Genomic DNA, 144,179 nt, shown 5'->3' on the forward strand with positions numbered 1-144,179 from the left:
CTTACAACTTTTCTTTCTGAATGAACTTCTTCTTTTTTTATTCTTCTTTTTTGAGCAGGGTTGTTTGAGTTACGCAATTCCAATCTCCCTTGACATATAGGTGCGTAGGATATGTGGCATGCTCTTTTTTTAAATATTATCAAATTTATGTCATTGTATGGTTTGGCCTGTTTATCCTGAGTGTAAAAAGAAGAAAAAAAAATCACGATGGTTTTTTTTTTCTTCTCCTTTATACAGGCCAGTTTGTATGCACGATTCCAGCTCTTTCTAACTCATACCTTCGAAAGGTATGTTTTTTGCCCTTACTATCTTCAGCATAAATGAGACAAGAGAATATTTTTTTAATTTTTTTTCACCATCATAATTCAATCCACCGTACTATCCCAACTATCACCTTCCTTTATTCTTTAGTTCCTAATGCAATATATTATTGTATAATAATATAACGTACTATATTATGCTAAATCATCATATATAATAATGTTATCTAATATATATTATATCATTATATAAAATGATACTATATGCTAATACTAAAATATAATATGTAATAATATGCATTAAGATAATATAATACGCTATAATAGATGATAATATACTATAATATATAATTATGATATAATTAAATGGTATACTATAATATATAATATGCTGCATTAATACATATTCTAACATAGTATAATATAATATAATATTTATAAAATAAAGATTATTGCGGAAAGTAGGGTTAGATCATAGCACTTTACATATGAAACTATAAATATATAAGAACATTGTTGACAGATTGCGTAACTATTTTCCAATAAGCAAAGAAATATAGATAAATTTTTTTTCTACCAAAATGTTGTCAGCACGTAGACAAGCAAAACTGACTATATTATAGTAGTTGAAAAGATACATGATGAAAAGCAAGGTTGGCCTATTGGACCAAAGCATATTAGAGTTTTTGAAGAGCCACATATTAAAAAAAGAGTAAACGTGTCTCTCCTAAACTTGAAGTACGAAATGCAAAGGTATATATGAATAGCGACATGCATATTTTTTTTTTTAGGTCAACATATGCAAACATTTATCCCATAGGGTAAATACAAGCTACTGAGTTTTTGATCTTTTTTTAGGATGGATCCTAAAGAAATGCAGAGGAAAAATAGAATGAAAAGAAAGAATATCATCGCACAACGAAGAGCTAGAAACCTTTTCAGCAAAAGACAACATATATATTGTCATTTGTCGACGGACGGTGAAGAAAATCTTCGGACTATAGAAATCAGAGGTACTCTAGATTCTGATCAATATAGGATATTTAGCACCGAAAGAGTTGTTCACAACTCATCGAACAGTCAATATTTTTCGAGAAGGTCGACCTGCTGAACATAGGAGAAGGTAACATTATTTATATTATATTTTTAGATAATTTCATCTAGATTTTATAGCATCAATTGATGTCGAGGTTGAATGAAATTTCAGCTGATGATGAAGTACACAACCAAGAGGACTTTGTGCCACTTTTATTTGATCCATAGAGTATTCCTCTCCTAGGCAATTCTATTGTTTGTTCTCGGATTTTTTTTTTTGTGCCCTCTTTTTCGGCCTTATTTTTTTAATGCTGTAGATCATTTTCTTAAAATTTTGCACATCGGTGTCCCCGAACATCAGTGCCAATTTTGTGGAGCTTTTTTCTGATACAGAAAATGTATCCATAAAATGCGTGGTACATCTAGACCTGTATTTACGTTATGCTGTCATAAAGGAAGGGTTGATTTGCCATTACTGAAGTAGGCTCCAGATTTTTTGAATGCTTTATTGGATTATGGTGGAGGGAGAAGGGCCTCAAAATTTTATGAAAATATAAGGGCATACAACTCCATGTTTGCCTTTACATCCATTGAAGCCAGAATTGATAATGAAATTAATCGTAGATCCAGACCATATGTATTCCAGATCAATGAATAAAATCATCATAAAATGGGTTCGCTACTCCCAGTTAAGGGTGGGAGGCCTAAATTTGTACAGCTATACATATATGATATCGAAAATGAGGTAAGCAATAGGCTTAGTGTACTAAATTTGGATGATATTTCATTTGATATGGATCGAAATATTATTGTAAGATTGATAAAGATGTTTGATGAAAAAAATTAAATTGTTAAGACTTTTAGAATGGCCAGAGATCGTTTTCAGCAATTTCAGCTTTTGTTGATGCATTTAAGATTGTTTGGCAGGCGTGATGTATATATATGTATGTATGTATATATATATATACATATACATACATACATACATACATACATACATACATACATACATATATATATATGTATATGTATGTATGTATGTATATATATTATATATGTATCTATATATATATATATATGTATATATGTATGTATATATATATATATATATGTATATATATATATATATATATATATATATATATGTATATATATATATATGTATATATATATATGTATATATGTATATATATATATATATATATGTTTGTATATGTATGTATGTATATATGTATGTATATACATATATACATACATACATACATACATACATATATATATATATATCTTTGTGTGTGTACTTACATGCATACATACGTATATAAATACATACATACATTATGTGTGTGTGTATGTACATACATACATGCATACATACATATATAAATACATACATACATTCATACATACACACACACACATATACATATATATATGTATGTATACGTGTGTGTGTATATAAACACGCGTGCACGCGCACACACAGATATATATATACGTACATACATATATATATATATGTATGTATGTACATATTTATGTACATATATACATATACATACATCATACATATATACATATATATATGTATATATATATATATATATATATATATATATATATATATGTATGTATGTATATGTGTGTCTCTCTCTCTATGTATATATATATGTATGTATGTATGTATGTATACACACACACATATACATATACATATATATATGTGTGTGTGTATGTGTGTGTGTGTGTGTATATATATATATATTTTGTAACTATGTATGTATGTATGTATGTACATACATACATACATATATATATATATATATGTATATATATGTATATATATGTATATGCGTGTGTGTATATATATATATATTTATATATATATTTTTTTTTGTTACAAAATTTTAAAATTTCAATAGTATAAAAATTAAAGATTTTTTTCTAAATTTTTTTTTTTGAAACAATCTACAGTTGAAATGAATATTCTCTCAAGCACAATTTTTAAACCTTCCTCCACCACCTTAATCCGTGGTAAAAAATAATATTAAACATCATAATTTTTTATTTACAAATAATTATAATATGTATAATAAGATAAGATTTTAAAGATGGCGACAAATTAGATATAGGTTGGGCTGATCAATTTTTATATTTGCCTGGTGACTAAAAATCCCATATCTATATCCATATTAGATTGGATCAAGTAGAAATACAGATAAGATAGATAAGAGGATTGGATCGGGTTAGATAATGAACTCATCGTATAAATAATATAAAGTAATTAAAATTTTTAAAAAAAAATTTGGATTAAAATTATACTGGATTAGTTTTGAGATGGAACATACTGTTATCCGTAGTCGGTCTAAATTGATTTTGAATATTTTTTTAAATCTATACTCCTCTCAAGTTCTAATTGGATCAAATAAAATGTACCATACTAGTCTGATTGGATTGATAGATTAAGTAAAATTTATCTCTATAAATTTTTTTATTAAAAATATAATAAATATTATATATATTTTTTTGAAAAAAAATAGGTACTCATCAAATATAAATTATTCTAAAATAAATAACCATTTCATTGCCAATCAATTACGCAAAAAATGTTGTCGGATATCATATTTACGCCAATCCAGCAACATTTCAAGTTCTTCCAAGAACCGGATGAATCGGTAGAGGATGGGGCATTATCGTAAATATAATTCGAGGTTAGGGATATAACGGTAAACTCATGTCCTGGTGGAACCGGGCGAGGAGGCCTACGGCGCTTAGGTTTTATTTCACTGGGTCGCTTGCTTTATCTTCCCTCATTTCTTCTGTGGTCGAGCAGCAGCAGCTGCTATCAGCATCGCTTTGTTCGTCTTCTCTCCTCACCGAGGTAAAAGAGAAAAGAAATCTAGGGTTTCCCCTTCCCCTTCCTCCCGCCGATTCGATCTGTTTGTCCGATAATTTTTTGAAGATTTCCTTTTACCAACGATCAGTTACGGAGTTTTTCATCTAATCTTGGCGTCTCCAACCGTAGTCGTCCTTTTATTCTTCGGTGTGGCCGCTTCATTTTCCGGTTTCGCTGTTTTGGGGTTTCAGAGACGATATTGCGTTAGAGTTCTGGGCTCGAAGCGTATCTTTGACGAACAACAGGTTAGGGTTTTGTAAATTTAAGCTAGGGTTTAGGTTTACGAGTGCCCGATCCTTAATTATATAAAGAGGCTCTATTAATCAACGGTAGGATTTGTGTTTGCGGAGTTGTTTATTGAATCTAGTTGGTTACGATATTGTTTTATCTTTTTTTCTTTTTTCTGTAATCGATCCATTCTAGAGCTTTGTTCTTCCTTGGTTGGAAGGTTTTGATTATCTTTGCTCAGGGTTTCGGGCATGAATCTGCGTTTCATCCTTCGCGAACAAGTCAAGAGTTTGTAGAATTAAGGTAGGGTTTAGTGTTCTGGAGACCCAGTGCAAGATTTGGTTATGCTATGATGTGTTTTCTTCTATCTGGTTGGCTTTATTTTTGTCCATAGCCGATTTATTGCTTTTTTGTCGCTGAAAGATCAAGGCGGAGGTTACTTTCTAGAGGATCCAAAGCTAGATTTTCAAGAAATAGCCATATATGCGGTGACTGCATAAAATTTATTTCAGTGGCTTGGTTCGATCAGTACCTCCGTTGATCTATTATGGAGAGCTTCTGTCATGCGTGGTCCCATTGCTTTACTCGAAAGTTCTGCCTACTGTTAGGATGCTTATCATATTCTGATGGTATTGACGATCTCATCTATCAGTTAATAGGCACAAAAGACTTGCATAAAGGGGGAGACAAATCTTAATACCCCTCCCTCCCCCCCCCCCTTTGTTCTATTAATTTTTTGGTGATGTTCCCGACATTGCTTACATGAGTTATGTTATAGCTTCTCATCACAAGTTTGAAGGAATTTCTTTATATTTAAAAAGCTGCAGATCAAATCTTTATTGCTTGGTTCTTGATTCGCCAAGGTTGAAATGGCCAAAACAAAGAACCCAACCGTCTTCTTGGACGTGGCTATTGGTGGGGGTCCTGCAGAAAGGATGGTCTTTGAGGTACTTGTTTCCTTCCTTCTTTTTCCTTCAATTATTTTTCCAGATTCAAATGAGATTGCCTTCATGCTGTGATAAAATTCTGATAGAGCTTTTCATTCCTAAATCTGCATTAGAGTCGTTTAGCCTGACTTTTTTTAATTTTTTGGGTGCCCTCGCTATATGCAATGATACTGCATTCCTTACCTAAATGCCATCTTTTACAGTTATTTGCCGACATTGTTCCCAAGACCGCTGAAAACTTTCGTGCACTCTGCACAGGTAAGAAGCTTCTGCACCTGAGATCTATTTTGGCACATACGTAATTTCGATTCATTAAGTTTTCTTTTTTTTTTTTTAAACTCTTTTTTACATCCACATATGCATGCCTATATATGCATATTTGTATTTAGATACATGAATATATATATCCATACACATATACGCACACACATACATGCATATACATATGTGTATGTGTCCGGTTCAACCATTCGTCAAAAAACAATGTCGTGTGCATGGTCTATAAACTATCAGAACATGACTTATTTAAATGTCTTACCATGCTTTCAAAAATGAGGTCCCAGCCATTGACAAGGCTGCACATTAGTCAGACAAATATGTTTCAGGTTTTGTATAGCCAGGCAAGAAAACTATTATGTGTTGTGTGCATACATAGCGCTCTTCATTTTTTAATTAACCAACACATGTTTTGATCTAATGGATAGCGGAGAATTTTAGAAACCTCTAGGCCTAGTTGTTAAAGCGTTGGACTACATTACTTTATATTGTCCTAGAAAAAGAGTAAACGATTCAAAAGCAATGATGGGTTGTCTAAATTCAAGATTCGAATCATTTAACATGGTCTACACTACAAAAAGTATCTAGACACCAAAATTCACATACTTTGGTGGTCTTTAACCTGAGCATCAAGCCGGTATAAAATTGAGGATTTTAACAGCATGATATCATGTTTTGTAATGATTTAATCATCACAACCAAGTGAATTTAAATTTACCAATATTTTAATATATGTATATCATGATCCATAAAGTAGATTTGTCAATTTAGACACCCCTATCACGTATTTACCATATTAGTGAAATTGATACATACTAACTTGATGTATAAGTTAGAGACCATCAAAATATATGAATTGTAGTTTCTAGGCATTATATTTGTTGTGTAGATCATCTTCAACTGTTTGAATCTTCATTTTGGATGGTCTATCATTGATTTTAAAGTTAGCTTCTTTTTGAAGGGGTTGAAGTAAAGTCTAGCTTCTTTTTGTAGTTTCTAGGCATTATTTGTTGTATAGTTTATCGTCAACTGTTTCATTTTGGATGGCCTATCGTTGATTTTAAAGTTGTTAGCTTCTTTTTGAAGGGGTTAAAGTGAAGTCTAGTCCAACTCTTATGCATAAATGTGTAGTTAGACTTGAAAATGTGAGACTTGGATAGTCAAATTTAATTTTATATGTGCCGTTTGGTCTTTTTTCATGTTAAGTTGGACTCTTGATGTCTCAATTTTTTACTTCATGATGTTCTTTTTTTCTCTGTTATTTTGTCTTCTAGTTGGACTTAACTGGCCGAAAATTCAAAATGAGATCTGAGATTATGGATCACCCTGATCATGACCAAAATCTAAAAGAAGCAAAACATTGAATCCCTTCCTTCCTTTTATTTATGGAGTTGAAAAAATATAAGCAGTACAAACTCCATAAAGTTGCATTCTAAGTTCCTGTCATAGTTATTATGCCAATTTTTAGATTGGACACTCAAATTCTTAAAAAAGTAAAGCAAAAACAAATAAACCAATAAGGTCAAGTTTCAAACTGTCCTGACTTCTGAGTATAAATGAAACTGTTTAGGCTCTGTATCATATTAAAACAAAAAATATGGTTCAGGCTTGTATCAGTTGTATTATTATGTATTGGGTTGTATGTTCATGGATGCATGCTGATTCATCTCAATATTGGTTTGCATGAAGGGGACAAAGGTAAGAACAGTTCTATTGCAGATAATCTGGTGGCATAGTGGGTATCATATACATGGTAGAGCATAGGTTGAGACTATACAGCAGGCTTTTAGCTATGAACTATAATTTATAGATACTACAATCTGAAATCATAGGCTTCCATGTTTTTTGTACGGATCATCTGTACCTTGTTCTGAACTCAGGTCTTGTAATCATTGTAAACATGCATGTAATATGGAGCCTTACAAGTCCACAAAGTTTTACTCCTAAATCCATACCTAGATTAGAATACGGATCTTTGGAATTGTTATTAATCCATGTCTGATTTGTTATTCGTTAATTCCATCATAAAATTTTGCAAGGGTTATTGACTGGTTATACATTGATTTCCTTTTTACGTGTATGCTAGAGTAGATTCAAAGGGGTTGCGAGCTTACATGTTATCCACGAGGGGCCTGATCAAGAGTGGGGTTGATTGGGTTAGTTACCTTCATTTCATGTGTACAAGGCTATTGGATGGCAGCTAACATATTGATTCCTATTGTGTTCAAAATAATCTCAACATAAGCTGAAACCGCCTGATTAAGAGTGGGTTTGATCGGGTTAATTACCTTCATTTCATGTGTACAAGGCTATTGGATGGCAGCTAACGTATTGATTCCTATTGTGTTCAAAATAATCTCAACATAAGCTGAAACCGATGGTGTAGCAAATTTTAGCCAGCATAAAATCTCGCTTTTGGAATTTGGGTAGTTATATGTTTATGACATCAGATGAAGATGCATACCATCTATGATGATAGGAAAATTTGTTCATTGCCTAATTTCACTCTACAGGTTTCTGAATGTTGTTCTAATATTGATCCTTGAGTATAACATAAAGAAAAATGAAAAAAAAAAGATTTTTACAGTGCAGTTTTTTTTTTTTTTTGGTTTAAAACTATACTAATCTTGAGAGCAAAACTTGGTGCAATGGCAAGGTTGCTCCATTATGAGTTGGGTGTCACGGGTTCAGAACAGGAAAACAGCCTTTCCGCACATGGGGGGGAAGACTGTTTACGTATGACCCTTCCTAAACTGCACATTGATAGGAGCCTTGCATATTGGGATGCCTTTTTTTCTCAAAAAAATACTAATCATGTTTTGATTGCTTTCTTTTAAAAACATAATTTGAAAGAGAAGAAAGCACAAAAATAGGGGGTTATAATAGAGGGAAACAATCATTTGCCTATAAAATGCAAAAATTTGTCAAGGAAGATATGGACTTCTCTTAGAATGGTCCTTGCACATTGGTTTTTAAGAAAGAACTCAAGATCGAAGAATCAAGTGGATTCTGACATTATCTATCTTGTCATAAATGGATCAAAATTTGTTATTTCATTAATGGTTAAACTGTGCCGTGAACTAGTTGTCAATTAAGATATTATCAATGGTTAAACCATGGTTCCCGGAATCGTTTGATATTATCAATGGTTAAACCATGGTGTTCCCCGAATCGTCCTGATCGGACGATTCGGGGCATGCCAAATTGTACTGACGGCTAATCGGAGCAGTTCGGGCATTAGATTTGGAAAGCTGGCGAAAACGGATTGGGGGAGAAGGAAAGAGAGGAAGAGAGAGAGAGGAGGGGAGGGAAGGAAAGAGGAAGGCCGGTGGTGGCCTGTTGAGGCCGTTGGAGGGTCATCGATGCTTCTGGGGCTTCGCGGTCCTCCACGAGATGCAAGAAGAGAGAGAGGGGAAGGGAGAGAAGAGGAGGGAAGGGAAGGTGGTGGGGAGGTTGTTGGTCGCCCAAAATATTTTCGTGGCAGCCGCGGGTTTGAAACAGGGGCGATCACGTGTATTGTGTTTTTTTTTTAAAATACGACAAAACGGGGCCTTTGCCTCCGTTTCGAACCCACGGCAGCTATGGATTGTTTTAAGCCGTCTGGCGGCCTCCCTGTCGCCTTTCCCTTCCTCTTCTCTCACTTCCTCTCTCTATTTCTCTCTATTCTTATTTTCTCTAGTGGAGGATCACGGAGCTCGGGAGACCTTGGCGGCCTCCATGGCCTCTCCACCGGCCTCCCTTTTTTTCCCTCCCTTTCCCCCTACTCTTTTTCTCTCTTTTTCTCCCCAGTTTATCCCTTGTTTAAGTGTCGATTCGGGCTCGATACGGTTTAATATGGAGGCATACCGACTCATATCACCGGTCGGCCGGCACGAGATCTGGCTCTAAGTCCGCAATCCTTGGTTAAACTGTGCCTTGAACGAGTCATCAATTAATATTTAGGTAGTGAAGAACCATACCTATGGGCCAAAAATTCGAGGCAACTCTTATTAAATGAATTGTACAATCATCACAAAAAATTTTACCATGATGATACTTCTATGTCCAACTTTAATGTCTATAATTCTCCAACGTTGGTAGATCATGGTTTGATTGTATCTATGCTTCCATTATGAGAATGCAGGTCACATCTCCCTAGATGTTCGTAGTCATGCTTGTGCATGTGGTGCATCATAACCTATTCCTTTATCTAAGTTTTTTGGTTGGGATAATAGCAAATATGCTATTTGTATGAGTAGAATGTTAAACAGTCTTCTGACAGCAAAAGTCTATGTTTTACTAATCCCTTTCTTGGTAACTTCAAATTGTTTGCGTGAGAGAGATTATGCAAAGAATTGTAGGCATGTATCACGCCATGGTACATGTGAAGAAGAAATTTTTGTTTGCTAAAGATTTTGATCAATTGGTAGTTATTACAGTGCACATATGAGATGATCATTGTTTGCTTTGGGCACATTCTTTCATTCTCTTCACATTCTTTCACTCTCCTCTTTTAGTTAATTATCTTATTTTTTTATATTTGTTTTTGCAACCTTTATAAGTATGTGGGATGCCAGCTCAAATTGTTAATCAATGTTATGGCTCCCCCAGTGCGTAGAAAAAGCTTCTCCTTTTGTTAATTTTAGCTGTGTTGGAGTTAATCTTTTTGCATTCATGGCATTCTATTCTAGCTGGGTTGATCATTTTGGTCTTTTGCAGGTGAGAAAGGAGTTGGATCCACAACTGGGAAGCCTTTGCATTACAGGGGATCTATCTTTCATCGCATTATCAAAGGGTTCATGGCACAAGTATGTCCTTTCTTTTTTTCACCTTTAACACAATGTCATGGTTAATCTGCTGGCATTGCCGTTTGTGTGTGTTAGACATGATGGCATTTGTCTTTTAGTCAGTTTCCCTTGTTTATGCTGTAGGATACAGGGCAGGTGGTCACGACTGCTTTTCTTATCATGTAGTATTTTAAGGTTGTATTTTGCTATGTTGTCCACCTTTGTAATTTTAGTGTGCTTCACGATATCAAAGCTGACTTTAAATACATTGTGCTTTATTTTTGTAAGGATGTTTAATGATTTTATGTTATTTTGGCAGGGCGGTGACTTTTCGAAGCGAGATGGTATGGCTTCTATTTGCACCCACTCTTAGCTTTTGCTTCACCTTGTAATTTGCACCATTCTTTTGGATTCATGATCTTATATGAAGAAGGCATAGGAATATGCTATGGTTGTTATGAATTATTTCTGCAATTCTCAGCATCCATGTGTTGTTATTATGTGTCTGTTCTGTGTGTTTTATATATGTCATAATCCATGTTGTTTGAACTGGATAAGGTGATTGCAGAATTTGAATCATTCAGGGGGTTTCTCTTCAATGCTTTCATATCCAGTCATACTAACATATAAATTGTGTACAGCTATTTTCGAATATGGTAGACAATTGTAGTGCTTGATTTGTCGAGATTTAACATGTTAACGGTGTACTGCTGAATGTAGTATGCATGTTAATTTTGCAGTTTAATTTGATCGATGAGATTCTGCAAATAGATTTTTTTTTTCCTAGCTTAGATTGAAAGACAAATATGAATGAACCTGATAATGTATAACAAAAACAGATTGCATGAAGAACAGCCACGTCTTTGGACATGTTCTCTGGTCGTTACTCCTTTATTTATTTATTTATTTTTCAAATCTCATTATTGGATATGTCAGTCAGCTTTACTGTGTGATGTAGAATGCTGGTTAGTTGATGGGTGTGTGCACATGAGGTCGATGTTTCTGAGATGAGGATGGCTGTTCAAACCATGATGAAAAATGTAGCAAGCATTTCGGGTTCATAATGTAGACACTAGAGGAAGTACATTAGTGATTGGTCTAAGATAATGTTGGATCATGTGAATTGGCAGATGAGTCTGCCATATCATGAAGTAGGATGTATCCCAGTAGTCATATCCCTCTGCCTGGCAACCAGAGGTTCTGGGTTCAAATCTTGGATGGTGCATCCCAAGTATTAGGACCTAGGTAATTATAGCGCAGGCATATCTCCCTCGCTTTCCTTCTGTGTCTTGAAAAAAAAAAAAATCATAAGGTTAAGAATGTGAACCATATTAGATGTGACCCCATTCTTACCTCTTCACTGTTGTTGTACCATCTTGATGGTGACTTAGCAATTGCTCTTTTGAAGTCTAGGTTATCTAGGTGTTGCATTTGGTCCCATCATACCATATCAGTGTACACTTTTTTCCTTCTTTTTTCAAGTCTATGAACCTGACAAACAAGGCTGTGGTCTTCTTTTGGATGCAGCTTTTTAAAATTTCAGAAGGTCTTCTCTAAATATAAGTTAAATGGGGTTTAGTCATGTCCAAGCTAACCCTATGATAATAAGTAATCTATCATACTTTGAACCCAAGAACTTGGATGCTTGACTTTCGTCTGAAAACTGACTGTTGAATGTGATGGTAGGCCTAAGTGCATTGCCTTTCTTTTGGTTGTTATTTAAGTGTTTGAATGCTGATGTCTTTTAAATTCTCTGTTCTTATTATCTATTTATTGAAGTTTGTGACTTCTATGATGCCTTTTTTTTTTCCTGCAAAAATTTCATGTGGTTTTAACTCTTTATATAATTTATTTATGCAGACAGATAATAGCAGAGGCCTTAAACTTATATATTTGATGTTCAAGCTGTCTTGATTCCCTTTTTTTTTGAAAAAAATTGTTTTGTCGTCTAAGAAATCTTGTTTGCCTAACTTCTCTACTTGCATTATAATACTTTAAAAATAAAAATGTAGATATTGGATTTGCGAGTAGATTCATATGCTGCACTTGTATGATTATGTTCACAGAGTTACATTAATTCTAATGTCTTTTTATGGTCATCTTTCTATGATCTAGGCTTCCTGTCTTTATCCCTGGATGATTGTAGAATAAAAACTGATATTTTGTTTCTATTGTAAGTCTTGTACAATCAAAACTTGTATGTGCCCATATCTGTGTTTGAAGAGTTATATAAAATAGCACCTCTTTGCATGTCACATCTGTATATTAATAGTCATTTTGGAATTACAGCATGTTTGATGATCTGTGGGCAGATGAGCATGCATGTGCATATTCACACGACAATGTTATTTATATCTTCTTGTTTAACACCTACAGGTTTCCAGGTTACTGTTCCTTTTTCTTTTATCACCTACTCCTTACATGCCACTATGGGCAACTTTAAAGTGGAAAATGATTTCCATTATTATGTTTACATATTAGCAACTAGTCCTATGATCCACTACAAGCTGGTATAATTACTGTAAAACCTTGTTATCTTCTCAAGTTGTGGATTGTTATTGATCAATATCGAAGAAAGATGCAGTTAATTACTTGAATGAGCTATCACTTGCATGTGAAATTGATACATTTGAACTATCTCACCTTTGTTCTAGTATTAGATCTATTATTCTTGATGTATGGTATGATGATAATGTGGTAGCTTATGAGGTGGTCCAAGTCTAGATAGAGCAGAAGTTGATCAAGAGACCACATAAAAGAAGTCATTTATAGAAAGGGTTTATAGAATTTTCTGCTTTTCGCCTAAGTAATTTGTTAATGCAATCTTGTATGATGGAGGCTTTCATTGGTTGATGGAGACCTTGTTGCTGAGCCAACTTTAATGCAAGTGAACCTAGATAACTTTGAGAGGCAGGTGTCTGCTCTTCATTTCCTTCATTTTTCTGTAGGTGGAACATCAATACTGGCAGTTTCCTTGTTTGTTTGTCTTGCATATTTGTTTTTCTTCTCAATTAGGTTGGAAAGTTTGCTTATTTATCTTTGATTTCTCATAATTTTTTCTAGTATCCTTACCTGACTTGTTAGTTGTGAACGACCAGCAATCCTCAATACTTTATATTTTCCATGATGCTAATAAGAAAACCATATTATCTTGGATAGATCATTAATTTATTAAACTTTGATTCTCTTAGCTCTAACAAACTCTCTTACAATTGTCAGGAACAGGTGGAGAGAGCATATATGGTGGAAAATTTCCAGGTAACTTAGCTACTAAACTCAACAAACAGCTCTGGACATATAGCGCATTTGAGAGATAGACCATTGCAATTAATGGGGAATGGTGTTTGGAGGCAACAATTGAAATATGATGTGCCTAGTTAATAAACAAAGTTTATCTTGAAAAAATTATTGAAGATCGTTGATTTAAATATAGTATAATATTTTCTTTGCTCATACTTAGATGCTTGCTTGCTTTTAACCTGCTTGGCATGTCCATGGCAGAATTCTTGACATGATTGGGATACATGAAAATCTTATTTCATGCCACTATGTTATGATGTGATGTTCAGATTATTGTGGGTCATCATGCATTGCAATGTTTGTGCAGCTAATCTATATTTTTAAAAATGTCTTATGTTAAAAGGATGTTACATGACAAAATTATTGTCGTGCAGGAGGAAAAAATATAACTGGAATGTTGTGGCATCTTTTTCTTTAGATAGTTATGGGGTTGGACATTAAGTACTGTGATGCATAATTACTTTTATAGTCTATATTACTTTCTCATATTAAGTCGTGAAAACTTTTTACAAAGAGATACAAAATGCATTGGATATGCATCACTAATAATTTTCTCCTAGGCCTCAAATTTGAGTCCAAGTTTACATGCATCATGCTTAGTCGAGGGAGGGTGGTTGTTTTTCCATTTTTGTATAATTTGTCATTCTTTTCCGCTATATAGCTAAAATCTGATTTCACTTAATTTTCCTCCCCTTCTCTGAAATTTTTTTATATAATTTAAATGTTTCATTCATGGTTTGCTTTACTGTCCTATACCTGGCTGTATGAGGCATACCATACCATATCGGTACCATACCGATATGCTGTACCATATGGTACTGATATTACCATACCGTACCGAACCACGTACTGACACTATAATAGGATTTTACTGGTACAGGATCTGGTATTGAGATTGTGAACCTTGGTTTCATTTCATTTATCATTGTGTTGTGGTGGTTAATTCTATCAACTGTATTGCACCCTTTTTACAACTAAGTTGCAATATTCTCAGGAGGAACAGGCACCATAGTTTCTCTTTTATTTAAAGTTTTCCCCCTCTTGAAATTGTGGTGAGTTGGGGAAAAAAAAATCTGACCATTGTCACGGTGCCATTTTTTTTATAATACTCCCATCAAGTTTTCCAGTTCATTCTGACAAGATGCTTAATGTATTTCTAGTCTGTGTGTTACTGTCCCTTCTGGCTGGATGTTCTTTAATTTTGTTCATTCATTTTGTAGTGGTTTTAGTTGAACAGTTTCAGTCATATAGTAAGCTTTTCTTTGGTTAACCCTTAAGTCTTGACTCCACTTGCACATTAAGGTGTTCACACGATGAGACTTCCAATGAACATTTCAGCAACATAATGATGCATAATATTGCTCCATTTGAATCAATGTGCTTCTATGAGAGTGCACATGACCTTGTTTTTGTTGGTAAATGTTAGTATATGTGGTTCTATGAGTCTATGCACTTAGATGGCAGCAATATGTGGGCTCCCTGGGTGACTTCAGCCCAACCTCTCTGGCAGTCAACGGTTGATATGTTCTGATGTTTCCAGATGAAAATTTCATTCTGCGCCATGATGGTCCTGGTCTTCTATCTATGGCAAATGCTGGTCGTGACACTAATGGCTCCCAGTTCTTTATTACTTTCAAGGCTGCTCCCCATCTTGATGGGTCAGTTTTTTTTTCCCTGAACTTACATAAGTTTCTTGATTCACTGATATACATTTACATACAATAGTTTGCACCTGCGGATATGTAAAGCATACGCATGTAGCGCTTGAGTATTACATGCAAAACTTGTATATGTGCAAACATTTTTTTCCCTAATATATATTTTTGGTTGTGATATCACTAACTTTGCATGTGTTAAATATTCACATGAAGATGCAGACATTTGCCACCATTTTAGCATCAGAAGCGTGGGTAGTCTGTAATCAACATGTACAAAGCAAACTGCTTCTCTGCAATGCATGCATATGTAATACTCTCACACACCATCTCACTCCTTGATGTGTGTTCCACACACAAATGTACCCATAGACTGCCTCTATATGCAATTGCAAATCTCGTACATCAGACCTCTCACTTGCTTGGAAGAATATATGACTTGATGAACCAATAATCCATGATATATTTGCGGAAATGTAAACAATATACACTGTGACACATGGACATCTTTAAACAGATGAATGCACACACGGTATCTCATTTCTGTTTGTTCAAGATACTGGTCCCATTATTTATGGTAATTACTGTGGATAATAATTAGCCTGACTTTTGCGTTAGTAACATCTCTTATACCCTTCTGGCAGGAAACATGTTGTTTTTGGGAAGCTTAGATCTGGAGAAGAAAGTTTGAGGAACATAGAGCATGTTGAAGTTGATGGTTCCAAACCTGTTGTTCCAGTTAAGATTACTAACTGTGGTGAATTTAATGCCAGTAAAGACCATGGAGCAGTTATGCTGGAGAATGGTAATATACTTAGCTGAGATTTAATGCTGCGGTAATTTGTCCAGGGTTATATTAGCTATGATTCTAGTTATATTTGCTAAATAGGCTTATTTTGTTGCATCATTGATGTCCATTTCACTGCTAATGCATTGCTTTGTGTGTTCATTTCTTTTTAACCTTTCTTTTTCTGTAGTTCTTAGTTACTTTAGTTTGTTCCAACTACTTATTTGTTATTGCATGCGTGCAGACAAAAAGAAAGTTGCTAAATCGAAATCAGTGAAGGATTTCTCTTCTGATGATGATAGCCATGAAGGACGCCGTAGGGGACGTCACAAGAAATCTTCTAAAGGAAGGAGGAAGAAAAGGAGAAGAAGATATTATTCATCAGAATCAGATAGCTCATCGGATACAGAAACTGAATCTTCAGAGTCAGACAGTGATTCTGATTTTTATTCATCGTCATCTGATATCAGCAGTTCAAGTGATGACAGGCGGCGGCGAAGGAAGAAGTACTCTAGGCGAGACAAATACAAGCGTGGGAAAAGGAAGAGGGATAGGAGGCGAGATAAAAGGCGTAGAAGGCGTGATAAAAAATCGAGGCGCAAGTTAAGAAGGTTGTTGTGAATGTTCTGACAAGTTGATTCATGATGCTTCGTTGGTTGAATTCTTGTCTGGGATGACAAAAATATGAAGCTGTGTGGAAATTATAGAGTGTTGGTCTTCTTTTTTATTGAACATTTAGAGTTCATCTTTCTCCAAATGTCCTAAAGTAGCGAAACATTTGCCACTTGTTAATACCAGGGTATCTGAGAGCGACACAGAAACTGAGAGTACAAGTGGGGGCAGCCCTGATGATGTTGGAGAAAACAAACAACACCGAATGCGGAAGTCAAAAGTATCCTCTCAGATTTCTGGTTGGTATCAGATCTGCTATTCCAAGTATCTGTTTGTGCAGCTGATTTATGGATATGACTCTTGGTTAAGAATAATGATGACTTGAGTAAAAGATAAATGCTGATCAAAATAGCCTGTGGTATCTCACATTTTTTGTGGCTGCCTTGTGTTGCATATTTGTTTTCCATGCATGTTCCAGCTTTGATTTTGTTCTCTCCAGGTTCAAGTGTTTTTCCCTTGTTCTGTTTTATGGATTTGAGATAACATGCGATTTTTATTCACAATTAAGGGGTAGATACTCGGTCAATGTGTTGCTGTTGTGTGTGTGCAATATTGTGACTCAAATGCAGGATTGGTTATGGTGAGATATCAAACCGTTTAGCCTTTTTTCTTTAATCATGTCAAAAAGTTGCTTCTTTCCTCCCTTCTTTTGTCGAATCTCAGCAACGCTGTTTTTAGTTTTGTCTTCTGTGTATTTTATTTGTTCAGTAATGTTGTGATAAGTGCTGGGTCAATTAATCCTGTAAGTAGTAGATTTTTTTATTATGCTTTGAATTGTTTTGGATCTTTTGTAATCTAATTCACTCTCTTTTTTTCCTTTTCAAGTTTTTTTCCTTATTTGGCATTATTTAGGAGTAATTGGAAAGGGAGTGAATTAGATTTGTCAAAGGGAGAGAGGATCCATTGTACAAAAGAATGCATAGATATGCAATCAAATTTGTGAACCTAGGCACTAAATTTGGTTGTGCTATAGTAGGCTGATTCAAACTCAAGTGTTAGATGTTAGCAGATTTGAAAGAATGCCCTTTTCCCCTCATTTTGTTGGGAGGCAACAGCTTCTTGTGGCAAGTCCTCAGTATCACTCATGCTTCTGTTTTAGCTTGCTTTTGTGCAGCCCTTGATTGGGCTCGCGGTATTAGTGTTAGTATGGAATGTGTGAACATATTTATGCCTCCACACTTAGCTCTTAGCTTTTCTAGATGTCACCTATCAGGAGACACTGATTTGAAGTGTAGGTGAAAAGGGTGAAGCTCTGTGATATTAAAATACATTCGTGCCCATGCTTCCATTGCTTTATTATTTCTCAAGCTTCTCTTACCAGTCTATGCTGGTCCCAAGTCTGTACCAAAAGGTAAAGGATGGGTTTAGTGAGAAGCAATCAGTCTAAGACAAAATTATCATCCTTTTCTTGGAGGTTTTTGCCATGGGCCCCAATTCACAGCTCTGATGCAACTTATTAATTATTTTGATCTATTCATTTCAGATATTTAGTTTTTTTTTTTTTATGTGCCAGTGTTACATTTTTTTTTCCTTTTTACTTTTGGCAGTTGAAGACCTTCCACCACCAGATGCGGAGAAGGAAACTATTGCAAATTGGACAAAAGAGGGTGAAACAATTGAGATGCGTGCAGGAGAAGCAGCCAAATCCCCAAGAGAAAATGGGGAGATGCGGAGCAATGGCATCACAGAACCAAAATCAGACAGAGATGATGAGAATAGGCTGCTAGTTGCAGATGGCAAGCCACACAAATCTAGGTTTCTCTATTCTTCTCCTCACACCTCAGTCATTCTTTGTGCTTACCTCTTCTTCTGGAACCAGTATTTTATCTGATATTGATGAGCAGGAGCCAAAGTGTGAGTGCTAACCAGTCCATGAGCAAGAGTATGAGTATCAGCCCCGGACGGAGTCAAAGCAAAAGCCAGAGTGTCAGCCCTAGAAGGTCTGTGAGCAGGAGCCCTCCACGAAGTCTTAGTAGAAGCCCTGTTCATGCACAGCGAAGGAGTAGTCTAAGTCCAGCTAGAAGAAGTTTCAGCAGAAGCCCAGTTAGAAGTGTTGGCAGGAGTCCAGTTAGAAGGGTTAGCAGGAGTCCAGTGGCCAAAAGCCGGAGAAGCATAAGCAGAAGCCCAATTAAAGTTCGTCCGAGAAGCTTCAGCAGAAGTTCAGGTAGATCCCTGCCTCGAAGAAGTCCTAGTAGGAGCCTGGAGGGGGCTTCTAGGCGAAGAAGCATAAGCAGAAGCCCTGTCAGGGAGAAACAAAGGAGCATTAGTCGAAGCTCAGCAAGGCCTCTAGCACGGAGAAGTCCCAGCAGGAGTCCAATAAGGCCTCCCAGGAGAAGAAGTAGAAGCCCTGCACGGGATGCACGAAGGAGCCGCAGCAGAAGCCCTGTAAGGTCAACCCGTAAAAGCAGAAGCCGAAGTCCTGTAAGGTCTCGATCACGAAGAAGCATCAGCAGAAGCCCGATGAGTCTTGTTCGCAGGGCATTATCACCACCATCTAACCATGGTAGAAGTTTGTCAAGAAGTGCTTCCCCAGATGGTTCACCAAAGCGCATCAGAAGGGGTCGAGGTTTCAGCGATAAGTACTCGTATGCTAGAAGATACCGGACCCCTTCTCCTGACCGTTCTCCTGTTAGATCTCATCGCTATGGTGGTAGAGGTGATCGTGATAGGTAATGATTTAACATGTGAGATTTAGAGTAGTCTGTAGTCAGTGCAAGGATGAGAGTCTTCTTGTTGTTGTTTGTCATTGTTCCATTGTAATTACTGAATTTGCCTTTACTATTATTATTGTTGGGTATGTTCAATTTTTTTGAGCAGGTATTCTAGCTACAGAAGCTTCCGTGACCGTACGCCCCCGAGACGATATAGGAGCCCTCCAAGAGGAAGAACACCTACCAGGTATTATCATTCCCCTTCCGGCCCCCAACACCCCCCCCCCCTCCCCCGCCAGTGTTTTTTTCTTTTAGCCACCGTTTAGCATCTGGAAAAGCTATAATCTCAAAACATGTGGAATGGAACCATTCATTTGCTAACAAAGAGGGCATGGAGAATATCAAACTTTGGCCATCATTTATCAGATTGTGGACTTGGTCAGGATGCATGTATGTTAAGCTCATGGATAATTAATGACTCTAAATTTATAGACTTCATTGTGGCTTTCTTTTTCCTCCTGTTTCCTTCTGGTGACAATGTCCACCTTACTAACCATACCGTATACTGGTAGTTTCTTTCTTTTCGTCTTTGTAGACTTGAGCATCAGATTACTTTAACTGAGTCAGAGGCCAGTAGTCCTGAGATCAGACAGCCATCTATAAAATAAAAAAAGGATTTCTAATTGGCACCTTCAAGTCTTGGGATATATTTCAACCTTGTAATCTCTATCAAGTCTCCTGCTATAAGATGATATGATTTCTGGGTCATAATGCTTGAGTCTTCGTTGATTCTCTGCCTGAGCTAACGTCCTATGGATGCCGGCTAGAATTTGTTACTGTTATTATATACCTGTCAGTGTGAATTTGTTACTGTTGTAATGTACTTGTCAGTTTGTGGATATCTATTGCTACGAATTATTTGGTATCTCTGCAGGTACAGAAGCAGGAGGAGCCGCACTCGGAGTATTTCACGTAGCCCAGTTGGTTACCGTGGCCGGGCAAAAGGTGGCTATAGTAGGAGCCCAGCCCGCAGTCGTTCACCTGCTGCTGAGAGAGTAAGTTCCCGTGGTGCACGAGATGGGGCCCGTTTTGAGAAGCGTAGGTCAATTTCCAGGAGCAGAAGCCCATCTGGATCGCGCTCCAGGTCGCCATCCAGATCCAGGTCCAGGTCTCGGTCATCCCCTGATACTCCCTCTCCAAAGCGCGTGAGCAAGGAGATGTCAAGGTCACCATCCTCCAGTTCTGGTGGGAGGAAAGGCTTGGTTTCATATGGAGATGGGTCACCTGATTCTGGTGGCAAGTAGGGAACGAAATTTTTATGAGCTTACACAGTTTATTAGATCAGGATGTCTTAGCTGAGTATTATTTTGGTGCCAAGTATGTTCAAAAAAAAAAAAGTTTTCGTCGGGATTTGTTTTGTCGTGCTCTGATGGATCTATCATATACTTCATAAGCTACCGTTTATGTTCTATAATATGTTGGGAGCTTGAATTTATAAACATATACTGTTTATGATCTTTATGGTTCTCGTTTGCCTGCCTCTGTTGTTATCTCAGAGGCTTCAGTGCATCATCCGGTTTGTGCACGTCTGAAGGATTGCGTCATTCAGCTTGTGCGCGTCTGAAGGATTCAGGTCTTGGTGGAACATTTGTCAGAGTGGGGGCATCATCTTGGGTGTCCGGGTGGGAAGCGGATGTTTTCGTTCAACGTATCTTGGGCCATCTTCCATCCTAAACGGAGGGACTAGAACAGTGTAGAGTGGAAGCATTGCACTGATTGGGGTGGCAGACAGCTCGGAACCGTTGCACTGATTGGGGTGGGGCGTCTATCAGTGTGTTCTATTTCACGTGAAAAATACAGTCTAGATTCTAGAAGTGTCTCCTCTCACGGGATTTCAATCATTGCGGGCAGGAGATATGGTGGTGTGGATTTAATGCCCTTGCGATGATGGTACGAGTGAGGTTCATAGCGGCAGTGGGTTGGGTTCCTGCGTGGTGCGAAGTTGTTTCTCAGACGAGAGTTTACGGCCTCCAATAGGAATGGTATTTTTAAAAAGTGGATGCGTTTTTTTTTATTTATTTTTTATTTATTTTTTATTTTTTTTTTAATTTTTGGTAAAGAAGTGGATGCGTTATTTGCTGGAGGGCTTTGTGCAGTGCTGTGGTTGATTTAACGCGGTGGGAACGGGAGGTTTTGCTTTGGTCTGCACTTTTGCCTTCGATTGCATGATCAGTCGTGGGATTTCTGCATGAATTGACTGTCGAGTTTTATACCTTGTCATATTTTTCCTGCACAGGTTAGATTTAACCATGGAAAAGTTGCGGTAGGTGTACTCTTTTCGTTGCTTGTCATCTTGATAGACGTGGTCTCAGAAATTTGAGTTCCCACTTGCGGCCTGTTTAGGCTTTTTTTTTTTTTTTCGGTGTTGAGTTGAACATCCTTTGGGATCCGTTGGATACAACGTCATGATTTCTAAAAATTATTTATATAAAAAAATAATTATAAAAAAGAATAATTTTTGAATAAAAATAAATAATATTTTATATTTTATCTTGATTTGTAAATATTTTTTTATATTTTGAATTGCCGTGATATATCAACTTTATATTTTTCAATTTGTTGCAATATCCCCCTATGACTTTTTGATTTAGGAGAAAGCTTGCCATCGATGTCATGTGATATATTATTTGAAATTAGATGACTGATGTGATTTTATTAAATTATTTTAAAATAAAATAAAATTAATATGAATTTAAAATAACTAAAGTATTAAAATCTCAATTTTAACTTAATCTCTTTTCTCAATTCTCCTCCGGATGTACGATCACCATCAGTGACTCCTCGACCACCGCCAACGAAAGAAAGAGAAAGAGAAGGAAAATAAAATGAACAAAGGAGAAGGAGAGGAGGATGGGGCAACAATGTTGGGGATGGAGGTGACAAGGTGGATTTTTAATTTTTTTTTTGACTCTTTCTTTTTTATAGTGTTGGTTTTGGCTCTCTTAACTTCCGTTTAGAGTTTTTTCGGGGCTCAATAGATTCTCTCCCTCTACCCTTCTGTGTGTGTGTGTGTGAAGCACTCAATCTTTCCCTCTTTGTTATTTTACCTATAACTTTCTTCTTGAATATCAATCAAAAAAACTTTCTCGAATAGAGATTGGGAGGGAAAATAATAGGAGCCCCTCCCTATTCCCCATTCATCTGCTACTCCTTTTATATCACATTCTTTTTTTTTTTATGGATTTACTAAGGAGAATATGCACATGATGAGATGGTTACATAGATGGAAAATGCTCAATGAAAATTCAAAAGCAAAAAGAAAATAGAGCACTCATGTTTAGGACCCCATAAGAAGGAGATCAAAATAATACATGAATCCAACCAACCTCTAATAGCAGTTTCTTAAAATATATGAAAAAAAAAAAAAGACTCCTATCATATTCTTGTTACTCCTCTTATATTCTCCACTTTGTAACATCCCATCTTTCTATAGCTTTACTCTTATTTTACTTTATTTAGTTACGAACAAAACTATAGTTTCCTTTATGATGTTTATCTATTCTCGTTAACTTAATTAAATATTTTGTGTCTCTAGAGCTTTCTGGGATTTTTGGTAAGAAAAGAAAAGCTTCTTTTCATACTTAACCCACAATTCTCCTTGTCCATTATCTTGCTTGCTAATTTCTATTCTCCTCTTTTGTAGCTGAAAAATTAGATACTATAGTAGCCTTTTGCTACTAGTTGGACTATTCTTAGGTTGAAGGGGTTGGGCTTTGCTTTTCCAGGTGCGGTTCCAAGCGAAACACCATCTGAAGTAGTTGAAAAAAGAACAATATAGCAATTTTTGAAATTCTGCTATCGGTCATTGAGAGGAGAGAGAGCAGAAGAGGATGGGAGCAGTGGAAACTAGAAGGATGGGGGGTGGTGACAGAGTGGTCGGAGGGTTGTCGGTGGGGGTTGGAGGGTCATCCGTGGAGGTTGTATGACCGTCATAACAAGGAGGATTAGAGAAAGGAATGAAGTTAAGGTTAAGACTTGGGGTAGTTTAGTCATTAAACTATTTTAAATCCATATCATATTTAAGTTATTTTAAAAAATAATCTAATAAATCTATATCAACCATCTAACTCTAAATAATATGCTATGCGGTATCGAATTGAAAGGTTTGTGGGGGACCTTGCAACAAATTGAAAAACGTAAGGTTGACAATATAGCAATTTGAGATACAAGGGATATTTGCAAATCAAGATAAAATTTAGGATATTATTTACTTTTTATCTATAATTTTTACTATATTTAGTTGGTAGAAAAGTTATTCAAAAAAATGACAATGAAAAAAAAATACTATGTTTGGTTGGAGGTAATCCTATATCATAATATAACCAAATTTATAAATATACCTATTAATATAAAATAAAATTTTAATATCAGGATGGAATTGTCATCTCCAATCAGTTTTTATATAATAATTATAATCACACAATCTTTTGTATAATATCATCTGCATCTTAATTTTTTTATTGAATAAATTTAAAAAAATATTAAAATAAATTCAATGATTACACATGTACTTTATTTTTTGAGCTTTATTCTTTTTGGTATTTTTGTTATTATCAATGTCTCATTTTGCATATATCTAGCATCTACGACTTATTAGGGGGTATTTTTTTTTAAATATGGATTATCATCAATTAAGAATTTATCAAATAGTACCAACCCTCTATAATACTTATTTTATCTTCTCTTTTCAAAAAATAAATATGGAATCTATCAATTTTTTTTATCATTTCTATCTTCTATCTCTCATATCACATATGGTAATTTGATATTATATTTATTTTTCTATACCAGATTAATCCTAACCAAATGGGTCTTTAGGATTTGTGAACATGACTAGTACAATTAGTAGAATTACAAGTTATAGGTCAGATTAGGCATAATATATAGGAATAGCTTTGCAGTGGATGGATCTGAATCTTATAAAGAGAAAAAAGATTTGCTAATTTTTTTTTCCTATTCAGGTAGATCTACTCTAACATAATTTTTAGGTATTTTATGAATATAGATCTAGCTCATTCTTTAGCTTATGATTTTGTCGATTATGTTAGCCCAAACTATGAATCTCATGGGCCTTAAAGCTTGTGTTTGATCTTTCCGAGAAGGAAGAGATAAGGAGAGAAGAAGAGAGAGAATGATAAAAAAAAGAGAAATTCTTTGTGCATCGTGGACGGCGTAGAAAATCCGACGTGGAGCACACCGCTTTATATGATTGGTCTACGTAGCCATCGCTTTCCAACATGCATTTAATGTCTGTATTCTATTTTTTTATTTAAAAATTTTATATAACGAAATTACCTTCGTTTTTTGAAAAAAATTATGTCATCCTATGGCATATTATGACTTCCTATACACAGGGTGTCATAATATGACCCAAAAAATTATGATATTCTGTGGCATACTATGACATTCTTCGTCAAATTATGACTTCCTATATGCAGGATATCATAATATGATATCATAATATGACCTAAGATGTGATAATATAGAAAGGATATTTTTGTTCAACCACTTTTCAATACGCATTTAATGCCTGTAGTTCCGCTTTTTCATTTGAAAATTTTGAATGATGAAAATACCTCTACTCTTTGAAAAAAATTATGACATCTTGTGGTATATTATAATATTCTACATCAAAATTATGACTTTCTGCACGCAGATTGTCATAATATGGCCACATAAGATGACATAATTTTTTTCTAAAAAACTGAGATATTTTCATCATACAAAATTTTTAAATAAAAAAATGAAACTGTATTGAAAAATGGTGGTTATATGGATCAATCACATGAAGTGGTGTGCTCTATATCGGATTTTCTATACCGCCAGTGGTGCACAAAGAATTTTCCTGAAAAAAAAAAAGACCAGTTCTACTTTTTTATCCCGCATGGATTGGCCCTGACAATCTGTATTGTTCCACACTCTTTCTTTCCTTCCCCAGCGGTCTTTCTGCTGCCGATCCTACCGGATCGGGGAGGGAGATCCCTGAAGGATTTTAGTAGAGCCAAATCAAAGTCTATTGCTTGTTGAAACAGAAGCAAAGGAGAGTTGCGAGTCAGCAGTGCAGTATTGTTGTATAATATTTGTATCATGCTACTTCTTTTAGCATAATAAATAAAGACCATCCTTTGATATGCAATTAGGGACTCAGAGGTACATCCTAATTCTTTAACCCAAAAAAATATGTATCCTGATTTTTTTGAAAAAAATGATAAAATATTTATCATTATTGGTTGTCAACCAATAAAAGCCAGGATGTGGTGGGCATAGCACTGCATTGACTTGTTAAGAAATACGCCTCGAGATTCAGTCTACATTAAGCTCACAGCAAGGTCCAAGATGACGGACGGAGTCCAACGAGCCCAAAAACAGTCCAAACGGATAAAATACACACGAAAGAAGATCGGAGCGGGCGGTACAGTGCATGAGACGGCGGCGGCCGATGGTGGCGCACGGGCGGATCCAGCACAGGCGTGCACGTGGGCCAGCCCAACCCGCGCGGGCACCTAGGCCCAGCATCCCTACGTGGTCCATCATGGACTACGAGGCATTGGGCGGTCTATGGGATCGCGTGGACCGAACACGTGGTCCATGTGCGGTTTCAGGCTATTTTTTGCGCGATCTGATGGTCCAAATCGCAGCCGCCAGTCGATCACGATCGGATGGATAAGGTTGATTCCAAGTTTGATCATATGATTAGTGGCCCTGATGTACGTGATCGGATGGCTCTGGTGCAAGTCGATCACGATCGGACAGACACAGATGATTCTAAGCTTGATTGGGACTCTGTTTCCTAGTATAACAGTGTTTTAGAGTTTCTGGAGTCTATAAAACTCTAATTGACGAGCCGTCAGTTGCGTTGGAGAGTTGGTGACATTCTGAATGTGCAAAAAAGGCTTCAACAGAGGTTTTAGAGAGTTTTTGTGAGGGTTTTGGAGCTTTTTCTTAAGAGACTTTTGTATAAGGGTTGAGTGGTGAGTTCCTTTTGTATTGATTTATTTTATTCTCTCATAGTAAAGCTTGCATGCCCCGTGAAGGTAGACTTGAGGTCGATCCACATATTTGTATCATGTTTCTTATTTTATTTTTTTTTCCTACTGCACTGTGTGGTACCGGATCTTGACGCAATAATTAGTATCAGAGCAAGGTGGTGCCAGAGCGTAGGTTGCAGCGGTAGTGATCGAGATAAAAGATGGAGAAGACAAGCACAATCAAAATGGAGATCAATAGGTTTGATGGAAAAAGTAATTTCTCCTTGTGGCAGACGAGGATAAAAGATATGTTTATCCACCAAGGGTTGATCGATGTTCTCTTATGCGATGAGAAGCCGACTACCATAGAGGTGCAGGATTGGAGGCGGCTCTAGATGCAAACGGTGAGTACGATCCGCTTGTATCTAGCAGATGAGATGGTGATCCATATACTTGGTGAGACTTCTCCAACGGTGCTGTGGTCAAAGCTCGAGAAGTTATACATGGCAAAGTCTCTCACCAATATCCTCTTCCTCTGGAGGCAGTTCTACCAGCTGCGGATGACTGAGGGATAGTGCGTGCAGGAGGATCTCAGCCACTTCTACAAGATCCTCACCCATCTTCTCAACGTTGGCGAAAAAGTTGAGGAGAAAATCAGGGCACTGGTCTTGCTAGCATTGTTTTCTCCTTCGTATGAGTCTTTGGTGATTGCTCTTCTAGTAGGAAAGAGCACCATCAAGATGGACGAGGTCACCGCAGCAATTCTTTAGAATGAGGTTCTCAAGATGGAGAATCCAGCTTCGAGCTCAGACGGCAGCTCAGCTTTGATGGTTTCTGGAGGAGCAGAAGGCGGCAGACAGGGCGACAAGAGATCGCGGTGAAGGCGGTCCAAGTCCAGGACGAGGGACTTGAGCAAGACTAGATATTATCGGTGTGACGAGTTGGGGCATCTAGCTAGAGATTGCTCTCAACTCAGGGATTGGATGAGAGCTACTGCAGCGACGGCCAGTAGTAACTTAGAGGGTGATGCATTGGAGATATCTGACGAGGTATCTATTTTTTTTTAGTAGTGAATTTTAGATTCTGCATGCACCTATCATGTATGTTGCAGAGAGGAGTATTTTGACTCTCTGGAGAGCAGTGAGGGCACTGTTTATCTACCAGATGGATCGAGCTGTGCGATTAGAGACATCGGAACGGTCAGCTGGAGGACACATGATGGTGCAGTGAGAAGATTGGGAGAGGTCCGATACATACTCGATTTCAAGCAGAATCTTATCTCACCGAATAAACTAGATTCGAGAGGCTACAAGATGGTAGCTGGTGAAGGAATCCTGAAGGTGTTGCACGACGATAGGATTGTTCTTGAGGAAAAGAAGAGGATGAGAGGATATTATTACCTGACAGGGAGCCCAGTGCGAGATGGAGCTTTAGGAGCCAGCAGGAGCCCAGAGCGAGGTGGATTGGGCACTAGATGGGAGACTCGAAAGGATGAGAGGTAACATCGCAGGGTGAGATTCTTTTGCCGCAGGATGATACTCTGAGCAGGTCTTTGGTCAGAGTGGACACAGCGCATGACGGAGGTGGGATCGAGCGGCCTGGCTCGACTCCTACATTTATCCATCCATGAGACAGCAGGCATGCCCCAGGACATGGGGGTGAGACGGATCACACTCTTAGAGATAGATGGAGGTCGAATATTGAGTCGAGATAGAAATTGTTAGAAAATATATCTCGAGATTCGATCCATATTGAGCTTATAGCGAGGTCCAGGATGACGAATGGAGTCCAACAAGTCCAAGAACAGTCCAAACGGATCCAAACGAAGAAAATACGTACGAAAGAAGATTGGAGTGGACGGCACGGTGCACGAGACGGTGGCGACCGACAGTGGCACGGTCGGGCCCGATGGAGACGTGTGCATGACCCAGTGTGCGGGCAGGCCCAGCACGGGTGCACATATGGGCCAGCCCAGCGCGCGTGTGCCCAGGCCTAGCATCCCTGCACGGTCCACCATGGACCGCGGGGCACTGGGTGGTCCATGGGATCGCATGGACCGAACACGCGGTCCACGTGCGGTTCAAGCTATTTTTTGCACGATCCGATAGCTTAAATCATAGCCGATCACGATCGGATGGATGAGGTTGATTCCGAGTTTGATCAGGTGATCAGTGGCTCTGATGTGCATGATCGGATGGCTCTGGTGCGAGCTGATCACGATCGGACGATCACGGATGATTTTAGGCTTGATTGGGGCTTTGTTTTCTAGTGTAACTGTGTTTTGGAGTTTCTGGAGTCTATAAAACTCTGATTGACGAGCCGTCAGTTATGTTGGAGAGCTGGTGACGTTCTGAAGGTGTAAAGAGATTTCAACAAAGATTTTAGAGAGCTTTTATGAGGATTTTGGGAGTTTTTCTTGAGAGACTCTTGTACAAAGATTGAGTGGTGAGTTCTTCTTATATTAATTTATTTTATTCTCTCATTGTGAAGCTTGCATGCCCCATGGAGGTAGGTTTGAGGTCGATCTACGTAGTTGTATTGTATTTTTTATTTTATTTCTTCTTTTTTCCTACTGCACCATGTGGTACCGGATCCTGGTGCAACATGACTCACTCACATGGTTGCCGCTCTCATACCACTTCATCATGTCCATGTGATGTTGCTGCGGCTCCACCACTACGGTAACAATAGGACTGAGCAAATAACCGAAACTCAAAGAAATTCATCCAATCTGATCTAATAAACATCAGTTTCGATCGGTTGAAAGACATAATTAGATAAAATTAGATTAAAATTTATAAAAAAAATTAATTGTCTATGGTTGGATTTGGTTCCTATATTTTTAACCTATATAAAATTGAATTCAACCGATGTAGTATTTCATAAATTTACTTTCATTTTGGGGTGGTGTCGTTTAGACGTCAATACTTCAGTTTAAAAAACATCCTGTCACTCATTTGAATTCATAAAAATATTAATATTGATGGAAGTACAATAATTTGAGATAATTCTAAAGTGAAAGCTTCAGATATGGTTGCTTTTAGATGAATTTTTTTTTATTTTGTACAGGTTCAAAAATAAATCCAAAATTTATAACTTATAAAGTTTAAATTTTTTTATATTAAATTAATAAAAAAAATAAATAAGCTTAAGTGGGTCAACATTGGACTTAAAATTAATATTGGGATAATATTAAAGTCTAAACCGATACAATCTACCTGAATCCACCACAAACCATTCACTTAAATTTCAAAAAATTTATACATGATAAATGATCAACAGCAGGTTGAATTTTTTTCAATCTGATTGGATTCGGTCGGATAAAATTTCTCTCAATCTAACCGAACCCGACCTATACTCAGCCCTAGGTAACAGAACAATGCTGGTACCATTGTGGGGATAATAACCCATGGCACTTGGTAAATTATTTGTTTGTTCTATCACATGAATTTTAAATCATCTAATAAAATATCATTATGTCACTGATTCAAAATTTTTAATTTTTTTTATTTAATTAAAATTATGAATGAAAATAAAATATATAATTAATTATGATTAGTTATTTTCAATCTCATTTTTATTTATTTTTTTTAAAAATCTTACTAATTGATATGGTGATGTTTTATGAGATGGTCTGAAATCCATGTAGGAGAATAGATCAAACCAACAAGACACCGCTTATGGACGAGTACATAATAAGGTCAAGCAGGACGAGAGGATTGTGTTTCATCCGAGGACCACAGGGGTTTTTGATTAGATTCGGAATTTAATGTGATGTTTTATGGTTAATGTTTTATGATTAGATTAGGAATTCAATTAGATTAGATTAGTACATATGGTGGGCATTCTCGTATCCAGACATGACCTACTATATTTTATGGTTAATGTGATGTTTCCATAAGAGAATGGTATAGGTGTGAGATTTGAGTTTTGTACAATTAAGTTCCTTGACAATTTGCACATGACGGGTTGATTATTGGAACCTTTTATTACAACCTTCGTTATGCTGGATACATCCGTGCCCGTTAATCTATCCTTGCTTAAACTTGCTAGAATTTCCATTTTTTTTTTTTTGGGGGAGAAGTTGGGTTGGGGCATGCTATGTGCGGGAGTTTCTGCGGCCAAGCCTGAGAAATGGGTTATAGGGATAACCTTGCAATGTTTACAGGATTCATATTTTGTTCTTTGAGATTACAATTTTACAGAACTGAACGAGGACCAATGAGGTGACCATTTAAGTTCTATAGCAGGTATCACTAGTAATTACCTCCTCTCAGTTTCTTTGGGCTGCATGTGCTGTTATGCGATATGAAGATACAATGGAGCACATTGCTAGGTGGGAGTTCTATTTGATAGTGTTTGGTTGGGTAATTCTAGATGGAATAAGAGCTTATTCTATCTTATTATTTCAAATAGATAAAAAAATGATGGTGGGCCATTCTGATTTAGCAATTCCGATTAACTCTCTAATTCTAAAATATCAATTCTATGGTGGATCATTGAATTGGTAATTCTAGGTCATAATGAGCACCATCTAGATCATATAGGATAACACTGCATTAATTGTATTGGAATAAAGGTGGAATACCAGATTTTCAATCAAACAGAAATCTAGAATAACAAGAATGAATAGCTATTCTCCGAGAATTCGTAATCCTATTTCAAAAATAAAATTTGGGTATTCAAATACTACCTTTGGAAAGAGGTTGCAGAAGGATAAGATGTGATATTTTTGGTAAGAAAAAACTTATTCTTAACCCCACCGGACTCATCAGGACCTATTAAGCTTGACTGCAATAACCGCATATGAGAATGATGTTGGGGAGTTTGACTCAACTGCGTCAGCCTACGATCAGACGCTCTAGGGATGTTGTCCTCTTCTGTCTAATAAATCTGATCCAAGCACTTCACAAGTGGAGGGAGTACCTAAGACTCCACATGGTGATGATGATTAATGGGCTTTCTTTCATCAAACTGATATATCCATTATGTAATACGTTACTAACACCCTGTAAGATTGCAGATTGCATCACGTTCTAGGCAAAAATTAACCAACACTCAGCATAAAATATTTACACCTAGAGTCTGGAGAGTGGCATGGATAGTACTGGATCAGCTGGCTGACTAATGGTATACCTTTTCATACTCTGGTTTTTCATAAAATTTACTAATCTTAAGGACCAAGACCTATTCCGATCAGCTGCTGCAGCTACTAAGCCGTATCTACTTCTATATTTTGATCTTAGCAACTGCGAGTCTGGTGGGATGATACTCGTATGCTGCTGGACCTATCATATCGCTCCAACACTCAGTTCTATGTTACACTACCCCAGTTCAGTTCGATGCTTCGTAGGCTCTGGACTACAGGCTTACACCGGCTTCTATCTCTGTAGTGTTGTTGCTACAATATTATATTTTTATTTTTATGTAATTGATTTTCAGTTCCAAACCTCTCCATCGCCATCCTCCTGCCCCACCACAATCTCCTCTTCTCCCCCATCCCGAAAAAATATTCATTGCAACGGTGGTATATACTATATCAAAGTTGTCACAAGTTAATCAAAAAATAAGATTTGGTGGCTAATGTGGGATATTATTCAGGATAAATTTTGAAGTATATGCACGATGGAGAGCATACAATCGGAAATCGATGAAATAGAAGTGATAATGGAGCATGTTATCCATCATGGCATTTGTGCGGTCCAATTGCACCTGGTGCATGCAATACCGAGGCCCCGCCGTAAGCTGTTCTCCTTCTCAAAATCTGCCTCATTCCTTACACTTCTAATTAATTTGTCTTACGGTCCTCCCTAGTTCATGATGCTTCCTTCACAAATGTCTTTTTTTGACCTGTGAACTGGACGTGGAGGCTAATAGAATCTTGTCACGTAGCAGCTCAATTGTAAGAATTTCGTGGAACGTGGATCGTACAATTGGAGGATCCACGTATGCTTATTAGCTAGCCTATGGACGCTCCATTGGCGATCCAAAGATGATGGATCCGCCCATCTGGGGTCCCCAACTACAAACGCATTGGCTGTACGTAATCGCCTGTTCCCCCAGTCGTTGGATAGCCGATCGTTCGTGGAGGCGCACGAATCTTATCGACGCAATCAGTTGATCGCGCATGACCGTCACGCGCACGCTTTAATACCATCACTCTCATATTTTCCAGCGATCCCTGATCTTTTGAAGTCGGTAAAAGAAGAAAAGGGGGTAACAGCAGTAACAGAGCGCGAGCGAGCGAGAGTGAAAATATCATAATAGAAAGAAGGTTGGGGAGGCGGCGGCGGAGGCGACCTGAGAATTCTCACAGCAAGAAGACACAGGAACGATGTGGAGAAGGGTTTGCTCGCAGCTCGCCCCCTGGCGATCCACCACCCCTGGCGGCGCCGCCGTCCGCAACCGCGCCGCCGCCGCTTCATTCATCTCCTCCTCCGCCCTCCACTCTTGCTTACCCTCCCCCTCGCCCTTCCAACAGACCGCCCCCCTGTTCTCCACTGATTCCGGTATCCATCTCTCTTCCACCCGATCGATTATCCTGTCGAAGCTTCGGCCCCGATTTCGTGATATTTTGCTTTCCCGATCCAGGTAATGCGTCCTTGAACAAGAGGGTGGAGGACGTGATGCCGATCGCGACCGGGCACGAGCGGGAGGAGCTCGAGGCCGAGCTGGAGGTAGGTCTTTCGTGACGTGCTTTTGGTGTTTGAGTTCTTGTTTGTTTGTTTTGATGTTTGAGGGATGATGGCGATCTGGGCCACTCTTCATTTTGCTGGTTTTAGGGGAGGAAGCGGTTCGATATGGATGCTCCGGTCGGTCCATTCGGCACCAAGGTCTGTGGTTTTTAATTGTTTTGGATTTTGTAAATCCTGAGATTCTGATGTCGTTGTTTTCTTTTTATTCGGATTTTTCTATTTTTTTTTTCTTAGCCTATTTTTTTCTCTGTGTTATTTCTTTGGGTTCTGAATTTTTCAATTCAGTTGCCTTCGTTAGATTCTAGTTAGATCTGGATGATAATGAATAATATAATTCGTGTCGTTTATATTCTTGGAATACTGTGTGTGTGGTGTTGGACGATTTTGTCAGCTGTTGGGGAACTTTCTCATTTTGGGTCATATAGACAGATACACGTTACTGGTATGTACTTTTCATGCTAAACACGAGGCATCCTTTGGAAACTTAAACATGCAATGAATCTTTCATAGAGGTTTCCCAATATGAATTATAGCCATTTCTGAGATTGGCTTGCTGGGTAAAAGTATTACTGTAAACATGTCAAGAAGTCTTTTTCACTGTCTGGGTAATCCCAAGAAACATGACTGTTTCTTCTTTGGTTTTCTTTGATTAATATAATGGTAATGTATTCAACAACTCTGGAGTCTAGAATATAGCTCGAAGTAAACTATTGGAATTCATAATGCCCGGAATAATACAAAACAGATACCCGTATGGTCCAGCTAGAGGCTGCACTGCACATTCATGGTGGAATAGAATGCATAGCATCTTTATCAGGCAACCGAGTTAAGTGTGTATGCTAGCATCTCCTTGCAATTATTGTAATCCTTTTATATACTTGTGCTCTCTACAGTTATAGGATTCTTTTTTGTATTTTTGTTAGGCAATCTAATCAAGAAAGAACTCTCTCATCTCTCTACAATCATTAGGATCAATTTCAATATTTATGTACTCTACAATCATGTATAATCATAGGGATCCATTTGCATATATGTACTTTTGACAATCACAGGCAATTATTAGGATCTATTTCCGTATTTATGTTTTCTCTCCTTAAATTGACTTCCATCATTTTACATACCCTATAATTGTTCCTAAGATCATAGGATTTGTATTTCTAGTTGTCCCAGAAATTATGGAACCTATATTATATGAGACTATATATATTTTCAAGGAATACAATAGAGATGGTAAAGTCATTCTTCCTAGCCAATTTTCTCATGATATCAGAGCATGACATCTAACACTCATCTCCGCTCCATTATAATTCATCTCGTTCTTTCTTGCATTGTATCATCATGAGCTTGTTAGAACAAAGTTGCCTCCAACATATCTGATGGAATCAATGTTGACAATGGTATGGGACTTCAACTTTCATTGTTTGCATCACTCTGATAGTCCAAGACAAGATTCACCATCTCGGTATCAGACTTTGTGGCGTTAACATCCTGTTATAGTATCGGTATCCTAGTACATGTTCAGTTCTGCATATCAAGATGAGGTTCATGATCGAAGGGTTCATAAAACTTGAAGGCCTTGATTATTATAAGACATTTGCACTTGTCTCCAAATTGGTCACAATTCATTGTCTTCTTGTCATTACTTTTAGAAAGAAATGACAACTCCACCAACTCGATGTGAGCAACACCTTCCTTCATGGATATTTTTATGAAGAAGTTTACATGAAGGTACCTCGTGGCCTTGCATGTAAGGGGGAGTCATGTTTATAGCTCCAAAAACTGTTTTAGGGTCTTAAGCAAGCTTTTGTAATTGGTTTGAGCCTTTGAGGGAAGTTTGCTCAAGCTCTTCACCAAGCAAGACTTCCCCAACTATATGTTGATTGGTTTGCATGTTCACAGTGGTCTTTGTTTATGTGGATGACATCATTGTTACATGTCTCTATCATTCATTCCTTTAGGCTTTTCTATAATTGCAGTTTCACATCCAGGATCTTGGCCCATTGAAGTTTTTTTGTAGACATTGAGGTTGTCCGGTCTCATGGTGGTATTTTGCTTACTAAGAAGAAATATACTCTTGACATTCTTTTTGGGATTGGTGTCTTGGCTCCAAACTGGCAGCATTTCCAATTGAGTAGCACCACCATCTAGCTGATGACACTAGGCAGTTCTTATCTGATCTTGGTCTATATCATTGACTTTTTGAATGGCTAATCTATCTCCACAATGACTCTCCCAGACGTCAATTGTCCCATCCATACCTTAAGTCAATCTATGCAGCAGTCTCGTGCTGCAGATCTTGATGTTGGTCATCGGGTCTTGTGATACTTGAAGGGTTGGCCATCTTAGTTCTTATGGCCTTCACCTTCTAATTTACAACTTTCTACCTCTACCAATTAAGATTGGGCTAACTATCCCATGACTATGCGTTCAACAACTGGTTATATTACTTGGCAACATATAGCCCCATCTTATGGCAAAACTAAGAAACATAGCACTGTTTCTCACCCTTCTGCATAAGTGGAGTACCATGCCATCGCTAACACCACCTGTGAACTTATGTGATTGCAGTACTTGTCGTTGGATCTTGGCATTGCTTGTCCATAGATGATGCAGCTCCATTGTGACAATCAAGTGGCCTAACATATCATAGCCATCCTGGTGTATCATCAAGTCAATGTTTCCTTGTTTCTATTGAGGTCCCCCATGGTTTTGTAAAACTTGATAGCCATCAAACCAGGAATATTACATGGAGGCTAAAGGTTTGGTATAGAAACCATGAAAAGAATATTTTAATAGGATGAATCTTGCCATTGTTAGGTGAAAGATTGCTAGGCAAGTGGGGTATATGAATATTGCTTACATTAATATGCTTGCCCATTTTTTCTTGAATTGATACTGGTTTCAACAGTGGCACATGAGTGTGTGCGCGCCCCTAATTTGCAGTTGAGAAGAAGTTTTTTCATGGAATTAGACTTCGAATATGAAATATCACTATTGTCTTTGACTTGCTTCCAACTTGGAGAAAGGGGTTTATTCATGAAACAACCATCCAAAACTCTTGAATTAGGTTCTTTTTATAGAAGGCATCATAATAGTCTTGGAGCAACATTCAATTCACAAAAGATATGCCACAAATTTGAACCTTAGATCATGTAGAAAAGTTACTGATTCTTCGAACAAATGGATAAAAATAAAATGACGGAAACTTGTAAACTTCCTCCCAGCTCCCAGGACTTGGTGTTTTGACTTACCAAATTGTCCAAACAGCATATCACCTCTTCTAATAAATGCATAGAACCATGTTGGAATCTTTGTAGAAATATTTTTGCTGCCAAGAGGGTGATTGTTTCTATATTTTAAGTTGCATATATATCATTTTTAGATATGGCTCAAGGGTGATGGCATATGCTTTAATGGTGTAATGTCAGATTCAACTCTACAAGTATTGCTTTATGAAAGAACCGAAGTTTTTCTACCAAAAAAAAAAGAGAAAAGAAAAGAGAAAGAGTTCAGGTAACTGTCTGCCAAATCATTCAAGTTTTCCTGTCACCTAGGAACCTGTTGCCAACTTTGTGGAGAAAAGCTGATTTAGGATACTTGGGGTAGGGCACACTGCTGTCATGTTACTTTTTGCAGTTACCTTGGTGAGAGGTATTAAGATTAAGTGGTTTCCTGTTGAAATAAATCCTAGTAAGAAAAAGTATTTTGGTTCCACTACCCCTAGTCAATCTCTCAACTTTCTTCATCCCCATTTGATGCTAAAAGATTGTGACATGTAAGAAGGATATTTTTGATTTGTTATTTGGGCCCATGATAACTTGGTTTATGTTAGTGGAACTAAACTTCTTAGTAATGACTGCAGTTCAATTTTGCTTGTCATCAGCTTTAGTAAGGAAGCTTGAGAAGGGTTTGTGCCCAAGTTCTTGCAAATATGCTAGGCATGTGTAATTGTGTATGGTCCATCTCCTGGTTTGATGCATTTCATGGTCGCTGCCTGGTATAGTTGTTGCTTTCTGGCACCTTATTGATGTAATGCGAAATATGGAGCTGTCTGGTATCTTGAATCTGCTGCTTTCCTGAAGTGCTAACTTAATATGCTTTTCATTATTATGTTTTTATGGTTGTTGAAGATTGCCTTAAGGATTGAGCATGATCAGTCTAAAATTGGATCAACATTAGAAATCATGATTCTCGTTATTGTGCTGAAAAATCCTATATTACCTCTGATTGATAAAGTAGACATTGTTTCACTCCATTAAGGTTGTTCTCCTTTTGACATCATTTTATATTGATGTATGTGGAGCACTCAGTTTTGCAGCTGAATCTTTTATTAGTTGTTCATCCATGGTATTTATGTCATGCATGTATCTTGAAGAGACTGGAGTGTGAAAGGAAACGAAAGTTAAGGAATGGCTCTTCTGGGCAGAGGTTAATCTCTCAAGTGTTTGTTTGGTTTTTTCTTTTTTGGGATAGAAGCTCAAGAGTTTTGAGGTCGAAAGGGGTAAAACAGTAATAGAACCATGGGTGGTGTCCAAGTGGAGGCTGGCCTCACAGGAGAGACCAGCGGCAGGACTCCTCTTTGAGAAGGTGAAAGTTTTGATGGAAAAAACAATAAGAGATGGAGTCAAAACAGGGCCTGTGCCTCACAGTAGAGGGAACTCTGAGTGGAGACTCATCCCCTGAGCTTCCTTTGTATATTAGTAGTATAGATTATAACTTCATCAAGGATGCTTGGATGCTTAACTGCCATATCCATACAATACACCCACAAGATGATGGTTGGCTAAGGAGAGGAAATTTGGAGGTGGCTGGTTGCTCTGACAATCCTAAAATATGAAAGATTAAATTATATCTCATCTAGATGGACTTGGCATGTCTAAAATCTTGGGATTATGGATCTATTTTCCTTCCCTTTGCATTTATTTCTTCTATTTCCTATTCCCTCTTTCCAGGCTCCCACATCTGTAAGATGTGAGAGTTATCACATGGTCTGCTTGTCAAGTGTCCAAGTAGGCTCTGCATGCCTTTTGTTACTCTTGATATCCTCGTATTCTTGTTCTTCTCAGCTAAATGTAGGATTTTGATTTGGAAGGAAAACAGATGCTGTGTGGCTATGCTATCTTTTTTGTGACTCCTTGTTCACATGCTTCTCAGTTTCGACAGAATATACTTTCCAGCATGCAGACATGCACATTCAGATGCTTCCCTTCAAAGGACAAAATGATAAGCCTCCTCATAACTTATAGTTTGTAAAAGTTTAGAAACAATATTCTTTTCATATGAATTCAAGTGTTGAATATAAATATCTTTTAGAAGGCATAAATGCTAAAAGAGAACATATTACTTGTCATATGAGGTACATAATCTAACACACTCTTTCCCCCTCCCTGCGCCCCGGCCCCCTCCTCTGTTCTATGTATGCATGCATATGTATGTGCACGTATAGTTGGAAGGTACTTAAGTATGTATGAATGCATGCAAGTTTATTTTAATTTAATCATTAAAATAATGCCTGGTTGGTGGAGAGCTGGATGCTTGTTCCCCAAGGTCTAGGATGGGTGTCTTGGAGCATTCTAATGCACCTCTGTAAAAGGAAAAAAAGCACTCTTTGCTAGCGTACGTCCATGGTTAGTGTGGTGTTTGTGAGTGTCTCAGCCAGCAGTGAGGGAAAATATGTCCTCTTCTTGTACTTAAAGTCATCCAGCATTTTTTTCTTAGTTTTCCTTTCAGTAGATGGTGCAGTTCTGTTATCAGAAAGTGAGATTGCATGTGATGGGAATTGCATCTGTTACCATCATGGTTGCTTCAGGGACTAAAACTAAGATTTTGAGGTTGTTCAAGAATTGATTGCGACAAGGGTAGGTTGATTGCAATTTTCTTTTGATAGTTTATGGAAAAGGCTTCTGAGTCAAGTTCTAACATTTGATGTGATCGAAACAAGAAAAAAGCACCATGGAGAGAATTAGAAGCATTATGAGGGATCAAATATTCCTTATTTTGGCAGCACCTTACACTGCAATCTATCAATTGCTCTGCCTGGCTTGTTCGTGGACCTGAATAAGAAGATTTAGTTGACATTATGTCTATTTGTATGTTGGGCATTTAGGAAGGGGGCTATTTTTTTATGTATCTGTTATTTTTCTTAAAGCCGAGAACATATTTTCACACATGCTATCGTAGCCAAGTGTCATTTTAAGGTGAGGGCACAGAATGGTTTTATGTACAATATGAAGTGAAATCCATGATTGAACATCTTAGTCACATCATATCTGGGAGTCCCTTGGCCACTTTTCTGCGATATTTGTTCGCCATGTCTATCAGGAGGCAAACAGCGTCGTAGATTGGATTGCATTATTTGTTGCCGATCATACCAGAGATTGGTCATGACGTCATGAAGATGTATGTCCATGGGCACTTCGTGATATTTTGTATTCTGATCTTCTAGGCTATACTCACACTAGAGTGGTGTGATCACCCGCTTGTATCAAAAAAAAAAAAAAGAAAACATCTTAGTCACATCTATTTCAAAATTTGTTTCATCACTGGATGATATAATGACAGAGACAGGGGACTACCATGAGGTAACGTAGTGGGTTTGCAATTCCTACCGTTTCCTACAGCTTCCACTAGTGTTTTCAGAGGATAAGGTATATCATTCTTCTAGAATAGGTTATATTCTCTTGCTGTTGGATATGTTATGTTCTTTGATATTTTATTTGGTTGGATATTGATTTATTATTTGTAATACCATGTTCGTAGAAAAACCTAAATTTTCTAATACTGGACCATATAAATAATCTTTTTCCAAATGATCACCTTTCTGCTTGAATATGAAACAAGATTTTGTTGAAGTAAAACTTTCTCATACTGTTTTCTGCATCTGAAAAATGCATTTTCGATCCATTTAGGTCTGCATTGCTCTATCATCAATTTTAAAAGTTGTTTGTTAGAATTTGCAAATGAGTCATACGACTGTTTAGAACATCCGACAAGGACAATTTAAGCCGATCTGCATTGATTTATGATTAACGCCCCAGCATTTGACAAAAGGTGTCAATATTCATTTCATAAGTGGCATCTTTCTTACAGCTGGCAGTCAGTATTATTGTAATACATTGTTAGTTATAGAGAAATTCTGGTTCTCTTATCTAGAATCCTGGATTTTATCACCCATTTTGCTTGATGGTGATCATATATTATTTGTCCTGGTGCTTGTAGAAGACCATTTTTCATTTTGACTTGGTGACCAAATAATCCTTGTTTGCTCTGTTTGTAGGAGGCCCCTGCTGTCATCCAGTCTTATTATAACAAGAGAATAGTGGGTTGTCCTGGTGGTGAAGGTGGTAAGTTGCTATAGCTCTGACAGTAGTATTTTTATCATTATTAAGAGCAAATTTTACCCATGACTTGCCTTTTATGGAAGAAGCGACTTTGGTGTCAGCTGAATTTTTCATTTGAAACTAATGTGTTTGCAGAGGATGAACATGATGTTGTATGGTTTTGGCTGGAGAAGGGCAAGCCACATGAATGTCCTGTGTGCTCTCAATACTTTGTGGTAATTGAGATGATTTGATTCTTCTAGCTTAGGTTTTTATGGGATTAGATGAGAGTCATATACACATTCTTCAATAGATGTTTTGTGTAATGGAAGTACTGACTTGTTTTGGTGCCTTTTCTGTAGCTGGAGGTGATTGGTGAAGGAGGGGATCCTGAGGCGCTTAGTGATGATGACCACCATTGAAATAAACAGATTTCTGCAAAATAAAAAAAAAAAATAGTGAGGCAGTCATTCTGATGCTGTATAGCAGCGAATGACTTTTGGTATTTTTGTTTAATCAATTTTCTTGCCCCGAGCATGGTGGTATATTTTTGTTTAATTAAGTTGTTTTTGAACTTGGTTTTTTTGAGCTTTTATGTCAATCCTCAATTAATAATAAATGGCCACATTAAACTCAACACTCTTCCTTGGTTACACTAAATCAATTTGAAACAGATTCATTCCATGTGCTGTAGAAATGCTTCAATGAATTGTGTTGGTGGTTGGCTGAATGGGCGAGGCAGCATATGATGTTGAAAGGCTGCTGGAGTCACAGCAACATATAAGTCACTGGCTTGGAAAATTTATTTGACGAGATGCACCAGGAGTATAGCACCTGACGTATCAAAAGTTGTTTTATATTTCTCATCGATAAATGTGTCGGTAGAATTACCACTTTAGACGTAGCAAAGGCTGCTTGTGGTAATTTGCTATCAGGGTTTGCAGTGTTTCATGTGGCTGACAAGATGGCATTTTGGTGGATGCGGCTAAACAGTTGTGTTTAATTCTTTGAATGCTGTCTGCAGCTGGAGCTTGGCCATCCGAGCACTTCAAAAGAATCTGATGCTATGATTAAAATCAGAAAATATAAGAATCTGAGAATGAAAAGTAGTCAAAATTTTGATAGAACATGGGAGCCAGAAAGGGACATGGGAGAGATTTATGTGGGAAAGGCAACAGGACTGTGAGGCGGCCGGGCGGGCAACTAGTGCTAAACGTGGGTGGGAGGGCAACCTCTCTGGTCCATCGTTGGCAAGGCCAGAGGAGGCTGGTTCTAGTGGCAGGAGCACTGTATCAAAGGTTCAGATTGTATCTTTCGCATGAAAGAATGATCGATCTTCCTTCACAACATCAGTTGTTGGATTGTGCTGTGCACAGATCTCAAGACATTATGAATGTTTTCATTCATTGATCTGTGCAAATCTTAAGGTGGCTATTGTGACATCCAACAATGACTCATGTGAAGGTGAGTCATTTTTTCGCATGAAGGATTGAGATTTTAAATTTATGGAATGAAATTATTTTGATTTTTTTATAAAATGGGATGCACCATTGTTTCGCATCATCCGGATATTTGCGATGGAGGATGTCCTAAAATATTTTGATCGAAATGCGAAGATGCTAATGGGATGGTCTTATCGTGATACATAAGATGATATTTTATCCCGGTATCTTATAGAATATTTTTTTAGAACATGGTTCCTTGTGAAAAGGTACAATCCTGTCCATTATCAAGAGTCTTGGGCACGGACTTGCCGGAAATGGTCATTGGTGATTCAACTCCGTATTACAGCCGCTAGAAAAAATGGGGAGGGAAGCTTTTTCGATGGACGTATGAGGTCCAAGAGGTCTATGGCTGTGTTCAAGCTAATGCACTCACTCAACTGCCTCTACCTCGACTTTCCTGAGAAAGCGCCAGGCCCAGACCAAACACGCTCTTCTATCATCGAGCATATTGGCCTATTACCTTTGCAGAGCCGTCCGGCACTTCTTCACCCATGCTTGCATGCCTATCAGTTCTCCTGCCCAAGTGGCATGATTACTCTTTTCAATATGCGTTATAAAATAATTATTGCCAATATACTTGTAAATCGCCTCAAGCCTGTCACGCCGTCTCTCATATCCGTTTGTGACAGGTTTCGTTCCATCTTGGACAACCTCCTCCTGGCACGTAAGGCCTCGCATTCTCCGCATCAAGCTCCTCCACGGCGGGGTCTGATGGTATGACTGTACATGCATGGAGTGTACCGAGTAGGTTATGCGACGATGGGGAGTCTTTCACCGCTAGATCCAGTAGGTTATGGCCTGTGCCATTAATCCAAGCTTCGCGATGCTAGTTTTTTTTGGTAAAAAAAAAAAAACTAGGATGCTAGTTAATGGCTGGCCATCCGCGTGGTTTTCGTTGAGGCAGGGGAGTCACGGTCCCCCTACCTCTTTATACCGTGTGCCGACTCTCCAGATCTGTGCATTAAGATGAAAATCGAGAGGCAAAAAGAAAAAAACATATGTTAGGAAATTAGGACTTAATTAGTATAGTTCGAGTGAGTTTGCCTAACAATAGTAAATCGAATGTGCAAGTGAGGCCTTCTTCTGTGATCTTTCAACAAACCTGTGGTGTTTGATTGGTAAATTGAAGTCCCAGGTTCTAATTGATTTGAAGGTTTAGAACTGCTAATTATAGACAAAGATCACAGGCCCCAGCTTTTAGAGCTGGCTTTGTAAATCCTATTCCTCGATCACCTTCAATAACATTGTGAATGAAAAGCCATGTTGCTCACAACAAATCCGGATGCCATTATGAGTTATCTGTCCACAATATGAGCAACTTTTGATGATTTATTTTCATGAAAACCTGATCACGCTATTGCTCGAAATTGTTAAGGTCCCTTTACTCCGAAGCAAAACTGATCTCGCTAATATACGTGCATTTGTATTTAACCAAAGTGGAGGCCTTCCTTTATCCAAAAAAGGTGGAGGCCTTCCAGAAAAGCTTTTTCACTTCTGTTTTATCTAATAGCTAAGGTCAAGGCCGCAGCCCGGAAACATGTTGTACACTGATTGTTATAGTCTCAATGTTTCTTTATTAAATTGAGACATCACGATTTTTTTTTTTTTTTTTTTGGGCGGGGGTTGGGGAAGAGGGTTGGCCACATCACATTCATGAAATGCCAAGTCATGAGAATGGACAAAAATCCGTGAGATAACATGGGCTTGGCTAAATTTGATTTCATGTTTTGCCACTTGATCATGAAAGATGTACCAAACGTTTCTTAAGCCTAAACGGGCAAAGTAAAACCTGCTCAACTATGAATGGTGGGATGAAATGCGGATTGCCTCGAAGTGGGTTTAAACAAATCAAACGTGCGTATGCCTTTCAAAGCCTGATTTAGGATGTCGAATAGCCACCAGAATTAAGCAAAAGCAATTTCGTATGGCGCTTGTTCATTTATCTGTTCTTACGTTTTGACACGTGAAATTAGTTCTGAGCCATACTCAGAAATCTAGACCCATTAGGAGAAAAATGTTCTGCCGCAAGTTTAGGGAGAGTGAATTTTCTTTCCAGGTGATTGGATATTATTTGAGTTGGTGATCAAATTTCAATCATCGCAGGGCCGATCAACTTACTGTAATTTAATTATCTCTCATGATATCCTAACAACTCAGCTTCATTGACTTAATTTGTAGGCATAATGAGTTAGGGCATTTGTCTTTGTTTGTCCCTCAAGTAATTTCTTACCTACAATAAGAATAAAAATAAAAATAAAAAAACCCGATCTACATGCCATCGATGGGGACATCCAACTTTATATACTCTCTTTGTGGAAAATTTTATCAATACTTGTTTACCATTTCAAAAAAAGAAAGAAAGAAAAGAAGAGCTTATGCAAGTCAAAACTCCAAATAAGCCATAGCTGCATTAACTCAGCTCGAACCTATTGTGTCAGGTGATGAATACCTAGAACCTGAAATCTTAATCATGGTTTTAATTCTAACAAAATCAAATGTGCTAGGCGATGCTGATTTGTAATGTAATGTCCGAGGTCATACTGCCTTGCAGCGATGATAATGCTAGCAAGGTTTTGCTGGATTATATTAAAGGTTTTTCAAGATTTTGCTGATTGGCAGGGTTCTGGATTAAGGTTTTATTGAAGCTATATATTTATATCTTCAATCAGCAAAACCTGGCTAGCAGGTAAGCTTAGATGGCGAGCATGTGATGGTGTCCATGTCTTGTACCCTTTTTTTTTTTTTTTAATTCGACCGTTGTGTTTAAATATATAATCAGTCAAAGCAAACATGCAATTGCCCTTCGCTGCGAGCAAACAGAAGCCAAAGGCACCATAATCCCCTCTCCAAGACGCTCAGATTATCAACATTGTAATGAGAAGGAAATCCATTCCTTTCTCTGGCCTATATTCTCCTGTGGTAACCTCCTTCCAATGCCATGGAGGCCCAAAAAGCCGCCGTCGTTGCTTGCATTGCAACCACCGTCCTTCTACTCGCACTCATACTCCTCTTCTCGTTCCTAGGAATATTATCCAAAACCCTCTTCACTGTCGTCGCCATCGCCTCTGCCGTGGTCATCGTGTTCACCGTATGGTTGTTTGTGCACCTCGCAATCATGGATCAGAGGAGGACGTCGGTGCCGGTGAGGCGCTTGGTTGACGTGGACGAAGGCCTCCGCCTCGAATATAGCTTTTTCCGAAAGGTTGCAGGGCTACCCACAAAGTTCTCCTACAAAACACTCGAGGCCGCCACCGACAACTTCCAGGCATTGCTCGGACGCGGCTCCTCGGCGTCGGTCTTTAATATCCTGGACGATTGCACGGCCATCACCGTCAAGAGGATCGAGGGAAGCGTGCATGGGGACAAGGAGTGCCAATCCGAGATCGCGGCGATCGCCAGCATCCAGCACGTGAAGCTCGTACACCTTCTTGGCTACTGTCTCATCCCCGGTGGGCCATACTTCCTCGTCTACGAGTTCATCCACAATGGATCGCTGGACAACTGGATTTTGAGGCACCAGGTTGCAATCGATGTCGCCAAGGCTCTCGCATACCTTCACCACGATCGCCGGTCGCGGGTACTGCACCTCGATATCAAGCCGGAGAACATACTGCTCGACGAGAGCTTCCGGGCAGTCGTGTCGGACTTTGGCCTGTCAAAGCTGATGGGCAAGGATCAGAGCCGGGTTGTGACGACGGTGCGAGGGACCAGAGGCTACTTGGCCCCAGAGTGGCTCTTAGAGAATGGGATATCTATAGCTACGGGATGGTGCTGCTGGAGCTCGTGGGGGGGGCGTCGGAATGTTTGTCTCATCGGAGATGGCGATAGGTCTCAGCGGAAGTGGCCATACTTCCCGAGAATTGTGGCCGAGAAGGCGAGGGAAGGAAGGATCATGGAGGTGGTGGATGAGAGGTTGATGGGAGGAGGAGGTGGAGTGGAGGAGAAGCAGGTGAGGACTTTGGTCGACGTGGCGCTGTGGTGCATCCAGGAGACGGGAAAGCTGAGGCCGAGCATGGCAAGGGTGGTCGACATGCTCGAGGGTAGGATGGCCGTCGACGTCCCACCAGAGACACAGATGATCGTTGTAGACCTCCTGGCGATCGACCAACTTGACGCCGACCATGGCCAAGTAGGAGTTCGTGGTGGTGCTGGGGCTGGGTACCCATCGGAGAGTAGGCACCCGATGCCATCGTCGACCCACTCGTTGGCTTTGTCAGCTCTATCGGGTCGGTGACACCATTTTTGGCCGGTCAAAATTGATTAGAAGATTGTCCTGAATTTCTTCCTTTTCTTGCAATTAATTGCCTAGTTTGTCAGAGATTTGTTTTTCTTTTTCTTCTTTAATTTCCCCTCTTCATGTATCTGTTGACTGTTGGGTTTGGACTACGGAAAAAATATTAAGGCCGGGAAAGTGTTTTAATTGGGCTGACCATTTAATATAGGTAATCTCCAGGTTTATTTATTATTCTTTGAAAGAATACTTAGCTACCTGCGGCGAGTATTTTATCGAAACCCGGTTATCTATGGTGAAGGGAAGTCTATGTTTTAAATGCCTGACATGTGCACCATAGTTGTCCTTGATTACCTCTGCTTGCTTGGAACCATATATATATATATATATATATATGGGTACCTGTTTTTAATTAACTTTGGAAGCATAGGTATCACCGTTACGTTACATAACAAACTTTTAAGTGATCTAGTTCCCATCTGTGGCGTCTTGAAAGCATTGAGAGAAACGTGCCCTTGTGTTCAATCTCATGAAATAGCTGCCTCTCTTTCTCTACATTGTCTGCAAGTGATACCCAGAGCCCTGAATCAACCATCCCTAGCTTTGATCCTTATCCCAGAGGTGCGTGCAATGGTTGGCTCTGACATTACAGCGTACCACTGAGACTCACCAGCCTACCGGGGCCACCCTGAAGTGGTGCTGGCTATCCAGCAAAGAGGTGCATATACCATCTTAACACTATCTTGGCATGGAGTAAACTTGATCACTAAATCAAAGGTGTCATATTGAGCATCTTGTCGCTACCAAACTTTAATGGTATGACCATTGCCACTTTGGACAAGGAATAGGTGTTTGATCTTGCAGGGCATTGACCTTGCTTCGACTCTCATTTATACTATGCTTCGATTTTGCGAGCAGTGGTTCAGTCTGGCCTGGATGGGGATGGATGGACATAGGGTACGATTGGATCGTAGGGCAACTGAATCACCCTCGTGTCCACAATTCAGCTGTGGGGATCTTAAACTAGAGCTAGTGGATTTTCTTATCACCATTTTCCCTGTTAAGACCACGTCTAATTGTTTTACTTGAGGAATGCCTATGACGATCTATGAGAATGCAAATTTGAAGTTATTACCAAAGAACTTAATCCTTCAAATTTTATGAACCTATCAGCCCTATAGTAATAAATACAACTTCATGTGACATATTAACATTGACCTCTTAATATTATCCCGGTGAATCGGATCACAAGTGCCTCTTACATTAACTAATTACAAACCCTCCTCTTTAATCTTCTTCTTCTCTATGCTACAGCCTTCTTCAAAAAACAGATATTTAATTAATTTTATAAGAAGCGCAATAGAATAGTGGAAATGGGTGATTTGTTTCTCCCTGTAGCTGAAGAGCCTCGGATGCTCTCAAAAAGGAGATTGTATTGCCAATTAATTCTTGATTGGTGCAAATCCATGAACCATGTTCGTTTAAAAATTTTCAATCTTTAATCTGAAGATTAGTGTTTGATAAATGAAGCTATCTAACATATCTATGTCATGCCTATATAGGTTGTCCAACTAGCAATAATTATTGTTGGTTTATGCAGGATCTTGGACGATTATATATATATATATGCCATGAAGATGCAGAGAACTTTCATTTTTTGGCGGCAACTTTCCTTGAAAAAGTGAGTTATTCTCTTAAAGCACCTGCGAAAAAAAACACTATGTTTATTCTCTTCTAACATTCCAACTATGATTAGTACCTCGATGGTGTCCATTAAAGTGCTGTCATCGGCAATTCGTTCACTTCCAGTTTTACAAAATAAGACGGACACAATTAAGTTGCTTGCTCAACAAATTATTAAATACATAACACTGTATCTTAATTTGTGTTGAATGGTATGTTGTTATCCACCATCTCCGCATAATTGGTCGAAATGGGGAGTCTAATGCGAGTCCAACTCCATTAGCAAGAAGAAGTATTGGTTGGACTAGGTCCACCAGCTCAGTGGACCAATCCAACCATTGACTCATTCAGGGACGTGCAAAAGCATAGATAGAAAAAGAAAAAGAAGGGAAGGGAGCAACATAGGTGTGTTTGACATGTCTCTTTGTAGTTGGGCTGATCTATTGCTGAATTGGTGGATGCGGTCAACCAATAATTTCCATTAGAAGAAAGGCGAGTTGACAAAATAAATGGGGTGCAAAATTTTCACGTAGTTTTTGCGAGTGGGAAAAACTGACGATTGACTTAAATAGTTTGAATAGTTTTTAATTTGCTCTGTAGGGTCGACCTATAATTCTTTCAAAAAGGTGCATGCCGAGGAGAATTTGATAAAAAGGCATCTGCCTTTTATGATAATGAATCACGATCTGGCCTTCTTTAAGAAAATGACTACAATGGCCTTGAGTTTCACTTCCCACGCGATCTTTCTAAAAGTTAATTTTGCCTTCATGTCTCTTTTTTGCAGCATCTGTTCCAAATTTTGTCTTGCTGAAGGTTTCCGAGCATAGCCTTCAAACACGAATGCATGCATTCATATTGAATGATAGCATAATTCCAAGCATGGCATTAAACGATTACGTGGCATTGATTTGTTAAGTGATTTTTTTTACCTAACCAGGTGCAGCTCACCCATTTCTATGCGTCTAGCACTCAACTGGTGCGAACTGCGAGCTGTGTGGGAGAACATTAAGAATGCATTTGAGAAAAGACATTTACTAGGTAACATTGCACACACCAACATCGTTTGGGTATCTTTCGCGCACAAAAAAAAAAAGAAGAGGATTCTCCTGTCAAAAGATGACTCAGGTGTCCTACCAACGACACATTTATACCATTTAAAAAAAAAAAAAAATGACACTCACTTCTATGATGTGTGAATTTGAACTCCAAAATAGCATTTGATCCTTTCCTTCTTTCAAGAAGAAAGCAACCTACCCTCAAGCCCAATGCATTAAATTTTCTACATTAGCCTCAAGCCCTCCATCCAGCTATATTATAATCTTTAAGTCCTTATATTGGTTACATATAAAAGAAATACTGATCTGCATCGCACATGAAACTAGCTGGACGTGTTTATTGCTGACAAACTATTAATCGGCAGCATCAAGCTGTTAGTCTCATGCTAAGAGCCTCGCCTACCGGATGGCTGCATTTCTCCAGTTCAGTTTTGGGTCTCCATCGAACCGAACCGACTTGTTGACTGTAGCGGATTCTGGGGGGTTTCCCGTAAATAAATAACGAGGAATCAAGGCCAGGGGCAGGCGCGGAATAAGGGGGGGAACATGTGGGCAGTTTGGTCCGGACCAGCACCAGACTTCTGTGACGATCCGGTCGGCCATGTGATTTTCGATACTTTCAACCCTCTCATGATGGGCGGCGCGGCGGTTCTGCCCCATTCCCAGTATCCTCTCTATCCCCCTTTCTCTCTCCCCACCACCACCACCTGAACGCCGACCAAATCATCAAGCGCGATTGAGAATAGTGGAGGGGGAACATTCAAACGAAGCAAAGCAAAGATCATATGCTTCTGGTCTTTCTCCTCAATCTCAGGTTAGCACCCTAGTTTCGAAGAGAAAAGGATCAAAAAATTAAAAGAAAGGGGCGCTGTTCTTTTACCTTTTTTGCTAGATACCATCGTCTATTCTTCTTCTCTCTTAGATCTTTATTTTCGATGTTATCGTGGTCTGCTTTGAAGCGTGCCGTGGTTCTTGGGTGCACATTATTAGGCGAACAAGAAATAGCAGTCCGATGTTTTATTAAAAATCTCGTCCTGATGCTTTTTTAACAAATGCGTCTGATGTAAATTTATGATCTTTTTCAGTGCTGCTGTTTTCTCTTTCTCAGATCATGTTCCGATTCTTGCATACCCATCTTGTGATCAAGAAATAGCAATCCGATGGTTTTTCTTCAAAATATCGTTGCTTTCGATTTAAATTTATGATCCTCGTAGTTGCCCTCGGGTTTTATTCTAAATCACCTTTGGGTTCTTGACTACCCAGTTATTAAACGATCAAGAAATGGCAAGCCGGTAACCTTTTATTCATAAATTCTTGATTTGATGCTTCTTGTCGACGGCAGTCATGTAAATTTATGATCTTCTTTAATGGTTTTCCGTTTTTGCATCATCTTATGATTCCTGGGTACCTTACTATAAAACAAACAAGAAATAACGATCTGATAGGTCACAGTTTCGAATATCCTTGACTTGATGCTTTTAATGTGTTTATGATCTTTATTAGTTTATTTATACCGTCATGTTGCACTTTAAATCATCTTTTGGTTCTTGGTTAGCCATCTATAAAACGTACAAGAAATAACTATCTGATGGCTCATTGTTTCAAACATTATGGGTTTGATGCTTTTGCTTATCCCCGCTTCCCATAAGCATTGATTCCTGAAACCAAATCTGAAGAATCAAAAGTTGCTTTCTTTTCCTCCTTTCCCCCTTAGTGTCTCGTTGGCTTTACATAGCATGCATGTATATCAGTATCTCTATCCATAATTCCTCTGTCTCAAAATAAAAGGGGTTCTTTTCTTTCCCCCTTCCTTTTCTTTCCTTATTTAGAGTCTTTTGTCCTTTTCAAGTACAGCTCTTAGTTGGTGTAGATAGACATGCTGTTGGAGATACTTATTCATGGGTTCTTATTTCAAGTCCCTTCATCGCAAGTAGGTATAGATAGAGAAATCAATTGGGTGCTTCTTTGTGCAGGGAGGGTTGGTTGCAAGCAAAGGGGTGTTGGGATCTTGAGGGCTGCTTTTCTTGCCCTCAAGATGAGCTACGGGAGCAGCTCACTTGCTTCTGGTTTGGTTCATTCCTTTTCTTCATTATTAGTCAATTGGTTTTTGATTTTGTTTTTGGGTCAATGGTTGTAGTGAGTGGGATGTATTTAATGCTTTCGGTGGTTTAGTGCATTGAAGTTGGTTAGTGCAGGTGCTAAGACTGCTGCAAGGCCTTTTGAGTATGGAAGGACCCATGTGGTCAGACCAAAAGGAAGGCACCAGGCCACTATAGTGTGGCTTCATGGCTTAGGTGACAATGGAGCAAGGTATTTATTGCTCTTTCAATATTGATACCATTGTCTTTAATTTGGTCGACTTGATGACTACTGTGGCTTTCATGCTTTTGGCAATGACTGTAAAAATCTTCTGCTTTATAATTTGAGCCATTAGATTGCATCACATGAGTGCCTTAGCTGTGTCTAGTTTCAATCTCACATCCTGATAGGAGTATGGTCTTCATTGGCAATATAGCTGTTGATGGTCTTATACAAGCTGTGACACAAAGCTTGGCTGCCATACACATTACACTTCTCTGTCTAGATTAGGTGGCTGCTAAAAAATGTTTTGAATCATTGTGTCTTTAGCTTTATTCTAAGCTGTGCTTTTGATGATTATCATGTTTTTCATGTTCTTGTTCCCTGAACTTGTACCTGGTATCGCATTCACTCAGATGCTTAGCATGTCTTATTATTGCTCGCTGAAGCATATGCATGGAGAGGAGTGATTTTCCATTCAATGCCTAAAGAGGGAATAGAAGTTTGGGTAATGTTGATGCCCTATTGCCATTACATAAGGTATCATGTTTACTGTATGGAAAGTACTTCTGTTTGTACGAGGCTTCCATTTTGATTGGTTCAACAAGAAGAGGTCAATAAAATGATGAATATAATAAGAAATACTAAAAATTATTTTCTTTCTCAAATTTTTTCCTTTTCTGTTATTGCTGGGCTGGGGTTGGTCATTCATAGATCAGACAACCAAACTTGTCTGATGGCTAGATTCTGGAACCGTTGAGTTAGTAGCTTGTGTTGTAGCTGGCATATTAGATTTTTCATTTGTCTTGGTACTTCTTCTAGGTCCTAACAACACATTAGACATTATGAGAAATTTTAGTACTTTGTTTAGTGTTTTGCTTTCTGTTTCAGCTTGCTGTCTCTCAAAGACTCAAACACCTTTTTGCACATTGATGAATTGCAAATATCAATTTGTTTAACTTGTACATTAATACACCATTATTTGCAGAAATAAGCTTATAAACATCAGGGCTGGTGTCAGTATCAGGTTACTTGTTGTTCTGTTCTCTATTTACTATCTTGTTGGTCTAACTAACTGTTATACTTACATCCTATATAATGGACTGTTTTCCTGACTTACCGTCCGTTGTTCTTTTAGTTTTAGTGACATGATAATTCTTAACTTGCTCTAGACTTCAGAATCCTCGTGTTCATAGCTATGTATATTTCAGGTCATAATTTTTTTACTTTAAGCTATTTATTATTTATCATATATATTATAATTTCTTTGAAGAGAAGAGTTCCAAGTCAAATTGAATTGTTAACACATAAAAGGCATGATTTCACACAGCTTCTCTCTCGATATACTTAAGGGTTTTAAAACTATGAATAGACTAACTGTCCAAATAGAAGATCATAGCCACATTATAAGCTTAATATATTAGCTCAATATGTCATGGTGGATTTTTATAAAAGATGATCCATGGTTGAATGCAATTCATTCTTCTCTTTTTGTGCAGTCTCTGCCCTTGAAAACATGATCCACTTTTTAGCAAATATATCTACCAAAATACTGAGGACCAATAAAGCAAAAATGTGTCAAAGGACTATCTTCTCTCCTTCGTATGTTCTGAATTCTATCATGGGGTCTGTGAAAAATTTGCAATAAACCCTGTATCCTCATAAGGTGAATAAAAAATGCATCCTCGTGCTTTCTTTAAGGTGGCTGATGTGGATTGTGTTTACCACCCCCCCCCCCCCAAACAAAAAGAAAAAGAAAAAAGGTCAGCCTAATCGACCTGTTGTGTTGTTTTACTTTTTACTAATAAGCTTTGACAGAGACTATCTTCGACAAACTCAGAAATCTACTTCTTATTTAATTGTACATTCCATGTAGTTTGAAAAAAATTCTGATGGATTCCTTCCTGATATCGTTGCATTTTGGTTCTTTCTTCTGCAGCTGGTCCCAACTCCTGGAGACCCTTCCTCTTCCCAATGTAAGAATAGGAAATATCATATTTTTAACTTGTTTATCAGTTTTATCTAAGATGACCTAGACATTTCTCTCTAACCCCTTTCATCTTTCACCATAAGAAGCTCATACATCCTTGTGTAATTTTCGTCATTTGTTGGGTTTCTATTATAACCTTCGTTAGCTTATTCACTTTTGCAGATTAAGTGGATATGTCCAACAGCCCCTACTCGACCTGTAGCTGTCTTTGGTGGATTCCCTTGCACTGCATGTGAGTTCACTAGCTCAAATACAATATATACTTTGGAAATTTATTTCATTATTATTGTGAGCTCCCAATTTATGCTTCATATGACCTTGACCATATGGTTACCACTTCTATATACGTACTTATAAGTAGAATGCCTTACAGTTAATGTTAGAAGGCGTTATGATGTAATTTTGATGGCGATCCTTCTATTTTTCTCTTGAATTTTAGGGTTTGATGTTGGGGACCTGTCGGAAGATGGACCTGATGATGTTGAGGGAATGGATGCTTCAGCTGCACATGTTGCAAACCTGTTATCAACAGAGCCTGCTGATAGTATGTTTCCAAGGACAAAGTTGTTGGAATCTTTTTAAGTCTATGCATTTTTTTATATGTTAAATTTGTTCAGAATTGGTGTCATCATGTCTTTTAATTAGTCATGCAAAATGGTCTGGAAACTTCACATAATGAAAGCACTCCTTAATTACTTTCTTTTTGGGATATGAACCATGCAGAAGGAGGTTATAGAAACTTAAAGGGTGTCACACCATCAAACCTCATGAAAGAAATGAATGTGAAGCCCTGATTGGCGTGTCTTCATAAAATCTTCTTAAAAGTTCAAACATGTGCATCTGTGTCGATAAATATGATGCATTTCAATTCAATATGAACCATTAATATCACATCTGTTGCATGCTCTGCTCTTTTGTGTTTGGATTAGTAACTGACTTATTTGAGCTGGTTTCTACAGTCAAGATTGGTGTCGGTGGCTTTAGCATGGGTGCTGCTACTGCACTCTATTCTGCTACTTGTTTTGCTTATGGAAAATATGGAAATGGCAATCCTTACCCGGTCAACTTAAGTGCAATTGTTGGTCTAAGTGGCTGGCTTCCTTGTTCTAGGTCTCTCCTATCATCACTCACCATTATTTATATTTGAGTCTAAGCAAGACCCATCTGCAATAACATTCTTCTATTTTCTAGGAGCTTGAAGAACAAGGTGGAAAGCTCTCAAGTGGCTTCAAGACGAGCTGCCGCCTTGCCACTTTTGCTTTGTCATGGAAGAGGTATTTATCCATACAGCATAGACAAAGAAACAAGTACTATATTCTGTTTTTTGCATCTCCACTTACATCAACTAGTGACCTTTTTATTTTAATTTGTTGATTAGTTGTTTTTCCCCCCTAAGCAGGATAAATCATGGAAAAAAGGGGAAAGAAAAAGCAGAAATTTTTGTCAGTAACTTGTTGATTGATGTGTGATATGAGTTTGAGATGAGACCCCAGAAAATTGATCTTATATCGAGTAACAATCATGATTACCTTACATGCCTATGATTTGGAACACAATGTAAAGAAATTCTGTTAGAATTGATTAATTCATAGTTGAGCCTTCAAGATGTACAAGATTATGTCCGTGCTTGCTAGCATAAGTTTAGCCAGTGGCAAAGCGAAAATTTCTTGGGCCAGGGAGGTGGCAAAAAGTAATAGATGGAGAACAGAATTTCTAAGTAATAACCACTGATCTTTGAGGCTATTGACATTGCCTAAACGAAACACGAACTAAAAGGTTTCCGTCTCGGATTAGATAGATGATATACTGATATTATGTATCTTTAGCAAACTGACACCAACAATTAGTGTTAAATGAATATATTGAATGCTGAAAGAAAGTTCTATCAGCTCTTACTGTTGAAACAAGAAGAGAGTGGAACTTGGATCATAAATCGGGTTTAATAATGGAATATGCATATGGATCACTACTATTACGATAAACTATCATATTGTGAGATGTAATCAATTTGGCCATTGGCATCATTGCTTACCACCAGTATTAATTTTGATCAAGTAGAAAAGCAATTCATGAGGCAGGGTTCAAACTCAAAATTCCTACAGATTTACATATGATAGAACAAGATCATAGAAAGGGTTTGATGAGGGAATCCTAGTACTATGATCAAATATCATATTTGTAAGAATAAATTTATTTAGTTCTTTGCGTCATTGCTTACTGTAGTTGTTAATTTTAATCAAGTGGAAAAAACTGTTTTTGAATGGGGATGGAGAACAAGAGAAGATAAGTGATTGATGGAATTTTGATTTGCGAATGATGATCTTTGGGGCTATCGACATCATTGAAACGAACTACTAAGTGGAAGATGTTTATCTCAAACTAACTTTAAAGGTTAATAATATATATTTATATATTATAGGAAAATGACACTAAAAGGCTAATGCTAAAAGAACGATTTGAATGCTCCAAAAACATTAAATTAACTTCATCAGTGGGTATCATTGCGATCAACAGAAAGTGGAATTAAGATCATGAATTGTGTTTTTAATAAGGACCATCCTCTACAATGATAAGACATCATATTGTAAGCTGTGTTCTAACAATGCACTTGGATAAATATCAGACACTTGGATACTTGATGAAGTAATATGGTTGCCACTTTTAGAGATTGGCTGAGAGTTGAACTCTTCTAACAATGAGTTTGACACTCTATTTTTTGTTATAAGTATTTGTTCTTTTTACTGATTGACCAAGAATACAGCTGTTAAAATAATTTTTGAAAATGTTATTTTTCTTATATCCTTCAAACAATATGGGAAGTTTGAGTAAGAACATGTATGTGAAAGACCTTAACAAACAATATGTTCTTAATGTTTCTTTTAATATGTATTGCTGTATCTCTTTTGTCCCCCTCTTGCTGAGTTGAACACTTGGCTACATGTCCAAGTCTGATTCTCATCTCTGTGCCCGTGTAGCATTCCTTGCCATGCTGTTGATTTTGACCAAGTAGAAAAGCTTTTTCAAGGAAACATCCAATACTAATCTACATCTGGTATCTAGGCCCGATTAATCTGCATCGAATCATCTTTTGACCAGGGCAACTTGACAACAAACCCAATCTGATCACCTAAATATTTAGTAGATCAGAGCTGGGTTCAACCCAAGTTGGCAATTTCCCAATTCAAAATGCTTAATACATTAGTACAGTATAGTAGACATACATAATATTATATACAAAATGCTTAATACAAGTTGAACTCTAAATCCACTGACCCTTTTTTCTTCCCTACCCCCATCTTCTCCTTAACAACCCCCCACCCCCCTCTTTCCCTCTCACCAACTGCTAATTGTCTCCTCTTGTCCTTGCCTGCTGTTGGTGCCTCCCACAAGTTAAACCTTAAGGCCCCATATCCCCTCTAGCATCATCTGTCCTTATGCCCATTCCTGTCACCCTCATCTGCAATCAACCCCATAACCTCCGTCCTCACCCTCCACCTCCATCAATGCACCAACCTGCATCCTCTGCTAATGTAGAGAGCTCAGGATCGATCACATCTATAATATCAAAGGATCTGAAAATCATGTTGCATAATCAATAAGAGCTAACAATCTACCAAATTTGAACTATTGCAGATGATCGTTGTAGGGAACAATTTTTTTATGCTCTTGAAACAGTTATTGTCATGATTTAGGCAATCCCTCATGCATACGAATAATTGAGTTAGATACAGAGAACAGAGATGGATAAGAACAAAGGAGCAAAATTCATTATTTAATACCAAAATTGATTGTGTCCTCTTCTTTCCCTTTCATGCCTGAGACGTAGTAAGACTTTCTGAGAATTCTTATTTAGCAAGGAGACGAGAATCAATTGCTTATCAGTTTGAAGCAAAAAGCTATTGTAATGATTTAAACTTTCCACACCAAACCTAGAACCCATAGTAGGACGTCTAGAAAATAATCCCACTTAAAGATAGGACATAAAACCAACTTAAAATAGCCTAAAGGTCAGTAAAAATTGTAAAAAATATAAATAAAGCAGCTACGTCTATAAGCCATTTTTTACAGAAAAAACCATAAAGCTCAATAAAAAAAACAGATAAACTGAAAGTAAACCGAAAATTGGAAATAACTAAAAATAATATAATTTAAGCCTAAACTACATTTTAAGATGTCTCTTGCTCATTCCCAAAATAGGCTGCAATCTTAATGAGGTTAGTTTTTGTTTTCTGAAAGTAGGGAACCTTAGATCCGCTGATAGGTTGTGTTTTATAAGGCTTAATAGTCCAATATATTGATGTATTGTGGGTCCATCTTTTTATGAAAAATGAAGAAAGCATGGCTTGAAAATGTTGTATGTGACCAAGGCATAGAAGCTGATAGGTTGTGTTTAATAAGTCTCCATAGTCCAATATATGATGCATTGTGGGGCCATCCTTTTTTGAAAAAAAAAAGAAAAAGAAAGCATGGTTTCAAAATGTTGTATGTCACCAAGGCATAGGAGTTTTTGACATTATTCCTTTTGATCATGGAAAAAGCAATTTTAACTTTTTGGAAATAAATTATGTTTTCCTTCGATCATGTATTTTATGCTTATATATACACATGCAAGTTTGCAGCTTCAAAGTCAGGCCGTAGTCTCTCTTAGAATCTATTGTTTTCGGGTTTTGAAGGTCTTAGGCCAAAGGGCAGATTTTGGCCAGTTGAAGTTTCATAGTCTGATGCCCCTTCTCTCAATGAAAGTCTAGCAAAATCAAGAAAATCATCATAGAGTAAACTAAGATTTGTGAAGCCCTCTGCAAAGGCTTCTTCGGCACTTGAACCAGATATCTAGATGCAGTTCATTGAGCATCACTCAGAAAAGAATTTCTTCTAGAAGTCCCGCTTTGGCAATTCTGAAACATTCAGATGGAAGGATTTAGCTCATTAGAACTTAAAAATTAATGATGTAGGCCAACCCAAAATCCGGAATTGAGGAATGTAAATTTGGAAATTTAGAGTCCTGTGATGTGGTCCATAGATATTTTGCTCCTTGTCCTTCTCAAAACTTACCGCCTTTGTCCAATTCCAGTGCTCTGATTACCTAAAGGCTGCACAATCCCAAGATTTGGTTGATATCAAATGCAGTTTGATTTTCCTTACTGTATATGTGGGAAAAAATCCTAACGATATATAAAAGCAGCTACATTTCCCAACTTGTCAATTCCCATAACATATCTAATTAGATTTCTTTGCTTAAAGACTGAAACATTCTAAATTTTTATTTAAAAAAGTTTCTAATGTTGCTGGACTCTCATAAGGAGTCTGAGGCGGAGTGTCTCTTCAAGCTGGTATTTCTATGACTCTATGCATACTAGGAGTCCCAAATCCTCTGAAGTCCAAATTCATAAAGATTTATTCATTATAGCAAACCATAAAAACTTATCTAGATTAACAACGTAATATAGCAAATCAACCTTAAAAATTCATAAAAGTGATATTAGTAGTGCCTAATTCATCCATGCTTAAATCTTTTTAAAACTCATCCAATCACTTAAATCTTTAACAGCCACATGCATTCTAACTAGCAAAGGGAACTGATGGCAAGTTTACTTAAATATGAATCTTAGAGTGCTGCAATACTTGTTGCTTGATCATCTAGGAATCATAATTCATCTTAAGCATTATTGAGGCATGAAAACTATGAATGGATCCTTAAGTAAGCCCTGGACCTTTTTAAATAATGATTTCACTCTCAAGTCTTTCAAAAAAACATAGCTCAGCTGTTTGCTGGTTGGTACCCTTCCTCTCCAAGTGAGAGGTCTCAGGTTCAAACCTGAGTGGACGGGAATTTTCAACCACCGAAAAACCAAATGACTGTAGTGTTTCACTCTCATTTTTTTTCATAAATAGTTTGATGGTCTGCTATAAAGCTATAGATAAGCATTACTCTTATTTCTAGAATAAATAATTGACTTGGTAAATTATGAGTTCTTTGACTCACTTTGTACATATAGAGCATTATATAAAGCCTACTTAGTGATTTTTGTTTTCTTTGGGTGGGGGTAAATACAGGGGACGAAGTTGTGCTTTATAAACATGGAGAGAAATCTGCTGAGGTGCTGAGATCTAATTTTCAGAATCTTACTTTCAAAACTTACAATGGGTATGTTGTAGTTTCTTGCAGTGTTTTGATTCTGTTGACCAAACTTGGCTGCATTTTTATGTTTAGGAAATTGAACCTTTGCAGGCTCGGCCACTACACAATTCCTGAAGAGATGGAAGATGTCTGCAAGTGGCTTACCGCCACCTTGGGGCTTGATGGATCTTGCTCATAAGTGCATCCATCTTTGATTTTGGATAATACTGTGGAATGGGGAAAGCAAAGATATTCTATAGCTGTAATGAATAGATTAAATTATGGATAATATTAGATGTGTTTGGGGCATATGATATAGCTGCTTTCGGTCATCCTAGCATCTTCTGGTCCTGCATTTTATTTGGAAACTTTGTCTATATGCACGCTCATAAACATTAGTGGTTGGATGGCATTGGTATGGGTATCCTTTAAACATCGCATAATTCAATTTCCCTTTCTGAGAATAGCTTTTGGATTCAGATTTCAGCTTTAATTTTGTTTGTTTGAACTGGATTAGTATTTATTAGTACAATATTTGCAGTTGTGACTTGGATATTGTAGTACTACTACCACCACTGATAAATAGCTTCATCTCTGTTTTGGAGGGCTTATAGTAGAATATTAAAAAGACTAGCTTCTTCTCCGTTTTGGTGGGGGTTAGATGTAAATTATGCTGTTTCACGTTTATTAATGCGTTTTTACCGTGCAGGGTATGAGCACTTGCACGTTGGCGTTATGTCCTGTCATTTCAGGATGTTCAAATGGTGTTTTCTCTATTCGCATTGCTCAGATTATATGTTTATTTAGCTTTTCTACGAATGGTCAAGTTATTGGTTACTTTCTGAACCCCGCTAGCTGCTTCAAAGATAGACGAGGGCCAGATGTATCGAAGCAACTTCAAGTCAGCTTGACCAATTAGCCGGAGAATCAGCTTGCCCTTTCCATCTTGCTGCTCTAGGTAGAGTCTGCAATTTACAGGAAGGTGGCTGAGATCTTTAGGGGTGGATACGGATTGGATTGATTAATATCGATATCTGTTCTATCATAAAAAAAAATTATATTCATATCTATCCTGTATTGGTCTTTTGGGTCGGATGGAATCGGAAAAAATAGAGATATATGGATGGAATAGAGATATCCAAAATCCCTCTTCATCAAAAATCTCAAGCTCCTTCGATCAAAAATCTTATGTATCTCTGATTCAATAGAAGTGAAAAGCAAAAAAAGAAAATCAATTTATTGGGAAAATTTTATCTTTTATTTTTTTTTTCTTTCTTTCTTTTGATTTGCCTGCACGACTCTTAATCGGATAAAAGGTTAGAGGTTAGAAGTGGCCGAATATGAAAGCTTAGACGATGGCTAAAGTTTTGTTAGAGCCATGGACACCATCTTTCCCTCTTTTGTTGTCCAGCTAACGGTCCTCCGAGCTCTTAAATCCATATCCCCAAACGGTGAATGAGCAGATGATGCTCGATCCAACAAATAAAATCCTAACTACCCCTTCTCTTGATCAAACAGTCTCGATCCTGCTTCTTCTTTACCATCAATACCCTCTTTGTCCAGTACTAAGCCTACCAACAAGATCTCGCTGCTTCTTCTCCATCATTGGCATCTTTCCCATCCACCAACAAACCCCTGTTGGGCCGCCGTTAGGATTTGGGTATCCAAGTGTGGGTGGGGGGGGGGGTGGAGACCCATTGGGCCCCCACTAGGATATGGGTGTTAAGGCGAGAGGGGGGAATGGAGACTCGAGTAGTTAGGATTTTGTTGAATTTTATTGAAACGAGAGAGTGAGATGTTTTATTTCAATAATATATATCACGACAACTATATCATTATCCGCTTTCGATCCGAATCTATTTTGGATATTATTTTTGGAACATGTACCAAAGGATGGCAAATGAAACGGGTCGGGTCGGGTCATAAATGGATCGGATTAGAAAATGGTCAATCCAAATCCTACCTGTTTATTAAACGGATCAAAAATTCAAATCTGAACCCGACCTGTTTATTAAACAGGTAATCCAATCTGACCTGTTTAATCCATTTATTAAATAGATCAAATTAGGTTAAACGGATTAAATAGGTTAAACGGATTAAGTTAAATGGGTCAGAAACAGGTTAAACGAATCTTAAATGGATTAAACAGATAAACAGATCGGGTTAAATAGATCAGAAATAGGTTAAACAGATTAAATGGGTTATCTGATCTAAACCAACCTAAATATTAAACGGGTTAAACAGATTAGATATCTAAAACTTATATCCGACCCAATTATTAAACGGATTAAACGGGTCGATTTGTTTATGACCCGAGCCCGTTTAGTCTAAATCCAAATTTGTTTATGGCGGATCGAATACGAGTCGGGTTGGCAGGTCAGATTATATTTTGCCAGTCTTACATATACTCATCCCATTTCTTAATAAGATTGGATAAAATCCATCTCATTCGGATTGGGTTGGATATCCAATAGATCAAAAAAAAATACCACCCTTAGAATCTTATTCAACCAATCCATCTATATAATAATAGTAAAGCAATATACGAGTATGAGGGATGGCATTCCGTATTGACACGTAAGATTATAGGATAATATCTCACAATGCCATATGTCAAGTTTTATTTTTTTATTTTTTAAATAAAAAATATAAACATAAATAGTATGATAAAAAAAACTATCTATATAATAATAATAAAGTAATATACGAATATTAGGGGTGATATTCCGTACTGATACATAAGATTATAGAATAATCTCGCATAATGCCACGTGTCAAGTTTTATTTTTTTATATATTTTTTAAATAAAAAATAAAAAAAATCATAAATAATATGATAAAAAAAATCTATATAATAATAGTAAAACAATATACGAGTATTAAGAGTGACATTCCATGTTGACATGTAAGATTATAGGATAATCTCCTGTAACACCACATATCAAATTTTATTTTTTATATTTTTTAAATAAGAAATAAAAAATACAAATACAAATAGTATGATAAAAAAAATCTATCTATATAATAATAATAAAGCAATACATAGATATTAAGGATGACATTCTATATTGACACTCAAGATTATAGAATAATCTCTCACAACGCCATATGTTAAATTTTATTTTTTTATTTTTTATATTTTTTAAATAAAAAATATAAATATTAATAGTATGACAAAAAAATAATACCAAATACAATAATTTTCATTGATTTGAGAAGTTAGCTAGATCCTTTTGATCTCATCATAAGATTAATCGATGAGAATAATTTTTAATATAAAATATTATTATTATTATCAATTAAATTTTTGCAATGTAAAGATTGAATACTAGTTATCTGTTTATAGTTACAGTAGTTTTAAAGAGTGGACGCCAATTACACCACCTATGGGAAGAGTAGTTTATTTTCTAAGAAACTGACTTACCACAAGGCCTACCCGAAACCGTTCCTATAGGGTATGCACCCGAAACGTATTGAGGCTTCTGCTGACAAAACAATAACCTTCAATTTGATGCCAGGTTTGAGCAGCATCGTCCCAACAATGGCAACCACTTACTTCTGCGGCTACATTCATCAAAAGCACGTCTTGATGCACTATTAAAGGAATGAGTGTTTCTAGCCCCCCCAAAAAAAACAGGAAGAAGGAATGAGTGTTCTAATTGATGGCATGTATGGTAACGAGGTACATGCAATGTAGGGAATACTTACGTATTCTAGTGCAAGAGGCCGTTGACAACCTAAAAGGAAAAATAACCAGCAGCCTGATGAGAGAGAATCAGTAGCTCAATGGCTGGTGTACGAGTAGGTTTGCATTTTCTATTTTTTACATATTTTCTAAACAAAATCGTTACTTGATACGAAGCAGAGCGTTTCGCAGACTAGTAGGTATTACGGTAATAAATTAACATTTTATGCGCCACCGGTACCCAACCCATGACCGTTGTGCCGACATTGCAGGGAGAACTTATCGCATGCACCAGATGCAAATGAACCAGAGCAAATCCTGGAGCGCGCAATCGGGAATCGGTGACATACAAGGGGTAGCGTGGCGTGTTATCCACCGTGGGATTTGACGCGGTCCAATGGCACCTGGTGCACGCAATACGGAGGCCATTAGAAGTCCGCACCGCTGCTGCTTTTAGAGATACTGGTCGTGACATCACATCCTGCGGAGAGAGAGAATGTCACTCCACAAGGCACAAAAGCAAGTGATGGTTGGTATTGTTATAACACTCAGAAATTGGAACCCTTTTTCAGAATAATGCAAAAAAAAAAACTTATTTATCAAAATATATCAAAATTAAATTTATTTACTAAACTAATGCAAAAGAGAAAAACGTCATTTTGAATGGTATTTTTTCCCCCTACCACATCACCCCCCATTTCCACGGTGGCATCGTCCCAAAAAAAAAAAAAAAAAAAAAAGAGAGAAGAAACGCCATTCCAAATGGCGTCTTTAAAAACGCCATTTTGAATGACGTTTTTAAAAATGCCATTCAAAATGACGTTTTCATATTTTCCCAAAAAAAAAAGAAAAAAAATCGTAAAAAAATAGAAAAATTGATTTTTTAAAATTTGAAATTAATTAATAAATTATAATTATAATTTTGATTGAAATTTAAAATATAAAGATTTGAATTTGTAATTCATTAAAAAAATTAATTTAGATTTTTTATTTAAAATATTTTTTAAAAGATGTCAAAAAAAATCTTAAAAAATAAAAAAAAAATATCATAGAAAATAAAAAAAAGAGAAAGAAATATGAAAGAAATAAAAATTTGAAATTTAATTGAAAAACATCGTTCGAAATGCTTGTCCTAAAAATTTTTTAAAAAAAAATTAAAATAATAAAAAAAATTATAACATAAAATTTAAAAGAAATAAAATTTTAGAGATTAATTGAAATAAAAATAAGCATTCAAATTACTTTGTCAAATTAAAATTAATTTATTTTAAAAATATTCAAAAAAAATTGAAAAAAAATAGAAATTATAATTGTAATTGAAGAACAAAGTTTATAATTTATAATTTTAAGAAATAAGAATTATAATTTTAATTGAAATTAAAATTTACTTTTTAAATAACTAAATTAATTGAAATATAAATTTTTCAGAAATATTTTAAATAAAAGAAAAAAAATACGTAATAGAATATCAAAAAGATAAAAATGGAAGAAAACTAAAATTAAAATTTAAAATTATAAAAATTATAAATTAGATTAGAAAAAATATATCATAAAAGAATAAAATTAAATTAAATTAAATACAATTTCATTTTTAGGGTATTTTATAAATGTGACTTAAAAAAATTAAATTTAAATTAAATTTTGATAAAAAAGAAATACATTAATAAGTTAAAAAATGATGAAAAGTAAAAAGTTAAAAAGTTAAAATTTTTAAAAAGTCAGAAAAAATAAGAATTATAAATTTAAATTTTAAAAAAAAATAAAATTTTAAAGATTAAGTGAAATAGAAATATTTTTTAAAATTAATTTCTCAAATTAAAATTAATTGAATTAAAAAATTTTCTAAATAAAATATAAAAATCGCCTAAAAAAATTTCATAAAAAGATAAAGAATTGAAAAAAAATAGAAATTCTAATTGTAATTGAAAAACAAAGTTTATAATTTTTAATTTTAAGAAATAAGAATTAAAATTATAATTGAAATTAAAAATAATATTTTAAATAACTAAATTAATTTAAACATTAATATTTAAAAAATATTTTAAATAAAGAAAAAAATACGTAATGGAATGTCAAAAAGATAAAAGTGGAAGAAAATTAAAATTAAAAATTAAAATTATAAAAATTATAAAAAAAATATTTCATAAAAGAATAAAATGTAATTAAATTAATTACAATTTGTTTTTCGGGTATTTTATAAATGTGACTTAAAAAAATTTAATTTGAATTAAATTTTGATCAAAAAATAAATACATTAAAAAATTAAAAAATGAAGAAAAATGTGAAAAAAAAATTGTAAATTTAATTTTAAAAAAAATATTATTTTTTTAACTAAAGGAAAAGAATACGTAATAGAATGTTAAAAAGATAAAAATGGAAGAAAACTGAAATTATAATTTCAAATGATAAATATTTTAGAATAAATTTAAAAAAATATCATAAAAAAATAAAAAAGTAATAATAAAATAGAAATTATAATTATAAATTTTAAAAAAATATAATTTTAATTTAAATTAAAAATTATCATTTAAATTATTATTTTTATTATTTAATTAAATTTATTAATTAAAAGATTAGAAATAAATAAACTAAAAAAAAAAAGGAGAAAATGCCATAGACAATGGCGTTTTCCCCTCCCCAAACCCATTTTTTCCCTCTTCTTCCTTTTCCCTCTTCTCCTTCTTCCTTCTCCCTTCTCCCTTCTCCCATCTCGATCTTCTCCGGCGGCACGGCGGCACGGCGGCACGGCGGTGAGGTCTCGGCGGCGGTGAGCTCTTCCCGCTTCTCTCTCCCTCTTCCTCTTTCTCTCTCCCTCTTCCCCTCTCTCTGTTTTTCTTTTAGTCATGCCGGCGGCGGGCCGCGCGTCCCGACGGCGGGCCACGCGTCCCGGCGGCGGGCCGCGCGTCCCGGCGGTGGCCCCCGGCCCCCTCCTCTCTCTTCCTCTCTCTCTCTCTTCCTCTCTCTCTCCCTTCTCCTTGGCCGCCGGCCACAGACGGCCGGCGGCGGGCCGCGCGTCCCGACGGCGGGTCCCGCGTCCCGGCGGTGGCCCCCGGCCCCCTCCTCTCTCTCTTCCTCTCTCTCTCTCTCTCTTCCTCTCTCTCTCCCTTCTCGTTGGCCGCCGGCCACAGACGGCCGGCGGCGGGCCGCGCGTCCCGGCGGCGGGCCGCGCGTCCCGACGGTGGCCCCCGGCCCCCTCCTCTCTCTCTTCCTCTCTCTCTCTCTCTTCCTCTCTCTCTCCCTTCTCCTTGGCCGCCGGCCACAGACGGCCGGCGGCGGCCGCGCGTCCCGGCGGCGGGTCCCGCATCCCGGCGGTGGCCCCCGACCCCCTCCTCTCTCTCTTCCTCTCTCTCTCTCTCTTCCTCTCTCTCTCCCTTCTCCTTGGCCGCCGGCCACAGACGGCCGGCGGCGGGCCGCGCGTCCCGGTGGTGGCCCCCGGCCCCCTCCTCTCTCTCTTCCTCTCTCTCTCTCTTCACCTTGGCAGCCGGCCACAGACGGCCGGCGGCGGGCCGCGTAACCCGGCGGCGGGTCGCGCGTCCCAGCTTGGCCCCGGCCCCCGCCTCTCTCTCTTCCTCTCTCTCTCTCTTCCTTTCTCTCTCCCTTCTCCTTGGCCGCCGGCCACAGACGGCCGGCGGCGGGCCGAGCGTCCCGACGGCGGCCCCCGGCCCCCTCCTCTCTCTCTTCTTCTCTCTCTCTTCCTCTCTCTCCCTTCTCCTTGGCCGGCGGCCACAGACGGCCGGCGGCGGGCCGCGCGTCCCGGCGGCGGGTCTCGCATCTCGTCCTTGGCCCCGGCCCCCTCCTCTCTCTCCCTTCTCCTTGGCCGGCGGCCACAGACGGCAGGCGGCGGACCGCGCTTCCCGGCGGCGGGCCGCGCTTCCCGGCGACGAGCCCTGCATCTCGATGGTGGGCCCGACCCCGGCTGGCGACGGGCCCCGCACCCGACTGGCGGCGGGCCCCACGCCCCGATGGCCAGGGCGGCCCCGCGCCCCGACGGCCGTCCTCAGCCCCCGCCTCTCCCGGCGGTGGGCCCCGCGTCTCGATTGTGGGCCTAGACGGTTGGTGGGGCTGCGTGCCCTGACGGCGGGCCCCATGTGGCGATGGCTTTGATGCGATGGGCTGCGACGACGGTGGGGTCCACGGGTTCCGGTGTACGTTTTTTTATCTCATTAATTTATTTTTATTTTTATCTAATTAGATCCAGTTGTATGTTAAATTTTTAAATATATTGCATTTCATGAAAACGTAGACCCGTCAATTGATCAATGTATAATATTCTACGTTATCCATATAAAATATATATATAATATATATTTTTATATGGATATCGTAAAATACATACATTGGTCAATTGATTGTCCAGTTTGGACAGTTTGGGAATTGCATTTAATTTTATGAAGTACTGTGGGATTGTATTTGAATTTTCGTGTTTAATATGTTGGGATGAACTGAATTTTATGTTTAAGTTGTATGGTGTGATAATATTGTATTTAAAAAAAAATTTAAAATATATTGTCTTATTTTTTTAATACATCTGTGATAATATTGCTTGAGACAGCGTATTATGGCTTACGATCCACGATATCCCGGTCCCCGAGATAGCAGCATTCTTACATTGCAGGAGCACCATCGATCACAGACTATTTTAGATGGCGGCGTAAGCATTACAATCTTATTTACTCTTTAAATTTTTATTTTAAAAATAATGTACGTTATCTAATTATTATATTTTATTGCAGGAGTCCAGACATCTTCGTCTACGACGATCCGATGCAGATTTCTGGAGGACAGAAGACATCCCAGATAGAGTGTTAGATTATTTACGATATCTGGGATTTTATGGAGTATATCGGATCGGTCGTATACAGATGGACGTTGGTCTTATTACTGCTTTGCTTGAGAGATGGCGTCCAGAGACACACACATTTCATCTTCCATTTGGTGAGGCGACCATCAGTTTACAAGATGTCAGCATCCTTACTGGACTACCAGTTGATGGAGATCCAGTTAACGGAGTTGATCCCACACTTACCATTCCGGAGTGGCAGGCTTTGTGCTTGCGATTGTTAGGATTTGAGCCCGACGCACATTTTTTCGATCATTCACGACTCAGGATTGAGTGTTTGGATGATCGTTATCGTCATTTTCATATTGCGGATGATGCACCAGAGGAGATGGTGCGGCAGTATGTTAGGGGTCAGGTGCTGCGATTGTTAGGTGGTATCCTGTTACCTGATACTTCATCGAATAAGATGAAGTTGATGTTTTTGCCATTATTAGAGGATTTAGACTTCGCTCGTCGACTCAGTTGGGGCAGTGCAGTACTAGCTTGTCTATACCGAGCTATGTGTCGGGGTTCCTATGCTGATCAGAGCGAGATTGGCGGTTATCTTGTATTATTACAGGTACGTGAATTAAAATTTTTAATTTTTAATATTAATTATATTTTACATTCGATATATTATTTATTTAATTTTTAAATTTTACAGATTTGGGTATGGGAGCGTATGCCGACTATCAGTCCATTACGACGACAGTTGCTCGAGATGCCATCAGAGCAGCAGGATCCTGATGTTCCATTCAGACTAGACGGATCATTAGGATACAGGTATCGAAATATTATTTTTTTTATTTAAATTTTATTATTTTAAATTTCTTTAATATTAGTACATTGTGAAACAGATGGAACGTTGCATTCAACGTTCATCACGTATCGACAAGAGTGGCACGGGTTTATAGGTGCCAGTTGGATACATTAGTTGATACATCTAGACGGATAAATTTTGAATTTTTTACAAATATCAATTTACAGTATTCATAATCTATTATAATTTTTTATTAATTTTTTTTTTATTTTAACTATATTATATCAGTTTTTATGGGAGCCATATACAGATGGGATATTGGCTATACTGCCGCAGATGTGTACAGTTGGACACGACATATGGACTGCTAGGGTGCCACTTATTTGTTTTGATGTGGTAGAGTGGCATCTTCCCGATCGTGTCCTGCGGCAGTTTGGTCAGACTCAGGGCATCCCAGAGCAGTTTGATACCAGCCAGGGACTTCATCGTATTGATCGACGAGGGAGAGCTCATATCGACTGGCATATCAGACATGCACGTCGAGATCACATTGTTCATGGTGATCCTATTTTGAGAGGTCGTTCATATACTGATGACTACATGACTTGATTTTTTAGCATTACGGTGCGAGTCATTGGACAGTCTCAGTATGCAGTTTCTGGATACGAGGGCGAGAGTTCTACTGTACGTCTTTTGGTAAGATTATGAAAATTACTTCATGTTATTTGTGTTATATTTTTGTTTTATATTGTACACTATACTGATTGTTTTATACTAACTGTTCTATTTTTATTTTATAGACTGATTCTGTGTCGGATCTTGTATTGGACACTCGTCGTGCTTTATCTACGATTGATGAGGACGAGCGGATTCAGATACTGCGGGAGATGGAGAGAACAGGTTCCGGAGCATTGGTGGCGATTGGTGTTGATCCACATACCTGTGTGCCTTGGTATGGAGCAGTTCGGGCGCCAGATATGAGTTATACGCCGTCACCATATGCTTCACATATGCCATCACTGCATATTCCGCATATGTCATCATTTGATGCTGCACAGATGCCACCGTCTTTTCATCCACAGATGGCAGCATCTTCTTCTTCCTACATCCCCCAGATGCCATCACCGGGTACCAGTTGGCCACATGAGTATGATACTTTTTTTTTCAGGTCCATCCGTGTATCCAGATGAGAGAGTTGAACGGGTCTCTCAGTCCGTAGATGATCCGACAGCATCAGTTATTCCTGAGCAGCATGATCAGCAGATCTCCTCCACTGATATAGGAGAGGAGCCATCACAGCAGGAGCAGCCGGTGAGGACCTTCTTGAGAAGGTCCAAGCGACCACGGGCGCCGCGACGTCCTTGTGGGACTTAGTCTTTGTTGTATTTGTATTTAGTATTTTTACATTTTTGTTGTACTATTTTTTTTTTTATACGTTTGACATTTTTATTCTATTGAATAATATTAAATGTTGATTTTATTTTATATTATTTAATTTTAAATGATTGGATATTATGATCGGTTCATATGGATACACATACTCGAACGTGTCTCAGAACATTAGGAGAGAAAATATTATGCTGAAAGGACTATAAAAATTATAACGTAAATAATAATATATCAAATGTTGCTTTTTGAATTGAACTTTAGAAAAAATAAATATTTTTTTAAGTAAAGGAAAGGAATACGTAATAGAATGCTAAAAAGATAAAAATGGAAGAAAACTGAAATTATAATTTTAAATGATAAAATTTTTAAAATAAATTAAAAAAATATCATAAAAAATAATAAAATAATAATAAAATAAGAATTATAATTATAAATTTTAAAAAAATTTAATTTTAATTTAAATTAAAAATTATCATTTAAATTATTATTTTTATTATTTAATTAAATTTATTTATTAAAAATTACAAATAGATAAGTAAAAAAATTAAAAAAAAAATAAATAAAAAGAAAAAACGCCATTCTCTCCCCTCCCCAAACCCCTTTTTTTCCCTCCTTCTCCCTTCTCCTTCTCCCTTCTCCCTTCTCGATCTTCTCCTTCTTCCTTTACAAATTTAAGTAAAGGAAAAGAATACGTAATATATCATAAAAATAGAAGAAAACTAAAATTATATTTTTAAATTATAAAAATTATAAATTAAATTAAATAAATTGTTGCCCAGCTATGCAACCCAAGAGGGAGGGTGAATTGGGTTTTAAAAATTTTAAGCTTAACTAATTACTTATGAAAAGTATTTGTCAAAAGCTTGATGAATGAGGAGAAGGACTTTAGTTCAAGATTAATTACCTAAAGCAAGAATGCAAGGATATAATGAAGAATTAAAGAGAAACAATAAAGCACACCACAAATACAAGGATTTATAGTGGTTCGGTGCCAACCTTGCACCTACATCCACTCTCCAAGCTCCTACTTGAAAATTCCAAACCACTATACTTGTATTCAACCCGAATACAAACGTCGGAAACTCCGACACTAGCTATCCCAAGCTAGTCCACTTATTTTTCGGGTACAAGCCAACCCAATACACTCCGATTTCAGATTCGGATCAATCTTCACTTGTTTTGGAAACCCTCCAAAACAAAAACAATTACTCACAAAGAGTAAAACAGTTTAGAGCACAAATAAGTACAAGAATAGCTCCTTAAATGAGCGAATATAACATTAAATACACTTTACTCAAATAAAGAAGCCCCTTTTGGATTTTCTCAAAGTGGATGAAGAGTTGAATGAACGCTTGAGGAGTTGGTGAGCTTTGATTGAAGACTTCTTGAAGGCTTTAAATGAGCTCTTGATTAAGGTTGAAAAGTTGGCTTGAGAAACCCTCTCTTTGAATGCTCTTGAATGCCCTCTTGAATGCTCTTGCTTTTCTCTTTCAAAATCTCTTGTATGTCTCTTGTGTATATTGTGTATGTCTTGTATTTCTCCAAAAATTTTGCGTGCCGTTAAACTTTTTTAGCCATGAGTCGATTCATGGGGTCGACTAAAAAATATAAATCTATTTTTCTTAGAAAATACGCTTCCAAAAATATTGAAATTGCCTCTAATAGATTACACATCTTTTGTTCTTGCTTTTGAGACTTCAGAATCATATCTGATAAAATTATGATTTTTTTTTTCATTTTTTAACTTTTTAATGTATTTATTTTTTGATCAAAATTTAATTCAAATTAAAATTTTTTAAGTCACATTTATAAAATATCTGAAAAAATAAATTGTAATTAATTTAATTATTACATTTTATTCTTTTATGAAATATTTTTTTTATAATTTTTATAATTTTTATTTTTATTTTTAATTTTCTTCCACTTATTTTTTTGACATTCTATTACGTTTTTTTTTTTTATTTAAAATATTTTTTAAATATTAATATTTAGATTAATTTAGTTATTTAAAATATTATTTTTAATTTCAATTATAATTTTAATTCTTATTTCTTAAAATTAAAAATTATAAACTTTGTTCTTCAATTACAATTAGAATTTCTATTTTTTTTCAATTCTTTATCTTTTTATGAAATTTTTTTAGACGATTTTTATATTTTATTTAAAAATTTTTTTAATTAAATTAATTTTAATTTGAGAAATTAATTTTAAAAAATATTTTTATTTCACTTAATCTTTAAAATTTTATTTTTTTAAAAATTTAAATTTAGAATTCTTATTTTTTATGACTTTTTAAAAATTTTAACTTTTTAACTCTTCATCATTTTTTAACTTATTAATGTATTTTTTTAATCAAAATTTAATTCAAATTAAATTTTTTTAAGTCACATTTATAAAATACCCTAAAAAAGAAATTATAATTAATTTAATTTAATTTTATTCTTTTATGATATATTTTTTCTAATCTAATTTATAATTTTTATAAATTTAAATTTAAATTTTAGTTTTTTTTCATTTTTATCTTTTTGATATTCTATTACGTATTTTTTTTCTTTTATTTATAATATTTTTTAAAAATTTATATTTAAATTAATTTAGTTATTTAAAATATAATTTTTAATTTCATTTACATTTAAATTCTTATTTCTTAAAATTAAAAATTATAAAGTTTGTTATTCAATTGCAATTATAATTTCTATTTTTTTCAATTCTTTATATTTTTATAAGATTTTTTTAGTCTATTTTTTAAATTTTTTTGAATCTTTTTTAAATTAATTATTTTTAATTTGAGAAAGTAATTTGAAATAATATTTTATTTTTTTTAAAATTTAAATTTATAATTCTTATTTTTTCTGACTTTTTAAAAATTTTAACTTTTTAACTTTTCATCATTTTTTAACTTATTAATGTATTTCTTTTTTTATCAAAATTTAATTTAAATTTAATTTTTTTAAGTCACATTTATAAAATACCCTAAAAATGAAATTGTATTTAATTTAATTTAATTTTATTCTTTTATGATATATTTTTTCTAATCTAATTTATAATTTTTATAATTTTAAATTTTAATTTTAGTTTTCTTCCATTTTTATCTTTTTGATATTCTATTACGTATTTTTTTTTTTTATTTAAAATATTTCTGAAAAATTTATATTTCAATTAATTTAGTTATTTAAAAAGTAAATTTTAATTTCAATTAAAATTATAATTCTTATTTCTTAAAATTAAAAATTATAAACTTTGTTCTTCAATTACAATTATAATTTCTATTTTTTTTCAATTCTTTATGTCTTTATAAAAATTTTTTAGCCTATTTTTCAATTTTTTTTGAATATTTTTAAAATAAATTAATTTTAATTTGACAAAGTAATTTGAATGCTTATTTTTATTTCAATTAATCTCTAAAATTTTATTTCTTTTAAATTTTAAGTTATAATTTTTTTTATTATTTAAATTTTTTTTAAAAAAAATTTAGGACAAGCATTTCGAACGATGTTTTTCAATTAAATTTTAAATTTTTATTTCTTTCATATTTCTTTCTCTTTTTTTTATTTTCTATGATATTTTTTTTTATTTCTTAAGATTTTTTTTGACATCTTTTAAAAAATATTTTAAATAAAAAATCTAAATTAATTTTTTTAATGAATTACAAATTCAAATCTTTATATTTTAAATTTCAATCAAAATTACAATTTTAATTTATTAATTAATTTCAAATTTTAAAAAACCAATTTTCTTATTTTTTCACGATTTTTTTTTTTTTGAGAAAATATGAAAACGCCATTTTGAATGGCGTTTTTAAAAACGCCATTCAAAATGGCATTTTTAAAGATGCCATTTGGAATGGCGTTTTTTTTTTTTTTTTTTTTTTTTGGACGATGCCACCGTGGAAATGGGAGGTGACGTGGTAGGGAGAAAAAACGCCATTCAAAATGGTGTTTTTCTCTTTTGCATTAGTTTGATAAATAAATTTGATTTTGATATATTTTGATAAATAAATTTTTTTTTTGCATTATCCTGAAAAAGGGCTCCAAAAATTGTTGCCAGTACTTGCCTCAAAATTAGCGGAAGGCAATTCATGTAGTACGTGTCCTCTGGAATCATTGCTATACGGAGTAAGCGGAGGAAATGAAGGCACAGAGTGCAATATGCATCTGCGACCACTCCAATGACCTGGTGAAGAGATGGACCTACTCTCGTTCAAGTGTTTGCTTGGTGGAGAGACCCTCTTCTGTACTAGAGAACTTACCTTTGACTGTCCTTCAAAATCTCTGGAGTATCATCCTCTGGATTGTCATGTACCCCACTGTCGGAATCTGGCTCCACTACCAACCTGCTTTCACCAAACGGAGGTGGCGGAGTTACTGGCGCCAACAAAGTGAACCCACCGATAAGCGAGCATTTCCTTGAAACAACTTTATCTGCAAAATCTTTGGTTTTCTAATTCTCAACGCAACAGAGACGCAACTAGCGCTCGAAGGATTTGGCGAGGGATTACACATGTCGGGAGAGGAGAATGGTTCCACTTTCACCGCAGACGGACGAAATTCAGGTTCCTGATCACTGGGGACTAGAGAGTTTTTTCTATTGCATGTTCTGATGCATTATTGCTCATCAAATCCACCGGAGAACTTGGAGCCGCTCCATGATATGGTAAGATAGATGCACTAGATTCTGGTGACGCATGATAGCTTGCAGGGCAATGAGATTTTACGTTACATCACTTCCACTGCCACAGATAACACGAGGGAAGAACAAAAGCAATCAAGCAGACAATCCCATAGAACGTAGGAACAAAAATAACAGTAGTATGTTGTACTAAATAAGAGTACCTGTTCTTTCATCAAATGAACCATACCTTTGACATTGAATTGACGGTGTGACCGGCGCTGGTTGGTGCTAATCACTTTCCTCTTGAGATCTATGCCTTCAAGTTTCGCACAAGATGGACTACTCTCCCAGCTCCCATCGAACTTTTTATGCTCTATTTCAATGATTTCCCCACAACCTGTAATATTAACACATTTTTTTGTTTGGTCACTCCACCAAAAATTATGGGGGAAAAAGCATAGTCATAATTCTAAATGGTATCACAATGTTTTATCCCATAATATTGTCTGCAACTGCTTCAAACTACTAGAGTGAGATTTATTTGAAGATTATAGCTGATAATTTCAGAAACTTTGTTAACAAGCCAGCTTCCAGCGTCTGCCAGATCTTCGAGGCTGCAAAAATTTTTAAATCCTCACCAAAATCTTGCAACTAGTTCATGAAATAAAGCATACACCTTTTGCATGCTCTCTTCTTCTATCTTTTGTCACAGCCATCAAGGCACAGATAATTATAATATTTCATCTAGATAGAATTAAACTTGCAATATCTAGGTTGTATCATATGAGGATGTTTTCTCCATAGCCCACTAAACAATATTATTCTAGTCAACATGAAGGTATTCAAGTTATTTAACTTGAGAGAATATATATATATATATATATATATATATATATATATATATATAAACATTACTTTTTCCACGTATCACAATGCATGAAAAAAAGCTATTATAATGAATCTTTATTTCTCCAAACATGATGCAAAGGATCAAAAAAAAAAAGATGGACAAGGAAAAGAAGATGACAACGATGACAAGAAAAATAACTAGGTTGCTGCAACAAATTGTTGACAAAAATGGAATGAGTTGAAAAAGAAGGGTCGATGTTGAATGGACAAAGAAAAAGAAAAAGATGAGTGTACTGCTATCGGCAGTTGCAGCCCCAGCTAGAGCAGGAAGGAGAATAAGCGAAGAGAACAGTAGCACAAGGAAAAGAAATGGAAGGGAAAGAAAAAAAATTTTGGAGGTCCAATCTTAATTCATACGTAATAAAAGATCCTTATTTTAATTCAAATGTAATAAAAGATCCTTAAGGACCATTTCAAACCTAATCATAGATGAAGACCTCAAGTGAAAAACATTCCTAATTTATCACATTATATGGGTGAGTCTTTCACACAGATCATACAAAAAAACTCAATCGAATAAAAGCTCTGATTCAATTTGATATTTCAAATCAAACCAATAGTTCCAATCAAAATACCAAAGGAGTCCCTCCTCTGTTCCAAAAAAAGAGGATGGCACTTTTGCTAATAAAAAAATGCATTCATTATTGGAATAAAAAAAGATGAGAGGTATCCTCTCCCATGCAGGTATCCCCGTGAGGGCAAACAATATATATAAAAATAGTCAGCATAGTTGTCTCAGAAAACCCCTCTTAAGTCAGATGCCATCACATCTACAAGCGAGATAAGACTACCCTGAAATAAGCTACATCATCCCACTCAGTTAGAAAATTTAAAAAAAAAAACACAGATGATATCCCTAAAAGGAAAAAAAAAAATCAAATAACTGCATCGGATTCTCCCATGCGGAGAAACTGCAATAACTTGTGATCCAAAAGACACAAGAACTTTCATCAAGTACATTATCTTCTATATATTTACCATCTTCTAGTGAACAATGGCGATATAATCCAACATCTAGCAATACCTCATCATAAACATCATCCGAAAGACAATAATGAGATAATAAACAGATTCTTCTAGATTCCTGGGCAAGTGAGTTTATTGAGATAGCTTCAAAAATGAAAAATCCATTCTATTGTTACAACAGACAAATGCCTCTGACATAGAATAGAAGAAATCCCTCTGAATCAGCATTATTGTAAAGGTTCCATACTTATCATCATTATTTAACAGTCCAGCTACAAAGAACTTCACAACTCATCAATAAATCTATTCACCAAGTCATCATAGGAAACCATTGTTAAAGAAACTTGAATTCCACCAATTTACATTCTCTGGAAAGATACATTAAGCAAATGCTTAGGTTCATCTCAATCAGTTCAAAAGCCCATGAAAAGGCAAGTGTTGTCCATAAGTATTCCTGCAGCAATGTCATCATGAGATTACCAGTACATAAAGTCCATCTCAAACCTAAAGGATACTAGCATTACTCCACAACCGCAAAAACTTCTTATGGAAAAGATGCTGTGGAATCCAACTCCACGACCATTTAAGCACAGGCAACTGAAGTTCACTTGCTTGAGTTGACTCAGTGATTATCTCATCATCTGTGATAATCTTCCTCATATTGAAGTAAACATATGGACTGATTACACACAATAGACGAGTTGGCCAACCTTAAATTACTTGTGCATGCATACCTAACTCAATTAATCCAACCCAGCCCAGCCCAATCAGACCCGACCTGAATTTAGCTTAACATGTAATGCAGTCAATTCAGGTGGGAGGTCGGGTTGTGTTGAATAAGGGTTGGAAAATATAAAGGTTGGGCAAGGGCTAGCCCTAGCATTCAACCCGGATGAACCTGCCCGCATTGCAGCCTTAGTGCAAGGTTCCCTAGGCTCCAAGTCTAAAAGAAAGTGACAATAAGACCCTCAATGTTGTATGGATTAGATTGTTGCACCATAAAGAGAAACAAATGCATCAGCTTAGCATATGAGCAAGGAGTAGGTCAAAGGCAGCTTTAAAGTTGCGTAGATTATGCATTAAGTGGTGGAAAACAAACCAAGATGGTACAATCATGTAGATTGACACTTGCATATATGTACAACAATGGATTATATCATTTACACCATAAAGAACGCCAACTGCATTAGATAAGCATGATGAAGAGGTAAACCTGGGATAAGTTGGAAAGGAGTATATCAAAGGGAGCTTTAAGTTCTGCAAATTATGAATGAAGTGCGGAAAACAAACCAAGATGGTACGAGCATGGAATATAGCTCAAGATGACAAAGTATGCAGCTCCTACTTAGAATGAATGATGAAGAATGGCAAAGCCATTCAGGAAAGATGGAAGGCTTGACACTACAGTTAATCCATATTTATGCCTTGTTTTTTCCTACATTAAGTTCCGCTAAATGTAATTTCCAGCTTATCACAGAAAAGTATTCTTTTACATGTGTAATATTATATATTATTTGAACCGAATAAAAAAGGACAAAATAAATTTATCTTCTTACCAGAATAAAGCAGTAATCATTATTATAAATTAGCTCCAGATGTAAGGCATGTCCTTTGTTTCTCTCGATGCAGTACTTTACCAGTAATAGAGTAAACAAATGACCCAAAGGATGCCCTTTTCTAGCTACCATAAAGCTCTCCTATTTTATCTAGTTTGATCAGATCTCATAATGGCTGCCGCATGGATTATTAAAGCATCTCTACTTTCAATTGCTGAAGCATGAAATGCCAACACCACCAAAACAGACCAACCTGAAAGCCACACACTTACCATTCCTATTGACATAGTACCCGATATCACATAAATAAGATTTCAGCAGTTAGATACCCACTGATTTTACTGGAAATCTGGGTCAGTTAACCAATGGCTGTTGCTCAGGTTACAGTATAACGGCTACTTGATTTTAGGAGGCAGCACAAAAACAGTTTCAAGTTCTTACCATCTTTCCTGCCAAATGTATTCTCACAACCTTCACATCGGCATCCAAAGGAACACCCAACACCAGCCTTTCAGGATAGAAATAATTAGAAACGAGTATTATTCATATAAAGACAAGAACAAATAACTAAAATTTCATGTAACTGCTCAAGAAACCAGAGCATTCACAGTATTTTTTTCAGGCAAAGTGACTTCTTGCAATTGCATCCTCTTTTATGTCTAGCTGAGGTTGGTGCCATGTGCTTATTCTCCTGCAGAATGTGGCAGTTTTAATGCTATTCACGATGGGAAGGAATGCCAAATGATGCACAAGCAGGAGCGGTAAGGAAGTTCTTACACATCATCTTTCAGTGGATTGGAGACCTGCTGGACAACCTTAGGAGCAAAGGCCAGTGGATTTCAAGACTCTATCTGTTGCCTAGTTGCACGAACAGTATCTTCAAGTTCAGGTCTGTTAAAGCACTCGTGGCATCACAAGCTTTGGTGCAAAGTGTTCCAGCAGCAAAGCAGTCACAGTAGCTGAAAAATATGAATAAAAAGAAGGCATGAACCTATGACCGGCGAAAAATCACAGATATATCTCAATTCAAGGTTCAAGAAACACTTACAGTTTCGGGCACTTTGATCTCTTACAGTTGCAATGCTTGTGCCCATAATTTTCAGGTGCCTTTTTTCTGGACATCACAGGTTTCAAATAACAATGAAACAAGATATAGGAGTGGGAATAGGAAGTGGAGAAAAAACAAAGTCAAGTGTACCAACATGAACACATTACCCTTTCTTTCCAGGACTTGTTTGAGTTGCCTCCATGGAACTGCTAGCACCATCTGGAAGTGGCCTTTTCATATTACAAGGAGCCATGCAGTGATCAATAAACGTGGACTGCCGAAGCTTTGAAGAGGTTTCACATCAAGTGGAGATTGGTAACTAACTGAAGAATTTGGCAGTTTTATTTCCTGATTCCCTAAATGTTTCTCTTCACAGTTTCCATTGGCAGAATTATTCTCCAAAGTCACAGTCAATATAGCTGAATCCTGTCATTTTACGCTCATAGAAGCTGAGTGATTCTTGAACTCTTGTAAAACCTGACTATTACCCCCAGAGTGTGACTTCTGTCCTCGAAAACTTGTATCATGCATGTTCATATTACAGTTGATCGATCCTGAACTTGCAATGCTATTTAAATGTAAGCCAATTCCAGATGGCTTAGGAGCTGTCACAGGGAAGCCTCCTTTCTTTGGCCTGATCTATCAACCTTAAGTAGAAATCTGCACAGAAAATTCCCAGAAAAAGATCGAACTGATTGCTGTTACCAGAGGTTGCAACCATTTCCGCATAACAAGCATTTATGGTACCAATGTTCAGAGGAGTTGCTGGTGACTCTGCATTGGACACATCATTTGTTAATTTCCTAGAGTTTCTGTTGCACCCAATGCTCATTCTATGATTCTCAACAACCTCAAACTGAAGACATTTGCGCATGCCACGTTGACGTTGTATACCCTCCTACATTGATTATTATAATCATTTAAATGCAATAAATCTGAAAAGTATAGCAACCGAAAAAATGAATCTAGTACTAATAGAACTCATGGACCTCACATCTGATGAACTCAGAAAAGATCCTCCCATGCAGTTATGCTAACCCACATGTTGTGGGTCGGGCATCGGGAGGCCGAGCCCCGAAAGTCCCATATCGACCACAATCGAGAGTGTTTACTGCTTAAGAGTGTGAGCTCCTTCTTGCCCACGTGAGACGCCTTTTGTGGGGCAAAACCGTGAGGGGTGAGATTCTCACCGGGTCATGTGGCCTGGGCCCCGCTCCAGAGCGGACAATACCTCACGTGACTTCGGTAAGAGGGGAAGGCTCCATACTCTGGGCACGTAGCCTCAACATTGCCGCGCCAGGTAGGGGAACCCGTCCCCGCACTCACGCATACGACCCTCTCGACTGGGGGGGCTATGTTGTGGGTCGGGCATCGGGAGGCCGAGCCTCGAAAGTCCCATATCGACCACAGTCGAGAGTGTCTACTGCTTAAGAGTGCGAGCTCCCTCTTGCCCACGTGAGGTGCCTTTTGCGGGGCAAAACCGTGAGGGGTGGGGTTCTCACCGGGTCATGTGGCCTGGGCCCCGCTCCAGAGCAGACAATACCTCACGTGACTTCGGTAAGAGGAGAAGGCTCCGTACTCTGGGCACGTAGCCTCAACACCACATAACATAAAACTGAACAGCAATGCAAAACTGAGGATTATAAGGTTAAAATTCTGAAATTTTAAATTAGTAAATCTGTAACTATTCAACATCTTACCTGGAATTAAGCAAGTAGATATCAGCATGATGTATGTGCTAAAACCATTTTATTGAGGATAAAGTAAAAATTTGATCTGTCGAATGAGATGGGTATGTCTGTGAAATTAAATTGCGAAAACAAATAATCCATTCTCTACCAGGTTCTGTCAAATTGTTACTGTCAGTAGAATAATGGGAAGTATAAAATCATTAAGAAATATGGTCATCATAATCTACTAAAAGTTCAGTTTCAGGCCCAGCAACTCACAGACCAAAATCTTGAGCCCAAGCCAGAATGTTTTCTGGCCGGGCCTTCAGGATAACCAGAGCAGGCCAGCCTGTTGACACAATATGTTTCCTCCTCTCCTTAACCCAATTCCTGATAGGGGAACAAGATTCCTAACAAAAGAAAGGTTAAAAATTTTAAATGTTCTAACTACCAGACATGACCCTAGTCCTAGAAAGCATTAAGTGATCTCAACCTAATTATTTCTTACATTTGTCCTGGCAATATAATGCAGGGCTGCTCTATATCTAGAAATACTTCAAGAACGGGAAGGGATAAACAGATTTTATGAAAATGAAGTTGATAATCATATACTGAAAAATAAGGAAGAATGAAGACAATGGTGTCATTGAGTATCACTGAACATAGAGGAAAGCATACTAACAGAGAGACTCTTAACAGGGACAGTCAACTCCAATATGATCCATAGACACAAGAGAAAATACAAATTTATGATTTTCTTAAATTCTATAATTCAAGTAAAAATTAGCATGGCATCGGGAAGCAGTACATTCTCATGTTATGAGGTTCATCAAAAGAATAGTCAAAGGTATTTATGTACTGATTGATCAGGATCCGCTCGAGTTCAAGTCCAAGCCCAATGGAAATTAGGTCAACCTTGAACCTTTGAGATTAAACAAATACAAGCTAATAATAAACATGTATATAATCACCGATTATTCTTTCAAAATTAGGAGAAAAAAAGTCACTCATCCAACTCTCAAATTGATTGATTTTTCTGCTACTTCCAAATTATATACCTTATTCTAACTTCCCCACATCCATCATTCACTTTCTTGCTCTCATCATTGTCACTTCACACAGAAAAAAGGTAACCATGACCTTGAAGATGCACAAGCCTACCAATTTCAACAACCACCACTCCAGGTTTGTGAGTTTCCTCAAATAATTTATATAATTTTCCCTTGTCCCTCATTACATTTTCATATTCTCTAGATTATAATGACCACCAGAATTAAACATGTCAAGCCTGTGCCTTTGAAAGTTTTATACACACACACACAACCCAATAATAAACATGAAGCTATTACTAGTTCTTTCAAAATTAGGAGGAAAAAAGAATTACTAATCTAACTGTCAAAATGTTACATACCTCTTTCCACCGTGCCCGCATACATCATTCCCTCTTCTTGCTTTGCTTTTGTCACTTCACAAATTAAACAAAAGGCATCCATGACCTTGACAACACCTGAGCCTCTCTATTTCAATCACCATCTCTCCAAGTTTGGAAGTTTCCTCAAATTTCCTATGTATTTGCATACTTTTCGCATGTCCTTCATTATATATTCATATTATCTAGATTATAAGCACCACAAGAGTGAGAGGATAAGATAAGGTAGTTTGGTCAAGCTTAAGGGTTGAAATTAAGGATATTTAAGGGTTGCAATTAAGGACCAGTGCCTAAAATTTTTGTCTTCAAGCCAGGTAAAAACAAAAGGTCCAACTAAGTCATTGATAGTCCAACACATGATTATTCACTCCATTTTCTTGTAAGCTAATACTCATGTCTTCCCTTTTTCCTTTCAGTGCATAAGTAGACCCGGGGGTTGAAATGAACTTACCATGCAATGAATAACTAAAGGATGCTTTGAGTAAAAGGAAGTACTTTTGCCAGAGATCAAGTTCCATTAGTAAGGTGAAATATTTCATAACATAAAAGGCATCATCGACACAAAGCATATGGATAGAACAACATAGGTGAAATTGGTGATTACATGGTTCAGACAACATTTCATCAAGTGCTTATAAAATTAACCTTCATAATTTGTGACAAGTTGCACCGAGGCAAGGAAATTCCTTCAAAACTAACAAGAAGCTGTCAAAAATTTTAAATGAAATCTTTTGCATCTACCTAAAAACTCTAAAAAGTATAAGAACAATTCTAGGGACAGAAGCTCCAAGCATTCATAAACTAAGAGACTAGCAAGTGAGAATATATATACTGTCAAATCATGCACAGAAACTAATTATATAGAATAGTTTCTCAGAACTCGAGACTTCATAAGATGGAACGGCAGATGAACATAGTTTGTCACAGAAAGCCAGCCTATTTATGTTCCGAAAGTCATTCCATCCCTCTAAGAGTGTTGCTTAATATCAATTTGATTTGAACATTTCATGGATAAAAATTAAAACCTCTAGAAATAAAAATCACTGCAACATGGTGCCAAAACTACCCATGATGAGTCAATCCACTCTAATTCAACATTAGACTTCAAACAGTGAACAGTATTTATTGTTTCCTTCTCCAAAGTTTGTTCCTGTTCCCAGTTTCATTCCTGCACCATCCTGTAAGATTAACTTTAACAACCCTTCTGCTCTAATGTGTTCATCTAATGATCACATCCACTCATAGCTCCTGATCACCACAAACCCCTCATGTGCTCAGAACTTTAGTCCATGGTTAAAGTCTTTGTTCAAATTTTCAAGATGTTTTCTTTTGCCATCATCCATTTTTGCATTAATGGGCTTTAGATCACTTGCTACAATTTAATCTTTGTGAAGCAGTTGTTTTGAACATCGAAGCAAGATCATTTTATTGGAATGTTTATCATGTATGATTTTACGATTAGCATGACCATAAGCACCTTGTGATTGGATAAACATCACACCAGCACTCTGGCCATCCTCTTGCAACAAATTTCAAGCAGTTAGCTAGCTCCATTTATAACTCATAGAAGGCAATATGACTTTGGATTGTTTGTCATGGTCTAGTAAGCTTGCAAACAAGATACTATTATGTGATATCTTGCACTGCGCAATTCAATGTCCAGAGACTGAGGGCTCCTTGAATGTATGATAGCTATTAATATTTTATGACATACATTGCACAGCTGGATAGCAAGGTTTGAATATCATGAGCATTTTGTTCCAAAATTTAGATGACTATAAGAATGGACTAGCATAATTAATTATATAACCATAAATCATGCCAGATTAGAATGAGAGAGCATGAATGCATTGTAAATGAAAATTTAGCAGAAAAATACATAAAAAAGAAGAATGTTAGCATGATTTCCAAATGTAAGTTTCAAAGACATATCAGCAAGGATTTAACCAAATAAAAAAGACTTTTTTTAACTCAAATACAATTGCACAATAAGCAAACATAATGTCCTACTTTACTACTCCGATTTGGAAGTTTAAGGAATGCTATATAAGAGCTAATATGTACCTCCTGATGATATGCAAACTAGTTCTCAGCAGATACAGTGCACATTAATCTCAAATCATCAAGATGCTCGTCAACTGCCAGAGTATCCTGAAGAGTTTCTGGTAGCCGTTGAGGGGATGAATCTAGCTCACCCCATTTTCCTGTTTTAGCAAGATTCTTACTGGCATCTTGTGTTCCATTGAGACCCCTCACTGAAGTGGTAGGGCTTGCCTTATTATGGTCCACAACATCACCATCCTTATTCGTTAAGCCAAAAGAAGGATAACTTGCCACATTCTGATCCGTTGGTTCTGGCTTATGATGTGAGCAAGTAGCCACGACTACACATGAATCAGAACCAGTATTGGCACCAGTAGGAACCAGTCCTGGATGCTCAAGTGATCTCTCATTAATTTTCTTGGCCTCACCAGCCATTTTCAACTTGCCTTCATTTTGAGCAACAATGAAAACTGCTTCTTCTCCAGCAGGGCCATCTTCAGCTTGATGTGATGAACCTAAACTTTCATTAGATTTAGTAATTGTACATTTATTGACCTTGGAGACATGAATCTCTGCATTGGACTCCTTGGCGTCTGTAAAATCATTCGGTAAAGCTTGATGAAGATCAGAAGCCTACTCTGAATACAGATCAGGAAAATCAGAAGAAGTTGAACACAACATGGAATCGGCTGTAATCTCATTCACCAAAAGTGGAGTAATAGGTCGCAATTGGGGAAAATCCTCCTTGCAACATTTTCTTTGTTTTTCATTGGCACTGGCACAGTCAGCCTGTATAGGTTCAGGCATTTCAGGAGCATGTTTCAAACAAAGATCAGGTGAACCAGAGGGATTGACACAATTTTCCAAAGGGTCAGTGAGAAAAGAATCCACACAACTTGAAGGACTGCTGCAAGGTTGATCCTGGGAGTGACAATCATCATCACATTCTTTCTGAGTGCAAGGGGCAAAGTGAACCATCAATGTTGAGGCAAATGGTCCATTAATCTGCGCACTTTCTGAGCATGTGGTGGCATTATATGCATACACAGGATGAAAATTCTCAGCACCATTCAGGAAGAGATGTTGAGGTCTGGATAAGAACAACATACTTGATAAGATGATTTTAATCATCTAAAACTATTCTGCCTAGTTAAGTGACATCTAAAAAGATCAATACCTTTTCAGTTTTCTAGGGTGACTAACATGTGGTGATGTAAACACAGGTTCTGGGGATGGAAAATTGATATCTCCATAAATTGGCACACCAGGCTTGGCATTGACTAACGGTATAGGAGACAAATTACTAACATAGCTGGATAAAGAAGAATCCTAGAAAAATAAGATAAAAGAAAACCTAGATCAAAAAGGCAACAAAACGAGGGAAATCCAAATCACAATCGACCAACTGTACAAGAATCACTAAAGGCAATGAAAACTCTTGAGGGAAATTACCAATTGAAAATTTGAAGTCTTAAATTGTGATCATTAGAATTTAATTGCATATTAAATGCATAAATAAAGACAATTGGAAAGTTGCAAAACTTAAAAGAATATCTTTTCAATAAATTGTTGGTGTGTTACAGCAAACTGCAATTTCCAAACTAATAAATAGCAGTTTTATGTATCAATGACCACTAACCAGAAACCAGAGATACAAACTGAAATAATGAAGGGGGCAAGATCTCAAGACGAGCCACCATCACTCTCGAAGCACATTTGTTAAAGAGAACACACAATAATAACTATATTGAAATTGAAAAAGGCAATTCTTTAGGGAAACAACTAAAGGAAATATTGGGGCTATTCTTGAGATCATACAACTAGATTCAGGAAGATTAGTGATCATACGAGTAAAAGAACTTCCTAAAACACAATCCAAAATATCAACAAGCATCCAGAAACAGACCCCTACTTAAACTCTCACCAATTCCACATATTGGATTGAAATCCTCAAAGAAATACCAACGGAGGGGATGCTTAAATGCTTAAAGAAGCTTCGCAATGAAACCCAAGAAGAAATAAAATTCTCCGCGTCCACCTCAAAATCCAATTGCAGTCTACAGATAATCAGTTCAGGATGCACTCTAAATTCGATCCAACAACCATTAAACCAAAATCCGAAGACCTAGTTCCCAAATTACACCAAAAATTAAATAAATAAACAAATAAATGAAATAGAGATAATAGATTCGAAAGCCAGCACTTCCGAGAACTCTCATTACAAATAAACGAGGATGGTAGAGATGGAAAGCAAAGCATCTAAGCCACCACAAAACGAGGTAAAAAATGTAGAGATTGATGCAAAAAAACACGATTTTATTCCAAAGAAGGCCAACATCAGATCTTTCCCAAAATCGCAAAAAGACAACGGATTTAAGGTGGGAGAAAGGGAGAACGTGAACGAAGATACCAAGAAGACGGATCGTGGAAGTGGGTTGGGGGAGGGGGGGTGCGGGGGGCGCGGGGGGAGGGGGGGTGTGGAGGGGGAGATAGAGCAAAGAATGTACCGGAACCGCGGGAGAGGTGGTGAAGGCGGGCTTCGTGGTCTCAGAGGAATCCATTGGTTCGAAAACCATGACCCTTACCGCCCGGAGCGCGGCCTCGGCGAACTTCGGAGCCTCCAATAAACCGATCCACTCCCATATTACGCTCCTTTTTCGTTGCTCTTTTCCTTTATTTTTCACTTCGTATAGCCCTTTCTTTTTGTAGCAAAACCCTTTCTTTTCCGTGGCTCCCACCTCAGAGTCCCAGAGACGGAAAAAAGAGAAACAAAAGGGGGCGAAAAACGGGAGATTAAATGAACAAAGGCGGGAATGCACCAATGAATTGACGCGTGGACGTAATGATCCGTGCCGATGCCATCGCTGCTAGCAACCAGTGGTCCCGCAACCCTCGGTGGTTAGGAGCTTGTTGCACGGCAAGGGAATGAATGCGGCTTCTTGAAGGGGCATGCAGTTTTGTTGGATTGGCTTTCAATTGGCCACTCCATGGATCACAAATCATGTCACTAAATTTGACGTGACAATATATATAAAATTGTGCCATGCCCGTTGCTGCTACTTGCAAGTTTGGGTTATACGGATTGGTTTCGCTAGCAGAATCTTTTCCGGATTTTTGCATCAAATTTATGTCTATTTTTTATTAAAAAAATCCACTCAGCTGCCGATTATGTCATTTTTTTTATCCCCAATAATTCTATTTTTTTCTCTCTCCACTTAATGCAATGCCTTGATGAAGTAGACGACTTCCAAGGAAAAAGAATAAAACATGGATTATAAATCTCTTTGCATGCAAAGATTGTAACGCACGATCGATAGGATGTGATATAATCTATAGCCTTCTAATGGGATACTGAGTTTCTTATATTGGAGAGTTTGGAGTTTTATACTTGCTGACCTGTTCAGGCATTTTTGTGCTGGAACAATTGTAACCCTGCTCCGTGAATAAGTGATGGTTGAATAAACCATATAACAGTTAATCTTTTGTTTATTTATTTATTGAGCAAACAAATAACAGTGAATCTTGAACTTGGTATTTATGTCCTCCTGCAAATGTATGATTCTGATCACAAACGATACCCTAATGATATCAATATTAATACACTATTATTAGGTACAGAAAGGTGTTCCAACTGCATAGCGTCAGCAGCACTGTCAATTAATGGATTACAAGTACTTTTTCCTTTCATGTCATGGGATCAGTATCATCAGTCCAACGCTTGCTTATAAAGAGGCAACCTACGTTAAAAAAGGCAACCAACGCGGTACTCTCAAAAGAAGAAGAAGAAGAAGTGACATAATGTTGAAGACCCTTAAATATGTGCTGAAACATAGAGCATAAAGATGATGCATATGAAATCAAAACTGTATTTAGGCAGTAGCAACAAATGTCCTATTTGAAGCAATAAGTCATAGGCGCCCAAGTAAGTACAGTATGCATTCAACCACCAACAGATCTAGGGCTTAGAATATCGAGTCAGCGAAACACCATAACAAGACCCCTAGTACCTTTTAAGAACGGTGACTGTGACAAATCTTTTACTATTTAATGTGATGCTGAACTTCCTCACTGAGCAGGTGCCTTTAGATGCTGTATCAAAGATTCTCAGAAGCTCTTATACATGATAAATGCATCTCAATCAGTAGCTGAACTCCCTTTAATATCATCTAATAACATTGGGGCCCAAGTGATATATGATAACTGGAGGTACATACCCTCTTCCTTCAATAAGCTGACCAAAGAATTGTTGACCGCCATTAGTATGCATTGATATTGAAGCCCAACATTAGTATATTTCCTTTTTTTTCCACTTATGCTTTCAACCCTCAGACTAATATTAATTATCATATAGCATCCTCTCCGAATATTGATCTTGCACCACGACCCTGCAGCTGGTGATATGCAAAGGTGATTTTCGAAAACTTTGTTAATGTTCCTGGCGTTTATGTCCATCATCTTTGAGACCTTTGTAGCCAGATAATCAGTCACTTGATTTTCCTCCCAATAAATATGAGCTAGTCGGAAGTCTTACAATTGAGTCCACCAAAAAAAAATATCCTATAAAAAAAATTTTTTTGAGCCTATTGATTTTCAAGTGCCTTAATCCAATGAATAATAATAAGAGAATCTTTCTCTAAAAAAATATATGTTGCATTAAACTGAGTAACAGCAACATACATATCTAACCAATTAGCTATCATTTTAGCAAAAAGTATAAAAATATTAAATAATTTTTTTTATCAGTCTTCAAGAAAGAGGCTACATGATCTCTAAAAATATAACCTGTCAAAATCTGATTAGATATAAGAGAGTCATCAAAATTTATTTTAATAAATCCATAAAGATTGGGGTAACCTACCATGTTTACAATGCGAGGTGGGCCGTTCGCAGTTAGGAGAGAGAACCCCAAGGCCAGATTTCATACGGGCCGATGCGAGGGTTGTTAAGCCCACTCTTACCATCCATTTGCAAGTCATGAGCACTTTCTCCTGTACGTACGATGATCATGGGGATTCGAGTTGACCTGAACTTAATGGACCTGACCTGAAATTGGTTTTCTAACAGTAGGTTTATTTGAACGATTGGGGAAGTCCAAGTCAAATTTTGTCGGCCACAGATACGGTCTTTTCTCATGCATTCCACCGCACAAGGATACCGTTAGTGATGCGATACTGATTTGGTTTCTTCTACGATCGGATCCAACATGAAAAAATTATGATCGATCATCGTCACTTACCACACATATAAATATTAAAAAAATAAAAATAAATAAATTTAAAAAAATTATGTGATATTTATCAAAACTATTCAAATACCTTAAGATTCATCCATTTCTATTTTTTTAGTATTTTAATACACGCATCCATTTTTATCTTTTTAGTATTTTAACGTATGCATATAAATACGTGGCATGCTTTGGAGATGTGGCAGATGATGATGGTCTAATCATAATTTTTTCTATGGTCGATTTGATCATAAAAATTTTATTCATTTGTATCATGAGAAGAGAACGAGAAAAGTGTAGCATTCTTCTAAGAATAAAATTTTCATATTTTATCATGAAAAATATGTACATAAAGTATAGGTTTTTTGCTTTCCTACAAGCTAGGAATTGCAGTATTTTATTTTTCAAAAATATCTTTAAAATTATCAATTATGAATAAAATAGAGTAAGATCTTTTTTTTTTATTAAAGATATAATAGGTCTTTTATATAATTTTTTTAAGAAAATAGATATTCAACCAAACATACTTCACTCTAAAATGTACCATTTTTTTGGATCAACCAAATATATAACTATTTTTTCGAATATCATATTCCTAAGACTTGGCTTTCCAGAAAAAATACTTCAATGAGGAAGAATTCTTCTTACGGGCCAAATGAGCCTTTAAGGTCAGACTTTTTTCCTTACAAATAATTGTGATAGATCTTGTGACATCTTGTATTTAAGTAAGAAGGTGCTTTGATTAAGCTAGATTTTTTAGTTTATAATTATCATATCCTAAATCCAGTATTCGGATCGGACACGTGATGGACGCACATCCTTAGGATAATGCCCTAAAAAATATATAAGGCCTACTTTTTTATCAATACACAATCCTATGCTCCTCTCTCAGTCTTCGTTGACTATGGCCATGATCAGTCCCATGACAAGACCCAGGAGAGACTGGCCTCTAAAATACAGAACACTCGATCCTTTGGCATATACCAGAAAAAACTAGCTTTGATTCACACAGCCACGATTTGTCTTATAAGAAGACAAAGAGATTAGTTCTCAAATAAGAAACACACGACGCATCAGTGTGTGCCAGCAATCAACCCCGACTGGCTAGGTCAAGAAGGACTAACTCTGCCAGTGATCAGTCTCAACTGGTTAGGCTCAGGAGAAACGTATTTCTGACGTATAGCCAAAGATCAGTCCTGTTGGCTAGATCCAGATCATAGTCTAACTAGAGAATTTTTTTTTCTTAATTTTTTCACAATCAATTATCATAAATAATGATACTTATTTTTATAACAGTATCAACTTAATTTTCATATAATCCAAAAGAGAAATAAAATAATTTTTTATCAAAATTTCATGCATTAATGAATATATATAACTTTTTTTTCCAGAGATCATACAATATTAATATAAGAAAATCATTTCTTTCTAAAAATTTGTATTATGCAAAAGTGACATCATGCTTGATCCAACTTTTTTAAATTATTTTTATAAATAAATACATAATTTCGAACTTCAATAATTTTTAAATATTTTATATACAAAATTTAATTTTTAAATATGTAAATATATATAAAAATAAATCTAGAAATAAGAGAAAACTTACGGTTGATCAGATCCAAAATTCTATAACCTTTACAGTCGATCCTTAGATTCGGTGTTTGTCCAAAGATAAAGGCTCTAGTACAAATGGATAACAAGTTTTATTAATTCTCAATGTGGGATAAATTAAGATGAATTAGAAAGAATTTCGATCTGGTCTGGGTCTACATCTAGATTTGGGTGAATTCCCAAGTCAAATCCATGCAAATCGGGTTGACCAGACTCAATCAAATTGAGTCCAATGTTAGGTTCACCCAAAGATATTGAATCCCTATCTCTCTCTCTCTTCCCTTTCTTCCTCTTCTCTCTCTCTCTCTCTCTCTCTCCTTCCTTTTTTCTTTCCTATTCTTTTGATTGAACCCAAACTCTCGAGTTTTAGGGTGACTGGAGGGTCGGTGGTGATTGGATATCTGAGAAGAAGAAAGGAAAAAAAAGCACTGCCCCTTAAACCATGGCTGCAACCCATGGATCGGAAGAAAAGAGGAAAGAGGGGATCTTACCGGAGATGACGGCAGTGACAGCGGCTGGCAGTAGAAATCGACAATCCTCTCACCCGAAGTCCCATGCCACAGGTATGTTAAGATTTCTAGAGGAAGTGGTGGTGCTCGGCACGATCACGCGGTGGCTGCCAGGGATGGGGAAGAAGGAAAAAAAGAGAGAGTGATAGGAGTTTCGATGAGGATTCTACTGACAGATATGGGGTTTAAATAGAGGAGGGATAGAATCGATTCCTCTTCGGATAAGGTCGGATCTCGTCGGCGTGATCAATCTAGATACCCCCCCCATCGGTGCGTGAAATCAATCTGATCTCCCTGCTTCATCGATCATGGGAGAGGGAGAAACAGAGTCCCTCCAAGACTCTTTCTTAATTTTTTTTTTGATGAAGTTGGCAAAGAATGCCGGCTTCAAGATGAATCGAATCCAAAGAAACTGGTTCTCACATTCTCTCCCTCTTAAAAAAAAATTCATCTTTGAAATTTGAGAAATCTAGATCTTCCTAAGTTAAAGCTGCTCAACCCTAAAAATTACATATACAATTTTATTTTTTTGATTAAAAGCCTCTTATATTAAAAAAAATTATAGCTTCCATCATAATACATTTCAAACTATAATTAATATTTTCAATCAATTTTAAATAACTCAACCACCACACTTCTATTGTGCAACTTTGATTAACATTCTTCAAATTTTTTTCATGATTCTAGATTAAAATTCTATAAAATCTAAGCGAAGATTTTATTGTCTAAGTACATCAGATCATAATTATCATGCGATATAATTACTATATTTGTACTATTGTATGATCAAAATATTAACTTCAAATTTAATTTGAGTCAAGCCAACTTGGATTATATTGACAATTTAATTAGACGGTTTAAATCAATTTTTTTCTTTTGAGAAAATTACTTTTGACTTATTCATCATGATCATGTAAATTACTAGAATATTATAATTAGAGAAGTGAATCAACTTCAAAAGATCCACTCATAGCATCAAGTACAAAAAATTATTCTTGATAACTATTTATAAAATGCCCTTCCATTACTTAGTCAAATCTTGCCATCATTTGATTACTCTTTGTTTATTCTTTTTATCAACAAAATAACTATAGTCCTCTAACTCAAGATGACTTTCATTAGACTCAAGATGGCTATCACATCATATTAAATTTTCAAAATAAATCCATAGTATAACCAATATATATTACTCAATATATATTACCTTCTATATCAGTTATTTAACCTTGATGACTTCCTTAAATTTTAATCTATGCCAATCTTCTATGCTTCAATCCGAAGGACCGTAATTTATATCCATAAGGGGAACTTAGATATTGTATAATAATTTAATCGACTTTAAACATTCATAATTATTTTGAGATAATCAGTTAAGATCCTAATTTTACCCCACTCTCACTAATTTAAGTTCTTATGATCTTTAACCTAAGCTCTGATACCACTCTGTCATGCCTCGAATCCAGCATTCGGATTGAACACGTGATGGTCACACACTCCTTAGGATAAGGTCCTAAAGAATATGCAAGGCCTGTCTTTTTATCAATACACAATCCTATGCTTCTCATTATTCAGTCTCCAGCCCCATAGAATCTTTCGGATCTGATAAAAAAAAGAGCAAATGAGCTTTACGGGTTCAGTAAGTTACTAATACCTCTAAAAGATCAAGCACAATTAATTTTCAAAATATAACAATTTATCAATAATATGTATCAACATAATTTTTTTTCAAAATATGCCATGCACATCAGTAAAAATCAAAAATCTTTTTTCAATCTTCGTTGACTACAGCCACGATCAGCCCCGTGATAAGACCCAAGAAAGACCAACTCCTAAAATACAGAACATCCGATCCTTTGATTTGTACCAAAAAAAAACTAGCTTTGATTCACACGGCCATGATTTACCCCATGACAAGATAAAGAAATTAGTCCTAACATAAGAAACACGTGATGCATCAGCGTGTACCAGTGATCAGCCCCAACTAACTAGACCTAGGAGAAATACATTTTTGATGTGTGGCCAACGATCAGTCCCATTGGCTAGATCCAGATCATAGTCTAACTAGAAATTTTTTTTTTCATGACTTTTCTACAATCAATTTTCATAAATAATGATATTTATTTTTATAACAGTATCAATTCAATTTTTATATAATTCAAAAGAGCAATAAAATAATTTTTTTATTCAAAATTTTATTCATCAATGAATATATATAATTTTTTTCTAGAGATAATATAATATTAATATAAAAAATTATTTCTTTTCAAAAATTTGTATCATGCAAAAGTGACATCATGCTTGATCCAATTTTTTTAAATTATTTTTCATAAATAAATATATAATTTTAAATTTTAATAATTTTTAAATAATTTATATATAAAATTTAATTTTTAAATATATAAATATGAATAAAAATAAATCTAGAGATAAGAAGAAACTTACAGTTGATCAGATCCAAAATTCTATAGTCTGCATAGTCTGATCCTTAGATTCGATGTTCATCCAAAGCTAAAGAGTTTAGTACAAATAGATAATAAATTTTATTAATTCTCAATGTAGGATAAATTAAGATAAATTAGAAAGAATTTCAATTTGGTCTGGGTTTGAATCTAGATTCGGGTCAATTTTCGAGTCAAATCCATGCAAATCAGGTTAACCAGACTCAATCAGATTGGGTCCAATGTTAGGTTCATCCAAAGGAATTGAATCTCTCTCTCTCTCTCTCTCTCTCTCCCCTCTTCCTTCCTTTCTTCTTTCTTATTCTCTTGACCGAACCCAAGCTCTCGAGTTTTAGGGTGACCGGGGGGGTTGGTTGGCTGCCAGGCAACCGGATCAGCCGACGACGGCGGCGCGACGATGCCCAGGGGAAAATCCGACCGACGGCGACCGAATATCCGAGAAGAAAAGAGGGAAAAAGGGCACTGCCCTTTAAACCATGGCAGCAACCCATGGACTGGAAGAAAAGAGGAAAGAAGGGATCTCACCGGAGACAACGGCTGTGACAGCGGCTGGCGGCGGAAATCAGCGATCCTCTCACCCGAAGTCCCACGCCACAGGTATGTTAGGGTTTCTAGAGGAAGTGGCGGCGCTCGGCACGATCACGCGGTGGCCGCCGGAGACGGGGAAGAAGAAGAAGAAAGAGGGTGATAGGGGTTTCGGTGAGGATTCTACTGAGAGGTATGGGGTTTAAACAGAGGAGGGATGGCATCGATTCCTCCTCGGATAAGGCCGGATCTCGCCGGCGTGATCAATCTGGACTCCTTCCCATGGGTGCGTGAAATCAATCCGATCTCCCTGCTTCATCGATCGTGGGAGAGGGAGAAACAGAGTCCCTTAGGGGGTCTTTCTCAATTTTTTTCTTTTTTTGTTTTTCCGGTGAAGTCGGCAATGGATGCCGGCTTCAAGATGAACCGGATCCAAAGTGACCGGTTCTCACGATAATTAAATTGCATGTTGACATTTTTCTTCCTCTGTATATTGATGATCAGGAGAGCTCTACTTGGGACGAAACTGTGAGGAACGTTTGGTGTTGCTTTGGTACAATGCTGGCCCAAAATTGTAAATTACCTTGGCATTGTTTGCCGTATCTTGAAAATTTCTAATATCTCATATGCATTGCTGGCATCGCAACGTCTCTTAAAAGATACATGCATACAAATCATAGTATGATGCGCATGCTGTATATTTTCTGTATCAAATTTAACTCGCTTCTTGTAAATAAAGATTATGCATTTGGCGCGTCAAATTTAACCTACACCTAGTAAACAAATGCAGTTTGCTAAACTACTTGTTTTCACTCTGACACAAGTTTCATTTAATACATAACATGCATGCATGCATACAGACATATAAGTATAGATTCATTAGTAAATGATGATTCTCTTGCAAATCAATAAAGCTTCAAACCAAATGAAATATGTGTTTATGCGCACATATTAGATGACAATCTCTCATCTTGTTTGACAAAATATACCGGAAGAGTAGCATTCCACTTTGCAATGCAATTCTCTTTTCACTTCAAACCAAATGCCCCAAAGCATCATATGGGATATAATTAGGTTGTTGCTTGAAAGTTTCTTATGTCCGGCAGTGCCTTTCAAAAAAATAAAAAATGAAAGTAGATCCAAAGTTGCTCAACTAATAAAAATCAATCACTATCTCGCTCGGAGAAATTTCTTCCTACTAAGATATTACAGCATTTTGTGGTGGATATCCATGAGCTACTTGGAAGATGCGTGACATCATCAATGCTTTCATTTTCTGATCAGCAACGAAAATATTGTCGGGACGGTCCGTTTTGCAGGATGATTTGGCATTCTGTCGCAATAATCATGTTGGAAATCCTTTTCAGCTATACTATTGCATGATGATCACTTCAGATGGTATTGATCTTCTGCAAGCCCAGCACCTAATACCACCCCTCACCTTTTTTTGTCTACAATGGTTTCTTATCCATTCTAATGATTTTTCTTTTCATTTATGAAAAAAAGGAAGAAAATAGCCAGATCGCACTGATCTACCGCGCCTCATAGGCGTTTGTTTGACAGCATGTTAACGTGGCTTCTTCGAGGGCTGCAAAGTCTTGGTTCAATGCGTACGTTAAGACACCACGATATAAATGTTTGATTAAGGATACATATCAACAAGTTGATCGTTAGCCGACCTCATTATATATTTTTTTCTTGTCTTGGTCCCCTGAATCGGATGCATTCAAATTAATTTCGCATATATCGCTTTATTGCTTGACGAGTCGCAATCCATTGGCATGTACGTTATTGTGGGATCCGCACACCACATCTGTATTGCGTATCTAACAATGTATGAGTAACATGGCCCGCGGATGCCACAGTAATTAGGCCACCAGTCTCCAAGGTCTTAAGAGCAGCCATGATTTAGCTCGAGCCCGATCCAACCTATTAATGAGTCAGTGCTACGAGGCAATCCAACTGCTACATGTGGAGCGATGCAATACATATCTGAGAGAAATTATTGGTTGGATCATATCCACCAGCAAAACAACACCTACATGCAGATGAACATGCATGTTATCTTGCAGTCGAACTGGCCAGTCCACCATCCAGCTGGTGGATATGATCCAATTAACTATTAATTTTTTCATACCTGACTGCGTGTTGCAAGTCCGAAACAGATTAGACCAGCACTATTCAACCTGAGCTGACCTTATAACCAATCAATAGCGGTCATGAGCGAGCTCAGGTCAAAATAATTGTGGCACACAACTCGAGCTCCACACATAAAAGGTCAGACTAAAATTAGGATGCCTACAATTGGAACCTGCAGCTCGGTGAGCTTAGACTTGAGAAGGGAGCTCATAAAACTACTACCGGGTGATTAATTACTCGGCCAGCGTGCCTCATGATTGTTTAAATTTTACCGAAGAAATCATGTGAAGAATCTTAAAAGAACCAGCAACAACCCATGTCAATGATGGACCTCTCTTGCATGGATTTTTTATCTTGAATGCTATCCAAGCTCTCTACTTGATGTTTCCAATCATCTCCGCCCTTCGAGGGGAGCCAATGATGGAGGACGATAAACCTTGTGGCATCATGATACATGAAGGCAACCCCTTGGATGATTACATGAGGTGGGTGGCAGGTGGGAGAGAACTTTTTTCTTCTTGACCGTGGCATGAATTCAGGTCCATGATTGATGGAAATATGCATGCAAACTTGCTGATGGACCCACTGAATCATGGTAGGTTATGACTTCATTACTGTTCTCTCCAGATAAAAATGGGCAAGACATATATTGTTTGGTGGGACCTTCTCAAGCTCCAAGGCCATTAGATACTGAGAATGTAGCATTGCCGAAGAGCATGTCAAATTGGACGCAGGTTTCGTATGCTATGCGATGGCAATTTCAATTCAAATCTGGTGCTGTCTGCGGCAGATGTCCTTGACTCTACGTTTGCATATTCAGGTTATGTTCTTTTGGGACTATGGTTTCTTATTATTGGTACGTATAAATCGATCTCACCATTAAATCATGCGACAACAATAAAATTATTTAGATTATACTTCCAAATCAAATCGATTATTTATCGATCTGTTTTAATCTTCAGCTCAACTTTATACCAATTTAAACAGATTAGAGTTAGTTCCTAATGAAACATGATCAGTCTGATTGTCTACCGATCTACCATATGGGACATCAGGTCAAAATTGATGTAATCGATGTGATTTTAAAACACAAACAGTTATCTTACAGCTGTCGGTCAACTCAACAGTAGCTATCTTCCGGCTATACTATAGCTAATCTCCATATGAATGAATAGTCTACGATCTCCATACAGCTGGTTTTTTTGTTGTAACAAACTAATGGCCTAACAAACTCTCCTAACGACTTAAACAAGCTACCTCTATATAGAAAGAGAGATAGGATACCCCTCCAAAAGATAAGTCAGAATTCATAGAGCTGAGACTTTGCTGAATTTCTTTCGACTCCTCCATTGAAGAGGAAAAGAGTCCTGACTATACTCTCTCAAACTCTTCTATCTTGCCTTTCAATTTTTTTATTTCTACGGTTGATTTTCAAGTCCCCAACCAACTTAATCATCAAAAGATCCTAAATCGGAGGGTATCCAACTGGATCTAAGATTTTTTTTGCAGAATTTTCTATGAATTTCATCAAATTTTCCTTAAGGGCACTCCAGCTCGGATCAGAATCGATCTCGTCATCTATCTTTTGAAATCTTGCGACATCACCTATTATTATTATTATTATCGCCATCATTATTATTATTTTTATTATTGTTGTTATTATTATTATTATTATTATTATTATTATTATTATTATTATTATTTTTGATCAATATTATATTAGTCCAAATACTATGATCTAGTCCCGTAACCACTAAATTTGGTAACGATATATTTTCACATTGATGATGCAACGGGTAGTGGGTGAGGCCCTACGGTCTCATGCAGGAGCCGATAGTTGCAGTCATGGGCAGGGCCTTGCTAGATCATCTCCAGGTCTATACACATGAAGGAGCAAATCCTCTTTGTACCTTTACGCTCGTTGGACCTCTCACCTTGATGGCCACAAATTCTACTTCTAGCCTTCCAACCTTGACGGTTCTCTTTGCGATCGAACCGAAAAGAGTCGGCCCTCAATTACTAACCACCCATATATCATGCAATAACTTGTATTAATGAATGGGATCTGATACATCAGACTAGAATCAGATTGAATGGATTTAGACTTAAATTCGATCAAATCAAAATTCTATAATAAAGATTCTACATTAATGATTTAAGCTATTGAATGTGATCTACTGCTAGGACTGGCAAAATATGATCTGATCCGTCATAAATAAGTTTGGATTTAGATTAAATGGATTTGGATCATAAACGGATCGATCCACTTAACCTGTTTAATAATTGGATCGGATTTGGATTTTAAATATATGATCCATTTAATCCGTTTAATATTCAGGTCGGATTGAGTTAGATAACATATTTAATCTGTTTAACTTATTTCTGATCCATTTAACCCAACCTGTTTAACTTATTTAATCTATTTAAAACATGTTTAATCTGTTTAAAATCTTTTTAATCTGTTTCTGACTCATTTAATCCAATCTGTTTAACTCGTTTAATCTAAGTTGACCTATTTAATAAACGGATTAAACGGATCAGATTGGATTATCTGTTTAGTAAATAAGTCGAGTTCAGATTTAAATTTTTGATCTGTTTAATAAACAGATCGGATTTAAGTTGACGATTTTCTGATCCGACTTGCATTGATTCGATCCGTTTATAATCCGACTCAACTCGATTGCCACTCCTATCTACTACTTTAAAATTGTTTACACATAAAACATTATATAATTTAGAGATTTCTGATATATGCATCGAGTAATTCAAAACTAAACAGTCTAAATAAAATTGAATTAGATATATTTTTTGATCATTTGATACAGAGGTTAGAAATTTTCAAATCATATAATTTTTGTGTGTAAATAATTTTAAGATAAAAAATTATATAAAATAATTTAAATCATTGATGTAAGATTTTTATTATTTAATTTTGATTAGATTGGATCTGAACTTAAAATCTGGTTGATCATATGGATATGTGTGTGTAAGTTTGGTTAGTGTCCAATCAAATTATATTTCACGCAAAGACAGAATTCTTTTTACGCATTGTTCGGCCAGCCACTTTTGACCTGTATTAGTGGCTGATCAAGTGGAATGCTGGAGAACAAACTTGGGCTATTTAATGCTAACTTGTCTTGTAACAGTAAGGGGGGCCCTCGAGCAATGAAAGTTGTCATCTTGGAAAGGGTGGTCTCAACTACCTGCCACTCGCGAAAAGCATGCGGGTTCCCACCAACCCCACCAGCATTTAAAATCAGCCATGCCTTCACATCTTAAACTATTCCGATCACCAAATATATTCGGGTGAATGATCATGAAAATGTAACCATCGGTTGAACTTGGCAGAAAATTGTGATGGCTCCAGGGACCACAGAAGCCGGTGTAATAAACTGGAGTCACGTTGTTGGTGGCTTCATTCCATGCATAGCTGTATACCAGCCATGTGTTATCACAAAATTGCTATTATTGCTTTGCCAAGCCCAAAAGACGAACGTTGCTCAAATTTGAAGCCGAATGCCAGCCAGACCCGGTGTCCTGTGTAGGTTGGGCGAGAACTAGTCATAATGATACGGTCGGTCTCCATGTGGAGAAAAAATTATTTATTAGATGAGATCCATCAATTCAGCAGTGGATTAGTCAAAGATATATCAATATATAATGCATCTATTGCTCTTTTTCTCTCTCTCTCTCTCCCTTTTTTTTTTTTTTTTTAATCTGTATTTGTGCATATGGGTTTGCCGTTGGATCTGATCCAACCAATCATTTTTTTCCCTATGTGGACTAGTCGGTTTAGACCCCAGCCAATTGGATATGACTCGACCCCACTACCGACCTTGCTCCTAAAAAATGCTAGGCTGTTGTCAACCTTGATTTCCCCGGAATTTCTCTCACGGATTTGAATTCGATCTCGACGAGATCTGGATGCGATCATCCACCCACCTGGGTGTTATAAATCTTGGCAAGAAATGAAAGGGTCCGGCCGTTCCCATTCCCCTTCTGCCTGCTGAACATGGAACAAGGATCGGATCGGAATAAAGCAGGTACGATCGTCTCTTCTTCTTCTTCTTCTTTTTTTTTTTTTTGGTGGATTCTTTCTCCGTGGTTCATGATCTCTTGTTCCGATATCCTTTCCCCACCTCCTCGAGAAGTCGTCGTGGAGGCAATGGAATCGCCAAATTGTTATGGATAATGGGGAGCTTTGCTTGGTGAGAAATGAATAGATTATTTTTCGGGCCATCTCTCCTTGTTATTATTATAGCGGAAACCAATAATTTACGAATGTGCAATTCCCATAACATAAATGGATGAAAAAAGATTGCTAGAAATTCTTCAACGTTTAAAATAATATACAGGGAATTAACCTCCTTGCAATAGCATGTATTATGTCAAAAATTGGAAGTTATTTTCGCAGTATCGGAGCATCTCCTCCCATAAATCGCTCAAAAGGAAGGAGTTGTATTCCACTGACTCCGTTAACGAATCGAGGATGAGCTAGGGTTTCGGGCTGGTGGATAATAATGAAGGAATTAGGACTGGAACGTGGTATGGAGGGGTTCTCTTTTGTCTTTTCACGTTAATGACCGTGACTGTGACTGGATTCTTATTTCTCTAAAATCATTTCCAAATCTAATATTAGGGTTGGAAACTCTAGAATTGGTGGGGAGACTGGAAGGTGATTTGTGACACATGGACCTGGGAATGTCGGCGGGCCAGGTCTAAGGGATTATTTTGACTAGGCCCAAGCAAATGACTTGGTATGAAACAATAAATGCCATCGACATCATTACATGGACAACTCGGATGAATTTTTAGTCATTTCTGGAGAATAGAGGTTAAGCAATGTTACCTTAATATGTCATTTATTTTAAGGTGGATGACAAATTCTGTGTGCGCTTTCAGTTTTAAAGGTGCATTTTCTTGGTCTTGGGCCAAATGTTGACTCGGACTTGTATAACATATATGTCCAAGTAAAAGCGCTCGATTAGAACGATCGAGGATCGAGTGTTTTGAAGAAATTTTCTAATAGTTAGATCACGGTTTAGGTGAAGGTAATTTAAGGACGCAAGCCTTTTAAAGGACGTTACCTGAGGATATATATGATTGCATTTACTTACACTTGCTGCCACCATGCATCACAGGTGACTGTGGTAGCTACCACTAGGAAAATGGTTCATCCTACCACTGTAGAGAGCGATGCCCATACCGGCACTTGGCAAACTGTAGCTGCTTGCCTATTCTTTTCATTTTCTAAACATTACTCTTCACCTACATTTCATTTGACATTTATCGCCTACTTTCATTTGACATTTATCGCCTACAATCAATTAGTATAATACTCTTTTACATGCTCATACTTATGGTTGTTTATTTAAAAGATTTTGAGGCCTGGCATCCCCTTTTATCTCCTCCCGCGCACCCCCCCCCCCACCCACCACACAAAAAAAAAAATAAAAAAAAAATAAAGATTTTTTTACATATATGTCCTCCTAAACATTCAAATTTACGTGAATATCCTTTCAAAATTAATATTTATATGTATATCCTCATAAAATATTTATTTTGCATGTATATCTTTTTTTTTTATTTTTTTGTATATACCCACGTCATTTAATACCATTAAAAAATGAATGGTTCAAAATTTAAATGACTAAAATATTTTTATGGATAAATATAAAAAAAAATTTATAAGGATATATATAAATAGCAATTTCATGAGGATATTCATACAAATTTGAATGTTTAGAAGGATACACATATAAAAAATTTTAATTTAATTTTTATCTATTTTATCTAGATGGATTCAAGCCCTCTTACTTTACAATGTAGCAACATATTACATATTATAATAATACGATGATGATATTGTATAATATTTTATATATTAGAATACTATATTATATTATATTTTTATGCAAGATAGGGTGATTATGTCCATTTTATAACAATATGATCAACCTTAAATACTTCACAAAAATATTTTCGATAAAAATTGTTAAAATAAAATATTATTACATAATGTCTAAATCCACAACTATGTCCATTCTATGCAAATATATATGCTATCCATCTAATATCAGGTTTAAATACTTTTTTTATAAGCCTATTATTATATATTAGGAGAAACATGGATTCTTACAATTTGTCTATTTTTTAGATAAAATAATTTTGATTATCATTTGATAGAAAGATCATTTTATCTATATAAATTAATAAATTAAATAAATTTATTATTTTAGTTGTATATGTTAATTTTTTTATTAGAATAAGAAAAGAATTAACAAACCAAGAGATGTGTATTTATGTTAAAGATTTTTTGCATTTATATCCTTCTAAATATTCAAATTTACGTGAATACCCTCGTCAAATTGCTATTTACATATATATTCTTATAAATTTTTCTTTTTGTATATTTATCCATAAAGATATTCTAGTCATTTTAATTTTTAACGGTGTTAGATGATATGGATACATATGCAAAAAAATATATTTTATGAGGGTATACATGCAGATATCAATTTTGAAATGATATTTATGTAAATTTGAATATTTGAGAGGGTATACATGTAATTTTTTTTTTAACACAAAAGTTAAGCATCTTTAAGTTAAATTGATTACATTTGTTGCTCTACTGCCTTTATGGATAAGTCTTGATCTATTAAATTGAACACAGACTCCATTTATTTTACCGCATGATTCATACATTATGCACCCAAGCTAGCTGGAGAAGACTCTTGATTCAAAATCTTTCCATTATTAGCATATTATTTTGATGAGATAAAATGTTGCATGAGAGCACTTTTTTTCTAATATAGAGTATGTCTCTTGGCTTCATGGCGCAGTTTGCCAATTTATGCTTGCATAAGTTTCGACGTTCATGATACTGCACCGAGTCTTATTTTCAGGAAGACATTTTGTGCATTTCTCGCAGCAATGCGAGATATATTTTGCTTAAAGGGAGTTTGTGGTTATTGCAGCGTAGATGATGCTTTATTATGTACTAGTTAGCCTTTCGTAGGGAGTAAATAATCTGCACGGTGCATTCTTTGTACCTTTTAGGACGGTTGAGCTTCTCGGTGAAAAATGTTCCAGACTCAATACCTTGTACTAGATAACACTTGCACTTGTACTAGATATACATAGATTGGTAAATTAGGTGTTCTTCTTAATACCTTCTGTTCTTTGCTTGAAGTGCCGATAGAACTGGCGATAGAACTCATATCGGAAATTTTCTTTAAAAGTTTTTAAATCAGGAACGTCCCTGTTGAACCTTTTTTTTTGATTGTTTCAACAAGGTAATTGATTTTTGATATATGATATGGCATAAAAAAGATTTGTCTTGACAATGACATGTGACATTACCCTAGAATTAAGGGAATCTTTTAGGACAAAATCCCATCATACTCATTTTAAATCAAAATGTTGCAGCTTGGTCAGGATCGAGCTTAGGAGACATCAAACACAAGCTTGCTTTGACAGTTTGTGATGGGGTTTGGGGAGTTGTGCAAGAGGTTGATGCTTCTCATGAAAAGATGGGATCACAAAAAGAAAGAGAAATTTATCATTGTGTTGACGTCACCCGCTGCACATTGACCAATGACCGTGCCACGTGAGTGCAATCCAGCCCAAAAACTCCATTCCAACGTTGGTATTTTGATAACAAACATATGTTGCAGAGCACTATACTCAGTTAAATTGGGTTGGCTGGCTGAAAACATTGGTTGTCAATATAGTATCACTTGCCATTGAAAGCAGAGGAGAGCGATAGAGGTGGAAAAGAGAAGAATGAGGCATTATGTCGTTGAAACCCTCTTGTTGGGCTTTGGTCATGGTCATGGTCATGGTCATGGTCATGCATGGAAGCATTTCCCTAGGTGAAACGAATCAGCCCACCATCTCTTTTCTTTGCTTTTCTTTTCACAGTTAACCATTACCCCTTTAACTTCACCCGAGAGAATGGAAGACATATCATCCTATGGTTTTGAAACACCCTCATCACTAACACCACAGGAAAGAAAGAGAAGGAGCAAAAGCAAAAGCAAACCCACTCAACGCAAGGGGTCAGAAAAAGAAAAGGGAGGTGTAGTCGGATAAATAAATATCAAACGTGAGAAGAAGGCGGGGGAGGAGGGATCTAAAACAAAGGAAAAAGATGGTCAACACCATCCTCGAAGACTACCTCCATTGTCTTTCTTTATCGAAACTCACCAGTTTTCCTTTACTTCCTTTCTTTTGAGCAATTCACTTAGTGCATGAAAACTAATAAAAGGATGCTTTCTCCCTCTTCAAAAATTCCTTCAGTCTCTCTCAACAACGAGAAAGATGAATATCTGAGACATTGTGGTCCTTCGCTTATGTTTTGTCTTCTTTCAAATAGACATGGAGTAGATGCACATCATATGCTCACATATATTCATATACAGGTTTGCATACTCATATATGTAGATGGAAGTCAATGACAAAAGAGAGTCTAGAACGGTAATATCAGATTGAGGGGATAAGATTTGGTCGACCTCGTATGGTTGCCTGAATGTGTACATGTATGATTAATATATGCATGAGTGAGTTTCATCGTTTTATGCTGCGCGCATGTTTGCCTGGGGCTTGTATTTGGCTTGAAGAAGGAAAAGAATGTGATCGATGGTTGAAGTTGTAGCTCTTATTATGAGTATATATTCATCAAAAAGTTGATTGATTTTTTTTTTTTTTTTTTGAATGGACAAAAAAAGTTGATTGATATAAAGAAAATTCCATCAACATTGTCAATAAGATGGAAAACCATATATGGGCAAGCTTGATTGATTCTGGACCGCTTTCCTCAAGTCGATCAAACTAAGGCATCCTCCTTTTTTTTTTTTTTTTTTTGGCCTGAAATTATGCTGAAATTAAAGGAATATTCGCTCTCGAGAAAATATTTGCTCAAAAGTAAAGCCTAGTTTTCCCAGTTGATGACCGTTAGGAAGTGGGCTTTTGGGGAAAAAAGACATGGCCCCCTTGTTCAGGATGGGAAGAAGTGGTCGGTGGGTCTCAAAGGTTTTTCTAATGTGTGGAAGCATTCACTTGTGTGCTGATTTAGATTATTTGCGTTCCATGTTCCTTCTTATCCAATCCTGGGTCAACATGAAGGTACCTCTCTCACGTTCGAGTCCAGGTGGACCTGAGCTAGTTGTGCCACATCAGCATGGAAGGCCCCCCCTCACTGCGCTTGTCTATGCCTTATTTGAGGACCGAACTATGGCGTGGGGGCTTGGAATAGATTTGTAGGCCCACATTGATTTCTTTGTCGCTTCACCGGATTCTCAGATCGTGCAAGTTTTCAACCGAAATGCTCAATCCTTCTGGAAATATAATCCAGTATGATTAATTCTTTACATTATCAGTATTTCTGGGCGTGCAAACAACGGACACGAATAAGAGATCTATGACCTTTTGAATTATTGTTAAGGAATGTCTCCCGGTGTGAATCTATGGCCTTTGGAATTATTGAGAAAGGGATGGTAACGTGATCGAGAATAAGAGATCGGAATGGGTTTTCCCCAATATGGGAATTGATTCTTAGGACAAAAGTATAATCTAAACACGGACACGACGCCACCTTCAAACTGGTAGCATCTTGGCCACACACGCTACTCAGGGTAGGCACATCCACCGCCACAAATGGCAGGTGCATCTAAATTTCTCCAGACCGTACATTTATGTTTGGGCTTTGTTTTGACCTGATTCACCGTCTTCTCATTTGCTCTGCTGTCATCTTCCTATTTTATCTAGCGTTTCTCTGTATACTCTGCCTGTCTATTGTGTATATTGTTTCTCCTCAATACAAGAATTGGGTTGGGTGGCCTAGCTCAAAAAAACAGAAAAAGAACGGGAAAGAAAATAAAGCTGGTTGTCCGATCACATTACAAACAATTTGACTGCAATTAAACCTATGCATCAAGCGATTGATTAGTCTCACTAGCTAAGACATATTTATTCGAAATATGAAATGAGCACCCTAAAAGAGGACCCATCCTGAAAAAGGAAAACTAGGACACGCATCCAGCTCTTAAAAACCTCTAGGCCAGCATCATCATCGCATACTTGATGAGATTTAACGTGATAAGTGGGGTGAGAATCACGTAAAGAGGCGATGTTGGAAGTCGGATGCCGAATTACGTTCTACATCATGATGCACATGCACTTCGCTCCTACCCACGTCTAAAAAGAAGTTACTAAGAAAGCCGATTTCAAATTCCCCCTTATTTTTCTATCCTTAGCATCCCTCTCAATGTCCTTTTTCTTCTTTTCCTTCTTGTAGTTTTCCGTGATTCCATTGTTCAAGGAATGCAGGTGGAAAAAAAGAAAAGAGAACATCCCCGGGCCTCCACACACATCTTGATTCGCAATTATTGAGGCCCGCGAGTATAAAAGCCCCCACAAACCCCCACCCTAAACGACAGCAGCACACAAGCTCACAAGCCATCCTCTCTTCTCCGACTCCTCCCCAGCATTCCCTCTCTATCGCTTCCTAGGTAAGCCACTCCTGGTCATTCTCCTCAGCTTTCTGGTTCGGTCTTTTCCTCCATCTCTCTGTGCTCTTGTATGCTTTCATGAGCAGCAGAATGATGACCCCGTAGCTGCATCTGATGGCTCACTACATGTGATCCAAGTCCAGGTACAAGGTGCAGGAGGCTTGTCATCTAGTAGTAGTTTAGTTGCGGATGGAATTAGTACTGTAAATACGGTTTCGAACCTTCAATTACGGGAGGAGGATCTTGATTTGTTTCCCTGCTTTGCTTCAATAGCTTTTAGATCTTCTTGTTTGTTTATTGGTTCTTCTTCTTTTTGCTCCTATTTCCTAATGCGCATTCTCTTTCATAAACTACTATCTACCAAGTTCAAGAAAGATTGTTACAGCAGCTTTTTCTTTTCTTTTTTCTTTTTTTTTTTTTTTGGAGTCTCTACTCTTTTTACCTGCCTGCTTTCAGGCCTAGATGTTACTCCATTTTTTTTTTTTTTTTTTTGTGGCAATACTAGGAGACGTCTGCCAGTGACGATAGATATGCCGATTAATTCTGTCTTATATTGTGTCTGTCGTGTGATTAAGCAATGATTTTTCTGTCTTGTTGTTGTGATGGCGGTAGGGTTTGAGAAGATGAACAGGAAACCAGGAGACTGGAACTGCAGGTCCTGCCAGCACCTCAACTTCAGCCGGCGCGATTCATGCCAGCGTTGCGGCGAGCCCAGGTCCAGCAGCGACCGCTCTGACTATGCCAGCTTTGGTGGCGGCGGCGGCGGCGGCGGCGGCGGCCGGGCCGGCTCCTCCTTTGGCTTCAGCGGATCCGATGTCCGGCCGGGAGACTGGTACTGCTCATGCGGCGCCCACAACTTCGCGAGCCGCTCCAGCTGCTTCAAGTGCGGTGCGTTCAAGGAGGACTCCGCCGTCGGCGGTGGTTTCGAGGGCGATGTGCCGCGCTCCCGGGGGTTTGGCTTCGGCGGTGGTCGTGCCGCCTGGAAGTCTGGAGACTGGATTTGCACCAGGTGTCCTTCAATCCCTTATCTTCTCTTCCCTCGCTCTTTCGCTGAAATTTTCTTTTAGATATAAACTTTTTAAGCCCCGGTTGCGGACATGGCTGCGCTGATTCCATTGCAGTTACAGACGCAACCTAGTTTTGTTTTCTTTTCTCCCATTTTCCTCACAAAAGAACGACTTTGGAGGGCTGTAGATAAGATAATACGACGGGGAAACAAACACGCGTCGCTGCCGCCTACCTTGTCTAGCTAGGTGCTACTGCTAGCTAAGGTTACACCTGTTCAGAAAGTACGGGTTCGAATCATGTGGTTAGCTCCCAACACCAAACACCTTCCTCAGCATGACACACTTGTACTTGAAACCGTGACATCTGTCGCACTACCTTACGCTCCTTCCTCAGAAATATATTTCTGATGTAGAGATATATTCACCATGGATCTGCGACACCACGTTTGCAACATATGGTTGGCCTGCATGTAGTTGATCTGCTCCGGTTCTATAAATGTACTTGGCTAATGACGTTGGAACATGTCATCAGGTCGGGCTGCAATGAGCACAACTTTGCGAGCAGGATGGAGTGCTTTCGGTGCAATGCACCTCGGGAGTCTGGTAGTCCATCTCGAGCATTGGACCTCTCTCTCTCTCAATCAATCAATCAAAATTTACTTACAATTTCGCCACCATAATTTGGCTTTCATGTTTCATTTCCTGATTCAATCCCTGGCTTTCCGTTGCAGGAACTGAAGTCTAAGGAGTAGACCAAGTGAGATAAGATGAACATGAGACATGAAATCATATGATATAGTAGTAATCTCAAGTATCACTAGCTTTGTTCCTAGCCAACTTTTTACTTTTCTTCTTAGAAAAAAAGGAAAATCTTCTTCTTCTTTTTTTTTTCGTTTTTCTTCTTTTGGTTTTAATGCCCCTAATGGAACCATGGCTGAACACCCATCTTCCATGTGGGAGTGTCCTGTCCCAGTTTTTTGTTCGCTTCTGAAGTTGTATGCCTACCTTCCTTTGCTTTAGAAGTATAATTATCTAGTTGTGTTGTTGCCTCTCTTATTAAATTGTTTGGGAAATTGTCTGTGTGATGCCTTAAAGATGGGCTTTTTAAATTCTCGTAGAATGGGTGGGGATCCTAAGATCCTTAAAATATCTACTGGCAAATCCCTTTGTCTATCTTATGAATGGAGAAATTATATATTCCAGCACATGCTCTCCTCCCGTACATCTCCTGTGATGGGATGGGTTGGATATGTTCTCACACCCATAATGCAAGTGGTCCCAGAAATGTCTTGGGAAACCGCTATCAAAGCTGGTTCACATTTTGAGAGCACTTACAGAAAAGGAAGGAGATGATGGGCCATAACTATGCCTTTTCTTGCAAACACTGCAGAACAAATTATGGTCTTACGATTATAGGGATGTATGCCCCTTCAATTCAAAAGAAGAAGAAGAAGATTATAGGGATATATGTGATCCACTTTATTTTCTAAAGTTTAACAATAATTTTCTGAAAAAAAAAAAGGGTTGGGTTGGGGTGGGGGTGGTTCGACTTTGGAACGTTGCATGGAAACTCATCAGGAGGCCTGCAGAGAACATCGATTTGTTGAGGATGATAAATGGATGAAATGCTGTTAAAAGTTTCGTAGGTCATTCACATCCCTTTTGTCCCTATTCTGTGTTCCCCTTTCAAAAATTTGGTCTGCCAGGATTGAACATCTCCTGTCTTTCTTATTGCAACATTTAATTCTGACATGCGCGGCCACCAGCCTTGTAATAGACTTCACGCATTACCGCGAGAAAAGACATTAAAATTAACGAATAAGCTCATTTTTATGCTGCCTGGTCGTCTCCATTCAAGACCGATCCATTCCCTTCATCATCTTATGACATCACGGGAGAAAACACGCTCAATTGTTTCTCCAATTTCTGGCCAGGCTTATCTTCAAGATTTCCTTCAAGTTTGGCTCAAGCGGAAATATTCGATCCATTTGTCCCTCATCAAAATTGAGTTTAAAACATAATTCACTATTAAATTGGACATTATTACTGTAGAAGAGGAATACATTTACCGAGAGATGCATTCGTTAAATTGCTTACGTACCTTGGATTCTCTTTTGAGTCGACTTTACAAAGGCTTCCTAGATTGAGCTCCTCCATGTGCTATCGGTCAAAGACGTCCATGACACATTCATGAACGTATCCCTCCACCCTCCTTTACTTCAACTTTTTAGCGAGATTCTTCTCTCCCCTCTAAGCCAACTTTATGTTACTTCAGCTTTGTGTTGGTTTACCAGCTTTTATCATATCTTGTACGAACCTAACTGATTAAAGAGCTCTTCTGTGGTGATATCTTCTTGGTTCTTTTAGTGATGCATCAGTACGTACTTGTATTTACGGAGCAGGCCTTTCGTCTGGATGTTCATGGCAGATCATGGATGACAAATACATGCAAAGTCCTTTAACCAACTAGCAGGTGAAGCTAAGGCCTTCAGGTCTCCAACTAGCAACCTGTGGAACTCCGGCAGTGTATTTGGCCATCCAAAATTGCCGGCGTGGGTTGCTAAGTCTCGTTTGCTTGTGGAGACTAGAAACTTTTTAAGGTGATTCTAACATACTCGTTAAATATTTTGAAGCAACTTTTTGACCATAAGTTAACAAACATATATATACTAAAAAAAAAACTCTAAATTATAGCTTTTGGACAAAAATCTCTACTTGAAATATATCACGGAGCCCTTTTCACCTAAAAGACCAATTTCAAATCCAGGCAATGAATTCTATTAAAAATAATTTATAAGTTAATAATAGTTTATAATAAATTTTTTGGTAGCATAATATGATATAATATAATTATCATCATTATCATTGAGTATAATAGTCAAATTACAATATATGATATTATTATACTGTAAAAGCATTATAACAAAATACTACCACAATTCACTCAAAAAAAAAAACCACTACAATATATTAAAATAATAATATATTATAATATCATCATAATATGATATTATAATTCTGATAAATAATATGATAAAAATATTATTATATTTTGATACTTTTAAATAATAATATTTATTTTTTATTTAGATTAAATATTTAAATAAATAATTCATAAATTAGAAATATTTTAGTTTTGATAGCACAAAAATTTAAAGAATTGAAGGCATTATACAATATCTTTTATTTTTATTATTATTGATATTAAAAGCACTTTCTTTGATTACTAAACTGATACTAAAGTTCTCCAGCACTTTAAAAATATAGTTATAAATAATAAATAATTTTTATGAAAACTATTTATAGTAAAAACTCTATTGCCTAAAGCCCTATAAATAAAAACTCTACTACTTTGAACAGTGATAAATGGGGTATGAATCTCTCCTCTTAAAGAATATCAGAATATCTATTTTAATGATGACTAAAACTTTCATGGATTCCTTTAGTTCATGTGCCTCCACGTTTCCCCGTCTGTCATTGTAAATTATATATATTAAAATAACGACTAGGAGAGAAATCATTACTTGCGGCCATATTATATTCTTCTCTTTGCGAAGCCGTCTCACTGCCTCTGTTTCCTTTCTCTGGGTTTGAGGTCGTTTCTTGACCAGCCATTGATTATCCAAAAATATAATGTTAGCATACGTTCCACAAGCCAAATTGTCGCTTGAGGTTGTTGCGGAGAATACCTCCTTCTTCCTCTTCTTCTTCTTCTTCTTCTTCTTCTTCTTCTTTTTAAGAGAAAAAGCCCAATAAGGAGAATTGAACTCGTCGGGATAGATCGTCGCTTAGCCAATCATCTCACATTCTCATATCCCTACCGACTAAATTTACGATGACTATCTCTCGTCCTCATCTCTGTATCGACTAAGCATATGACATTATAAATTGATCCGACTTAAATTGATGGAATATGACCAAATTGGTATTTGACTGACTTGACTCGACATACAATCAATATCTGACCGACGACTTCCTCGACGTGTTACCGACTATCTTAATCTCACGAATCTGGGGATCAAACGATGGTTGTTCGGCACGAGTATTAACTATCTGCGGGCGTGGGCCGTAATAGTTGCCCACGAATTGTCAATTATTCGATCTTAATGGCAGTTAATGAGATAACCACCTAGTAAATATCATAATTCTTACGTCTCGTATTTTAGGGACGAAAATTATACAGTAACGATATTTCTCACCCTATATATAGCGGTAACGACAATATTTATTGGAGATATTTTGATTAAGTATACATTACCGCCATTCAAAAATTATTAAGTACCAACCCCTTATGATATTTATTTTATCTTCTCTTTTCGAAAAATAAGCATGGGATCCATCAATTTTTTTATCATCTCTTTATTTTTTTTTTTATTTTAAATATAATAATCTGATATGAAAATTATTTTTTCATATCAGATTACTCCCAACCAAATGGACAAATGGATCCTTAATCCAGAGATAAAAATAACCAACGATCGGTAACTTGGTGGGGTTGGCAGTTTGCATCACTTTCCCACCGCTTTAGTGCAAGGTTTTGTGGTGTGTTTAGTTGGACAAACAGCCCACTACAGGGACTCGATATCGAACGAGTGAAGATTCCTTCAATTCCGTCTGGTATTCCGAACAAGTGTTTGGATATGATTGGAAAGTTTACCAATCAAGACAATATTATTGATCAATAGATCATAATATATATGTTGGAAGGTTTTTGGAGTAGGCCGATAATATGAAGAGATTGAAAGATATCCAGCCCATTAAGCTTGTGCCAGTATATCTCAACCATATAAACAATCGACCATAACTCGCTTGTCTAAGCCCAACAATTTCAACTAAAAGCTGTTCGATCCTTGGTCGGCCAGCACTTGGTCCAACCCCTGGTCGTTCGGCTTTTAGTTCTAATAGCTATTCGGCCAGCACTTGGGACTGATTCCTGATTAAACAGCTTTCTCTCCCCCAACTGTTAGTCTATAAATTTTGATGACCTCCAGTCAGATAAAGTACAGAATGATTTCGAGTCAGTTGGTATCCAACACCGAGCCCTAATCGATCTAAACCGACTAAATCAAAATTCAAAAAGCTAGCGCCAATCAGATAATAACTATTAGGGAGCAGATAAGGCAACTGTGATGTCTATGATATGGAAACCTCTTGAACAGTTGGCGTATTATGCAAAATCTGCCTCAAATCTCGTATAATCATGCTAGCCCACCTGCTAACTATGACTTCGACCTTTGTTTATAAAATGAGACAAAAAGAGGGACCCCAGGTACATAATTTTTTCTAAGCCCCACGCTCCTCTATTTATTGGTTCTACTAGCTAACTTGGGCATCGGAGGGTCTCCGTCTGAATACTTTTCGATCTGGACTTTTTGCAGGTACACCATCCTGAGGCCCTATTCACACCTTCAACTCTAGCAAATCCGATGTCAATGAACTTTAGCACAAACAGATAGGCGCTAGAGGAAGAGTCTAATCCAAATCGGAGGAGTGCAAGTCTAGGACAATATCACCATGCCACCAAAGAGAGCAGCAACTTCTCACCAAGCACGATCTCACAACATCGGCATAGCAGTTTCGTAGCAAGAGGAGAATCATGCCAACCAGTCGGCCCTGCCACCTCCGATGGGAGTCTTGGCTCCCCCGCCTGCAGCAATCATCGTGGAGCAGTTCAACCTACATTTTCAATAGGTTCAAAATCTAATGGTGGTGGTCCAAGCAATTCAATCTGCTCATGCGCCACCTCCTGTGGGGCAGACACCATTGCCTGTGGTGCAGATGGTTCCTCCACCATCTCCTGTGGCACAATCTATATCGAATCCACCTCCAATGGTCTTTTAGCCTGCGGTATTGCTACATCATGCCGAAACAGTTCCACCACCTCCACTTGAGTAGTCCTGAATCCCGAAAAGACATATTGCTCACCAGCGCCACCCCAGAAGCCCAGATCCAAGAAGACGATGCGCCTTTAGCCTCTTGTTGGGGCATGATTCAAATCTGGACCATCGATCTCCTCATCAATCAGCAACTCGTGCCACTCGAGATCTTGAAGTTGAATGGAGGCTCCAAGAGTTGGACCAATGGATTGAAGCAATCCACAACCACACCCCTGCATCACCTGATGAGTTTGACATTGCTCCACCTTTCAATTATGAAATAATGCAATAACCACTCCCATGATATTTTTAGATCCCTTAGTTGGAGATATATGATGGGACCACTGACCTTACTGATCATCTAGGGGGCTTCAGGGCAAAAATGCTCCTTCTGGAGGCCTCGAATGCTATCCTTTGTCGGGCCTTCCTATCAACCCTCAAGGGAGCCGCTCGATATTGGTATTCTGGCTTGAAGTCGAAATCGATTCACTCTTTTGGACAGCTGAGCTGATTTTTTTCTAATCATTTTGTTAGTAGCTATCGACAGTAGAAATGGTCTGACTTTCTCCACACCATCAAGCAAAAAGAGAGAGAAACAATACATTGTTTTATTAACTGTTTCAACTTGGTTAAATTGGAAGTGTGCGACATTAATCAGTCGGTCGCAATATCAGTCCTAATGAATGGGATGCAAAAGAACAACTTCAAGAAGTCTCTGATAAAAACCTATCCCCAAGACTATGCTAATATGATAGTCTGGGTGGAGAAGTATGCATGAACGGAGAACGTGTTCGTGCTAAAAGTACCAACTCTTCCACGGCAGAGGGAGAGTCATAGAAAATTAGGAAGAATAAATCGTCAAGACTGGAAGAGAGGTCCAGATGGCGTTCAAAGTCTCCACCTTATCAGCAAAGAAATGATTTCCCTCCCAGAAATTGCTGGTCGAGGAGTCCTCAATGGGGAGGACGGTGTGCCTCCCCATCGAGAAGATTCAATAACTACACTCCCTTGATGGAGCTGAGGAAGAATTAGCTGATACAAATCAGAGGGCAGATTCCAGAGGCTACACCAATGCGGACTCATCTGGCTCGGAGAAATCCTAATAAGTACTATCTGTATCACAAAGATCATAGACATGACACAGTGAAATGCTTACAGCTCTGAGACAAGATCGAAGAGCTCATCAGGTGTGGCCGTCTAGATCATTTCATTTAGCGCAGGAGAGAGCAAGAGAATCGATAAAGATCCCTACGGCCTTGGGTGCAACCACCACCAGTTGAGCCCTAAGGAGACCAGCCTCTGGTCGGAATAATCAATACAATCGCTGGGGGGTATCACGGGAGGGATGCTAGTAATGAAGGAAGGTCCACAAGGAGAAGGATAGAAGAGCCAATCACTTTTACTGAAGAGGATGCCTGAGGAATCCAATTCTCGTCCCATGATGTGGTGGTTGTATTTATGAATATTGATAAGCATCTTATACGCCGTATTTTGGTTGTTAATTAAAGCTTGATAGATATTTTATATTTTGATGCTTTTAAAAAAATGAGATTATTCCCTAGCAAGCTCAGGAGAGTGGAGGCCTCATTGGTCAGTTTCATCGGAGATGCAATCCCAGTGAAGGGGGTTATCACGTTGATCGTGAAAGTGGGTCAATACCTACGTCAGTCCACTGTCCAAATTGATTTTCTTGTCATCCGACGACCCTCGACCAATAATGTAATTCTTGGATGTCCTGACCTGAATGTGTTCCATGCTGCTGTGTCAACTTATTGTCTGAAAGTGAAGTTTCCTACCACCTATGAGATTGGAGAGCTCTGTGGAGATTAAGATCTGGCGCAGCACTATTATCATATCTCATTGCAAGGAGCCAAAATTGTGGAGATCTATCTTGTCGAGAGACTGGATACCCATGACGAGCTAACAAAAATTTGAGATAAACTGGTCGAAGACCTCATCCCTATTCCCCTGAAGGATGGAAATAAAAAGCATATTGTCCGGATCGGATCAAATCTGGATCAGATAAGTAAAGAGCAACTAACTTTATTTTTGCAGAGAAATGCAGACATCTTTGCATGGACTCTAATGGATATACCAGGGATCGATCCCTTGGTGATGGTGCACAGCTTGAACGTGGATCCAAAGTATCGTCTGTTCAAGCAATAGAAGAGGAGCTTTACATCAGAGCATCAGAAAACCATTACCAAAGAAATTAATAAGCTCCTTGATGCTGGCTTTATCCGGGAGGTCCAATATCCTGACTGGATATCTAATGAAGTCATGGTGAAGAAGGTGAACAGCAATTGGTGGATCTGCATAGACTTCACCAATTTGAATAAGGCATGCCCGAAGGATAGCTACCTACTATCGAGGATTGATCAGATGGTGGATGTCACGTGACTGTCATGGTACTCCTGTGATACCTTGAAGGCTCCAACTGCTTGAGCCTTCTCCTTGGCAAAGGCGGATGATGCCTTGTACTCCTCCATAGCATAGCGCTTGGCCTCCCGAACATGCTCTTCAACCCTCTTTTCAATCTCTTTTTCCCTCTTCTGTGCAAGAGCGAGATTGACTTTCGCCTTCTTGAGAGTCTCCTGGAGGTGCTTGATGTTGGTTTTGAGTTTTTCCACCTTTATTCAGGTGGCTAGAGCATCCTTTTCGGCCTTTGTTTCTGCCTCTTGCACCTTCCTTTCAGCCTCCCATACCCCTGCTTCCCTGGCCGAATGATCTACTAAGTTGACAAGGACATGAAGCAGCTGCATCCAAACAAGTTAAGTAAAGAAAATGAAGCGAAGAAAAAAAAGTGAATAGTTAAAGTAATACCTTATGTCCAACCATCAGAGACAGCCTCTTGAGGCTAGAGGCACTCATCTTCCCGATTTATTCCAATTCTGCTGGGATTATGGAGTTTTTAATTGATTCTTGAACTGCTTTTCAATCTTGAAAAAATAAGTCCTCTGGAATGTCATCGAGAGGAACCTCCTCTTCATTAGCTAAGTTCTTAGAAGTCCTTAGTTGGGTTGGGATATTGGAAGGCTGGGGCTATTCAATATGCCCTTCTCAGGAATCAATAGTCAAAGTTGGAGCTGGAGCAGGTGTTGCCAATACCACTCCGATCTCGATAGAAAAAGTTTGGTCACTCGAGATAGACTGTTTACTGGACTCGACAGCTTTCAACTTCCTTTTCTTTTCGGCTCTAGTAGCCCAAGTTTTTCTCTTCTGGAGAGAGTGACCTTCAAGTTAGCAAAATTTTTTGCCGAAGGTTCCATATCTGCAACCATTCAACAGACGTCGGATTAGAAAGAAACAAATAGAAAAGAAAGTTGAAAAGTATAAACAACTCCACTCACTCTGAGACTCATTTGGATAGAGCCCTGTTGAGAAGAGGGACTCATCGGATAGGAGTTCTTTCAGACGAGGAACTTTGTATTCTTGGAGATCTTTAAGTGCCTTCTTCTCCTCGGCACTCAGCTCTACAGCCTTCAGAGATGAAGCTTCAGGCTGATCCCACTTAGAAATATCCCAATCATCTATATAAGAGCAGGAGATGAAGAGAAATCGCTTCTTCCACCCATGAATGGATGAAGGAGCATCGGTAACCAGAGGGGTAACACTCCTCTGTGATGAGACATACCATCAATCGGTGTATGGATGTCTCTTTAGAGTGAAAAGTGCTCGAAAAAAGGAGATAGAAGGTCGGATTCCTGTCCGAGAAAAAAGGATAAGAAAACCTACAATATATCTAAAGAAATTTGGAGAAATTATGCAAAAAGATCCCATAAAACTTTAAAAGTTAAAGAATGAAAGGAGAAATGAGAAATCTAAGATCCGTTCGAAAAGCTTCATCATATACAGCTAGTCGGCCAGGAGGAAGACTATGGACATGAGCATCGGCATCAAGAAGTTTAAGATAGAATTCTTTCAGAATGAAATACTGAGCCCAGATCAAGACCAAATCATCCAAGTTTAGCACAGATTGAATCTCGTCAGGCCTGGCCATAGGATTAGTCTTGGATTTAAGATTTTTTGGGTCTTTCATTCCCTTCCGCACTGGATCCTTCTCCAAAACGAGATGCTTACTCACAGAACCCTCAGAGTCTGCCATAGGGGGAAAACAAAAAAGAAAGAAAAAAAAAATGAAAGAAGGCAAGGAAAGCCTACCCTCGATCAAAGACTCAGAGAGAGACGTCCACCTTCCAAAAGTCCCTCTTGCAGTGAAGAAGGGAGGACAATGAGAGAGAAAAGCCAACTGCAGAAGATTGGGACGAAGGAATAGCAATGGCAAAAAAGAGAAGACTCTCAGGAGGGCGGCAAGGTGAAAGTGCCCGGAAGGAAGTATAACCATTTTAAATAGAGGGGCATCCGGCCTTCAGGGGATTTCAAATCGATACAGATTCCCAACACATGCCACACGTCAGCCTCCTATTGGTTATAGGCATACCGTCAGTTTCAGCATTAAATGCACCACAGCAAGATGAAGGTGGCATCCGCACAGGCTTCAAAATGAGCTCATGATTATATCATCATCACCTTCGCCTGAAAAATTATGTGCACACATCTGTTTGAAAAATTCTTTCATATCCCCTACCATTTAATCGCCAAGTGAGTACTCCCATAGCCCGACCAGAGCTCGGACTAGGGAGTAGGGGGGTATGTATTAAAAAAAATTTGGAGTGGGCCGATAATATGAAGAGATTGAAAGATATCCAGCCCATTAAGTTTGTGCTCGTATATTTCAGCCGTACAAACAATCGACCATAACTCGCTCATCCAAGCCCGACAATTTCAACTAAAGGCTATCCGATCTTTCGTCGGCCAGCACTTAGTCCGATCCTTGGTCGTCCGGCTCTTAGTTCCAATAGCTACTCGGGCAGCACCTGGGATCGATTCCTGATTAAACAACTTTCTCTCTCCCAACTATTAGTCATCTATAAATTTTGATGACCTCCAGTCAGATAAAGTGCAGTATGATTTTGAGTCGGCTGGTATCTAACATTGAGCTTTGATCGGCCTGCACCAACCAAATCAAAATTCAAAAAGCTGATGCCAATCAGATAATAACTGTCAAGGAGTAGATAAGGCAACCATTATCTTCATGACATGAAAATTTCTTGAACAGTTGGTGTATTACGCAAAATCTATCTCAAATTTGATATAATCATGCCAGCCCACTTGCCAACTATGACTTCGATCTTCATCTATAAAAGGAGACAAAAAGAGGGACTCCATGTATGCAATTTTTTCTAAGCCCCATACTCCTTTATCTGTTGGTTCTATTAGCTGACTTGAGCATCGGAGGATCTCCATCAGAATACTTTTTAGTCTGAACTTTTTGTAGGTACACCACCCGGAGGTCCTATTCATACCTTCAACTCCAGCGAATCCGACGTCAACGAACTTTAGTACCAACAATATAATATAGAGTTTATAAATTTAGTTACTTTCTTCCTATTCTAAATTAAGTTAAACATTTTATTTGGTCAAATCAAAACTCAATTTCAAATATCCCATTCTTCCAATGCTTCACGGGTGGTGAGTAGACTTGGGCATTGCACCGTGCTTGGCCACGATACAAACGGACTGTGCTAAGTACGGCCCATTTACTCTAAACTTCGATCTGGCACAGCCTTACGCCAGGGTCCAATGGGTCGTGCCAGGCATGGCCCATGGCCTGTCAGGCCCGCGAGCCTGATGGGCAGCTCATTTTTTTTAAAAAATTTAGTCCAAACAAATTATGCCAGGCACGGCCCGTTTAAAGTCGTTTCAGACCGTACCCTTAAACGGGCCGTGCCTGGCATGGCCCATTTAAGGCCGTTACGGGCCAGGCCTGGCCCTTAACGGCTAAAACCCTTTTTTTTTTTTAATTTTTTTTGGGTTATAATAGCTACTTTAGGAAATGACCATTTTGACCCCTCCAACAGCCAAAAAATGGCTAGATTGAGGGGTATTTTGAAAAAATGAAAGTTTTGGGGCTTCTATAAATAGGGTCCTCTTCTTTCATTCTTACCACACCAATTTATCAAACTAATTCTCTCTCTCTCCAATCTCTCTACTCCTATTTATTCTCTTTTCTAGTAATTCTCCTCTCTTTCATTCAATATTTAGCAAGTAGCAATTATAGTTTAGCAATTCAAGAGTTATACAAGAGAAGAAAATATCATCTTTTGGAGGTCGGAGTTCAAGAGGTAGCTCTTCTGGCTTTACTCTCTTCCAACCCAGCCCTCCTCTTGCGGCCCAGCCCTCCTATTTCGGCTCTCCAACTCTCCACTCTACCTCTTCTTCCTCTTCGGCTCTACTCAATTTTCTTTTGTTGGTTATCGGTTAGTTTTTATTTTTTTTGTATTTACTCAGTTTAGTTGGTAAATTATGATGTTGAGAGTATTACTGTCATGCATGTCGGTATTCTCTCTATTTCTGAGGAAGGAGAAACTCTTCCTACTTCCTCTGAAGCCCCTTCTATTGAAGCTGGATCCTCTTCTCATAAGAGGACTAGTGCTGTATGGAATGATTTTGATAGAGTTTTAGTTGATGGAGTCTATAAGATAAAATATAAAAAATATATTAAATTATATAGTTGTGTCAGTACTGAAGGAACTAGCCATTGGAAGAGACATCAAGAGTCTCATAGGGTTAGTGATTCTCATCTTCAAAGCACCCTTAATACACAAAGGGGTGCCCTTGTAGGAACTTTTGCTTATAATCATGAAAATAAAAAAAAATAATTATAAAATGGATAGTTAAAGATGAATTACCTTTTAGCATATATGAATCTTTTAATTTGAAAAGTATGTTCAATTAATTTTACAACCTGCTTACAAAAGAATCAGTAGACGTACATTTAGAAGAATAGTTATGACTAATTATTTATGAATGAAGAATAATTTGATTGAAATTTTTTCTATCTTAAATGTAAAAGTATCATTAACTTCTGATATATGGACTGCATCTGTAGGTAGTATGCCTTTTATTTCTGTCACTACTTATTATATAGATAATGATTATCAGTTAAATAAGTACATTCTTGCTTTTCATTCTTTTGATTATCCTCATTCTGACCGACAAATATCCAATGCTATTTATCAAACTACAACTACATATGATATTAGTAACAAAATTATATCCATTACATTTGATAATGCATCTAATAATAATGTAGCTGTCCAATTATTAAAGAACTCTTTTCATCTCATTCTTAATGAGAATTTATTTCATATTAGATGTGAATATCATATTTTGAATCTTTCTATTCAAGCTGGAATGGGCATTGCTTAAGATATAATTGCAAGAATTAAGAATACAGTATCTTTTATCTAATCTTCAAGAGCACGATTACAAGAATTTAAACAATTGTGTTTAGACTATGGTAAATGTTTCAAAAAATTTATACTTGATGTAGTTATCCATTAGAACTCTACATATACAATGATTTATGATGCATATCCATATAAAAATTTGTTAAGTGCATATATAAATGATCATAGATTAGGCTTTATTTTGACTGAAAATGATTGAGAAAAAAAATTTACAAGATTTTTTAGTTAGCTTTTATAATGCTATAAATACTCTTTCTGGTATTTATTTTCTAACCTCTTGTACATTTTTACAATAAGCATATATAATTTGTGGTTAATTTGCACAATATAGATATGATGATATTTTAATACCTATTATTTATGAAGTAAAAAATAAATAAAATTAGTATTGAGATGTGGTATGTCCAATGCATAACTTAGCTGCTGTTTTTGATCCATGGATCAAATTAAGTGGCATACATATTTTACTCGATGTAATTGGTAAATATATGAATCATGATTCTAAAGCATCTAAAGTTAAGGTAACTAAGCTACATTATGATATTTTTGCATTATATGATGAAAAGATTCATGGATCTAGATAGTCCAGATCATCTTCATAATCTACTTCTAGTACCTCTCATTCATCATCTATTTTTTCATTTTTTGTACATAAGAGATATTCACATGCATCTTCTTCATCTGCAACTTCTTCATCTTCAAGCAATGAATTAAAATTTTATTTATGAAATAAAATCTCTTCTGCATTAAATAAAAATTAAATAAAAAATCTTGATGTGTTGGCCTGATGGAAAAGTGCAAAAAATTAATACACTGTTATATCTACAATTATACATGATATTTTAGCTGTACCAATGTCTACAATAGTATTAGAATCAATTTTTAATGCAGATCCGCATGTTCTGGATGAAAAGAGGAGTAGAATAATGAGCAAAACAATTGAGATGCTACTCTGCTTCAAAGATTGACTGGATGCGGAGGTGAGATTTCAGGACAAAGGAGGATATGATACTGGATCTGATGATGAGAACGACACAAACGGCATTGATAATTAATAAAATTTATTTTTAATTTTTAATTTTTTAAAATTATATATTTTTATTTTTTATTTGTTGAAGTGAGTCACCTCTATTTTCTTCTCTCTCTTTTATTGTATTCTGGAGGTCAGGCTTAATCCCCTTCCTTTTTTGTATAATTTTAATTTATATTAATAAACTGATAGGGATCCATGTTAAACCCTTCACCATTACAAGGTGGTTTTTACGTTTACAAAAAAATTTTCAATATCTCCTTTTTTTATTTATCCTCCAATCCATTTTATTTTATAAAAATTATTTTTTAAAATAAAAATTTTAAAAATATTTCATGCCAAATGGGCCATGCCACGACCCATATGGGCTCGCATGCGGGCCATGTCGGGCCTAGGCACGTGTGGTGTCGTGCCTGACCCGGTGGGCCGTGCCAGTCCCAACCCTGAAGGACCGCTCTAGGCCTGAGCCGTGGGCCACTAAACGCTTAGCCCAGCCCGGCCCTTAATATTGGGCCGTGCCATAGCACGGCCCGCTATAGTGCTTGGCAGGCCGTGCCTGGCATGATCAAATTCGTGCCAGGCCACGTCGGCCCATGGGCGGCCCGACCCAATGCCCACCTTTAGTGGTGAGGCTCTAGCGAAGACAGGCTGCGGTTGCCGAGATAGGCTTTGGTGGCTATTGAGAGAGAGAAAAGAGAGAAAAAGAGATGCCTACAAGATGGTGATGTACCAGTGATAGCGGTGGGAGAGTGGCAATGGCGTCGAGCCTTTTTTTTTTTGTCCCGTATATTTTGGATCATGTTGATTGCTGGCTGGAAATCTATCCTCCAAATGAACAAATCAAGCAATTTGTCTCTAAATGAATTATTGATCAGAACTATTCTACAACATGTATTTTGGATTATCTAATAAAAGTTATTATGTCATTCATAATTCAACAAAAATCTATTGTTATCAATTTTGATTGGAAGTTTTGAATAATAAAATATTTACTTTAACTACTAGCTAACAATATTTACTGATTTAAATAAAAGAATTTATTTTTTTGGGATTATATGTAAATTTTTTATTAGATGATTCTGGATACACATAATGAAATAGTTGAGTAATTCTTTGTCCATCACGTTCCATGGAGAAAAAAAGCACAACTTCATTGGATTAGATCACATAGCGCAATAAATAAAATGATAGACATTTAATGCAGCATAATTTTTTCTCTTAAATTTTTTTTGAGTAAAATATTCTTTCTTATTGAATACCAAGACATCTCAGATAAAGTTATGACATCTTATTACTTCTTCATAGGATGCAACAGGATGTCATACTATTATTATAATATCTTATTATTTTTTATGATATTTTGATGATTATTTATAGGATGCAACAGGATGTCATAGGATGCAACATGATTTCATATAATTATTATAATATTCTGATAATTATTTATAAGATACAATAGAATGTTTATAGGATGCAACGGATGTCATACCATTATTCTAATGTCCTATAATTTTTTATAATATCTCGATAATTATTTATAAAATATAACAGGATGTCATAGGATACAACATAATATCATACCATTATTATAATATCCTATTATTTTTTATGACATCCCAATAATTATTTATAGAATGCAATAAGATATCCTATTATTTTTTATGATATCCTAATAATTATTTATAAGATACAACATGATATCATTCCATTATTATGACATCTTATGATTATGGCCAAGCATGAGCAAAAAGGAGTAAAAGAAGAAAAAAGAGGATATTTTGGTTAGAAAAAATTTAAGAAAAAAAGTTAAGCTGCATTAAATGAATGTTCTTTATGTAGCCAAATCTGATAAAGTGGTATATATTTTCTCCATTAGAGATTTCTCTTCAGTGCCCATTTGGTTTAGGATAATCTGGCATGAAAAAATGAATCCCATCTTCGATTACCATATTTGGTATGATAAAAAAAAAAGAGAGATGATAAAAAAATTAGTAAGTCTCATGTTTATTTTTCGAAGAGAGAAAGTAAAATAAATATCATGGAAGGTTGGTATTTGATAAATTTTCAGAAGGTGGTAATCCATACTTGACAAAAATATTCTTAATAAAGTACATATATAATAATTAAATTTATTCTAAAATCTTTTCAAATTCATTCAATAAAGAGTTTTAGCAAAAAAATTAAGATGGAGATGATATTATACAAAGAGCTATGTGATCATAATTATTATATAAAAACTAATTGGAGATGACAATGCTATCTTAGTATTAAAAAATTATTTTATATTAAAAGATATATTTATAAATATTATGAAAGGTTTAATCCCACATCGATTGTGAGATAGGAGTACTCTATCTTATATGAGATGGGAGACCATCTTTCTCTTAAGAGGCACCTTTTGGGCTAAAATCTAGAAGATAAAGTCGTGAGGTCTGATAGCCGCAAATGTATCAGCTACGGTTCAAGAGCCGCAAGCCTATAAGCTACGATAATTGCAAGCATACTAGCTATGACCCAAAGGCCGCAAGCATATAAGCTACGGTATGCATGCGGCCAAAGTGGACAATACCTCTTGCTGGGATGAGTCCTCTGTCCGTATGAGCTTTGGAGTCCTTTGACCATAATAAATGGCGCTAGAGGGAGAGCTGATGAATACTTAATTTAGGATGCTAGAGGTACTAAATATTATATTCATTAATATTATTTTATTAAGAATTTAATGCTATCTAGTCTATTTTGTAGGTAATTGGGAGTTTGGATTCATACGATTCAATTTGGACTCAAATTGGTTCAGATTTGAGTGAATCAAGCAATCAGCTCTTATTTCAGTATGAATGCAACTTAAAGATCAAGGATCAAGAAGCAACCTCTCCAATCAAAGACCCAGATTAAAAGATAAATGGAACTAAGTGTGAACACGACTTATTGATCAACGGAGGAGAATCAATATGAAGATCCAAAGGTCCTTATTCACACTCCCATCTCTCTTTTTATGAAATTCTAGCCTCCTCACTCTATAAATAGAACCCCAAAGTCTTCCTCTTTTTCAATCAAACCAATGCCTAAGTTCTCTTCAAGCTTCTCTCTTTTTTTCTCCCTCTTTCTCTTCTTCATAAGTCTAGGAGAGGTACTAACCCTAGCACAACATATTCCTCCATAGATCTCTTTTTCACATCCCATCAAATCTAGGAGAGGTTCTAATCCTAGTGCCGCTACACTTTCTTTGTTACATATCCACTTTCATCAATCTTTCTTTCTTGGAGTTCCTGTACCAAGCCTTCTAGCCATCCTGTCGCTGTCTGCACGGAGGAAGATGAAGGATTCAAGGAGACACATCCACCATCAGACGCAGTAAGAAGATCAACTTGATTTAGTTGTCTTATACTATAATTTTATTTCTTTTCTTTATATATGCTTCTTTATTAGATTAATGAAAAGTAATTTTATTTTTCATGCTTTTTTCTTAATTTTTTTATAATTTATTATTTTTTTAATATTTTCAAAATAATCAACTAAGATCCCTACGAATACGATCCCAACTCACCCTATCTACATAGTAGTGAGTAGGGTTAATTTTGGTGTGCTACGACATGCATCAAATTTTGGTGCCGTTGTTAGAGATTTTGACGTAATTATTTTGAAAAAAAAAATTAAAATAAAAAAAAATCTATAAAATAAAAAAATATTTTATTACTTTCTAGATTTTTATTTCTTACTTTAGATTACTTGATTGTCTTTTATATATTTTTTTTCAAAATTTTTGCCTCATATTACTCTTCGTATATGGTAGATTTACTATTTTATATTTAGATTTCTTTATTTGCATGCATAGAAATATTTTCTACTTTCTATAATCTAGCAATTTACGGCTTTCTATAGATTAAAATAATTTATTATTTTATATAATTAGTAATTTTTTACTTCATAAGTAGATTAGATTCTTAACCTTTTATTTGGATTATGTAGTTATCTTTTATTCTTAACTATGAGATTACCTTATTTGCATAGTTAAGTAGTTACCTTATTTATTATTGCCTACTATTCCTAGTGATTTTCTGCTTTCTATAGCTTAGAATAATTTATTATCTTAAAAATAGATTTGATTTATTAATTTATTTATAGAATATCTATTTGCCTTTTAATCTTAGTATGATTTACTTTTCATTTAGTTAGATTCACTTGATCTTCTAATATTTAATTAACCTAATTTAAAAATTTACTTTTTATTTTTTTTGCTAAAAGATAACATAATATAAAAAGAATACAACGATAATACATAACATTTGACTAATATAAATAAATCAACTAAATTTTAAAATCCACTTAACATGTTTGGACATCTTTTTTTTTTTGCATTGCATATTTTCATAAAAAAAAATCTTAAGGGCAAAACCCTAATCAACATAAGGTGGAGATTTCATCATCCTTTTTTGGTCCATAAATCACCACCTTACAATTATATTGACCTAAACTTTTAATTTAAAATTGATTAGACGTTGATCCTTAAGGATCCTCGAACTTAGTAAGACAAGGAACCCTAAAAGTTAGATCGGATTCAGGTTAGTCAGTTTAACGGTGTCTAGAAAAGTGATTTAGGGATTACATCCTGAAGGAAGGTGGTTCATTAATTAGTTCCGTTCGCTAACCTGGCCAACACAGTTAGTGTCTAAGAAAAGCAATGAGGGGACCCCTACCAACCTTATACTTACTTGGCTAATTGAGCGGCTAGTCTGCTACTTAGAGTGCTTGAAGGTGATTTTGACAGTTAGGAGCTGTTTAGATCTAGGATAACCCATAGATAGGATTGATTGAATCACTTGATTGTTGACTAAAAATATCAAATCTAATTAATTCTTCACTATCTTCTTAGCATTAGAACTCCTTAGGTTCTCTTCTTTAGAATTTTTTTCCTCCTCCTACTCTCCTCTTCTCTTTCAAAAAAAAAAAAATTTGTTGAAATTAAAACTCAATGAGATCTTTTGGGTGCATGCTAGGATGCCGATCATTATAACCTGATTTACACCCATTAGATCTGGAGCTAGAAAAAATGATTTGAATAAACCAAATCAAAACTATGGATCCAAAATAAGAGACTGACCCACCACGATAATTGAGAGAGTATTTTACTCCCTCATCTTATACTTACTCGTCATGTATCCAGCCTCCTCCTGTAGAGGCGGCACAATACGAAATCAAGTCCAGCATTATTCAAATACTTCCATCATTCTATGGACTGACGAATGATGATCCGTATAAATACTTGGATGAATTTTTTGAGATATGCTCTACAATAAAAATCCAAAACTTCTCCGATGATGCCCTCAGATTGAAATTGTTTCCTTTTTCACTTAAGGACAAAGTCAAGCATTGATTAAACTCCCTAGATTCTATAATCATTTCAACTTGGGACCATCTTCAGAGAGAATTTCTCAAGAAATACTTTTCAATTGGAAAAATGAATCAAATTAGAAAAGCCAGCACTAGTTTTTCTCAATTGGATGGTGAACTTTTTCATGAGACAAAAAATATTAAGAGATCTTATTCATAAATACCCCTACCACGCTGTCCCCAAATGGCAACTTGTTCAGTGTTCCTACGACAGTCTATCAGAGAAACACCGATAAATAATCGATGCATCATGTGGTGGGACATTCATGCTAAAGAGTAAGAACGAGGCTTGGCAGCTCTTTAAAATACTTAGTGAGAACTCCCTACATCACATGTCTGCCACCTCTAGAGAACAACTCATGTCTCAACAGAAAAGAGGTGGAATCTATCAGATTGAAAATGTTATGGATATCCACAGTAAGGTAGATGAGTTGTCCCAAAAATTAGACCATCTTCTGAATACCGGACACTTTTCGATTCTACCTAATCCAGTGCAAGATGTTTGTGCATTATGTACAAATCTGACTCATTTTGTTAATGAATGTCCAACCGCACCTTAATTTTCTGAATTTGTGCATGAGCAGGTCCAGCAAGCTCAAGCCCAACAAGCTTGTAGATCAGAAAATGATCCATATTCGTACACTTATAACCCCGGTTGGAGAAACCACCCAAATATTTTTTGGAGATCACAGCCAGTGGTTGGTCTTACTGTATCTAGACTAAATTATCAGGACCCGACATATAGGCATGGACCATACCACCAGTTTCAAAATACTCCTCAACCATCTATCACTGATCACAGCTCAGCTATTGAGGATAAAGTTTTAAAAGTGCTAGAACGATTAGAAGTCAACACCCAGACCCTTAACTCCCACACGCAATCCATTGCTAAGCTAGAAACCCAAATAAGTCAACTAGCAACTGCGGTCAGTAGGAGAGAAGAAAAAAAATTACCTAGCCAATCAGAGAGCAATCCGAGAGGATAATTCATGATTGAGAGCTCCAATACTTCGGATACCTTTCTGAACACGCCAAATCAATCATGACTCTCAAAAATGGAAAGGTCATTGAACACACGAGTAAAATCAATAAGACCGACCCTACACCTTTGACTAAGCTCAAATCACCTAAGAGCAAGGAGGACACAAAAGTAGAAAAGGGACCAACTGCACTAGAATCACCTTACTTACCTAAAGTCCCATTTTCGAGTGCCCTAAAAGCCCCCACTCTTGTGGATAAGAAAGGAGGAAGACTTGATGAGATGTTGGAATTATTAAGCAAGTCCAAATTAATCTCCCCCTTTTAGATGCAATCAAACAGGTCCCAGCTTACGCAAAATTTTTGAAGAAATTATGCACCCAAAAACGTAAATCTCGATCACAACTCTCGAAGAAAGAATGCCTCACCGAACAAGCTAGCTCTGTATTCCAGCACGCTACCCCTCCAAAGCTTAAAGATCCAGGTACCTCTACCATTTTTTGCATTATAGGAGACCTTCACATCGAACAAGCTCTCCTAGACTAGGGGCGAGTGTGAACCTTTTACCTAGCTCGATTTATGAACTTTTTGGATTCAAAGAATTGAAACTCACATCGATCACTCTACAGTTAGCTGATAGATCAATTAAGACACCACGTGGGATGATTGAGGATGTTTTGGTCAAGGTAGATGAGTTCTATTTTTCAGTTGATTTTTTAGTCCTTGATATGAAACTGAGTGGCAATCTAAGAAAAATTTTCATTATCTTAGGCAGACCCTTGCTAGCTACGGCAAATACGTGCATCAATTGTAAGACAGGAGTCATGGACGTATCATTTGAGAATAAGAAACTGAGATTAAATGTGTTTAGTGCATCCCAGGGACCATCAATGGATAGTTGCTTCGAGATAGATACATTCGAGGATATTATAGAGGAAGCAACATCAATGATTTTTGCACATGATTTTTGAGACACCTATTTGACGTACTTTGGAGTGGACGACTGTGATATGAAGAGAGGTAGTGAAGAAGTAAACATTTTAGTTGATACATCAAGTGATGAAACTGCTTTCCATTAGACAATCAAGTATGAGCCATTGCCTGCATTAGCCAATACACCCACAGCCCCATCATTAGAATCACCATCTGCACTAGAATTAAAGCCACTTTCGGCCACACTCAAATATGCATTCCAGGACCTAATGACACCCTTCCGATGATCATTGCATCAGACTTGACCCTAGATCAAGAAGCATAATTGGTTGGTGTTCTGAAGAAAAATAAAGAGGCTATCGGCTGATCCATTGTCGATCTAAAAAGAATTGACCCCTCCATCTGTATGCACCATATTCATTGCGAGGTAGATGCCAAATCCCATCGAAACATGCAGAGGAGACTGAACCCAAATATGTGGGTAGTGAAGAAAGAGGTGGTAAAATGGTTAGACGCTGGAATCATCTACCCCATATCCGATAGTAAATGAGTCAGCCCTACTCAAGTAGTACCTAAAAAAGTAGATATTACTGTGGTAGAGAATGAAGAAGATGAATTGCTTCCCACTTGCACACCATCTGGTTGGCAAGTGTGCATTGACTATAGAAAACTCAATGCCGTTACTAGAAAGGATCATTTTTTATTACCCTTCATCGATCAAATCCTAGAACGGCTAGTAGGTCAATATTTTTTTTATTTTCTAGATGGTTATTCGGGGTACAATCAGATACCTGTATTTTCAGATGACCAAGAGAATACCACCTTTACTTGCCCCTACGGTACTTTCGCTTTTCGACGTATGCCATTCGGACTCTGCAATGCACCCACTACATTTCAACGGTGTATTTTGACCATTTTTTCAGATATGGTGGATAAATATCTCGAAGTATTTATGGATGATTTCTCCATATTTGGAATCACTTTTGAGGATTGTCTTCATAACCTCTCCAAAGTTCTTAAGCGCTGCACGGAGATAAATTTGGTTTTAAGTTGGGAAAAGAGCCATTTTATGGTTCGAAAAAGAATCGTATTGGGATATATTATTTTCGAAAGAAAAATTAGGTAGATAAAGTGAAAATTGAGGTCATCTCAAAACTATCACCCCCCACTTCGATTCGATAAATACGATCTTTCTTAGGTCACGTTGGATTTTACAGACGCTTCATTAAAAATTTTAGCAAAATATCGAGACCCTTGTACAATCTGCTGGCTAAGGATACACCATTTATCTTTAATGAAGAATGTCTACAAATCTTCTACATGTTACGAACAGTCCTGACAATAGCATCCATAATAAAACCTCTTGATTGATCCTAATGTGTGACGCTTTCAATTTTGTAATAGGGGCCATCTTAGGTCAAAGAATCAATAAGGAGCCACATGTGATCTATTATGCTAGCAAAACTTTATCCGATGCTCAATTGAACTACACTACGACAGAAAAAGAGCTACTAGCGATAGTATTTGCCTTTAATAAATTTCGTTCATATCTGTTAGGGTCTAAGGTTCTAGTGTATTCTGATCACGCGGCTTTGAAACATCTGCTCTCAAAGAAAAATACTAAACCACGATTGATCAGATGGATCATTCTGCTTCAAAAATTTGATCTAAAAATTTGAGATAAGAAGGATTCCGAAAATATGATCGCCGATCACATTTTTAAAATCTTAGTTGATCATACGATGGGTACAGATGAAGTCAAGGAGAAATTTTCTGACGAACAACTTTTTGCAACATCCTCTGACCAAATCCCATGGTTTGCCCACATCATTAACTACTTGGCAACAGGACAAGTTCCTCTCTATTGGATAAAACAGGAGAAGGATTGACTCTTCTCACAAGTCAAACATTATTATTGGGGAGAATCCGAATTGTTCAAACATTGTCCTGATCAAATGATTCACCGCTGTATCCCTGAAGGTGAGTATCAAAGTATACTTATCTTTTGTCACTCTCATGCATGTGGGGGATATTTCAATGGGAAGAAAACTATCGTAAAAGTGTTACAAAGTGGGTTTTACTGGCCGACATTATTTAAGGATACACATAATAATTTTACCTTGAGTGCTTGCACTGTCAGCAAATGAAAAATATTTTTAGAAAAAATATGATGCCCCTATCTCCCATCTTAGTCATGGAAGTTTTTGATGTTTGGAGAGTCGATTTTATGGGCCCCTTTCCTCCATCTTATGGATATGAATATATTTTGGTTACAGTAGATTACGTATCTAAATGGGTTGAGGCTATGGCAACCAGAATGAATGATCACAAGGTGGTAATCAAATTCATCCAACAGAATATCTAAAGTCGATTTGGTTGTCCAAGAGTCATTATTAGTGATGGAGGTACACACTTCACGAATAGGCACTTTGAAAGTTTAGTGAAGAAATATGGAATCACTCACAAAATTGCCACACCATATCATCCCCAAACTAGTGACCAAGTGGAAGTCTCCAACAGGGACATCAAACGAATTTTTGAAAAGACGGTTAGGCCTGATTGAAAAGATTGGTCTGGACGATTAGACGATGTATTATGGGCCTACCGTACTGCATACAGGACCTCGATAGGAATGTCTCCTTACCGATTCATTTTTGGAAAAGCCTGCCATCTGCCAGTAGAGCTAGAACACCATGCATTTTGGGCCATAAAGTAATTTAATTTCGATATGAAAAATACAAGTAGTAATAGGAGACTACAATTGAATGAATTAGAAGAGCTACGCAATGAAGCATATGAGAGTTCACGAATTTATAAGGCTCGAACTAAGGCTTATCATGATAAATATATTTCACGAAAAATATTCGAACCTAATAAAAAAGTATGGCTTTATAATTCGAGGTTGCGACTATTCCCTAAAAAACTCCGTTCACGTTGGGATAGACCATATGTCGTAACTCAGGTGTTCCCTCATGGAGTAATTAAAATCAAAGATCTTAAACAGAAAAATACCTTCAAAGTAAATGGCCAATGATTGAAACATTATGCGGATGAAATTAGAGATGGCGAGTAAGTTGACTCAATTGAATTATAGGATCCAGTTTACAATTGAACTTTGGCTTGGTCTGGCTGAAGATCTTAAACTTAGCGCTTGTTGGGAGGCAATCCAATATTTTATTTTTCAGCTATCTAATTTTTTTTATTTTATAAAAATTTTTGAAAAAGATAATTAGCCAAGTTGGGAGAAGCATCATGATCGATGGAGTCAAGAACACACTAGCCCAGCAATGAACGACATCTTAATCAATATTACACACATCGAACTCAGGTGGTGTTCTTCTTTGTTACACTCTATTTTGCTTTGTTATGATTCTCTTCTTTCATTGGGGATAATGAAAATTAAGTTGGGGAAGAGAATAACTAATTAAGTCCTCGAGTATGGTCATAAATAATTAGTTTTGTGCATCTAAATTTTATCTCAATTTGAAGTTAACTAGGCACTTTAATCAATAAATGATTAACGGTCTAGATAATTTTAGAGATATCGAGAAAAAAATTATTAAAGATACCTAATTAATGAAAGAATTTAGATCAGACTAAATTTTGAAGTGATTCTAGAATCTTTTTTCCACAATCTCAATGAAGAATCTGCTTTATGGGGGTATGGGTGGAAAGGTCGAGATATGCAAAAAAAATTATTTAAAAAAAATGAGATAAAATAAAAAAAAAGGTTGTTAACATTTCTCACTAAGTAACCAGACCATTTCGCCTAAGTAAGCGTTGTTGTTCGCGTTAAAAGCTGAAAATGTGAAGAAACCTCTTGTATAGTCAGTTTTAACTCGTAACTTTTTTGACTTGAGTTAGTAAGTTTGAGGGGTGTCTTACACCTAATGCCCTAAAGCCAACTGGTTTGGGAGTCATTGGCCTAAAGCTCGCTATAAGAGTCAATTAGAAAGCTTAAGGGGTTAGGACATTGCACTGACTATACATATAAATATTTCTTCAAAAAAAAAAGAGACTAAATTTAAGAAGACAATAAACCCTGCTCACATTAAGTTTGAGGACTTAAAGAGTAGAGTGGAAAGTCGGTGAAAGAAAATCTCTAAAAATTTTATGGCTAATACTCAACTATTAATTGGAATGAATTGATAATCCAATGAAGTGCCTCTTTAATGATCTAGCCGGATATCAACTATAGTTAGGAATGTCTAGGATAACTTTCAATTCAAGGACAATTTGATGTACAATGCTAATGTATCTATTTACTCGAAGACGAGTAAAGTTCAAATTGGGGGGTGTGATGAATACTTAATTTAGGACGCTAGAGGCACTAAATATTGTAATCATTAATATTATTTTATTAAGAATTTAATGTTATCTAGTCTATTTTGCAGGTAATTGAGAGTTTGGGTTCATACGATTCAATTTGGACTCAAATTGGTTCAGATTTGAGTGAACCAAGCAATCAGCTCTTATTTCAGTGTGAACGCAACTTAAAGATCAAGGATCAAGAAGCAACCTCTCCAATCAAAGATCCAGATTAAAAGATAAATGAAACTAAGTATGAACATGACTTATTGATCAATGGAAGAGAATCAATATGAAGATCCAAGGATCCTTATTCACACTTCCATCTCTCTTTTCATGAAACCCTAGCCTCCTCACTATATAAATAGAACCCCAAGGCCTCTCTCTTTTTCAATCAAGCCAACGTCTAAGTTCTCTTCAAGCTTCTCTCTTTCTCTCTCCCTCTTCCTCTTCTTCATAAGTCTAGGGGAGGTACTAACCCTAGTACAATATATTCCTCCATAGATCTCTTTTCCATATTCCATCAAATCTAGGAGAGGTTCTAATCCTAGTGTCGCTTCTCTTTTTCTGTTACATATCTGCTTCCATCAACCTTTCTTCCTTGGAGTTCCTGTACCAAGCCTTCCAGCCATCCTGTCGCTGTCTGCACGGAGGAAGACGAAGAATTCAAGGTGACACATCCACCATCGGGCGCAATAAGAAGATCAACTTGGTTTAATTATCTTGTATCGTAATTTTATTTTTTTTCTTTATGTATGCTTCTTTATTAGATTAATGAAAAGTAATTTTATTTTTTATATTTTTTTTTATTTTTTTTATAATTTATTATTTTTTTTCTTTTGTATTTTCAAAATAATCAACTAAGATCTCTGCGGATATGATCCCGACTTACCCTATTTACATAGTAGTGAGTAAGATTAATTTTGGTGTGCTACGACACGCATCAAGAGCCCTCCAATAAAACAGAGTCTCCTGATTAGAGGGGCTACTGTTGTGAGGGGTTTAGTTGTTGTATAGGATAATCTCAATATTAATCTCACATCGATTGTGAGTCAGGAGTACTCTGTCTTATATAAGATAGCACTACTATAAAAAGAGACTATGACGTGCTTATATGCCAGCGATTTTTAAAACCGCTGCCATAGAACCTACAGGAGTGGTTATTTATAACCGCTATCGTAGGTCAGACCTATCGCAGTGGTTATTTATAACCACTGTGATAGGCATAACCTACGATAGCGATTACGGATAACCGCTACCGTTGGTGGGACCTACGACAGTCGTTACAGATAACCGCTGCAATAGGTCTGACCTATCGTAGTAGTTATGGATAACCACCCCCATAGGTCGGATTTACCATAGCTGTTACAGATAACTGCCGTCGTAGGTCCTATGGCAGTGGTTACTGTAACTGCTGCCGTAGGTAAAAACTTTGTTATTCCATAATTTTTGATCTAGAGATCAGATTTCAATGATTTTTTTTGATTTCATATAACTTTTCGAGATCTACATGACTGCGTTGATGATTTTGAGAAAAAAATATCATTTTATCTTTTAAATTAGATTTTTAAAAAAATTTAATCGATACTTACAAATAATTTTGGATGATTACGTGAACCTATAATAGTGAAATTAAATTTCAAGTATATTTTCATCGTTCATTATCTAAATAATTAGCATTAGAGTATCCTCACAAAAGATCACCTCGATCTGATAGTCCTAGCTTTGTCAATCATTAAGATTCAATTTCGACGGTCACGAATGATCGCATGATAATCTGATAGACAGAGACTATCGATGGATCCAAAAATTTAAGATAATGATCTTGATGATATTTATAGCGCACTATCAAAATTTTACTTTAATCAGACATCATTAGTATTGTCAATTTAGCATGAGATGATTTTGACCGTTGAATAAAAAATGAGTGATCATAAGGTCAATCGACATCCGATTGTGGTAATTTTTTGGATAAATAATTTTTGTTAGTACTTTAATCATTTGTATAGTGATGATCATAAAATTTAAACTATACATGTATGTTAAAATTCACTTGGGCACATCTTACAAAAGTACAAGTACAACTACTTAAGAAATTTAAAAAATGAGTAGCAAGCGATATATAGTTTTAGATTGTTCATATACACATGATTTGAATTTTACGATCATCACTGTACGAATGATCAAAATAGTAGCAAAGATCATTTATCTAAAAAATTATCTTATAATCGAACACCATTTGACTTTTTCATCACTCATTTTTTATTTAATGGTCCAAATCATCCCGTTCTAAATTGATCATGATAATGATGTCTGATAGAAGTAAAATTTTGATAATGTAATACAAATAATATTAAGATCAATGTTACAAATTTTTGGATCTATTGATGATCTCTATCAATCAGATCATCATGCAATCGTTCATGACCGTCGAAATTAAATTTAAATGATCAACATATCTCGGGCTATCGGATCGAGGGGGTCTTTTGTGACGATACTCTAACAAAAATTATTTAGATAATGAACGGTGAAGATGGACTTTAAATTTTAAAATTATATCATATTCAGAAAAAAATAAAAAAAAATTATATTCTATCTTTATAGCAGCGATTGCTAATAACTGCTGCTATAGGTCTATGGCAGTAGTTTACTAACCACTGCCATATCTAGTTATGACAGTGGTTAGGTATAATTGCTATCATATTTCTACCTATGACAGCGGTTATCACCAACTGCTGCCATAAACTGGACTTACGGCAGCGGTTACTGATAACCACTGCCATAGGCTAACCTATGGCAGTGGTTATCGGTAACCGCTATCGTATGTCCAACCTATGGTTGATTGTGATAGTCCCACATCGGTTATGGAAGAAATGAATGATCCGTATATAACGATTTAAGTAGTCAACTGCCCACCACCCCTGCCTGCCCCCATCACAGGCCATTGGCAATCGCCGCCACCGCCCGCCGCTGTCGTCCTGACGGGCCCGACTGCTGGTGGCCACCCCCTCTTGCCGGCTGGCCACCATCCGTTATCTATCAACCTTTTTGACCGATAAAAGGATATGACAGTGGTTTGCCAACTACTACCATAGTATCTATGACAGCGGTTGGCATGACCAGTGCCGTAGCTTAGCTACGGCAGTGGTTTGCCAACCGCTACTGTACACCTATGGCAGCGGTTGTCCAACCACTGCCATAGCCTCTATGGTAGCTATTGATATAGTAGATGGCAGTGGTTGACACAACTGCTGCTGTATCCCAAAAAATCGTTGTCGTATCCCAAAAAACTGCTGCCATAGGCCTACGATGATGGACACAGTGGCAGCGATAGCTATGGCAGCGATTTTTAGTAGTGTAGAAATCCACTGCCGTAGCCCTATTTTTTAGTAGTATAGGAGAGTCTCTCTCCCTCAAGAAGCGCCTTTTGGGTCAAAGCCCAAGAGACAAAATCATGAGGCCCAGCAGCCACAAACGTACCAGCTACGGCCCAAGGGCCGTAGGCCTATAAGCTATAGCAACCGCAAGCATACCAACTACGGTCCAAGGATAACAACGTATAAGCTACGGTATGCACGTGGGCAATACCTCTTACTGGGATGAGCCCTTCATCCGTATGAGTCTCGGAGTTCCTTGACCACAATAAATGGCTCTAGAGGAAGGGGCCCTTCAATAAGACAGAGTCTCCCTGACTAGGGGCTACTGTTGTGGGATATTTAGTTTCACATCGATTATGAGTCAGGAATACTCTGCCTTATATGAGATAGGAGACTCTCTCTCCCTCAAGAGGTGCCTTTTGGGCCAAATCCGAAAGGACAAAATCGTGAGGTCTGGCGGCCGCAAGCGTACCAGCTACAGTCTAAGGACGGCAAGTCTATAAACTACGGCAACCGCAAACGTATCAGCTACGGCTCAAGGGTTATAAGCGTATAAGCTATGATATATACGTAGTCAAAATAGACAATACCTCTTACTGACATGAACCCTCTGTCCGTATGAGCTTCGGAGATCCTTTACTACAACAATAAATTTGATTTTATTTCTATATAAATTTATCTCAAATCAAATATAGTAATTTTTTATAATATTATTTTTTAAAATAATATTTTTACAAATCAAATATGATGAAAATTATTTTTTTTTATAATTATTTTTTTAAATAAATAATTTTTATAAATTATCATATTATCTCGTAATAGGACGTGTCCCAATGCTGAAATAATTTTAATCATTAATTTCTTTTGTCCCCGGAGTCGTTGGTCCCTTTCTAAATAGGCACCAAGAGACACCCAAGCTCGACCCAAATCCACATGTTATCTATAAATAATACTCGGGGCCCGCATATGGTGCTCGGTTCAAGGGAGCAATGGGGGGGGGGGGGGGACGCTTCGGCCACCCGGTACCCAGTGGCCGTATTGTATGTATTCCTCTCCCTCGTGGGAAGCGACCTCCTGTTTGGTACAGTCATAATTTACAACTAATGGAAAATAGAGCAGCGTTTATGACTCAGACACCAGCAAAGAAACCCGAAAGTGACACCCAGGGAGAGGAGAAACTCCGGATAATGCAACTGCCAGGCGACGTCATGTGTTGGGTGCGGCCGGACGGGTGTCTCTAGAATCTTTTTTTATTTTTATTTTTTTAACTTATTAGGGTTTTAGAGGCGACCGTTGGGGTTCAGAGCCTCCGAGGAGAAACTTGGAACGGCTCTTCCTCCTCCCGTACCCACGGGCCATGAATTTTCCGAATTAACTTAGTTTCTAATTTCGGAAACCTACATCCATTGTTTTTCTTCGCCTCAGGCGTCGAGGACTCGTGTTCACGAGGACTTCGTTTTAGGAATCCAAGAGTTACTTTTTTTAATATTCTTTTCCGATGCTGAGAATTTTTTTGGCCTCAATTAGAGTAAGAGCATTATGGTGATTTTATTTTTGGCTTTCATTTTTTTCTGGTTTCCAAATAAACCATGTAGAATTTTGCAACACGTTCTTTCTTCTTATTTTGTTCTCAAAGTATTTAATGCTGATTTTCTTTTGGGAAACCTAATAATTTTGCCAAGCATTTATTGTAAGGATTAGAGTTTCATTTTCATAAAACCACTTTTCTTTCTCGACCATATCAATCTATCGGGGGAGGACTTGTTGTTGGTATGGAGCACAAGGTTCGTCTCTTCAAAAACTCTTTCTTGATCTAAGATTTCATGTTGAATTTAGTATAAGAGCATCAAGTTATCATTCTGTTTTCTATTTTTTATTCGAATAAGCATTTGGATTTTCCTGTGGCAGCAGAGGTTGTATTCTTGGGTTTTGCGTTGATTACAGTTTTGCAATTCATGGCAGCACCAGTGATTTAGATTTCTCATAGGCATTTCAGAACCGATCTTTTTCAATCGTTTGATTTCATTTTTCTTTCTGAATCCCCATTCGGATTTCTTTTCCTTTTTTTTTTCCCGCTATTCTATGCTCAAAGTTTCGATCTTTATTCCTTGGTTTTGCTTGGATTGCAGTTTCTCGATCCATATTAGCATCAAAAGGAATTCTCCTAGAAATTTCGAAGTGAGCCATTGGAAATCGGAGTATTTCAGCGTTCGTTTCAATGGTTACTCCTCCGGATCAAGCCTCAGCTAGCTTCATCCCTCATCCTCCTCTTCTTCTTGCCGCTGCTAGCAGCGACGATGTGATCATGTTGCAGCCGAAGAACCCAGCAGACCTGGCAGAATTTGAGGCTCCCCCTTTCAAGAGACCAAGGAATTGGGATGGTGTCCCTCTGAATCCACTGGCAGCGATTCCTGCTCCTCCAAACCCTCCAACCAGAGGAACAAATTATATGTTCTTCAAGACCAGGCTCTGCCAGAAATTCAAAACAGGGTCTTGCCCCTGGGGTAGCAATTGCAACTTTGCGCATGGAATCGAAGAGCTCCGCCAGCCCCCACCCAATTGGCAGGAACTTGTTGCGGGGGAACGGGTGAATGGCAATGACCGACAGAGGATCCATAAGAATAAGATCTGCAGGAAGTTCTACAATGGAGAGGTCTGCCCTTATGGGGATCGTTGCACCTATCTCCATGTGGAACGAGAGAGCTCAGCGATGGCCGTGGGGTCTATGCCAGGGCCCGAAAAGGGGGGTCATGGAAGTGGATTGCATAATTCTGATAGTACTGGGGGATTTAGATCTGCAGGGGACTGTAATGGGTCTAATCAGAGGCTAAAGGTGAGGATCCGTTACAAGTGGGAGACCACAGGTCATTGCTCCTTTGGTGAAAAAGGCATCTATGCTCATAGCCATGCAGGTATGCTTCACTGGTTACTTAGTTTTAGACATCATAATCATCTAGCTTATGTTTTCCTTTGTGAGTTTCTGCATCCTGACTGTCTGCAATTATTTTGTCTTCAATATAAACTCAATTCTGCCTTTCTTTGCTTATTTCTCATTTTATATGCTAATTTATGCTATATTACTCTGATAATGATCTCTCACTTGATATTGTACTGCTGCTTTTAGTGATTTAGAAACACATCTTCTCCACTAGGTTTTTTGATGAAGATTTTCTCCACTAGTTATAGTGAGCTTTTCTTAGTTATGCCATGCTTGCATTGAATCTATTTTCTTTCATATACAATAAAATTTTTCTTATCTCTAATCATGCCTTCAGGATTTGTGGAGAACTTCCAACGTGACACATCAATGGTATAATTACTTGGCATAAAAGTGAAAATTGGTTCTTCACACCTGAAATATGAGTGCTAGCTCAAAAGCTTAAACATTGGAGTATGGTTAACATTATAAATTTATAATCCTCATCGTCCACTTGAACAGCAAGTCATATTTGAAGAACTAGTCAAGATTTTTGGGTTGTGCAAAAATGCATGGTCATACTATTCATAAGATGTCACATGGACGGGGGGTAATTGCAAATTAAGTGTTTGATTGGAGGGAATGGTCATATGGCTGTTGAGTTGTAACCTCTCAACATATCCATTTATGGAATACTTCGAAAGACGATGGACGATCTCAACAATATTTAGTACTCCAAACATCTTCATCTAAATTGTAGGTATCGACTTTCGTTTTCCATCCATTTGGGTGGATAGCGGGCTTTGTAAACACACCCTCAAGTCTTTATACAGCACCGAATGTACTCTCTCGCTGTCACCATGTTACTGGGTCTTCACCTAACTTTCTACACCACTGGTTTCACAACGAGTTTGCAACATATTTTGGTCATTCATGGCAAGAATCTTGTTCATGACGATAAGTTCTTTTCCTTGTTGTTTTATGAGTCATATTTCATTTAAACTGAAAATTAAGTTTGTTTTCTCTTTGTTAATCTGTCATTCCTTTTAATAGTCTTGGCTCTGGAAATCTTTTTATGAGATTGTTTTTTTACATGATAAAGATATATTTACATTTTCTAGTCCCCGCTATACCGTTCTGATGCTGATCTGTTGCTTTTACATTCAGCCATTATTTCTCATGATCCATAACCAGTTTTTCAACAGCGTATGTTGTGGATTTCCTAGTTATGCCAATTTTTATCGACTTCCCATCTACCATGATGCTGCTTGGATCTGAACATTTCTTCTAGTTTCCATGAACTTTTTGTCGAAAAAAAAGTTTCCATGAACTCTTACCATTTCAATGTATCAAATTAATCTCGATCTTACCCAGGAAAGTGCAGATTTGTTCTCCACAATTGAGACAACTTGGATGATAGTTCAGAAGCTTAGTGATCAGACTACAACATCAGTTCTGTAATCCTCAAACCCTTTGGGATCATGCAGAAATGTCAGTTCTGATATTGGGGTTTGCATATAATAAGCTTTGCTGTGTTATCTTCAGGATATCATGCACATGGGTGAAGAATGGATTTTGAGTGCTATGCTGGAGGGGTAACCTTAGGGTTATTATTTGAGCTGGAGTCCCCAGTTGATTTTATCAATATATTTGGAATACAATCTCTTCGATAGATGATCAGTCATCACTCCTGGTCTTTACTACTACAACCTTACCTCCTCTCCTCAACTGAATGTCGCAACTTGTGCTTGCCAACAGTGCCCAGTTATCATATTGGATGAATAGTGGATTTTCCCAAACCTTTGGAGAGTCTTTACATGCACAAAGTTATACACACTTTCTGCTATTAGTGATTTGCTTCTCGATGCTTTTACAGAAAGTCCTTCCTAACACAGAGTGCTATCCATCTCTTAGAAAATTTATACATAACATGGAAGGATCGAGCTTTCTTATGTCAAACGAGACAACACCAGAGAATTGTTATTCCATATCAGGTTCTAGGCTCATGGCATGCTTACTCTAGGTCTGATCGAAGGGACCATAGAAGAAACACAAGATAAAAAACTCTCTTTGTTCACTGTTTATTGTTGGCTTTGCGTTGCAGACCTGTGCTATTCAGTTTAAAAATTTGAGATGTTTGCTGTCACATAACTTCGTTTGTTGTTCCGTCTACACAGAGCTAAAGAAATCTGGAGGCCATGGGGAGTTAGATAGTGCAAAAATTGGAGCCGCTCCATCAAAACCTCTCTCTAATTCAACAAACGACGTCCCGTTCATCAAGACAGAGTCCACTTGTATGCGCCAAGCTCAGCAGAAGAAGAGTGTTTTTCCAAATTTGGCAAAGAAACTTAGTTGCATCTATGCAGATTGGATTGATGATGTTCCCCTCTTTTCCCGCACCTCTTAAAGCAAAGCAGAAACTTGATTCAGGGCCTGTCCATCAACGGCTTTTTCTTTAATCAAATAATTTTTGCTTTTGTGTTCCCAACCGATATTATACTTTGGCTCAGCGGGAAGTTTGGTGGCCATCTATATGTTAGCACACAACTCTCCATCCAAACATTATAGTGCTGTCCCTCAATTCTGAATCATGAGAAAGTACAGAGATTTTTCTTTTTTGTCATAAGTTTGGCTGAATATTACTATATTCGGTATTTTGTTGTTCTATTAGGAGCATGATGCACTTTAGATTTTGTTGGTTGGAAGGTAAAAGTTGTATAATAATATGACCACATCAGATGTCGGATCCAGAAAATTGCCAAGTCTTGGTTTCTTTCAGATATGAAGCAACTTACCTGGTTGTAAAGTAATGCTCTTAACTAAATCGATTGGAGGAATGACGAAATTTGCCTAAATCCACAAAATATGTCCATAAAGAATAAATGGCCTAAGTCCTAGATGCATCTTTGGATTTTGGTGGGAGGATTTCATGGTAATTGACCAAGTCCCAGATACTTCCAGATCAACTTTCTGATGCTATGATATCATAAATATGAGACTTTTGCTATGGTTTGTGGGACGAGATATGTTAAGATACAACAACAACAACCGTGAAATGAAATATTTTGTTGAATATAGATAAATGCAGTCGCCATAATTTGATTATAAATTTCAACAAAGTTGACAATTTACAGAAAATGAATTGAAAGTTCAAATGCTCAAGCAACAATTACACATTATGCAAATACATCAATGATGGCTCGCTTCTTTGACTTTAGTGTCAAACGAATTTTCACATAAGCCGGTACCCATCGTAGTCTGCTGCTCCATGTTCTTTCACCTCGATTGGTAGAATTTTTACGCCTTGAAACCCATGCTACGAGGCAGGTGATGATGAATCAGTATGCAATGCCCAAAACAATGTATACAATAATATAAAACATATTACTGTCTGACTAGCTGCATCATCTCATTAAGCTACGATGACCGGAAATCGAACCAATCCTCAATTGTGGCCAAAAAAATAGCAGCGAGACTGCTAAATTTAAATGCCATGCATGCAAACTGTATTAGTTGTGATAATGCAAAAGAATATTGCCATCCTGATTGCATCCATTCCACGCATGGATGCATATCCGGGTAAGCAACAGCACCCGACTGAACTGATCACCTCCATGATTGATGGTGGATGACCAAACTGACCTTCACACTGTATACATATAAGCTGAGCTTAGAACAACTGAAGACATCAAATGCATAGAACAGCAGAACAAGTCATCTCTGGAATACATGTTTCTAGATAGCAAGTTCATATTAGCTCACTTGAAGACATGGAGGACTCTAGCGCATTAAGAA

General features: G+C 37.1%; 6 protein-coding genes and 1 pseudogene across 12 annotated transcripts; 6 read left to right on the plus strand and 1 right to left on the minus strand.

Moving 5' to 3' along the window:
- Positions 1–4,041: 4,041 nt before the first annotated feature.
- On the plus strand, positions 4,042–20,990 carry LOC105047844 (uncharacterized). Of its 3 annotated transcripts, none has more exons than XM_010926949.4 (14): positions 4,042–4,176; positions 5,241–5,366; positions 5,570–5,624; positions 10,341–10,429; positions 10,728–10,752; positions 13,628–13,666; positions 15,249–15,366; positions 16,008–16,168; positions 16,395–16,761; positions 16,949–17,061; positions 18,370–18,577; positions 18,667–19,491; positions 19,640–19,720; positions 20,408–20,990. In XM_010926949.4, the coding sequence occupies exons 2-14, from the start codon at positions 5,289–5,291 to the stop codon at positions 20,775–20,777; spliced, it is 2,529 nt and encodes an 842-aa protein (XP_010925251.1). In that variant the 5' UTR covers positions 4,042–4,176; positions 5,241–5,288; the 3' UTR covers positions 20,778–20,990. The 3 variants fall into 3 exon arrangements, with proteins under 3 accessions (XP_010925251.1, XP_010925250.1, XP_010925252.1); XM_010926948.4 differs by having other exon boundaries at positions 4,053–4,176; positions 5,247–5,366; XM_010926950.4 differs by having other exon boundaries at positions 4,102–4,176; positions 5,283–5,366.
- Positions 20,991–32,699: 11,709 nt separating this feature from the next.
- On the plus strand, positions 32,700–41,152 carry LOC105047843 (cytochrome c oxidase subunit 5b-2, mitochondrial). Its single transcript, XM_010926947.4, has 6 exons — positions 32,700–33,010; positions 33,093–33,178; positions 33,284–33,334; positions 40,473–40,539; positions 40,672–40,751; positions 40,878–41,152. The coding sequence occupies exons 1-6, from the start codon at positions 32,836–32,838 to the stop codon at positions 40,935–40,937; spliced, it is 519 nt and encodes a 172-aa protein (XP_010925249.1). The 5' UTR covers positions 32,700–32,835; the 3' UTR covers positions 40,938–41,152.
- A 3,806-nt stretch (positions 41,153–44,958) lies between these two features.
- On the plus strand, positions 44,959–46,254 carry LOC105048032 (probable receptor-like protein kinase At5g20050). Its single transcript, XM_010927222.3, is given in 3 exon segments — positions 44,959–45,763; positions 45,766–45,806; positions 45,808–46,254. Coding segments are annotated over 3 exon segments (1,293 nt in total).
- A 3,328-nt stretch (positions 46,255–49,582) lies between these two features.
- Positions 49,583–59,859, plus strand: LOC105047842 (uncharacterized). Of its 2 annotated transcripts, none has more exons than XM_010926944.4 (10): positions 49,583–49,803; positions 50,963–51,055; positions 51,162–51,299; positions 53,227–53,263; positions 53,440–53,509; positions 53,717–53,821; positions 54,237–54,387; positions 54,469–54,551; positions 59,332–59,422; positions 59,507–59,859. In XM_010926944.4, the coding sequence occupies exons 1-10, from the start codon at positions 49,775–49,777 to the stop codon at positions 59,592–59,594; spliced, it is 885 nt and encodes a 294-aa protein (XP_010925246.1). In that variant the 5' UTR covers positions 49,583–49,774; the 3' UTR covers positions 59,595–59,859. The 2 variants fall into 2 exon arrangements, with proteins under 2 accessions (XP_010925246.1, XP_010925247.1); XM_010926945.3 differs by having other exon boundaries at positions 49,588–49,803; positions 51,185–51,299.
- Positions 59,860–63,172: 3,313 nt separating this feature from the next.
- LOC105047841 (uncharacterized) lies at positions 63,173–86,999 on the minus strand (annotated as a pseudogene).
- Positions 87,000–100,632: 13,633 nt separating this feature from the next.
- On the plus strand, positions 100,633–109,315 carry LOC105047840 (RNA-binding protein involved in heterochromatin assembly dri1). 3 transcript variants are annotated; one of them, XM_010926942.4, is made up of 4 exons: positions 100,633–100,789; positions 107,870–108,266; positions 108,797–108,867; positions 108,996–109,315. In XM_010926942.4, the coding sequence occupies exons 1-4, from the start codon at positions 100,759–100,761 to the stop codon at positions 109,007–109,009; spliced, it is 513 nt and encodes a 170-aa protein (XP_010925244.1). In that variant the 5' UTR covers positions 100,633–100,758; the 3' UTR covers positions 109,010–109,315. The 3 variants fall into 3 exon arrangements, with proteins under 3 accessions (XP_010925244.1, XP_010925245.1, XP_073116722.1); XM_010926943.4 differs by lacking the exon at positions 100,633–100,789 and adding an exon at positions 107,102–107,257; XM_073260621.1 differs by lacking the exon at positions 100,633–100,789 and adding an exon at positions 107,380–107,400.
- A 29,440-nt stretch (positions 109,316–138,755) lies between these two features.
- On the plus strand, positions 138,756–143,134 carry LOC105047839 (zinc finger CCCH domain-containing protein 39). 2 transcript variants are annotated; one of them, XM_010926941.4, is made up of 3 exons: positions 138,756–139,251; positions 139,597–140,379; positions 142,562–143,134. In XM_010926941.4, the coding sequence occupies exons 2-3, from the start codon at positions 139,686–139,688 to the stop codon at positions 142,789–142,791; spliced, it is 924 nt and encodes a 307-aa protein (XP_010925243.1). In that variant the 5' UTR covers positions 138,756–139,251; positions 139,597–139,685; the 3' UTR covers positions 142,792–143,134. The 2 variants fall into 2 exon arrangements, with proteins under 2 accessions (XP_010925243.1, XP_073116723.1); XM_073260622.1 differs by having other exon boundaries at positions 138,756–138,995.
- Positions 143,135–144,179: the final 1,045 nt, after the last annotated feature.

Source organism: Elaeis guineensis, chromosome 7 (genome assembly GCF_000442705.2).
Source record: "Elaeis guineensis isolate ETL-2024a chromosome 7, EG11, whole genome shotgun sequence".
NCBI classification, from domain to species: Eukaryota; Viridiplantae; Streptophyta; class Magnoliopsida; order Arecales; family Arecaceae; genus Elaeis; species Elaeis guineensis.

Coding starts and splice junctions, on each gene's coding strand:
- LOC105047840 (XM_010926942.4), top strand. CDS start 100,759: ATGGAACAAGGATCGGATCGGAATAAAGCAG. Junction 100,790..107,869: donor ATCGGATCGGAATAAAGCAG/GTACGATCGTCT, acceptor TGATGGCGGTAG/GGTTTGAGAAGATGAACAGG. Junction 108,267..108,796: donor GGAGACTGGATTTGCACCAG/GTGTCCTTCAAT, acceptor ACATGTCATCAG/GTCGGGCTGCAATGAGCACA.
- LOC105047844 (XM_010926949.4), top strand. CDS start 5,289: ATGGCCAAAACAAAGAACCCAACCGTCTTCTTGGACGTGGCTATTGGT. Junction 13,667..15,248: donor ATATGGTGGAAAATTTCCAG/GTAACTTAGCTA, acceptor TGATGTTTCCAG/ATGAAAATTTCATTCTGCGC. Junction 15,367..16,007: donor GCTGCTCCCCATCTTGATGG/GTCAGTTTTTTT, acceptor CCCTTCTGGCAG/GAAACATGTTGTTTTTGGGA.
- LOC105047839 (XM_010926941.4), top strand. CDS start 139,686: ATGGTTACTCCTCCGGATCAAGCCTCAGCTAGCTTCATCCCTCATCCT. Junction 140,380..142,561: donor CTATGCTCATAGCCATGCAG/GTATGCTTCACT, acceptor CCGTCTACACAG/AGCTAAAGAAATCTGGAGGC.
- LOC105047843 (XM_010926947.4), top strand. CDS start 32,836: ATGTGGAGAAGGGTTTGCTCGCAGCTCGCCCCCTGGCGATCCACCACC. Junction 33,179..33,283: donor AGCTCGAGGCCGAGCTGGAG/GTAGGTCTTTCG, acceptor TGCTGGTTTTAG/GGGAGGAAGCGGTTCGATAT. Junction 33,335..40,472: donor TCGGTCCATTCGGCACCAAG/GTCTGTGGTTTT, acceptor CTCTGTTTGTAG/GAGGCCCCTGCTGTCATCCA.
- LOC105047842 (XM_010926944.4), top strand. CDS start 49,775: ATGCTTCTGGTCTTTCTCCTCAATCTCAG. Junction 49,804..50,962: donor GTCTTTCTCCTCAATCTCAG/GTTAGCACCCTA, acceptor TTCTTTGTGCAG/GGAGGGTTGGTTGCAAGCAA. Junction 51,056..51,161: donor GAGCAGCTCACTTGCTTCTG/GTTTGGTTCATT, acceptor TCGGTGGTTTAG/TGCATTGAAGTTGGTTAGTG.